This window comes from Primulina eburnea, unplaced genomic scaffold, assembly GCF_022965805.1.
Source record: "Primulina eburnea isolate SZY01 unplaced genomic scaffold, ASM2296580v1 ctg446, whole genome shotgun sequence".
Taxonomy (NCBI): domain Eukaryota; kingdom Viridiplantae; phylum Streptophyta; class Magnoliopsida; order Lamiales; family Gesneriaceae; genus Primulina; species Primulina eburnea.
The window spans coordinates 598,095-742,273 of NW_027331259.1; the positions used below are offsets into that span (position 1 = coordinate 598,095).

Consider the following 144,179-nt stretch of genomic DNA (forward strand, 5'->3'; position numbering starts at 1 on the left):
AGTTCTATTGACAACTTCAGTTTGTCCATCCGTTTGAGGATGACCAGTAGTAGAAAACAAAAATTTTGTGCCAAGTTTAGCCCATAAAGTATTCCAAAAGTAGCTCAAGAATTTAACATCGCGACCAGAAACAATAGTCCTAGGCATGCCATGCAACCTAGCGACTTCTCTAAAGAACAAATCCGCAATATTTGAAGCATCATCGGTTTTATGACAAGCAATAAAATGTGCCATCTTAGAGAATCTATCCACAACAACAAAAATAGAATCCCTCCCCTTCTTAGTTCTAGGCAACCCCAAAATAAAGTCCATAGAAATGTCAATCCAAGTTCTTTTTAAGAATAGCACGCAAAAGTGTTCCCAAAGTTCTATTGACGACTTCAGTTTGTCCATCCGTTTGAGGATGACAAGTAGTAGAAAACAACACTTTTGTGCCAAGTTTAGCCCATAAAGTATTCCAAAAGTAACTCAAGAATATAACATCGCGATCAGAAACAATAGTCATAGGCATGCCATGCAACCTAAAGACTTCTCTAAAGAACAAATCCGTTGTTTGAAGCATCATCGGTTTTATGACAAGCTATAAAATGTTCCATCTTAGAGAATCTATCCACAACAACAAAAATAGAATCCCTCCCCTTCTTAGTCCTAGGTAACCCCAAAATAAAGTCCATAGAAATGTCAATCCAAGTTCTTTTTAAGAATAACACGCAAAAGTTTTCCCAAAGTTCTATTGACGACCTCAGTTTGTCCCTCCGTTTGAGGATGACAAGTAGTAGAAAACAACAATTTTGTGCCAAGTTTAGCCCATAAAGTCTTCCAAAAGTAACTCAAGAATTTAACATCGCGACCAGAAACAATAGTCCTAGGCATGCCATGCAACCTAGCGACTTCTCTAAATAACAAATCCGCAATGTTTGAAGCATCATCGGTTTTATGACAAGCTATAAAATGTGCCATCTTAGAGAATCTATCCACAACAACAAAAATAGAATCCCTCCCCTTCTTAGTCCTAAGCAATCCCGAAATAAAGTCCAAAGAAATGTAAATCCAAGTTCCTCTTAAGAATAGCACGCAAAAGTGTTCCCAAAGTTCTATTGACAACTTCAGTTTGTCCATCCTCCTCTGCTTTGAGAACCGTGTGAACGGAGAAATGTCAATCCAAGTTCTATTTAAGAATAGCACGCAAAAGTGTTCCCAAAGTTCTATTGACAACTTCAGTTTGTCCATCCGTTTGAGAATGACAAGTAGTAGAAAACAACAATTTTGTGCCAATTTTAGCCCATAAAGTCTTCCAAAAGTAACTCAAGAATTTGACATCGCGACCAGAAACAATAGTCCTAGGCATGCCATGCAACCTAACGACTTCTCTAGAGAACAAATCCGCAATGTTTGAAGCATCATCGGTTTTATGACAAGCTATAAAATGTGCCATCTTAGAGAATCTATCCACAACAACAAAAATAGAATCCCCCCCTTCTTAGTCCTATGCATCCCCAAAATAAAGTCCAAAGAAATGCAAATCCAAGTTCTTCTTAAGAATAGCACGGAAAAGTGTTCCCAAAGTTCTATTGACAACTTCAGTTTGTCCATCCGTTTGAGGATGACCAGTAGTAGAAAACAAAAATTTTGTGCCAAGTTTAGCCCATAAAGTATTCCAAAAGTAGCTCAAGAATTTAACATCGCGACCAGAAACAATAGTCCTAGGCATGCCATGCAACCTAGCGACTTCTCTAAAGAACAAATCCGCAATATTTGAAGCATCATCGGTTTTATGACAAGCAATAAAATGTGCCATCTTAGAGAATCTATCCACAACAACAAAAATAGAATCCCTCCCCTTCTTAGTTCTAGGCAACCCCAAAATAAAGTCCATAGAAATGTCAATCCAAGTTCTTTTTAAGAATAGCACGCAAAAGTGTTCCCAAAGTTCTATTGACGACTTCAGTTTGTCCATCCGTTTGAGGATGACAAGTAGTAGAAAACAACACTTTTGTGCCAAGTTTAGCCCATAAAGTATTCCAAAAGTAACTCAAGAATATAACATCGCGATCAGAAACAATAGTCATAGGCATGCCATGCAACCTAAAGACTTCTCTAAAGAACAAATCCGTTGTTTGAAGCATCATCGGTTTTATGACAAGCTATAAAATGTTCCATCTTAGAGAATCTATCCACAACAACAAAAATAGAATCCCTCCCCTTCTTAGTCCTAGGTAACCCCAAAATAAAGTCCATAGAAATGTCAATCCAAGTTCTTTTTAAGAATAACACGCAAAAGTTTTCCCAAAGTTCTATTGACGACCTCAGTTTGTCCCTCCGTTTGAGGATGACAAGTAGTAGAAAACAACAATTTTGTGCCAAGTTTAGCCCATAAAGTCTTCCAAAAGTAACTCAAGAATTTAACATCGCGACCAGAAACAATAGTCCTAGGCATGCCATGCAACCTAGCGACTTCTCTAAATAACAAATCCGCAATGTTTGAAGCATCATCGGTTTTATGACAAGCTATAAAATGTGCCATCTTAGAGAATCTATCCACAACAACAAAAATAGAATCCCTCCCCTTCTTAGTCCTAAGCAATCCCGAAATAAAGTCCAAAGAAATGTAAATCCAAGTTCCTCTTAAGAATAGCACGCAAAAGTGTTCCCAAAGTTCTATTGACAACTTCAGTTTGTCCATCCTCCTCTGCTTTGAGAACCGTGTGAACGGAGAAATGTCAATCCAAGTTCTATTTAAGAATAGCACGCAAAAGTGTTCCCAAAGTTCTATTGACAACTTCAGTTTGTCCATCCGTTTGAGAATGACAAGTAGTAGAAAACAACAATTTTGTGCCAATTTTAGCCCATAAAGTCTTCCAAAAGTAACTCAAGAATTTAACATCGCGACCAGAAACAATAGTCCTAGGCATGCCATGCAACCTAACGACTTCTCTAAAGAACAAATCCGCAATGTTTGAAGCATCGTCGGTTTTATGACAAGCTATAAAATGTGTCATCTTAGAGAATCTATCCACAACAACAAAAATAGAATCCCCCCCTTCTTAGTCCTATGCAACCCCAAAATAAAGTCCAAAGAAATGCAAATCCAAGTTCTTCTTAAGAATAGCACGGAAAAGTGTTCCCAAAGTTCTATTGATAACTTTAGTTTGTCCATCCGTTTGAGGATGACCAGTAGTAGAAAACAAAAATTTTGTGCCAAGTTTAGCCCATAAAGTATTCCAAAAGTAGCTCAAGAATTTAACATCGCGACCAGAAACAATAGTCCTAGGCATGCCATGCAACCTAGCGACTTCTCTAAAGAACAAATCCGCAATATTTGAAGCATCATCGGTTTTATGACAAGCAATAAAATGTGCCATCTTAGAGAATCTATCCACAACAACAAAAATAGAATCCCTCCCCTTCTTAGTCCTAGGCAACTCCAAAATAAAGTCCATAGAAATGTCAATCCAAGTTCTTTTTAAGAATAGCACGCAAAAGTGTTCCCAAAGTTCTATTAACAACTTCAGTTTGTCCATCCGTTTGAGGATGACAAGTAGTAGAAAACAACAATTTTGTGCCAAGTTTAGCCCATAAAGTATTCCAAAAGTAACTCAAGAATTTAACATCGCGACCAGAAACAATAGTCCTAGGCATGCCATGCAATCTAACGACTTCTCTAAAGAATAAATCCGCAATGTTTGAAGCATCATCGGTTTTATGACAAGCTATAAAATGTGTAATCTTAGAGAATTTATCCACAACAACAAAAATAGAATCCCTCCCTTTCTTAGTCCTAGGCAACCCCAAAATAAAGTCCATTGAAATGACAATCCAAGTTCTTTTTAAGAATAGCACGCAAAAGTGTTCCCAAAGTTCTATTGACGACTTCAGTTTGTCCATCCGTTTGAGGATGACAAGTAGTAGAAAACAACAATTTTGTGCCAAGTTTAGCCCATAAAGTATTCCAAAAGTAACTAAAGAATATAACATCGCGATCAGAAACAATAGTCATAGGCATGCCATGCAACCTAAAGACTTCTCTAAAGAACAAATCCGTTGTTTTAAGCATCATTGGTTTTATGACAAGCTATAAAATGTTCCATCTTAGAGAATCTATCCACAACAACAAAAATAGAATCCCTCCCCTTCTTAGTCCTAGGTAACCCCAAAATAAAGTCCATAGAAATGTCAATCCAAGTTCTTTTTAAGAATAACACGCAAAAGTGTTCCCAAAGTTCTATTGACGACCTCAGTTTGTCCCTCCGTTTGAGGATGACAAGTAGTAGAAAACAACAATTTTGTGCCAAGTTTAGCCCATAAAGTCTTCCAAAAGTAACTCAAGAATTTAACATCGCGACCAGAAACAATAGTCCTAGGCATGCCATGCAACCTAGCGACTTCTCTAAATAACAAATCCGCAATGTTTGAAGCATCATAGGTTTTATGACAAGCTATAAAATGTGCCATCTTAGAGAATCTATCCACAACAACAAAAATAGAATCCCTCCCCTTCTTAGTCCTAATCAATCCCGAAATAAAGTCCATAGAAATGTAAATCCAAGTTCCTCTTAAGAATAGCACGCAAAAGTGTTCCCAAAGTTCTATTGACAACTTCAGTTTGTCCATCCTCCTCTGCTTTGAGAACCGTGTGAACGGAGAAATGTTATGCAACCTAACGACTTCTCTAAAGAACAAATCCTCAATGTTTGAAGCATCATCGGTTTTATGACAAGCCATAAAATATGTGTGGGGACCCGGGCTCTAACTCAATTCTTTTGGGATTTAATTGGATCTTTGTTCGAAAATGTGGGTCAAAAATTTGCTTTTAACATTAATTCAAATGTATAATTAAAGCATATCATATCTTTATATTAAATACACAACATAACGTACATACATGTCTGTGTGCACAATCATACCCTACTGTTCAAATCCCAACTAAAAACAGAAGTAGTACAAGTCAAAAGGAAAACACTAGAAATCTTCAACGCCCGTGATCTCCACGCTATCGTCAATCTCTTATCTAGCTCGAGACCCAGATCCTGCCCCACCTGTTGCCATGCACACATACAGACACGACAACAGCCGGATAACTCCGGTGAGAACATATCCGAGTATAAAACATGGATGCATGCAATGTCATAAATCATGTACAAAAGCATAGCATATATCAATTAACATGAATAAAATCTAAACATGTAGAAGAATACAAATCTGTATTCAACATTTAAATCTTGACTCGACTCGTTTCTAATCTAGGGATCCCGGTGTGAATAAGACGGTCTGTCACCTACCCAACCACTCGGGGCAACGGTACGTCTTATTCCTAGACTTCGGTCGACTCTGTATCGAGGGTCTACACATATAGCAAATCTGCTCCTATGCGTCGATACACCGAAACGTCTAGTTTTGGCCAATCTGCCAATATCTCCTATCTCAGGACTCGAATATAAATCAATAAACAAGACATTACATAATCAATGTAATAACAATCTAGTATGTGATTTAGGGAAACTCGGATCAAATCTGAATCGAGTTGTGCAATCCCAAGACCACATGAATTATACCTTTCTTGTCGAATCGTCGGTCGAAGTCTCGAAGTCGGAATGTCACTCTGTCAAAACTAATCTGAAATGACAATATAACAATGCATTCTATCAAGATATAACTCATATCAAAATCTTGTACAAGTCAATACTCCATCTTGGTAACAATCGACGGCATAACGGCGTATTTCTTTGATACCGGTAACTCAATCTCAACATATAACAATATCATAACCTCATTAACATCACAATAATCTCATTATCCCTTCAAAATCGGTACCCATCATACACATATAGGCTGGAATTCGAAATAATGGCATACGATGTCCGAAAATCGATTCGATAGCAACTATATCAAGCTCAATATATCAAGAACACATATCTTCAAGCAATTCATAACTTCTCCAACATATGAATTTCGAAACATGCTGGAAATGTAAGAAACTTACGTCCTTTCGTTGCCAATGCTACAAGGATCAATAATCTCAACTCGGTTTTTAATTTGGATGTGTAAATCTTGCACAATACAAATCCTAAGAAATGAAGAAGCTTGCTCCTCTCTAGATATTCTCTCGGTTCTTGCATGAAGAAATGTTGGAGAATGAAGTGTCATTGCACAGTTTATATATAACATGCCATGTGTCAACATGAAATTCAAAAGTGGCAATCTCGCATGCAGACCGCGGGTGCGGTAACTCAGGAGCGCGGGTGCGCTGTGTTCACGGCGACATTTTATTTCCTGAAATTCAATGACCGCGGGTGCGGTCCTTACATGACCGCGGGTGCGGTCTCACACCGCGGGTGCGGTCTTGCTAACACCGCAGGTGCGGTGTCTGTTCGCACAAATTCACCAATTTCTGTCACCTACACCGCGGGTGCGGAAGTCTTAGCACCGCGGGGGCGGTGTGGCTTCGGCCATGCTTCAAAAATTCCACTCTAAATATCATGCATTCTCATGGTTTCAAGTCTCACATCAATGACAACGGATAATTCTCGAGCCTTACATTTCTCCCCCTCTTAGACAAGAGTTCGTCCTCGAACTCATACACAATAAATCATGCAAGTATATACAAACGCCGTAAAATCAACTAACGAAATACTTACATCAACTGAATAGCTCGAGATGCCTCTGTCTCATTTCAGACTCTGTCTCCCAAGTTGCTTCTTCGATGCCATGGCGACTCCACTGAACCTTCACAAGCGGAATGGTCTTGGTTCTAAGCCGTTTTTCTTTCCGATCAAGAATCTGTATCGGTCTTTCAACGTAGCTCAAGGTCTGATCTAGCTCGGCTTCGTCAGGTTGAATGATATGAGAATCATCTGGCATATATCTGCGCAACATTGATACGTGAAAAACATCATGTATACCGGACAGTGAAGGAGGAAGAGCAAGTTTGTAAGCTCGATCGCCAATCTTCTCAAGGATCTCGTACGGACCGACGTATCTAGGAGACAACTTCCCACGCTTGCCAAATCTGACAACGCCTCTGAAAGGTGAAATCTTCAAAAATACTCTGTCTCCCTGCTCAAATACCAACGGTCTGCGTCTGACATCGGCGTATTTCGCTTGCCTATCTTGTGCCGTCTTCATTCTCTTCTGAATGATCTTCACTTTCTCGGTCATCTCACGAATCATATCAGGTCCCAACTCTGGCACCTCAGATATATCATCCCAGTACAACGGAGATCTGCATTTCTTTCCGTATAAAGCTTCGAACGGTGCCATCTCTATGCTCGTCTGATAGCTGTTATTGTATGAAAACTCGCACAACGGCAATGAATCTTGCCAGCTGGTACCAAAGTCTAGTACTACAGCTCTCAGCATGTCCTCTAAAGTCTGGATAGTCCGCTCTGACTGTTCGTCTGTCTGGGGATGATAAGCAGTGCTCAGGTGTAAAGTCGTACCCAAAGCCTGCTGTAAGCTGTGCCAGAAGTGAGAAGTAAATCGTGGATCACGATCTGATACGATCGATTTCGGCACACCGTGCAATCTGACGACCTCTCTGACATTTAACTCTGCCATCTGATCGTGTCGATAGGTCATTCTGTACGGAATAAAGCAAGCTGATTTGGTCAATCTATCAATGATGACCCAAATCGAATCACAGCCCCGAGATGATCGAGGTAACTTCGTCACGAAATCCATGGAAATGTGGTCCCATTTCCATTCAGGAACAGACAAACTCTGAAGTAAACTTCCGGGCTTCTTCCTCTCTGCCTTCACCTGTTGACAATTCAGACATCTAGACGCAAATTCTGCAATATCTGTCTTTATCTGCTTCCACCAGAATTGCGTCTTCAAGTCATTGTACATCTTCCTGCCTCCAGGATGAATGCTGAACCGACTACAGTGTGCCTCTGACATGATCTGTCGTATTAAATCTGAAACATCTGGCACCACTAGACGGTTATTCAAATACAGAATAGAATCTCTGACCTGATATTCTGAGATATGTCCAGCTCTGACCATATCAATCGACTTCTGAACACTCGGATCAGTTCTTTGCGCTTCTTTGATCCTCAAAATCACATCTGGCTCAATCTGAATCACAGCAAGTCGCAACGGTCTACTCTCTGTATCAAATGTCAATCCAGACAAGCAACAATCTTCTACTAAACTCGATACACCTACAGTCGACAAGGACAAAGAACAAACCTTTCGACTCAAGGCGTCTGCCGCTGCATTCGACTTTCCTGGATGGTACTTGATCTCGCAATCAAAATCTTTCAGCAGATCAAGCCATCGTCGCTGCCTCATGTTCAACTCTGACTGAGAAAAGAGATACTTCAGGCTCTTATGATCGGAATAGATCTCAAATTTCTCGCCATATAGATAATGACGCCAGATCTTGAGTGCAAATACAATCGCCGCCAATTCAAGATCATGAATCGGGTAACGAGTCTCGTGCGGCTTCAGCTGTCTAGAGGCGTACGCTATCACGTGCCCTCGCTGCATAAGAACACATCCAAGCCCTCTGTGAGATGCATCACAATATACAACGAACTCACCTGTACCGGTAGGAATCGTCAAGACAGGCGCACTAGTCAGCCTCTTCTTCAACTCTACAAAACTGGCTTCACAATCTTCAGACCACACAAATGGCATATTCTTCTGTGTCAACTGGGTGATAGGCTTCGCTATACTGGAGAAATCTCGAATAAAACGACGATAATACCCGGCTAGACCCATGAAACTGCGTATCTCAGGCACAGAAGTCGGTCTCGGCCAATTGATCACAGCCTCAACTTTACTCGGATCTACCGCAATACCATCTCCCGATATAATGTGCCCCAAGAAGACAACCTGTCTCAGCCAGAATTCACACTTGGACAGTTTGGCATACAACCGCTCATTTCTCAAAGTCTTCAATACAATCCTCAGGTGATCTGCATGCTCAGTCAAACTCTTCGAATACACCAAAATATCATCAATGAAAACAATAACAAACTCATCTAAATAGCTCTGAAAAATACGGTTCATCAAACTCATGAAAACCGCTGGTGCATTCGTCAAACCGAAAGGCATAACAACAAACTCGTAATGTCCATACCTGGTTCGGAATGCAGTCTTCGGAATACCAACGTCTCTAACTCTGAGCTGATGATACCCTGATCTCAAATCAATCTTCGAATATACCGAAGATCCCTGTAACTGGTCAAATAAATCGTCGATGCGCGGCAACGGATATTTGTTCTTCACTGTTGCCTTGTTCAACTGTCTGTAATCAATACACAATCGCATCGAGCCATCTTTCTTTCGAACGAAAAGCACCGGAGCACCCCAAGGAGATACACTGGGTCTGATATATCCCTTGGACAGAAGATCCTCCAACTGTGCTTTCAACTCTTTCAGCTCTATGGGTGCCATCCTATATGGAGCTCTCGAGATAGGAACACTGCCTGGCACAAGATCTATGCTAAAATCTACCTCTCGAACTGGAGGCAACCCTGGAATCTCGTCAGGAAAAACATCTGCAAACTCGCAAACCACTGGCAAATCTGCCAATGCTGGGCTCGACTTCAGTAGATCTACTGAATATACAAGAAAGCCCTCTGCTCCTCTCTGAAGCAATCTACTCATAGTCAGAGCAGATACTAAGGGAATCCGAGATCTGGAACCCTTGCCGTAGAATTTCCACTCCTCTGTCATTTCAGGTCTGAATCTGACAATCTTGTGGGAACAATCTACCGTGGCCCTGTACCTGGTCAACATATCTATGCCAACTATACAATCAAAATCAGCTAAACCAAGTACTACACAATCAAGATCAATCTCATGCCCCTCAAACTGAAGCATACAGTGTCTAACAGTAGTCACAGATATTAAACCACTTCCCAACGGAGAAGCTATAGACACTACCGTAGACATCGACTCAACAGGCAATGAATGTCTCAATACAAAATGTTCAGATATGAATGTATGAGATGCCCCTGTGTCTATCAACACATATGCAGGATAACCGCAAAGAAAACAGTTACCTGCAATGACGTCATCTGGCGCCTCCTGCGCCTGTTCCTCTGTCAGGGCAAAAACACGTGCCTGCTGTCTGGGAGGCTGACTCACCGTCTGACTACCTCCTGGTCTCTGCTGAGTCTGTGTGGAGGGTGGCTGGAAGGAGTGTACAGAAGATGCCTGTCTCTCCATCTGTGGCGCTGGTGCTGATGATCCTGTGCTCTGGAATCGTTGTGCACCTCTCTGAAGACAAACTCTAGCGAAGTGTCCCTGTTGCCTACAGATGTTGCAGCGTCCCATAACTCCTTGACACTGCTCCGTCGCATGTCGTCCTCCGCACGAACCACAGTATGCGCCACTATACTCTGACCCCTGACCTCTCTGTCGAGATCCACTCGAACTCGATGAACTACTCCCAGATTTCTTAAACTGTTTGCCTTTAGCCTTCAGAAATTCCTTCTTACCACTACCACTAGCTCCACTGTCAAAACGAGGAGGAGGTGGTGGAAATTGAACGGTGGTAGGCTGTGGCGGTCTCTGCCCCTGAACACCGTAGGAAGCCCCTCGCTGCCTGATCAAGCCAGCCTCTACTCCCTTCGCTCGGTTCAGTGCCTCTGGAAAAGTACTAGGCCGGCCCGTGTTCACCAAAGTAAAGACATCGGGGTTCAGCCCGTTGATGAACTGATCGGCCACTGCCTCGTCGTTTCCGGCCACATGCGGTGCAAATCGTAGCAGTGCAGAAAATTTAGCAACATACTCCTCGATGTTCCACTGTCCCTGTCTCAGATTCGCAAATTCAGCTCCCTTATCCTTGCGGTAGGAGACGGGGAAGAAGCGCTGATAGAACTCGTCTTTGAAAACTTTCCACGTAATGTCAATGCCTCGGTGCTCCAAGGCTCTCTTCGTCGTCAACCACCAGCTCTTTGCAACCTCTTGCATCTGATGCCCTATCAGCTTCACACGTCGCTCATCAGTATATGCCAAAGACTCAAATAACATCTCGATATCATCAAGCCAGCTCTCGCACTCTACTGCACTCTCTGTGCCCTTCAGGGTAGGCGGATGGAAGGACTGAAATCTCTTCAATAAGGTCTCCATCGGCGTAGCGGTGACATCCATCTGTGCACTTGATGTGCTACCCTGCTCTGGCTGTGGTATACGTCTAGGCGGCATAAATCTGATTATCAAATAGATTAGTACACAATCAATATCATCTGTCTCAGCCCTCCTCTGATCATATACCTCTGATCGAGAATCGGTTCTGATTCAGGCTTGAAATGCTGTAAATCAATTCAGATAACACAACACAACATATAATAGGGAAAGCAATAAACCATGCTAGCATCTCAAAAGCAAGGAAGATGACTCGATCTACCCCGCTCATTCTACTCTATCTCAGTCTACAGAACCTACTGCTCTGATACCACCTGTTGTGGGGACCCGGGCTCTAACTCAATTCTTTTGGGATTTAATTGGATCTTTGTTCGAAAATGTGGGTCAAAAATTTGCTTTTAACATTAATTCAAATGTATAATTAAAGCATATCATATCTTTATATTAAATACACAACATAACGTACATACATGTCTGTGTGTACAATCATACCCTACTGTTCAAATCCCAACTAAAAACAGAAGTAGTACAAGTCAAAAGGAAAACACTAGAAATCTTCAACGCCCGTGATCTCCACGCTATCGTCAATATCTCATCTAGCTCGGACCCAGATCCTGCCCCACCTGTTGCCATGCACACATACAGACACGACAACAGCCGGATAACTCCGGTGAGAACATATCCCAGTATAAAACATGGATGCATGCAATGTCATAAATCATGTACAAAAGCATAGCATATATCAATTAACATGAATAAAATCTAAACATGTAGAAGAATACAAATCTGTATTCAACATTTAAATCTTGACTCGACTCTTTTCTAATCTAGGGATCCCGGTGTGAATAAGACGGTCTGTCACCTACCTAACCACTCGGGGCAACGGTACGTCTTATTCCTAGACTTCGGTCGACTCTGTATCGAGGGTCTACACATATAGCAAATCTGCTCCTATGCGTCGATACACCGAAACGTCTAGTTTTGGCCAATCTGCCAATATCTCCTATCTCAGGACTCGAATATAAATCAATAAACAAGACATTACATAATCAACGTAATAACAATCTAGTATGTGATTTAGGGAAACTCGGATCAAATCTGAATCGAGTTGTGCAATCCCAAGACCACATGAATTATACCTTTCTTGTCGAATCGTCGGTCGAAGTCTCGAAGTCGTAATGTCACTCTGTCAAAACTAATCTGAAATGACAATATAACAATGCATTCTATCAAGATATAACTCATATCAAAATCTTGTACAAGTCAATACTCCATCTTGGTAACAATCGACGGCATAACGGCGTATTTCTTTGATACCGGTAACTCAATCTCAACATATAACAATATCATAACCTCATTAACATCACAATAATCTCATTATCCCTTCAAAATCGGTACCCATCATACACATATAGGCTGGAATTCGAAATAATGGCATACGATGTCCGAAAATCGATTCCATAGCAACTATATCAAGCTCAATATATCAAGAACACATATCTTCAAGCAATTCATAACTTCTCCAACATATGAATTTCGAAACATGCTGGAAATGTAAGAAACTTACGTCCTTTCGTTGCCAATGCTGCAAGGATCAATAATCTCAACTCGGTTTTTAATTTGGATGTGTAAATCTTGCACAATACAAATCCTAAGAAATGAAGAAGCTTGCTCCTCTCTAGATATTCTCTCGGTTCTTGCATGAAGAAATGTTGGAGAATGAAGTGTCATTGCACAGTTTATATATAACATGCCATGTGTCAACATGAAATTCAAAAGTGGCAATCTCGCATGCAGACCGCGGGTGCGGTAACTCAGGAGCGCGGGTGCGCTGTGTTCACGGCGACATTTTATTTCCTGAAATTCAATGACCGCGGGTGCGGTCCTTACATGACCGCGGGTGCGGTCTCACACCGCGGGTGCGGTCTTGCTAACACCGCAGGTGCGGTGTCTGTTCGCACAAATTCACCAATTTCTGTCACCTACACCGCGGGTGCGGTAGTCTTAGCACCGCGGGGGCGGTGTGGCTTCGGCCATGCTTCAAAAATTCCAGTCTAAATATCATGCATTCTCATGGTTTCAAGTCTCACATATATGACAACGGATAATTCTCGAGCCTTACAATATGCCATCTTAGAGAATCTATCCACAACAACAAAAATAGAATCCCTCCCCTTCTTAGTCCTAGGCAACCCCAAAATAAAGTCCATAGAAATGTCAATCCAAGTTCTTTTTAAGAATAGCACGCAAAAGTGTTCCCAAAGTTCTATTGACAACTTCAGTTTGTCCATCCGTTTGAGGACGACAAGTAGTAGAAAACAACAATTTTGTGCCAAGTTTAGCCTATAAAGTCTTCCGAAAGCAACTCAAGAATTTAACATCGCGACCAGAAACAATAGTTCTAGGCATGCCATGCAACCTAACGACTTCTCTAAAGAACAAATCCGCAATGTTTGAAGCATAATCGGTTTTATGACAAGCTATAAAATGTGTCATCTTAAAGAATCTATCCACAACAAGAAAAATAGAATCTCTCTCCTTCTTAGTCCTAGGCAACCCCAAAATAAAGTCCATACAAATGTCAATCCAAGTTCTATTTAAGAATAGCACGCAAAAGTGTTCCTAAAGTTCTATTGACAACTTCAGTTTGTCCATCCGTTTGAGGATGACAAGTAGTAGAAAATAACAATTTTGTGCCAAGTTTAGCCCATAAAGTCTTCCAAAAGTAACTAAAGAATTTAACATCGCGACCAGAAACAATAGTCCTAGGCATGCCATGCAACCTAACGACTTCTCTGAAGAAAAAATCCGCAATGTTTGAAGCATCATCGGTTTTATGACAAGCTATAAAATGTGCCATATTAGAGAATCTAACCAAAACAACAAAAATAGAATCTCTCCCCTTCTTAGAGCAGGCTCAGGAAGCACCAGATGATGATGTTGCAGGTAACTGATTTGTTTGATTTTCCTGCATGTGTATTGAGGGATACCAGTGCTTCACATACTTTTATTTCTGAAAGATTTGCATTGATGCATGCATTATCTGTCGAGTCCCTATTTACTGTAGTAATTGTTTCTTTTCCTTTGAGGAAAGATCTTCTATCAGTGATTTCTGTTAGATCTTGTATACTACAGTAGGATGAGAATGAGATCGAGTTAGATCGTGTAGTAGCTTGTGTTGTACTGGTGTTCTATGATTTTGGAACTGCCTTACTGATATTGATATGCGGACCAAGTACAGAGCTACCATAGATTAGTTCCAGAAGATGGTAAGAATCAGACCTGAGATGACCAAGAGATGAATATTGTATGATAAGGATTCTAGATTGTGAATTCCTTTGATATTCGTATTAACTATGACTCGATTATTACAGAAAGGAGTAGAATGACTCCTTATGTATTCAGTTGATTTACTGAAGTTGAGTCTACTATCATTGGCTGATTTACCAATGATATGAAAGTTATTGATGTTTCCCCAGATAAGACTTCAGATCTGATTCCAATCAGAGAGATTGATTTTAGCCTTGAGTTGATATTAGAAACTGTTGAAATGGTAAATCCTGATTGAGACAGATTGGGTTCAGAGATTTTTATATCTGAAGATGATATATGTGTTGATTTTAACAGAGTTAAACCATGATTAGTCAGCTGAAGTTGACATCCGTGTCAGGCAGTTGCAGTTTATGAACTTAGCATGTTGTGAATCTGATTGAATATTGATGATATTCAGAATAAGTTGTTGAGACAGATAGTAGACAATAAAGATTTTATTGTACAGTCAGAACCAGAGCTGATTTCGAAACGATAGCAGTTCAAAAAGCTGATTAGAATATTTAGAACTCAATATTGATAGTCAGAACAGAGTGTCGATCAGAATACCAGGCAAGTAATACTGTATTGTATGAGATTGATTGTTCTGTGATGTCAGATGTGTCAGAATTGTACAGCAAAGCTTGATATTGATAGTCAGAGTCGAATACCAGGTAGGTATTTCCTCTTTAATTTATGTTATTAACTGATTTGTGTATATCAAATAGTTCGAATCAGAAAGGACAGATATTGTGAGAAGCTTACAGTCATGGACTCAGCGTTCAGTCTGACGATTGAGACTGTATTGTATTCGAACAGATAGTTGTGATATAGATAGATGAGATCAGTTATAACAGAATTGTATTGAAATGTTGGCAGAAATTGTACTGATATGTCTAAATTGCTAACAGAAAAGATAGAAAGATAGAAATAAGAAGAATTATTACAGAATTGAAAAGTTCTAGATAGAAATGAGAGTACATTTCTATAGCATTCGTAAGGAAATCACCGTCATTTTACAGATTGTAATATGATATGGTTAAGATTGACAGATTGTTCAATCTATATCTATCAGTTTGTACTAGATAATGTACAAACATGATCAAATGACACCGATTGATGTCAGAAGAGTGGTCCGAAAGATCAGAATGCCACCATAGAATGTATCAGAAGAGTGATTAGACTGCACTGAATGCCTAAATTGACGATATCATACCATGATTTTTTGGTTGATTTTGTATTTTGGCAGAATAGATCACGAACTCTTTCATCAATCGTCTATAGATTGACGGATAATCAGAGCGAATTATCCGAATACTGGAGAATATCCAGGAACTGTAGTGCTAGATTGTAGCACTAGTTGACATGATTCATTGCCATTTGTGAATTGTCGTACAACAACAGATCTCAGACGAGTGTTGAAATCGCTTCTTTGAAGCGTTATACGGAAAGATATATGGACCCTCTCTTTATTGGGATGGTGTCTCTGAGGTTTCTGAGATTGGACCTGATATGATCAGATATATGACGGAAAAGATGAAGCTAATTCAGAAGAAAATGAAGATAGCTCAGAAAATGGATATGAAATATGCCAACTTCAGGAGATGACTGTTGGTATTTGAGGACGAGATTGAGTTGTTAGGAGCTATTGAGGGGTTTATACGGATGCTGTATAACCAGTATTATAAGATTGATTCTATCACCAGTTATTGAAAGCAGTATTAGGAGATTATACCTTCTTATGATATGATTGATTGCCTGTGATTTCGAGGACGAAATCATATCTTAGGGGGGGAGAAATGTAATGCCCAAGAATTTGATTAACGTAATCTGAAATGATTAACGTAATCTGAGATGAGTTATTGATGATGAACGGATGTGAGTATATTTGGACCACTCCGGGACCAAATTGGTTGACACATATGAGTTATGTGATTTTCAGGCAGAATGTCTGGCGCCCGAGCGGTGGCTCTTGACCGCTCGAGCGCCAATGTTAAATCAAAGATGTTTCGGGCAGAAAGCTTGGCGCCCGGGCGGTAGTTTTTGACCGCCCGAGCGCCATCGGGTAGTTCAGGGAGGCAGAGCGCTCCGCGCCCAGGCGGCAGATTTTTACCGCCCGAGCGCCGAGCGAGCGCCCGGGCGGGAATTTCTTACCGCCCGAGCGCGATGCGTGTCGCGTGAAGGATGTGCCATTTGCCTTATTGCATGTACGAGATATATAAAAATATATATATATATATATATATATATCATGAATTCTTTCAGAATTCATAAGAAGGAAACGAAAGGAAATCGAGAAAAAGGTTTCTGAAATAGGGTTGAAAATCCTTACGCCTTTTGTGAGAAATCCGTCCGTCAGATTTGAATCCGACTTCAGCACTGAGTTCCTATCGACGTAGGCTATAACTGGACGTAAGTTTTACTACGTTTTGACATGCTTTGAAATTATGATATTGTCAGAATTGAATGGAACTCATATATTTTGTTCTTGACATATTAGACATCATAGAATCGAAGTCAGATTAAGAAACGGACTGATTATGGAATTGTTATGATTTTCGGAATAGTTTTGGAGTCGACTTGATATCAGAATGTAATTATCATCGATTTTGAGGTGTTAGAATCGATATCTGACTGATATGATATGGCTAGATATATTGAGATTATACTGCTATGATATTGAAACAGAATTTGATTGAATTCTGATTATATCCAGTATTGATTGAATGGTGTATTGATACCGTACCCTCGATATTGTTATTGTCAGACTGAGTATTGACAGGCTTAGGGTTCGAGAATTCGACAGAGCCAGAGTATCAGAAAGAAAGGTATAAATTAATGTTGAGTTGGGATTGCACAACTCGAGGAAGGTTTGACTCGAGTCTCCCTAAATCACATACTTTCGTTTATTGCATTGACATTTTCAATTGATGAAACTTATGATTGTTGTCTATTGATTTATAGCCACTGCATGTAATGACTGCTGATTCACTAGTCATTGATTGAGTTGCTTAGATACTGATTGTATGTATTGATTACTGAGTCGTTGAGTCATAGGCTGATTCGCCTAGTCACCGGCTAATTCGTCTGGTTATTGACTGATTCGCCTAGTCACCGGCTGATTCGCCTAGTCACCGGCTGATTCGTCTGGTGATTGACTGATTCGTCTAAACTTAAGCTGATTCGCTTAAATTACAGGCTGATTCGTCTGGTTATTGGCTGATTCGCCTAATTCTTGACTGATTCGTCCATTCTGCGGCTGATTCGCCCAGACACTGGATATATGAATTATATCGATGTCGTTTAGGGATTGATTCATTCCTATCGACTGAGATTCGTTATAATTACCTATATTCAGACATTGGGATCCCTAGGATAGAGTTGAGTCGAGTCTGAGACGACGCGTCAGTGGAGTCGAGTCTGAGACGATGCGTCGGTTGAGTTGAGTCTGATATGACATGTTGATTTACATTATTCATGCCATTCATGATTATTGAATGTTTGATATGGATTTATGTTTTTGATTTGAGACATGTTAGGAATAATTGTTATATGCTTTCATATATGCTTTTATATGACTGCATGTTTACATGGTTTATACTGGGATATTTATATCTCACCGGAGTTATCCGGCTGTTGTCTTGTTTTGTATGTGTGCATGACAACAGGTGGGGCTGGATCAGGGTCAAGAAGAGGATGATAGAAGATTAGATAGCGTGGAGATCCAGGCTTCGAAGCAACATAGGATTCAGCACTGATATGTAGTTGAACCTAGTTGAATTCTTGTAGATAACGCAAGATTTGTATGTTCATGTTTAATATGTAATTTGTGTAAATTACATTACGTTTCCGCTGTGTAATTTAGAAAAAATTTAGACCCTGTTTTATAATTGATTAATTAGTCCCAATGATGTTATGAAGATGATTTGCGTCCGGGTCCCCACAACAGGTGGTATCAGAGCCATGGGTCTAGAACCTAGAGTTCTTTAGATTGAGATAGAAGAGGCTAGTGAGCGGGGTAGATTGAGGTTTTCTTTCCTGCTTTTGAATGCTAGAATGTCGTACTGCTTTATATAATACATGTTACTTGATTTATCTTATTTGATTTTGTAATATGTATTATTGGGAACGAATCTGAATTGATTCTCGATCAGCAGTAAGATGATTGGAGGAGAGACTGAATCGAAACAGGTGTGTTGGATTGAGTTACTAATCCTTTTGAGTTTCAGATATGCCTCCTAGACGAATTCCAGAACATGGTAGTACATCGAATCCTCCAATGGATGTAACACCGACTCCAATGGAAACCTTGCTGAAGAGGTTTCAGTCATTCAAACCACCCACTCTGAAAGGTACTGAGACATCGGTCGAGTGTGAGAGTTGGTTAGGTAGCATTGAGTTGTTGTTTGAGTCACTGGAGTACAGTGATGAGCGCCGGATTAAATTGATTGGGCACCAGTTGCTTGATGTCGCACAAAGCTGGTGGGTTACAATGAAGAGGGCCTTGGAGCAGCGAGGTACGATTATTACTTGGGATGTATTTAAAACTGAGTTTTATCAGAGATTTTTCCCAATATCGTACAGAAAAGACAAGGGGGCGGAGTTTGCCAATTTGAGACAGGGTCAACTGAACATTGAAGAATATGTGACCCAATTCTCTACCTTGTTGAAGTTTGCTCCACATGTGGCTGGAAATGACGAAGCCGTTGCCGATCAGTTCATCAATGGCTTGAATCCCGATATATTTACATTGGTGAACATAGGGCGACCCAATAACTTTGCTGATGCCATGAATAGAGCAAAGGGCGCTGAAGCAGGCCTGATAAGGCAGAGAGGAGCTGAATTTGTTCCTCCAGTGTCGAGACCACAGCAACCCCCTCCCCGATTCGAGAGTGGCAGTAGCAGTGGTGGAAGGAAAAATTTTCTGAAGGCTAGAGGAAAGCAATTTAAGAAGTCTGGCGGAAGTTCTTCTAGCTCCAGTGGTTCTCAGCAGAGTTATACCGGTGTTTACTGCGGGAATTGTGGAGGGAGACATTCCACTGAGCAATGCCAAGGAGTACTTGGTAGTTGCCACTTCTGTAAACAACAAGGACATTTTGCCAGAGTATGTCGACAGAGGGGTTCTCAAAGATCCCAGGGAGCTGAACTATCTGGACCAGCGGCACAGTGGAGTAGACGATCAGCCACTGTTCATTCATTTCAGCCAGCACCATCTCAGTCACAGCAGAGGCCAGGAGGAAGCCAGACAGTTGGCCAGCCTCCTAGACAGCAGGCCAGAGTATTTGCTTTGACGGAGGAGCAGGCTCAGGAAGCACCAGATGATGATGTTGCAGGTAACTGATTTGTTTGATTTTCCTGCATGTGTATTGAGGGATACCAGTGCTTCACATACTTTTATTTCTGAAAGATTTGCATTGATGCATGCATTATCTGTCGATTCCCTATTTACTGTAGTAATTGTTTCTTTTCCTTTGAGGAAAGATCTTCTATCAGTGATTTCTGTTAGATCTTGTATATTACAGTAGGATGAGAATGAGATCGAGTTAGATCGTGTAGTAGCTTGTGTTGTACTGGTGTTCTATGATTTTGGAACTGCCTTACTGATATTGATATGCGGACCAAGTACAGAGCTACCATAGATTAGTTCCAGAAGATGGTAAGAATCAGACCTGAGATGACCAAGAGATGAATATTGTATGATAAGGATTCTAGATTGTGAATTCCTTTGATATTCGTATTAACTATGACTCGATTATTACAGAAAGGAGTAGAATGACTCCTTATGTATTCAGTTGATTTACTGAAGTTGAGTCTATCATTGGCTGATTTACCAATGATATGAAAGTTATTGATGTTTCCCCAGATAAGACTTCAGATCTGATTCCAATCAAAGAGATTGATTTTAGCCTTGAGTTGATATTAGAAACTGTTGAAATGGGAAATCCTGATTGAAACAGATTGGGTTCAGAGATTTTTATATCTGAAGATGATATATGTGTTGATTTTAACAGAGTTAAACCATGATTAGTCAGCTGAAGTTGACATCCGTGTCAGGCAGTTGCAGTTTATGAACTTAGCATGTTGTGAATCTGATTGAATATTGATGATATTCAGAACAAGTGGTTGAGACAGATAGTAGACAATAAAGATTTTATTGTACAGTCAGAACCAGAGCTGATTTCGAAACGATAGCAGTTCAAAAAGCTGATTAGAATATTTAGAACTCAATATTGATAGTCAGAACAGAGTGTCGATCAGAATACCAGGCAAGTAATACTGTATTGTATGAGATTGATTGTTCTGTGATGTCAGATGTGTCAGAATTGTACAGCAAAGCTTGATATTGATAGTCAGAGCCGAATACCAGGTAGGTATTTTCTCTTTAATTTATGTTATTAACTGATTTGTGTATATCAAATAGTTCGAATCAGAAAGGACAGATATTGTGAGAAGCTTACAGTCATGGACTCAGCGTTCAGTCTGACGATTGAGACTGTATTGTATTCGAACAGATAGTTGTGATATAGACAGATGAGATCAGTTATAACAGAATTGTATTGAAATGTTGGCAGAAATTGTACTGATATGTCTAAATTGCTAACAGAAAAGATAGAAAGATAGAAATCAGAAGAATTATTACAGAATTGTAAAGTTCTAGATAGAAATGAGAGTACATTTCTATAGCATTCGTTAGGAAATCACCGTCATTTTACAGATTGTAATATGATATGGTTAAGATTGACAGATTGTTCAATCTATATCTATCAGTTTGTACTAGATAATGTACAAACATGATCAAATGACACCGATTGATGTCAGAAAAGTTGTCCGAAAGATCAGAATGCCACCATAGAATGTATCAGAAGAGTGATTAGACTGCACTGAATGCCTAAATTGACGATATCATACCATGATTTTTTTGTTGATTTTGTATTTTGGCAGAATAGATCACGAACTCTTTCATCTATCGTCTATAGATTGACGGATAATCAGAGCGAATTATCCGAATACTGGAGAATATCCAGGAACTGTAGTGCTAGATTGTAGCACTAGTTGACATGATTCATTGCCATTTGTGAATTGTCGTACAACAACAGATCTCAGACGAGTGTTGAAATCGCTTCTTTGAAGCGTTATACGGAAAGATATATGGACCCTCTCTTTATTGGGATGGTGTCTCTGAGGTTTCTGAGATTGGACCTGATATGATCAGATATATGACGGAAAAGATGAAGCTAATTCAGAAGAAAATGAAGATAGCTCAGAAAATGGATATGAAATATGCCAACTTCAGGAGATGACTGTTGGTATTTGAGGACGAGATTGAGTTGTTAGGAGCTATTGAGGGGTTTATACGGATGCTGTATAACCAGTATTATAAGATTGATTCTATCACCAGTTATTGAAAGCAGTATTAGGAGATTATACCTTCTTATGATATGATTGATTGCCTGTGATTTCGAGGACGAAATCATATCTTAGGGGGGGAGAAATGTAATGCCCAAGAATGTGATTAACGAAATCTGAAATGATTAACGTAATCTGAGATGAGTTATTGATGATGAACGGATGTGAGTATATTTGGACCACTCCGGGACCAAATTGGTTGACACATATGAGTTATGTGATTTTCAGGCAGAATGTCTGGCGCCCGAGCGGTGGCTCTTGACCGCTCGAGCGCCAATGTTAAATCAAAGATGTTTCGGGCAGAAAGCTTGGCGCCCGGGCGGTAGTTTTTGACCGCCCGAGCGCCATCGGGTAGTTCAGGGAGGCAGAGCGCTCCGCGCCCGGGCGGCAGATTTTTACCGCCCGAGCGCCGAGCGAGCGCCCGGGCGGGAATTTCTTACCGCCCGAGCGCGATGCGTGTCGCGTGAAGGATGTGCCATTTGCCTTATTGCATGTACGAGATATATATATATATAAATATATATATATATCATGAATTCTTTCAGAATTCATAAGAAGGAAACGAAAGGAAATCGAGAAAAAGGTTTCTGAAATAGGGTTGAAAATCCTTACGCCTTTTGTGAGAAATCCGTCCGTCAGATTTTGAATCCGACTTCAGCACTGAGTTCCTATCGACGTAGGCTATAACTGGACGTAAGTTTTACTACGTTTTGACATGCTTTGAAATTATGATATTGTCAGAATTGAATGGAACTCATATATTTTGTTCTTGAAATATTAGACATCATAGAATCGAAGTCAGATTAAGAAACGGACTGATTATGGAATTGTTATGATTTTCGGAATAGTTTTGGAGTCGACTTGATATCAAAATGTAATTATCATCGATTTTGAGGTGTTAGAATCGATATCTGACTGATATGATATGGCTAGATATATTGAGATTATACTGCTATGATATTGAAACAGAATTTGATTGAATTCTGATTATATCCAGTATTGATTGAATGGTGTATTGATACCGTACCCTCGATATTGTTATTGTCAGACTGAGTATTGACAGGCTTAGGGTTCGAGACTTCGACAGAGCCAGAGTATCAGAAAGAAAGGTATAAATTAATGTTGAGTTGGGATTGCACAACTCGAGGAAGGTTTGACTCGAGTCTCCCTAAATCACATACTTTCGTTTATTGCATTGACATTTTCAATTGATGAAACTTATGATTGTTGTCTATTGATTTATAGCCACTGCATGTAATGACTGCTGATTCACTAGTCATTGATTGAGTTGCTTATATACTGATTGTATGTATTGATTACTGAGTCGTTGAGTCATAGGCTGATTAGCCTAGTCACCGGTTAATTCGTCTGGTTATTGACTGATTCGCCTAGTCACCGGCTGATTCGCCTAGTCACCGGCTGATTCGTCTGGTGATTGACTGATTCGTCTAAACTTAAGCTGATTCGCTTAAATTACAGGCTGATTCGTCTGGTTATTGGCTGATTCGCCTAATTCTTGACTGATTCGTCCATTCTGCGGCTGATTCGCCCAGACACTGGATATATGAATTATATCGATGTCGTTTAGGGATTGATTCATTCCTATCGACTGAGATTCGTTATAATTACCTATATTCAGACATTGGGATCCCTAGGATAGAGTTGAGTCGAGTCTGAGACGACGCGTCAGTGGAGTCGAGTCTGAGACGATGTGTCGGTTGAGTTGAGTCTGATATGACATGTTGATTTACATTATTCATGCCATTCATGATTATTGAATGTTTGATATGGATTTATGTTTTTGATTTGAGACATGTTAGGAATAATTGTTATATGCTTTCATATATGCTTTTATATGACTGCATGTTTACATGGTTTATACTGGGATATTAATATCTCACCGGAGTTATCCGGCTGTTGTCTTGTTTTGTATGTGTGCATGACAACAGGTGGGGCTGGATCAGGGTCAAGAAGAGGATGATAGAAGATTAGATAGCGTGGAGATCCAGGCTTCGAAGCAACATAGGATTCACCACTGATATGTAGTTGAACCTAGTTGAATTCTTGTAGATAACGCAAGATTTGTATGTTCATGTTTAATATGTAATTTGTGTAAATTACATTACGTTTCCGCTGTGTAATTTAGAAAAAATTTAGACCCTGTTTTATAATTGATTAATTAGTCCCAATGATGTTTATGAAGATGATTTGCGTCCGGGTCCCCACAACAGGTGGTATCAGAGCCATGGGTCTAGAACCTAGAGTTCTTTAGATTGAGATAGAAGAGGCTAGTGAGCGGGGTAGATTGAGGTTTTCTTTCCTGCTTTTGAATGCTAGAATGTCGTACTGCTTTATATAATACATGTTACTTGATTTATCTTATTTGATTTTGTAATATGTATTATTGGGAACGAATCTGAATTGATTCTCGATCAGCAGTAAGATGATTGGAGGAGAGACTGAATCGAAACAGGTGTGTTGGATTGAGTTACTAATCCTTTTGAGTTTCAGATATGCCTCCTAGACGAATTCCAGAACATGGTAGTACATCGAATCCTCCAATGGATGTAACACCGACTCCAATGGAAACCTTGCTGAAGAGGTTTCAGTCATTCAAACCACCCACTCTGAAAGGTACTGAGACATCGGTCGAGTGTGAGAGTTGGTTAGGTAGCATTGAGTTGTTGTTTGATTCACTGGAGTACAGTGATGAGCGCCGGATTAAATTGATTGGGCACCAGTTGCTTGATGTCGCACAAAGCTAGTGGGTTACAATGAAGAGGGCCTTGGAGCAGCGAGGTACGATTATTACTTGGGATGTATTTAAAACTGAGTTTTATCAGAGATTTTTCCCAATATCGTACAGAAAAGACAAGGGGGCGGAGTTTGCCAATTTGAGACAGGGTCAACTGAACATTGAAGAATATGTGACCCAATTCTCTACCTTGTTGAAGTTTGCTCCACATGTGGCTGGAAATGACGAAGCCGTTGCCGATCAGTTCATCAATGGCTTGAATCCCGATATATTTACATTGGTGAACATAGGGCGACCCAATAACTTTGCTGATGCCATGAATAGAGCAAAGGGCGCTGAAGCAGGCCTGATAAGGCAGAGAGGAGCTGAATTTGTTCCTCCAGTGTCGAGACCACAGCAACCCCCTCCCCGATTCGAGAGTGGCAGTAGCAGTGGTGGAAGGAAAAATTTTCTGAAGGCTAGAGGAAAGCAATTTAAGAAGTCTGGCGGAAGTTCTTCTAGCTCCAGTGGTTCTCAGCAGAGTTATACCGGTGTTTACTGCGGGAATTGTGGAGGGAGACATTCCACTGAGCAATGCCAAGGAGTACTTGGTAGTTGCCACTTCTGTAAACAACAAGGACATTTTGCCAGAGTATGTCGACAGAGGGGTTCTCAAAGATCCCAGGGAGCTGAACTATCTGGACCAGCGGCACAGTGGAGTAGACGATCAGCCACTGTTCATTCATTTCAGCCAGCACCATCTCAGTCACAGCAGAGGCCAGGAGGAAGCCAGACAGTTGGCCAGCCTCCTAGACAGCAGGCCAGAGTATTTGCTTTGACGGAGGAGCAGGCTCAGGAAGCACCAGATGATGATGTTGCAGGTAACTGATTTGTTTGATTTTCCTGCATGTGTATTGAGGGATACCAGTGCTTCACATACTTTTATTTCTGAAAGATTTGCATTGATGCATGCATTATCTGTCGAGTCCCTATTTACTGTAGTAATTGTTTCTTTTCCTTTGAGGAAAGATCTTCTATCAGTGATTTCTGTTAGATCTTGTATACTACAGTAGGATGAGAATGAGATCGAGTTAGATCGTGTAGTAGCTTGTGTTGTACTGGTGTTCTATGATTTTGGAACTGCCTTACTGATATTGATATGCGGACCAAGTACAGAGCTACCATAGATTAGTTCCAGAAGATGGTAAGAATCAGACCTGAGATGACCAAGAGATGAATATTGTATGATAAGGATTCTAGATTGTGAATTCCTTTGATATTCGTATTAACTATGACTCGATTATTACAGAAAGGAGTAGAATGACTCCTTATGTATTCAGTTGATTTACTGAAGTTGAGTCTATCATTGGCTGATTTACCAATGATATGAAAGTTATTGATGTTTCCCCAGATAAGACTTCAGATCTGATTCCAATCAGAGAGATTGATTTTAGCCTTGAGTTGATATTAGAAACTGTTGAAATGGGAAATCCTGATTGAAACAGATTGGGTTCAGAGATTTTTATATCTGAAGATGATATATGTGTTGATTTTAACAGAGTTAAACCATGATTAGTCAGCTGAAGTTGACATCCGTGTCAGGCAGTTGCAGTTTATGAACTTAGCATGTTGTGAATCTGATTGAATATTGATGATATTCAGAATAAGTGGTTGAGACATATAGTAGACAATAAAGATTTTATTGTACAGTCAGAACCAGAGCTGATTTCGAAACGATAGCAGTTCAAAAAGCTGATTAGAATATTTAGAAGTCAATATTGACAGTCAGAACAGAGTGTCGATCAGAATACCAGGCAAGTAATACTGTATTGTATGAGATTGATTGTTCTGTGATGTCAGATGTGTCAGAATTGTACAGCAAAGCTTGATATTGATAGTCAGAGCCGAATACAAGGTGGGTATTTCCTCTTTAATTTATGTTATTAACTGATTTGTGTATATCAAATAGTTCGAATCAGAAAGGACAGATATTGTGAGAAGCTTACAGTCATGGACTCAGCGTTCAGTCTGACGATTGAGACTGTATTGTATTCGAACAGATAGTTGTGATATAGACAGATGAGATCAGTTATAACAGAATTGTATTGAAATGTTAGCAGAAATTGTACTGATATGTCTAAATTGCTAACAGAAAAGATAGAAAGATAGAAATCAGAAGAATTATTACAGAATTGTAAAGTTCTAGATAGAAATGAGAGTACATTTCTATAGCATTCGTTAGGAAATCACCGTCATTTTACAGATTGTAATATGATATGGTTAAGATTGACAGATTGTTCAATCTATATCTATCAGTTTGTACTAGATAATGTACAAACATGATCAAATGACACCGATTGATGTCAGAAAAGTGGTCCGAAAGATCAGAATGCCACCATAGAATGTATCAGAAGAGTGATTAGACTGCACTGAATGCCTAAATTGACGATATCATACCATGATTTTTTTGTTGATTTTGTATTTTGGCAGAATAGATCACGAACTCTTTCATCTATCGTCTATAGATTGACGGATAATCAGAGCGAATTATCCGAATACTGGAGAATATCCAGGAACTGTAGTGCTAGATTGTAGCACTAGTTGACATGATTCATTGCCAGAATTCATGATATATATATATATATATATATATATTTATATATATATATATCTCGTACATGCAATAAGGCAAATGGCACATCCTTCACGCGACACGCATCGCGCTCGGGCGGTAAGAAATTCCCGCCCGGGCGCTCGCTCGGCGCTCGGGCGGTAAAAATCTGCCGCCCGGGCGCGGAGCGCTCTGCCTCCATGAACTACCCGATGGCGCTCGGGCGGTCAAAAACTACCGCCCGGGCGCCAAGCTTTCTGCCCGAAACATCTTTGATTTAACATTGGCGCTCGAGCGGTCAAGAGCCACCGCTCGGGCGCCAGACATTCTGCCTGAAAATCACATAACTCATATGTGTCAACCAATTTGGTCCCGGAGTGGTCCAAATATACTCACATCCGTTCATCATCAATAACTCATCTCAGATTACGTTAATCATTTCAGATTTCGTTAATCACATTCTTGGGCATTACATTTCTCCCCCCCTAAGATATGATTTCGTCCTCGAAATCACAGGCAATCAATCATATCATAAGAAGGTATAATCTCCTAATACTGCTTTCAATAACTGGTGATGGAATCAATCTTATAATACTGGTTATACAGCATCCGTATAAACCCCTCAATAGCTCCTAACAACTCAATCTCGTCCTCAAATACCAACAGTCATCTCCTGAAGTTGGCATATTTCATATCCATTTTCTGAGCTATCTTCATTTTCTTCTGAATTAGCTTCATCTTTTCCGTCATATATCTGATCATATCAGGTCCAATCTCAGAAACCTCAGAGACACCATCCCAATAAAGAGAGGGTCCATATATCTTTCCGTATAACGCTTCAAAGAAGCGATTTCAACACCCGTTACGCCTTTTGTGAGAAATCCGTCCGTCAGATTTTGAATCCGACTTTAGTACTGAGTTCCTATCGACGTAGGCTATAACTGGACGTAAGTTTTACTACGTTTTGACATGCTTTGAAATTATGATATTGTCAGAATTGAATGGAACTCATATATGTTGTTCTTGACATATTAGACATCATAGAATCAAAGTCAGATTAAGAAACGGACTGATTATGGAATTGTTATGATTTTCGGAATAGTTTTGGAGTCAACTTGATATCAGAATGTAATTATCATCGATTATGAGGTGTTAGAATCGATATCTGACTGATATGATATGGCTAGATATATTGAGATTATACTGCTATGATATTGAAACAGAATTTGATTGAATTCTGATTATATCCAGTATTGATTGAATGGTGTATTGATACCGTACCCTCGATATTGTTATTGTCAGACTGAGTATTGACAGGCTTAGGGTTCGAGACTTCGACAGAGCCAGAGTATCAGAAAGAAAGGTATAAAGTAATGTTGAGTTGGGATTGCACAACTCGAGGAAGGTTTGACTCGAGTCTCCCTAAATCACATACTTTCATTTATTGCATTGACATTTGCAATTGATGAAACTTATGATTGATGTCTATTGATTTATAGCCACTGCATGTAATGACTGCTGATTCACTAGTCATTGATTGAGTTGCTTAGATACTGACTGTATGTATTGATTACTGAGTCGTTGAGTCATAGGCTGATTCGCCTAGTCACCGGCTGATTCGTCTGGTTATTGACTGATTCGTATTATTATAGGCTGATTCGCCTAGTCACCGGCTGATTCGTCTGGTGATTGACTGATTCGTCTAAACTTAAGCTGATTCGCTTAAATTACAGGCTGATTCGTCTGGTTATTGGCTGATTCGCCTAATTCTTGACTGATTCGTCAATTCTGCAGCTGATTCGCCCAGACACTGGATATATGAATTATATCGATGTCGTTTAGGGATTGATTCATTCCTATCGACTGAGATTCGTTATAATTACCTATATTCAGACATTGGGATCCCTAGGATAGAGTTGAGTCGAGTCTGAGACGACGCGTCAGTGGAGTCGAGTCTGAGACAATGCGTCGGTTGAGTTGAGTCTGATATGACATGTTGATTTACATTATTTATGCCATTCATGATTATTGAATGTTTGATATGGATTTATGTTTTGATTTGAGACATGTTAGGAATAATTCTTATATGCTTTCGTATATGCTTTTATATGACTGCATGTTTACATGGTTTATACTGGGATATTTATATCTCACCGGAGTTATCCGGCTGTTGTCTTGTTTTGTATGTGTGCATGACAACAAGTGGGGCTGGATCAGGGTCAAGAAGAGGATGAGAGAAGATTAGATAGCGTGGAGATCCGGGCTTCGTAGCAACATAGGATTCAGCACTGATATGTAGTTGAACCTAGTTGAATTCAAGTAGATAACGCAAGATTTGTATGTTCATGTTTAATATGTAATTTGAGTAAATTACATTACGTTTCCGCTGTGTAATTTAGAAAAAATTTAGACCCTGTTTTATAATTGATTAATTAGTCCCAATGATGTTTAAGAAGATGATTAGCGTCCGGGTCCCCACAGAATCCCTCCCCTTCTTAGTCCTAGGCAACCCCAAAATAAAGTCCATAGAAATATCAATCCAAGTTCTTTTTAAGAATAGCACGCAAAAGTGTTCCCAAAGTTCTATTGACGACTTCATTTTGTCCATCCGTTTGAGGTTGACAAGTAGTAGAAAACAACAATTTTGTGCCAAGTTTAGCCCATAAAGTCTTCCAAAAGTAACTCAAGAATTTAACATCGTGACCAGAAGCAATAGTCCTAGGCATGCCATGCAACCTAACGACTTCTCTAAAGGAAAAATCCGCAATGTTTGAAGCATCATTGGTTTTATGACAAGCTATAAAATGTGCCATCTTAGAGAATCCATCCACAACAACAAAAATAGAATCCCTACCCTTCTTAGTCCTAGCAACCCCAAAATAAAGTCTATAGAAATGTCAATCCATGTTCTTTTTAAGAATAGCACGCAAAAGTGTTCCCAAAGTTCTATTGACGACTTCACTTTGTCCATCCGTTTGAGGATGACAAACAGTAGAAAACAACAATTTTGTGCCAAGTTTAGCCCATAAAGTCTTCCAAAAGTAACTCAAGAATTTAACATAGCGACCAGAAACAAAAGTCCTAGGCATGCCATGCAACCTAACGACTTCTCTAAAGAACAAATCCGCAATGTTTGAAGCATCATCGTTTTTATGACAAACTATATAATGTGCCATCTTAGAGAATCTATCCACAACAACAAAAACAGAATCCCTCCCCTTCTTAGTCTTAGGCAACCCCAAAATAAAGTCTATAGAAATGTCAATCCAAGTTCTTTTTAAGAATAGCACGCAAAAGTGTTCCCAAAGTTCTATTGACAACTTCAGTTTGTCCATCCGTTTGAGGATGACAAGTAGTAGAAAACAACAATTTTGTGCCAAGTTTAGCCCATAAAGTCTTCCGAAAGTAACTCAAGAATTTTACATCGCGACCAGAAACAATAGTCCTAGGCATGCCATGCAACCTAGCGACTTCTCTAAATAACAAATCCGCGATGTTTGAAGCATCATCGGTTTTATGACAAGCTATAAAATGTGCCATCTTAGAGAATCAATCCACAACAACAAAAATAGAATCCCTCCCCTTCTTAGTCCAAAGCAACCCCAAAATAAAGTCCATAGAAATGTAAATCCAAGTTCTTCTTAAGAATAGCACGCAAAACTGTTCACAAAGTTATATTGACAACTTCAGTTTGTCCATCCGTTTGAGGATGACAAGTAGTAGAAAACAACAATTTTGTGCCTAATTTAGCCCATAAAGTCTTCCAAAAGTAACACAATAATTTAACATCGCGACCAGAAACAATAGTCCTAGGCATGCCATGCAACCTAGCGACTTCTCTACAGAACAAATCCGCAATGTTTGAAGCATCATCGGGTTTATGATAAGCTATATAATTTGCCATCTTAGAGAATCTATCCACAACAACAAAAATAGAATCCCTCCCCTTCTTAGTCCTAGGCAACCCCAAAATAAAGTCCATAGAAATGTCAATCCAAGTTCTTTTTAAGAATAGCACGCAAAAGTGTTCCCAAAGTTCTATTGACAACTTCAGTTTGTCCATCCGTTTGAGGATGACAAGTAGTAGAAAACAACAATTTTGTGCCAAGTTTAGCCCATAAAGTCTTCCGAAAGTAACTCAAGAATTTAACATCGCGACCAGAAACAATATTCCTAGGCATGCCAAGCAACCTAACGACTTCTCTAAAGAACAAATCCGCGATGTTTGAAGCATCATCGGTTTTATGACAAACTATAAAATGTGCCATCTTTGAGAATCTATCCACAACAACAAAAATAGAATCCCTCCCCTTCTTAGTCCTAGGAAACCCCAAAATATAGTCCATAGAAATGTCAATCCAAGTTCTATTTAAGAATAGCACGCAAAAGTGTTCCCAAAGTTCTATTGACAACTTCAGTTTGTCCATCCGTTTGAGGATGACAAGTAGTAGAAAACAACAATTTTGCGCCGAGTTTAGCCCATAAAGTCTTCCAAAAGTAACTCAAGAATTTAACATCGCGACCAGAAACAATATTCCTAGGCATGCCATGCAACCTAACGACCTCTCTAAACAACAAATCCGCAATGTTTGAAGCATCATCGGTTTTTTGACAAGCTATAAAATGTGCCATCTTAGAGAATCTATCCACAACAACAAAAATTGAATCCCTCCCCTTCTTAGTCCTAGGCAACCCCAAAATAAAGTCTATAGAAATGTCAATCCATGTTCTATTAAAAATAGCACGCAAAAGTGTTCCCAAAGTTCTATTGACAACTACAGTTTGTCCATCCGTTTGAGGATAACAAGTAGTAGAAAACAACAATTTTGTGCCAAGTTTAGCCCATAAAGTCTTCCGAAAGTAACTCAAGAATTTGACATCGCGACCAGAAACAATAGTCCTAGGCATGCCATGCAACCTAACGACTTCTCTAAAGAACAAATCCGCAATGTTTGAAGCATCATCGGTTTTATGACAAGCTATAAAATGTGCCATCTTAGAGAATCTATCCACAACAACAAAAATATAATCCCTCCCCTTCTTAGTCCTAGGCAACCCCAAAATAAAGTCCATACAAATGTCAATCCAAGTTCTATTTAAGAATAGCACGCAAAAGTGTTCCCAAAGTTCTATTGAAAACTTCAGTTTGTCCATCCGTTTGAGGATGACAAGTAGTAGAAAACAACAATTTTGTGCCAAGTTCAGCCCATTAAGTCTTCAAAAAGTAGCTCAAGAATTTAACATCGCGACCAGAAACAATAGTCCTAGGCATGCCATGCAACCTAACGACCTCTCTAAACAACAAATCCGCAATGTTTGAAGCATCATCGGTTTTATGACAAGCTATAAAATGTGCCATCTGAGAGAATCTATCCACAACAACAAAAATAGAATCCCTCCCCTTCTTAGTTCTAGGCAACCCAAAAATAAAGTACATAGAAATGTCAATCCAAGTTCTTTTTAAGAATAGCACGCAAAAGTGTTCCCAAAGTTCTATTGACAACTTCAGTTTGTTTATCCGTTTGAGGATGACAAGTAGTAGAAAACAACAATTTTGTGCCACGTTTAGCCCATAAAGTCTTCCAAAAGTAACTCAAGAATTTAACATCGCGACCAGAAACAATAGTCCTAGGCATGCCATGCAACCTAGCGACTTCTCTAAATAACAAATCTGCAATGTTTGAAGCATCATCGGTTCTATGACAAGCTATAAAATGTGCCATCTTAGAGAATCTATCCACAACAACAAAAATAGAATCCCTCCCCTTCTTAGTCCTAGGCAATCCCGAAATAAAGTCCATAGAAATGTAAATCCAAGTTCCTCTTAAGAATTGCACGCAAAATTGTTCCCAAAGTTCTATTGACAACTTCAGTTTGTCCATCCTCCTCTGCTTTGAGAACCGTGTGAACGGAGAAATGTCAATCCAAGTTCTATTTAAGAATATCACGCAAAAGTGTTCCCAAAGTTCTATTGACAACTTCAGTTTGTCCATCCGTTTGAGGATGACAAGTAGTAGAAAACAACAATTTTGTGCCAATTTTAGCCCATAAAGTCTTCCAAAACTAACTCAAGAATTTAACATCGCGACTAGAAACAATAGTCCTAGGCATGCCATGCAACCTAACGACTACTCTAAAGAACAAATCCGCAATAATTGAAGCATCATCGGTTTTATGACAAGCTATAAAATGTGCCATCTTAGAGAATCTATCCACAACAACAAAAATAGAATACCCCCCTTTCTTAGTCCTAGGCAACCCTAAAATAAAGTTCAAAGAAATGCAAATCCAAGTTCTTCTTAAGAATAGCACGCAAAAGTGTTCCCAAAGTTCTATTGACAACTTCAGTTTGTCCATCCGTTTGAGGATGACCAGTAGTAGAAAACAAAAATTTTGTGCCAAGTTTAGCCCATAAAGTCTTCCAAAAGTAGCTCAAGAATTTAACAACGCGACCAGAAACAATAGTCCTAGGCATGCCATGCAACCTAGCGACTTCTCTAAAGAACAAATCAGCAATATTTGAAGCATCATCGGTTTTATGACAAGCAATAAAATGTGCCATCTTAGAGAATCTATCCACAACAACAAAAATAGAATCCCTCCCCTTCTTAGTCCTAGGCAACCCCAAAATAAAGTCCATAGAAATGTCAATCCGAGTTCTTTTTAAGAATAGCATGCAAAAGTGTTCCCAAAGTTCTATTGACAACTTCAGTTTGTCCATCCGTTTGAGGATGACAAGTAGTAGAAAACAACAATTTTGTGCCAAGTTTAGCCCATAAAGTATTCCAAAAGTAACTCAAGAATTTAACATCGCGAGCAGAAACAATAGTCCTAGGCATGCCATGCAATCTAACGACTTCTCTAAAGAACAAATCTGCAATGTTTGAAGCATCATCGGTTTTATGACAAGCTATAAAATGTGCCATCTTAGAGAATCTATCCACAACAACAAAAATAGAATCCCTCCCTTTCTTAGTCCTAGGAAACCCCAAAATAAAGTCCATAGAAATGACAATCCAAGTTCTTTTTAAGAATAGCACGCAAAAGTGTTCCCAAAGTTCTATTGACGACTTCAGTTTGTCCATCCGTTTGAGGATGACAAGTAGTAGAAAACAACAATTTTGTGCCAAGTTTAGCCCATTAAGTATTCCAAAAGTAACTAAAGAATATAACATCGCGATCAGAAACAATAGTCATAGGCATGCCATGCAACCTAAAGACTTCTCTAAAGAACAAATCCGCTGTTTGAAGCATCATCGGTTTTATGACAAGCTATAAAATGTTCCATCTTAAAAATCTATCCAAAACAACAAAAATAGAATCCCTCCCCTTCTTAGTCCTAGGTAACCCCAAAATAAAGTCCATAGAAATGTCAATCCAATTTCTTTTTAAGAATAACACGCAAAAGTGTTCCCAAAGTTCTATTGACGACCTCAGTTTGTCCCTCCGTTTGAGGATGACAAGTAGTAGAAAACAACAATTTTGTGCCAAGTTTAGCCCATAAAGTCTTCCAAAAGTAACTCAAAAATTTAACATCGCGACCAGAAACAAAAGTCCTAGGCATGCCATGCAACCTAACGACTTCTCTAAAGAACAAATCCGTAATGTTTGAAGCATCATCGGTTTTATGACAAGCTATAAAATGTGCCATCTTAGAGAATCTATCCACAACAACAAAAATAGAATCCCTCCCCTTCTTAGTCCTAGGCAACCCCAAAATAAAGTCCATAGAAATGTCAATCCAAGTTCTTTTTAAGAATAGCACGCAAAAGTGTTCCCAAAGTTCTATTGACAACTTCAGTTTGTCCATCCGTTTGAGGATGACAAGTAGTAGAAAACAACAATTTTGTTCCAAGTTTAGCCCATAAAGTCTTCCGAAAGTAACTCAAGAATTTAACATCGCGACCAGAAACAATAGTTCTAGGCATGCCATGCAACCTAACGACTTCTCTAAAAAAAAAATCCGCAATGTTTGAAGCATAATCGGTTTTATGACAAGCTATAAAATGTGTCATCTTAGAGAATCTATCCACAACAACAAAAATAGAATCTCTGTAGTAGCCCGAATTCCAAATTGGGTAATTAACGGATTAATGGTGATTAAGAAGGTTTAAGGTGTAATTTTGACCGAGTCATGATCGGACGGACCGAAGATGGTTCGGAAGCACCGAAGAGGTCGGAAGTTCCGAAGTGTAGGTTCGGTGGATCCGATCATGAGGTGTCAAGAGCAGCTGGACACGTGCATGTTCGGACGGTCCGAAGTGTATGATCGGAGGATCCGATCATGAGCTGTCAAGAGCCAATGGACACGTAGCGTTCGGACGTTCCGAAGTGTTGTTCGGAGGATCCGAACATGGCCTATAAATAGTGCTCGGATTTCTCATTTTTGACTTGCCAATTTCTTGAGTTTTCTCTCATTTTGGAGAGTTTGGAAGGTTTCTAGGGTTAGTTGTTGGTCGAGCGATAGCCAAGAGCTGCCAGGAGTAGTAGCGTAGCGGCGCCTGAGTTACGAGGCAATCGACATCAAAGGGCTGTCGACGGACGAAGGTAAACCCTAAACCTTTGGTAGTACTAGGGAGTACTGGTTTTGCTAGTCGAGCATGGTAGTATTGATTGGGTATGCTTTTGATGCGTAGGCTTGTTCTAGACCTGATTAGCGGTGTTGCGTAAGGATAGGCTTGCGGTGATAGAGGTACGAAAGTACTATCCGAGATATCCTGGTTGAGTATACATTCTTATATGTGTTGCATGATTATGTGGTGCATTGATATATGTCATATGATGCATGCTATTATGTCATGTTTATTACTGCACGTTGCATTTCATGTTGAGCCGTATTCTCCTTCGAGATAGCCTTTACTATTGAGCTGTATCTCTTTCGAGATAAGCTATATCTTGGGGCCGCTCAGCCCTGTCTTGTGGACGCATGGACACCGAGAGTACACAGTGGCCGACGGGTCGGGAGGGCTTCGGTGGTCCGGGACATTTTAGGTCCACGTCTGTCTTGTAGTGGATGCAGTGACCCAGAGGTTGGACCGCGCGGCACTATCCACTTGGCGCCTCTAGACTGAGCATTGTTGAGATCCTTTTGTGACTCCTGTTTCTTGACTACCCCGGTATCATGATCATAGCATGTGCATTTCATATAGGTCTGTATACTCATACTTTTGTACTGGGCGTTCTTATCGCTCACGTCCTCGGTTTTGTTTATTCTTGGACACCCCATTCCCACGGGGCAGGCCTCAGGTTGGACAGCTCAGGAGGAGCAGGAGGAGGACGTTGAGTAGCTGGTTGGTTTAGTTTATCGGTATTGTTTTGATTCGATATGGTTGTATTGGATATTTTATTTGGAGTTATTCTAGATTTCGATTGGGTTGTATAACTATCATTTGTTGGTATTTTCCGCTGTTATCTCTGATTGTTAGTAATTAGGTTAATTGCATGCTTAGTTCTTGCCTAGTAGGTGATTCTGGAACGGGTCACTACAATCTCTCTCCTTCTTAGTCCTAGGCAACCCCAAAATAAAGTCCATACAAATGTCAATCCAAGTTCTAGTTAAGAATAGCACGCAAAAGTGTTCCTAAAGTTCTATTGACAACTTCAGTTTGTCCATCCGTTTGAGGATGACAAGTAGTAGAAAATAACAATTTTGTGCCAAGTTTAGCCCATAAAGTCTTCCAAAAGTAACTCAAGAATTTAACATCGCGACCAGAAACAATAGTCCTAGGCATGCCATGCAACCTAACGACTTCTCTAAAGAAAAAATCCGCAATGTTTGAAGCATCATCGGTTTTATGACAACCTATAAAATGTGCCATCTTAGAGAATCTATCCACAACAACAAAAATAGAATCCCTCCCCTTCTTAGTCCTGGGCAACCCCAAAATAAAGTCCATTGAAATGTCAATCCAAGTTCTTTTTAAAAATAGCACGCAAAAGTGTTCCCAAAGTTCTATTGACGACTTCAGTTTGTCCATCCGTTTGAGTGTGACAAGTAGTAGAAAACAACAATTTTGTGCCAAGTTTAGTCCATAAAGTCTTCCGAAAGTAACTCAAGAATTTAACATCGCGACCAGAAAAATAGTTCTAGGCATGCCATGCAACCTAACGACTTCTCTAAAGAACAAATCCGCAATTTTTGAAGCATCATCGGTTTTATGACAAGCTATAAAATGTGCCATATTAGAGAATAAATCCACAACAACAAAAATAGAATCCCTCCCCTTCTTAGTCCTAGGCAACCCCAAAATAAAGTTCATAGAAATGTCAATCCAAGTTCTTTTTAAGAAAAGCACGCAAAAGTATTCCCAAAGTTCTATTGACGACTTCATTTTGTCCATCCGTTTGAGGTTGACAAGTAGTAGAAAACAACAATTTGTGCCAAGTTTAGCCCAAAAATTCTTCCAAAAGTAACTCATGAATTTAACATCGCGACCAGAAACAATAGTCCTAGGCATGCCATGCAACCTAACGACTTCTCTAAAGAAAAAATCCGCAATGTTTGAAGCATCATTTGTTTTATGACAAGCTATAAAATGTGTCATCTTAGAGAATCCATCCACAACAACAAAAATAGAATCCCTCCCCTTCTTAGTCCTAGGCAACCCCAAAATAAAGTCCATAGATGTGGGGACCCGGGCTCTAACTCTTTTCTTTGGGATTAAATGGATCGTTAATATCAAAAGTGGGTCAAATTTTTTTTGCTTTTAAACATTACATCAAATGTTTATTATTCAAGTATGCATAATATATGTTATACAACACCCATACATATGCTTCACTACAAATGATACTAGTGTCTCATTCTAACATAATTTATACAAGTTTGGTTCTAAGTCATATTACAAATATAACCATAAGTAGTACAAATCTAGTACCAACTACTATTAGTCTTCTGCTATGCCCGAGATCACCACGCTATGTTGATCTCTCATCCTCTGCGTGACCCAGATCCTGCCCCACCTGTTGTTATGCACACATACAGACATAACAACAGCCGGAAACTCCGGTGAGAACAAATCCCAGTATAAACATGTATACATGCATATAATCAGTCTAAAACATGAAACATGATATAATGAATGACATTCATATAAACATGCAATGCAACGCGAATCAAACCATGTCTGGACTCGACTCGACTAGAACTCTAGGGATCCCGGTGTGAATAAAACGTCAATGGCTGTCACCTACCCTCCCACTCGGGGTGACTGTACGTCTTATTCCTATACTTCGGTCTGAGCTGTATCAACGACTGCAATAGGAGTCAGGGCTGCTCCTAAGCTGAGATACACCGAACATCTAGATAGTTGACAATGGCTATCAACGACTCTCCTATCTTAAATGCAATGAATATCAATCTGTAAACAAAGCATGCTCGTATTCATATCTGAATATCACAATGATCTTATTTGCTTGAATACAATTCTATAATCAAAGCATAATCATGTTACAAGATTTGGATATAATTCTATAAACAAGTCATAAACATGTTACCATATATATATATATACAACAATGCTAGTATGTGATTTTGGTTGGGAAACTCAAATAATATCTTATTTGAGTTGTGGCTTCCCAAACAAACATGGCTTATACCTTTCTTGTTGTAAACTAAATCGAAGTCTCGAAGTCGGGATACAAACTGTCACTCCAAATCTGAAATGGCAATGTTGAAACATACAATATCAATTCCCAACTCAATTCAATACATATACTATCAATGATCAATCTCGGTATAAACTTTAAAGGCATAACGACGTAATTCTCGATACCGATAACTCAACCAATAATCAGTATATTCTCTACAAGCCATTACATCAATAACAACACTCATAATCTCCCTAAAATCTGCATCTTTTCAGCACATATATGCTGGAAATTCCATAAAAAATTGCATATGACCTCCGATATTCGATTCGTTTGCCAATAATCGTTACTTAGAATCACAAGAACATATATCCACAAGCATACCAAAGTTTCTCCAACATGTAACTTTCAAAACATGGTGAAACTTAAAAATACTTACATCTTCTTGTAGATAGTGATGAGAGGAACAAGAATTTAAAGTCGGATTCAACTTTGGTTGGTTGGATTTTGCATAATCTACTTCCTACAATGGCATGAAGTTGTTAAGCTTTGCTGAATTCTCTTCCCTCGTTTCTTGCCGTAGGAGATGAAGAATGAAAGGATTACACATTATATAGGTCATGCCATGTGTCATTTTAGTGTGCATGCTGGATTTCTCGCGCATATGCGCGTCATCAACTCGCGCATATGCGCGAGACTTAATGTCTCGGCCAGGCAGAATTTATCACCTCGCGCATATGCGCCACTTTTCTCGCGCATATGCGCCATTGCTACTGGAGGTGTCGCGCATATGCGCCGCTTCTTTCCGCGCATATGCGCCGATGCTACTCTAGGTGTCGCGCATATGCGCCACTTCTTTCCGCGCATATGCGCCGCTGCTCCTGTAGAAATGTTTCATTTCTTGTCTAGCCAACCGCGGGTGCGTTATTCTCCATACCGCGGGTGCGGTCCTGCTTGGCCAACAATTTTCAGATTTCTTTCTATCAATGATAATTCTTGGGCATTACATTTCTCCCCCTCTAAGACATGATTTCGTCCTCGAAATCGAAGGCAATCAATATATAGGATGTAATATAATCAACACTGAATAAATACTTACATCATATAAATAACTCGGGATGTTTCTGTCGCATGTCTGCTTCTGTTTCCCAAGTCGCTTCTTCGATGCCATGACGACTCTATTGGACTTTCACTAGCGGAATAGCCTTCGTCCTGAGTTTCTTTTCTTTCCGATCAAGAATCTGTATCGGTTGTTCCACATAGCTCAAGGTCTGATCAAGTTCTGCTTCTTCAGGGTGAATGACGTGGGAAATATCAGGCATATATCTACGCAACATTGATACATGAAAAACGTCATGTATTCCAGATAGAGAAGGAGGAAGAGCAAGTCGATAGGATCGGTCGCCAATCTTCTCTAAGATCTCGTACGGACCGATGTATCTAGGAGACAATTTTCCGCGCTTGCCAAATCTGACAATGCCCCTGAAAGGAGAAATCTTTAAGAATACTCTGTCTCCCTGTTCGAATACTAACGGTCTACGTCTGATATTGGCGTACTTGGCTTGCCTATCCTGTGCTGTCTTCATTCTCTTCTGAATAATCTTTACTTTCTCAGTCATATCCCGAATCATATCTGTAAGGCTCGATAATTATCAGTTGTCATTGATGTTAGATTTGAAGAGGTGAGAATGCATGACATAAAAATGAGAATTTTTAAAGAATGGCCGAAGCCATACCGCACCTGCGCCTCAGACAAGACCGCACCCGCGGTGTATTATTCAGAATTATGAAGTTTGGCCGTAGCATCACCGCACCCGCGGTCGATGAATTTCAGAAAATGAAAGGGCTGCCGAAACATGAGCGCACCCGCGCTAACAAACTTACCGCACCCGCGGTGCTGCATGCGAAAATGCCACCTTTGTTTCTTGGCTTGACACATGGCATGTATATATATATGAAATTGCGGAATCTTCATTCTTCATTCCAGCAGCTGAGAGCACCGAGAGTTTCCCTTTGTTTTCTTCAAAGTTTCTTCATATTAGAATTGAGATTATGCAACAACTAGCTATCCGATTTTAATTTCGAGTACAGATTTGCGATCCTTGCAACAAGAACTAGCTAAGGATGTAAGTATTGTTCATTTTTAGCATGCTTCGAAATTCATATGTTGGAGAAGTTATGATTTTGTTAGAAATATGTGTTTTTGGTATATTGAGTATCGTAGAAATGCAATGGGATTGAATTTCGGATACCGTATAGATGTTCGAGAATTTCCAGCATGTGATAGACCGAAAATATACAGATTTTAGAATATATGTTGATGTTTTGATGATAGTATGAGTTGCTTGTGATTGGGTATGATATTATTGAGTTAGCGGTATTGAAGAATTACGCCGTTACGCCGTCGAAGTATATTGAAACCGATATCAGCTTGTATATTGAATTGCTTGAAATGTATATTGATGAAGTGCACATTGATTATGCCATTTCAGATTTGTATTGGTTATTGTGAACTCAAGACTTCGACTACGACACCGACTATTCGACAAGAAAGTTATAATTCATGTGGTCACGGGATTGCACAACTCGATTCAGATTTGACACGAGTTTCCCTAAATCACATACTAAATTGTTATTAGATTTGATTATGTAATGTCTTATTTAATGATTTATATTCGAGTCCTGAGATAGGAGATATTGGCAGATCGGCCAAAACTAGACGTTTCGGTGTATCGACGCATAGTAGTAGATGTTCTCTATGTGTAGACCCTCGATACAGAGTTGACCGAAGTCTAGGAATAAGACGTACCGTCACCCCGAGTGGTTGGGTAGGTGACAGACCGTCTTATTCATATCGGGATCCCTAGAGTAGAAATGAATCGAGTCAAGAATTAGAGGTTGAATACAGACTTGTATTCCTTTACATGTTGTAGATTTTATATTCATGTGCATTGATATATGCTATGCATTGGTGTATGATTTATTACATTGCATGCATACATGTTTTATACTGGGATTTGTTCTCACCGGAGTTATCAGGCTGTTGTCGTGTCTGTATGTGTGCATGGCAACAGGTGGGGCAGGATCTGGGTCTCGAGCTAGATGAGAGATTGATGACAGCGTGGAGATCTCGGGCGTTGAAGATTTCTAGTGTTTGCTTATTAGACTTGTACTACTGATGTTTGTAGTTGGTATTTAAACACTAGCGTAAGATTGTACTAAACAGACTTGTATGTACATTATGTTGTTAATATAAAGACATGTTATGCTTTAATTATACATTTGAATTAATGTTAAAAGCAAAATTTTGACCCACATTTTCGAGCAAAGATCCAATAAATCCCAAAAGAATTGAGTTAGAGCTCGGGTCCCCACAATATCTGGTCCAAGTTCTGGTACCTCTGAAATGTCATCCCAGTATGGCGGAGATCTGCACTTCTTACCATATAAAGCTTCAAACGGTGCCATCTCAATGCTCGTCTGATAGCTATTATTGTAAGAGAATTCACAAAGAGGTAGGGAATCTTGCCAACTAGTACCAAAATCTAGCACTACGGCTCTCAGCATATCTTCAAGTGTCTGGATAGTCCGCTCTGACTGTCCGTCTGTCTGAGGATGATAAGCAGTACTCAGGTGTAATGTCGTACCTAAGGCCTGCTGTAAACTGTGCCAGAAATGTGAAGTGAATCGTGGATCACGATCTGATACGATAGACTTCGGCACACCATGTAATCTGACTACCTCTCGAACATATATCTCCGCCATCTGATCGTGCCGATACGTCATTCTGTACGGGATGAAACAAGCTGATTTGGTCAGTCTGTCAATAACGACCCAAATCGCATCACAGCCTCGGGAAGATCGGGGTAACTTCGTCACGAAATCCATAGAAATGTGGTCCCATTTCCATTCAGGAATAGACAAACTCTGAAGTAACCCTCCGGGCTTCTTCCTCTCGGCCTTCACCTGTTGGCAGTTCAAACATTTAGACACATACTCTGCGATATCTGACTTCATTTCCTTCCACTAGAACTGTGTCTTCAAGTCATTGTACATCTTCCTGCCACCAGGATGGATGCTGAACCGACTACAGTGTGCTTCGGACATGATCTGATGTCTCAAGTCTGAAACATCTAGCACTACGAGACGGTTATTGACGTACAAAACATGCTCACGCACCTGATATTCTGACAAATGCCCTGATCTGACCATTTGAATCGATCTCTGCACATTCTGATCTGTTCTTTGTGCTTCTTTAATCCTCATTATCAAATCTGGCTCAACTTGAATAGCAGCAAGTCGTAGTGGCCTCCGATCTGTATCAAATTCTAATCCAGATAAACAACAATTTTCAACTAGCTTTGTAACACCTATCGTTGATAAGGATAAGGAGCAAACCTTTCGACTTAAGGCGTCTGCTGCTGCATTTGACTTCCCTGGATAATATTTGATCTCACAATCAAAGTCTTTTAACAGATCAAGCCATCTACGCTGCCTCATGTTCAACTCCGACTGAGAAAACAAGTATTTTAGGCTTTTATGGTCTGAATAGATCTAAAATTTCTCGCCATACAGATAATGACGCCAGATCTTTAGTGCTAACACGATAGCCGCCAATTCAAGATCATGAATGGGGTATCGAGTCTCGTGAGTCTTCAACTGTCTTGAGGCATATGCGACCACATGACCTCGCTGCATAAGAACACATCCCAAATCTCTGTGAGAGGCATCACAATATACAACGAAATCACCCGTACCTGAAGGAATCTTCAAGATAGGTGCACTGGTCAGCCTCTTCTTCAATTCTAGAAAGCTAGACTCACACTCCTCAGGCCATAGGAATAGCGCATTCTTCTGTGTCAATTGTGTAATTGGCTTCGCAATACGGGAGAAATCTTGGATGAATCGTCTATAGTATCCTGCTAGGCCCATGAAACTGCGTATCTCTGGCACAGAAGTCGGTCTCGACCAATTGATCACAGCTTCCACTTTACTCGGGTCTACAGAAATACCATCTCCAGATATGGTACGTCCCAAAAAGACAACTCGATTCAACCAAAATTCACACTTTGACAATTTTGCATACAATCTCTCATTTCTCAGTGTCTGCAACACAATTCTGAGATGTTCTGCATGCTCATTCATGTTCTTAGAATACACTAGAATGTCATCGATAAAGACAATAACAAAATCATCCAAATACCTCTGAAAGATTTGATTCATCAAGCCCATAAATACCGCCGGAGCATTTGTTAAACCAAAAGGCATAACAATAAATTCGTAATGCCCATACCTGGTTCGAAATGCTGTCTTTGTTATGTCTATATCTCGAACTCGGAGCTGATGATATCCGGATCGCAAATCAATCTTAGAATAAACAGAGGATCCCTGCAACTGATCAAATAAATCATCAATTCTAGGCAAAGGATACTTATTCTATATCGTTGCCTTATTCAATTGCCTGTAATCGATACACAACCGCATCGATCCATATTTCTTTTGCACAAATAGCACCGGAGCGCCTCAAGGAGATACACTAGGTCTGATATATCCCTTGGCTAGCAGATCTTCCAACTGTGCCTTCAGTTCTTTCATTTCTATCGGTGCCATCCTATACGGAGCTCTCGAAATAGGAGTGGTACCTGGAATAAGATCAATACTAAAATCTACCTCTCGCACTGGAGGTAATCCTGGGATCTCCTCTGGAAACACATCTGCAAACTCCCGTACTATTGGCAAGTCTGCCAATGCCGGGCTCGATTTCTGTACATCTACAACATACACAAGGAACCCATCTGCTCCTTTCTGTAACAACTTATTTATGTCAAAGCCGAAATCAAGGGAATCCGAGATCTGGAACCCTTTCCGTAGAATTTCCACTCTTCTGCCATTTCTGGTCTGAATCTGACAATCTTGTGGAAACAATCCACGGTGGCTCTGTACTTTGTTAACATATCAATTCCAACAATGCAATTAAAATCATCTAACTCAAGTACTATGCAATCTAGATCAATTTCATGACCCTCAAATTGTAAGATGCAATGTCTAACCGTAGTCACCGATATCAATCCACTTCCTAATGGAGAAGTAATCGACACGACATCCAACAATGACTCAACAGGCAAAGAATGAAATAATGCAAATCGTTCTGAAATGAATGTATGCGATGCACCCGTATCTATCAATATATAAGCAGGATAACCGCAAAGGAAACAGTTACCTGCAATGACATCATCTGGGGCATCCTGTGCTTGCTCCTCTGTCAACGCAAACACCTGAGCCTGTTGTCGGGTCTGCTGACTCCCGGTATGACCACCTCTGGCTCGAGGCTGGGTCTGTGCAGGGGGCGGCTGAAAAGAGTGAACAGATGAAGCTTGCCTCTCAGGCTGAGTTACTGAGGCAGACGACCCTGCAGCCTGAAATCTCGATGCACCACTTCTCTGAGGACAGACCTTGGCATAATGCCCCGGTTGCTTGCATATGTTACATCTGCCCACTACACCCTGACATTGTTCTGTGGCATGCTTACCTCCACAAGTACTGCAATATCCACTTGTCACCTCTAAACTCTGGCCAGGACCTCTCTGTCTTGACCCGCTGTGTTAGAGTAGGTGCCCGTCGAGCCAAGTGTTGGCTGAGTGTTCACAATGAAACTCTATGTATAAGCAATCTTTATTTTAATAATGTTTGAGATTATTATTATGGCACATCTTTATTTGTATACCCATGCTAGTTGCATAGATAAAGCCCTTGAATATACAAATAGTAGAAAGAATATGAGATGCTCATATGATGAGTATCATGAAACTCATATTTGTAATACTGTATATTCTAAACGGTTCCTAGTCGATTCAGCCGCCACTAAGAAGGATATAGGCCGCTAGAGTTCGAGACTAGTATCTGCGATGTGAGTACCATGTTTTATTGGTAGGGGACATTGTGATGTCCGAACATGCAGATAGGTGCTCCTTGTAGAGTGCACTGAACAACCCACCATAAAAGGACTTTCCAAGTGGTTCTCACTTATCGAGTTGAAATGTCCTAGTTTATGGTTGTACAGAATTAGTCCTTATGACCCGGGACAACATTGAGACTCTATGTGCTAGAATTATACTTTGACTTGTTTACCGACTCTTATGGGGTCATCAAGTGGCAAGGTTGGGTGTTCTGTCGAAACACATAGGAGTCGATGCATTGTAGTCGGGGATTCACCGCTTACCTTCGGGTATGGATATCCTATGTGTTATCATGTGTATGTAGATCGAAATCTCTGGCCAGAGTATGGTGGTAATTATGAAAGGGTTTCATAGATTACACCATCGTTGCAACTACGACATGACACATAGTATCGATTCATTGACAACTCTCGATAAACCAATGGTTGTCGAATCGATCGGGATATATGAGTTGAAGGGACCGTACTGTACGCTAACCATAATTGAATGGTGCTTGCAGGCACTATCATGTGATACCTAGGGAATCACGTAAGCGATGCTGCTAGGCGTTTAACTTGATTGGTTGGGTACTATCAGACTTGAGTTCTGACGTTCTTATTATCAAGGTGTTGATAAATAAGAATGGAGCAATTGGGGTATGCTCATATAAGGACATGTTTAGTCCGAATCACATAGAGATGTGAACCCACGGCTAGTTGTATCAATGAACCATTGAGGGCCACACAAGTACTAGCTTTCTAGATCCCGTTGAGAAGTAAAAATAGTTCAATGTGTTGAACGGCTTATAAAGGAGTTTATAAGCGTGAGGAAAATTAGAAGTATGACTTCTATAAAGGAGAAATTAGTTCAATGTGTTGAACGACTTATAAATGAGTTTATAAGTGTAAAGAAAAATAGAAGTATGACTTCTATGAGAGAAATGTAAATTTTAATTTAAGGAAGTGTTCCTAAATTAAAATTGGCCAAGTGAATAATGTAATTGAAAATTGTGATTTTCATAAACATTATTATGGACTAAATTAAATTAATTCAAGTGTTGAATTAATTAAACACTAGTGGGCCTAGTAGAGTACAAATAATTAAATTAATTCAAGTGTTGAATAATTTAAATTATATTGAATCTTGAAGAGCTCAATTAAAATAATTATTTAACTAGTGGGACTTGGGTAAATTCAAGTAATGTTTAATTAGTCTCAAATATGTTTGAGATAATTAAAATTTAGTCCAAGGTTTTAATTTGATTAAAAACCATATAATATGCATGCATGGGAGGTGAAAGGTTGGGAGACTACTTTTTGTGTTTTCAAGGCATGGCATGCAACTTTTTGGAACAACTTTTCCCACAACCAAAAAAATGTCTCTCCTTCTCTCCTAGCATGAATAGTGGCCGAGTTACTATTCACATTTTTCTCCAAGTTTTTCTCTCAATTTTCTTCTTCAATTGTTGAGGAAAGAAATCACTTCTCTTTGAATAATCTTCTTATTTTTCTAGTGCAAAATAAGAAGGGTTCTAGCTAGTTAGTGGTGGGCTTGATTGGAAGAAAGGAGTCCAAAAGAAAGGTGAAGTTTGTAGATTGTCTACCTTCAAGAGCTAAGGTGTTTACACATTAGTTGGAGCCACAATCAATCTTTGAGATTGATAGGTAATTTTCTCAACACCCTATGCTTGAAAGTTGAGATTTTTGTATATGCTACACTAGTACACATGGTGGCCGAAAATTTCCTTGCAAGAAAATTTGATTTTCGAAAATTTTGTAGCTTCCGTTGTGTTTTTCGGTCACCTTATTCGATCCCTTTCAAGTGGTATCATGAGCTAAGGGTACTAGTTTTTGGATAGCATATACAAGATATTATATTGAGGGCGATTTCTAACCGATTGAGATGAAAATTTGCAACGATTCAAGGCCGAATTGGGGCGATTTTTGGGCAGCATGTTGCTGCCCATTTCGGGCAGCTGCCCGAACCGCCCCTTCTATTTTATTAAAAAAAAAAAAATTTTGTTGGCCGGAATCCGGCGACGGAGCTCCGGCGGCGGCGATGACGACTAGGGTTTTCAAAAGGTGTTTTGGAATATCAATGTGTCATGGGCCTTGAGTTGTTGGGCCATTGGATGGCCAACACATTTGTGATTTTAAATGGGCCAAAATGTTTTTGGTGAAAAATGAGTTTTGGGCCCTATAGTTTAAAATTACAAAAGTTGCAAATTTTTCTCATGAAATAAATAATTTAAGTTGGACTTTAATTATTTATAGTAAATGGTGATTTACAAGAAATTCGGTTATAAATAAATTAATTTGAAAGTAGACAAAGGTGTTTGTATACTTTGTTAATTTACTTTATAATCGTGGCGGTTAGTGATTGGATCAAGATATATAATATTGGATCAATTAATTATTGTGATAATTAATTGATGGTGTATGATATGTGATATTATGCATGAAGGATGATCAAAAGCCCAAGCCCAATTTGCTAGGTGTATGCTAGGATATTTTGTGTTGAATGATTGTAATAATTATCAATTTAAAGTGGGCTTGGTTTATGGCCCGTTCCCACCCCCCATGAGATGTATCCCTATGTGCCATGGATATTTAATCGTAAATATTAATATAGTGGATGATCAAGATTGGAAGATGGTGGCCATGATGATTATGAAGATCGAAGACATGTAAATATTGGAAGCTTATGTAAATGTTGCATTTGCATCCCATGCATTTCCCTAGGATTGGACCTAGGCCCGTGTTTAGCTCACACGGGCCATTAGTATTGGGGCGATTGATCATCCTTGTTTGTTTACTGTTTATAATATATGCATGATATGTTATAAATAATGAGTATGTGCGTTATTATTATGATAATAACAAAGTTGCATGAATCCGGCAAACATACGATCAAACATGGCGAGCTTTTAAAATAAAATTAATGATGAGACCTTTCAAAATTAAAAACCCTCATTTTGAATAAGATTCAAAATTAATATCAAGCCCGAAAAGGGGAATTATAAATTTGTTTATAATTTCCTTGTCTTCCATCGACAATGGGTGCATGATGAACGCTACCCGTACTCGGGGCTCGGCTCATATTATTGGGGGGGCCCTGGGTGCCGGAAAGCTGTGACATCCATTGACATGGTGATGTGAACTACGTGGAACTCCCATGATTTCGGCTCATATTATTGAGGGAACTCATGGCGACCGTCCATTAAGGTTCAATATCGATGGGTTAGGCTTGACACGTAAAGATGAACGACGTCATATTATTGGGTCCTAATCAAACGTGAGACAAAAGTTTACGTTAAGGGTTGCATTGTGATGCAATTGGAAACTACCTTTTAGGAATTGTGATTGGCTGATATTATTCGGGATCATAATTCGCTAATTGGACCTTACGTACCTACTGAGGAAAGGAGTTTCCCGCTTTCACTAGAGGGTAGTGAAAGATGTCAAAACAGTGGGAGCCAATATTTATGAAGTAAAAGTCCAAACTTCATATCTTACTAAATATTTTAAAATAGTCATCAACATTTATCTGTTTTTACTTTTCAGTACAAATTGACAATGTCATCGCTTCGCAATCCAATATCCGTAATACTCGACAAAAACATATTAACTAGACCTAATTACCTCACTTGGCTAAGAAACCTAAAAATCGTCTTGAATTCGGAAAGGGTAGCATATACACTGACTGAGTCGCCCCCTGTTGAGGCTCCGACTCACTGCAATCCTGAAGAATTGCAGGCTTACAAGGAATGGTGTGACCATGACTTGATAGCCAGGTGTTATATGCTGACTTCTATGAATGATGAGCTGCAGAGGCGTTTTGAGGGTGCAAAGAGTGCTGCTGACATTCATTTGCTCCTCAAGGAGCTCTTTGGAGAGCAAACACGTCCTCTTAGGCATGCTACCGTCAAGGAGCTGATCACTTTACGCATGCAAGATGGGGCCTCGGTCCATGAGCATGGCCTAAAGGTGATCGGGCTCGTGGACAAGCTCGTTGGCATGGATCTGATCTTGCCTTCGGAGTTGACCACCGACGTGTTGCTCTTATCGCTGCCTAGCTCATTTGATCATTTTGTGGTGAACTTCAACATGAACAAGATTGAACCGACCCTTGAGGATTTGGTAAATATGCTTGTTACGTTTGAATCCACCATCAAGAAAGAGAAGTTGGTTGTAGTATCCCGATGCCTAATTTGAGTTAATTATTGGATTAATTATATTTCGGTGGGATCGGAAGGACCGAACCGGGTTCGGTTCGTCCGAATAGGGTTCGGATCGTCCGAAGAGGGTTCGGATCGTCCGAAGACAGGTGGCTGGACACGTGGAAGAAATGCAGAGTTCGGATCGTCCGATCAGGGTTCGGATCGTCCGAAGACAGGTGTCTGGACACGTGGAAGACATGCAGGGTTCGGATCGTCCGATAAGGGTTCGGAAGGTCCGAAGGGTACAGGGTTCGGATCGTCCGAAGTGGATCGGATCGTCCGAAGAGGATCGGATCATCCGATCGTTGTCTATAAATAGAGGCGCGAGGCTTCACTTTTTACTCGCCAATTCCGAGTGTTCCAGAGCGTTTTAGTCGTTTCTGATGGGTTTCTAGTCTTTTCCCGAGGTTTAGGCACTAGCGGGGAGCTACTGGTTTTGTAGCGGAGCTGTGCTCTAGTTGGGAGCTAGCGGCATCAGTGGGCTGACTATGGACGCAGGCTTGATTCTAGGGCTGATTGCTAGGATCTACTGATTTGAGGTACGAAAGTACTTTCCGAGATAGCAGGATTGAGTATGCTTTACTATGTGTTGCATGTTTATATGTTGCATTATTATCTGTCATATGATGCATGGTTTATTATGCGGCATTTGCATAATCATGTTGAGCCTGACTATTTTTGAGATAGCCTGTTGAGAGGGTGCTCAGCCCTCGTTTGTTGTGGATGGTTGGACCCCGTTGGCCGACGGTGGTCAGGTCACGGGTATATCCACAGGTTTATTTTGGTATGGGAGCCACCTCCTGGTGCGACGGCGCAGAGTGCTACATACCTTGACGTCATTTACCTGAGCAGTATTTCGATATACCCAGATCCTGGTATCCAGTACATTTTGCATACATGCATGTCATAGTCTTGTATACTCATGCTTTCGGTGCTGAGCGTTTTATGCTCACGTCCTCGGTTTATCTCTGTTTTGGACACCCTATTCGATGGGGCAGGTCTCAGGTTGGACGGTCCAGGAGGGAGTGGACAGGGAGCTGGCAGAGGTTGACCTGTAGTTTTTGGTATTTGTTCTTGGAATTTAGTTCGATCTGGTTGTTTAAGTATTTTGTACTTACAGATTCGATTGGGTCGTGTTACTGTTTTTCCGCTGTTTTACCTGATTCAGTTTTAATGTTAATTTTGCATGCTTAAGTTCTGATTAGTAGGTGATTCTGGAACGGGTCACTACATTTATGGTATCAGAGCATGCATCAAGATTTTGGGATTTAGAACTGTTCTTTTGGGTTTAATCTCTGGTAACTTTTGTAGCTAAAAGATGTCTGGTTTTGACGACGATGCTAGTAGTCATGGCAGCGTTGGACGCTGGGGAGACCACGACGATCGGGAGCTTCGTCGAGAGCATCGAGAACGTCGTCAACACCGTCGTGATGAGCCTCGGAGTTTTAGTATGCATCGGTTCTTGCAGATGGGGCCGAAACCTCTTTCGGGCGGTGAGACTCCGGATGTTGCGGAGAACTGGCTTGAGAGGATGGAGAGCTGCTTCAAGACTTTTCAGTGCTCGGCGGAGCAGCAGATTGATACCCTTGATTTCTTGCTGGAGGGTGGTGCGCGCAAGTGGTGGAGGTCTACCTCTGCACCGATAGTTCAGCGACAGGGTCGAGTTCTTTGGGCCGATTTCCGAGCCGCTTTCATGCTGCTTTATTTTCCGCCAGCTCTTCTGCAGACCAAGGCGATTGAGTTGATCAATCTGAAGCAGGGAAGTTTGTCTGTTGATGAGTATCAGCAGAAGTTCTTTGAGTTGCTTCCGTATGTTCCGCATGTCAGTGACAATGCTATGGCCAAGTATAACCATTTTCTTCAGGGCCTCAATCAGGAGATTTATGATCGGGTTGTTGTCTGCGATGATCCGACATCGTATGAGAGCCTTGTGAATCGTTGTCGCCAGGCTGAGGGCAGTTTGCTGAGAGGTCGAGCCATGCAGTCTGCTCGTCCTACTAGTTCTTTAGGTCCCCGCGCCCAAGCATTTAAGAAGGCTGGATCTACTTCTTCTTCCTCTGGATCTGGAGGAGTTCACCATTTTGGGAAGAAGAGGGGCCCGTGTCAGCACTGCGGGAAGGATCATCCGACGGAGCGTTGTCGCAAGGTTGCGGGTGCTTGTTACAAGTGCGGTGAGATGGGCCACATGAAGAGAGATTGTCCACAGACGGGCGGAGGATCAGGATCTGGTTCTCAGGCTTCAGTTCATCAGAGGCCACAGCAGGGACAGTCTACTCAGGGTTCTAACCTCCGACCGCGTACTCAAGGGCAGGTCTTTGCTCTTAACCAGGATCAGGCTGCTGAGGAGAACGAGAGAGTTATCGCAGGTTTATTTTTATTATGTGGATTACCTGCTTACGTTCTCATTGACACTGGTGCATCTCATTCATTCATATCTGCGAGATTTGCTAAGCGTCATGCATTACCTTTCACTTCTTTGGACGTTGTGGTATCTGTTTCCACACCGATGGGTCATTCGGTGCTAGCTAAACGTCTAGTTTTGGGTTGTCCTCTAGAGTTTGAGGGTAATGTTTTAACTGCTAATTTGATGATTCTTGCGATGGAGGATTTTGATTGCATTCTGGGAATAGATGTGCTGACTGTGTTTAGAGCTACTGTGGACTGTTATCAGAAGTTTGTGCAGTTTCGTCCAGTTGAGGGCGACAGTTGGTTTTTCTATGGAGAGGGAGCGCGACCCCCGATGCCTGTGGTTTCTGCTCTGAAAGCCTGTCGTGCTTTAGAGTCGGGCGGGGAAGGCTACCTTATCTATGCTATTGATTCGTCCGCAGATAGTGTCGGTATCAGTGACATTCCAGTGGTTTGCGATTTTCCGGATGTTTTTCCCGAGGAGATTCCTGGTTTTCCTCCCGTTCGGGAAGTGGATTTCGGCATTGATTTAGTGCCAGGCACGTCACCAATCTCTAGAGCTCCTTATCGTTTAGCTCCATCGGAGATGCAAGAATTGAAACAGCAGTTGCAGGATCTTCTTGACAAGGGGTATATTCGACCCAGTGTGTCCCCGTGAGGAGCACCAGTTCTTTTTGTCAAAAAGAAGGATGGTTCTATGCGGCTCTGCATAGATTATCGGCAGTTGAATCGTGCTACGATAAAGAATAAGTATCCGTTGCCACGGATTGATGATTTATTTGATCAACTGCAAGGTACCTCTGTGTATTCCAAGATTGATTTAAGGTCTGGTTATCATCAGCTTCGAGTTCATCAGGGAGATATATCGAAGACTGCATTCAGGACCCGGTATGGGCATTATGAGTTTCTGGTTATGCCTTTTGGGGTGACGAATGCACCAGCAGTTTTTATGGATCTGATGAATCGGGTTTTTCGGGAATTCTTGGATAAGTTTGTTGTGGTGTTTATAGATGATATCTTAATCTATTCGCATGATCAGCAAGAACACGCACAACACTTAAGGATTATTTTACAGACACTTCGCGAGAACCAGCTTTATGCGAAGTTGAGTAAATGTGAGTTTTGGATTGACAGGGTTGTATTCCTTGGGCATATCATTTCTAGCAAGGGAGTTTCAGTTGACCCAAGCAAGCTGGAAGCGGTATTGAACTGGTCGCGTCCGACGACAGTAGCCGAGATCCGCAGTTTTCTGGGATTGGCTGGGTATTATCGCCGTTTCATTGTCAACTTCTCTCAGATTGATAAGCCACTCACTCAGCTCACTCGGAAAGATGTTTCATTTGAATGGACATCAGAGTGCGAAGAGAGTTTCTTGGAACTTCGCAGACGTTTGACATCTGCGCCTGTTTTGGCTTTACCGTCTGGATCTGGTGGTTTCAGTGTTTACACCGATGCTTCTTTACAGGGACTAGGGTGTGTTCTGATGCAGAATGAGCATGTGATTGCTTATGCGTCGAGACAGTTAAAGCCTCATGAAGAAAACTATCCTGTTCATGATCTGGAATTAGCAGCGATCGTTTTTGCTTTGAAAATCTGGCGCCATTATCTGTATGGTGAGCGATTTGAGATCTTCACTGATCATAAGAGTTTGAAGTATCTGTTCACTCAGGCTGAGTTGAACATGCGTCAGCGTCGTTGGATGGATCTACTCAAGGATTACGATTGTGAGATCAAGTATCATCCAGGATCTGCGAATCTCACGGCCGATGCTCTTAGTCGCAAGGTGAGATTGTCTGCTCTTCAGACTTGTGCTGTATCTGAAATTATTCAGGATTTCTGTTCGATGGGATTCAATTGTAAGCATCGGAAGGGAACAGAGAGTATCCGTATAGCTACTATTTTGTTCGAGCCAGTTTTGTATTCTCGGATTAGAGATGCTCAGATGTCTGATTCTAAGGTTCAGAAATTAGCTCGGTTGGCTGATGGAGATAATACTTCTGGATTCCACTATCAGTCCGAGGGTCTTTTGTGCTTATCTGGTCGTGTTGTTGTACCGGAAGATGACACTTTGAGGGAGGAAATTTTGTCCCAGGCTCATCGTAGCAAGTTGAGTGTTCATCCAGGGAGCAACAAGATGTATAAGGATTTGAGGACTCGATTTTGGCGGAAAGGTATGAAACGTAATGTTTATCAGTATGTCTCCAAGTGCCTAGTCTGTCAGCAGGTGAAGGCTGAGTATCGACGACCTGGAGGTTTGTTGCAGAATCTTCCTATTCCGGAGTGGAAGTGGGAGCATATCACGATGGACTTCGTGACTCACTTGCCTATGTCTGTGGGGAATAGAGATGCTATCTGGGTGGTAGTGGATCGGCTTACTAAGTCTGCCCATTTTCTTCCATATAACAAAGATTTCACTTTCGATCGGATGGCACAGTTGTACATTCAGGAGATTGTACGGTTTCATGGTGTGCCCGTGAGTATCGTTAGTGACAGAGATCCTCGATTTACATCTAGATTTTGGGGCAGCTTTCAGCAAGCTTTTGGCACTACCTTGAGTTTGAGTACTGCATATCACCCAGAGACTGACGGTCAGTCAGAGAGGACTATTCGTACTCTTGAGGATATGTTGAGATCTTGTGTGATGGATTTCGGGCCAGCTTGGCAGGATCATCTGCCACTGATAGAGTTTGCATACAACAACAGTTTTCATAGGAGTATTGGTATGTCTCCGTTTGAAGCATTGTATGGTCGACGTTGTCGTACTCCTCTGTTCTGGGAGGAAGTCGGAGAACGACAGGTCGAGGGTCCAGAATTGATTCAGCAGGCCATGGACAAAGTTCTTGTGATCAAACAGCGGATTAAGACTGCTCAGGATCGACAAGCGAGTTATGCGAACTCCAAGCGCAGACCTCTTCATTTTGATGCAGACGAGAAAGTGTTTCTCAAGGTATCACCTTTTCGGAGGATTTTGAGATTTGGATTCAAGGGTAAGCTATCTCCGAGATTCATTGGTCCTTTTGAGATCTTAGAATGTGTGGGAGATTTGGCCTACAGATTAGCTTTGCCACCGTATCTGTCTAGTGTTCACAATGTGTTTCATGTGTCCTTGTTGAGACGATACGTAGCGGATGAGTCTCATGTTTTGCATCCGACAGAAGTTTAGCTGAATCCGGATTTGTCTTTTGTAGAAAGACCGGTTTCGATCTTAGACCGGAAGGATAAAGTACTGCGGAATAAGACTATTCCTCTTGTCTTAGTGCAGTGGCAGCGCCGAGGTACTGAAGAAGCTACTTGGGAACTAGAGAGTCGCATGCGGTCAGAGCATCCAGAGTTGTTCTAGTTGTAGTATTTTCAGTTATGATTGTAATTTCAGTTGTGCTTTCAGTTGTAATTCATTCTTAAGTTGAATGTATTGTTGTTCAGAATTGTCATTCTTCAGACTCGATTTCGCGGACGAAATCCTTTTTAGAGGGGGAGAATGTAGTATCCCGATGCCTAATTTGAGTTAATTATTGGATTAATTATATTTCGGTGGGATCGGAAGGACCGAACCGGGTTCGGATCGTCCGAATAGGGTTCGGATCGTCCGAAGAGGGTTCGGATCGTCCGAAGACAGGTGGCTGGACACGTGGAAGACATGCAGAGTTCGGATCGTCCGATCAGGGTTCGGATCGTCCGAAGACAGGTGTCTGGACACGTGGAAGACATGCAGGGTTCGGATCGTCCGATAAGGGTTCGGAAGGTCCGAAGGGTACAGGGTTCGGATCGTCCGAAGTAGATCGGATCGTCCGAAGAGGATCGGATCGTTCGATCGTTGTCTATAAATAGAGGCGCGAGGCTTCACTTTTTACTCGCCAATTCCGAGTGTTTCAGAGCGTTTTAGTCGTTTCTGATGGGTTTCTAGTCTTTTCCCGAGGTTTAGGCACTAGCGTGGAGCTACTGGTTTTGTAGCGGAGCTGTGCTCTAGTTGGGAGCTAGCGGCATCAGTGGGCTGACTACGGACGCAGGCTTGATTCTAGGGCTGATTGCTAGGATCTACTGATTTGAGGTACGAAAGTACTATCCGAGATAGCAGGATTGAGTATGCTTTACTATGTGTTGCATGTTTATATGTTGCATTATTATCTGTCATATGATGCATGGTTTATTATGCGGCATTTGCATAATCATGTTGAGCCTGACTATTTTTGAGATAGCCTGTTGAGAGGGTGCTCAGCCCTCGTTTGTTGTGGATGGTTGGACCCCGTTGGCCGACGGTGGTCAGGTCACCGGTATATCCACAGGTTTATTTTGGTATGGGAGCCACCTCCTGGTGCGACGGCGCAGAGTGCTACATACCTTGACGTCATTTACCTGAGCAGTATTTCGATATACCCAGATCCTGGTATCCAGTACATTTTGCATACATGCATGTCATAGTCTTGTATACTCATGCTTTCGGTGCTGAGCGTTTTATGCTCACGTCCTCGGTTTATCTCTGTTTTGGACACCCTATTCGATGGGGCAGGTCTCAGGTTGGACGGTCCAGGAGGGAGTGGACAGGGAGCTGGCAGAGGTTGACCTGTAGCTGTTGGTATTTGTTCTTGGAATTTAGTTCGATCTGGTTGTTTAAGTATTTTGTACTTACAGATTCGATTGGGTCGTATTACTGTTTTTCCGCTGTTTTGCCTGATTCAGTTTTAATGTTAATTTTGCATGCTTAAGTTCTGATTAGTAGGTGATTCTGGAACGGGTCACTACATTGGTTCTTTATGTGGGTTCTTCATCTGGTACGAAGATTGATCCACATGGGAATGGAAAGAAGCGTTCTTTCCAACGTCCCAAGAAGAACGTGCCCTTGTTGAGGCAATCTCCGAATCCCGTTGTGGCAGCCACACCAGTTAAGGCTGACAATACTGCTGATGAATGTCATCACTGCAAGAAGCCTGGACATTGGAGGTGAAATTGCAAGGAATATCTGGCCCAGAAGTGTTCTGGAAACGGTATGTTCTAAATTTAAGTAAACGTTTCAATTAACTCTACTTCTTGGGTATTAGATACCGGATGTGACTCACATCTCTATAATGAGTTATAGGTGATGGGAAGAAGTAGAATGCTTAAGGAAGGTGTGACCTTCTAGAGGATGGGCAATGAAGCAAGAGTTGCTGCCAAGGCTATTGAAGATGTTTACTTATTATTGAACAATAGTTTAAGTTAATTTTATGAGATGTTTTGTTTGTACCTAATTTTGTAAAAACATTGTTTCCATTTCTATGGTGATAAAAATGGATATTCTTGTTTATTTTGCAAAGGTGTTTGCAACATTTACATTAATGAATGTTTGATTGGTACTGGTAAACTTGAAAACGATCTCTATAACTTAAAATTAAAAGATATTCCACTAAATGTCCATTCAAAGGCATACACCATATGAGATATGGATGGGTAAGCCTCCTAAGTATTCTTATCTTAGAATATGGGGTGCCCTGCTTATGAAGCAGGTAGTGGGAGATAAATTGGATAGTCGATCCATTTTATGCTAATTTGTGGGATATCCAATGAATTCGATTGGATACTACTTCTATCATCCCCAAAAAACAAAAGTGTTTGTTTCTAGGAATGCGACCCTTTTGAAAGGGAATTTCTATTAGATAGAAATAGGGAGATGATAGAACTCGAAGAGGTTCGAGAGACACCCACAATTGAAGAACCCACACCCGAAGAGCCAAGAGAGGAGATACAAGCTCCTAGAAGATACGAGAAAGTCTCGAGACCACCTATGAGGTATGGTCAGCTTCTTGAAGAGGGCCATAATGAGCCTAACCATGGATGTGATCCAAGGACCTTCAAGGAAGCGTTATCTGATGCCGATTCATCCAAATGGCTTGAAGCGATGGAATCTGAGATGAATTCCATGCATCCGAACCAAGTGTGGGATCTTATAGATCCACCTGAGGGAAAGGTTCCCATAGGGACTTGGGACGGATGGGAAGGTATTGACCTTCAAGGTGCGATTGGTGGAAAAAAGATATACTCAAAGACAAGGAGTTGACTTTGAGGAAACCTTTTTCCCCAGTCGCAATGTTCAAGTCCATAAGGATTTTGCTAGCCATAGCTGCATGGTATGACTATGAGATATGGCAGATGGATGTCAAGACAGACTTTCTTAATGGGGAGTTTAAGTAAGTTATTTACATGTCTTAACCTGAAGGGTTAACATCTATCGGAAGTGAGCATATGGTATGCAAACTTCAGAGATCTATTTATGATCTAAAGCAGGCATCTAGGAGTTGGAACCTCAGATTCGACAGTATAATCAAATAGTTTGATTTACTAAGAGTCCTGAGGAACCCTATGTGTATAAGAAGGTCAGTGGGAGTGTTGTGACATTCCTGGTGTTATATGTTGATGACATTCAACTCATTGGGAATGATGTAGGAATGTTGCAATCAACTAAGATATGGTTAGCGAGTAAGTTCGCGATGCAGGACTTGGGTGAAGCATCTTTTGTATTGGGAATACAGATCTATAGAGATAGATCGAGAAGATTGCTTGGTCTCACCCAGTCCACATACATTGATACCATCGTGAAGCCGTTCTCGATGGATGAGTCCAAGGGAGGACATCTACCAATGTGTCATGGCGTGTCCCTATCCAAGTCTGTCTCCCAAGACTGATGCAGAGATAGTGGCGATGACACGCATTCCGTATGCTTCGGCAATTGGTAGCATCATGTATGGGATGATATCTACACGTCTTGACGTGGCTTTCGCACTAAGTGTAGTGAGTAGATATCAATCGAACCCTGGTCTTCCACACTGGAAAGCTGTGAAAGACATCCTCAAGTAGTTGAGAAGGACCAATAAATTGTTCTTGGTCTATGGGGTGGAGAACTAAAATTGGAAGGCTATACCGACTCTAGCTTCCAAAGCGATATCGATGACTCGAAGTCAACCTCTGGTTTTGTATTCATGCTCTATGGTGCTGCTGTCTCTTGGAAGAGTTCCAAGCGAGACAATACTACGGATTCCAGCACAGAGGCCGAATACATTGCTGCATCAGATGCAGCAAGGGAGGCTGTTTGGATAAGGAATTTCGTCCAAGAGTTGGGCGTCATTCCTAATGGAGTTGCTCCTGTCCCGGTGTTGTGTGACAACACGGGAGCTATAGCTCAAGCAAAGGAGCCTAGGTCTCATCAGAAATCCAAACTAGTATTGAGAAAGTACCACATCCTCGGAGAGATTGTGGAAAGAGGAGAAGTGTCTTTTGACAAAGTCGGCTCCGCCGATAATGTTGTTGATCCACTAGCTACGCCTTTACCTGGACCATTATTCGACAAGCATCGCGAATCAATGGGTTTAAAGCATATGGGTAGTTGGCTCTAGTGCAAGTGGGAGATTGTTAGAGTAGGTGCCCGTCAAGCCAAGTGTTGGCCGAGTGTTCACAATGAAACTCTATGTATAAGCAATCTTTATTTTAATAATGTTTGAGATTATTATTATGGCACATCTTTATCTGTATACCCATGCTAGTTGCATAGATAAAGCCCTTGAATATACAAATAGTAGAAAGAATATGAGATGCTCATATGATGAGTATCATGAAACTCATATTTGCAATACTGTATATTCTAAACGGTTCCTAGTCGATTCAGCCGCCACTAAGAAGGATATAGGCCGCTAGAGTTCGAGACTAGTATCTGTGATGTGAGTACCATGTTTCATTGGTAGGGGACATTGTGATGTCCGAACATGCAGATAGGTGCTCCTCGTAGAGTGTACTGAACAACCCTCCATAAAAGGACTTTCCAAGTGGTTCTCACTTATCGAGTGGAAATGTCCTAGTTTATGGTTGTACAGAATTAGTCCTTATGACCCAGGACAACATTTAGACTCTATGTGCTAGAATTACACTTTGACTTGTTTACCGACTCTTATGGGGTCATCAGGTGGCAAGGTTGGGTGTTCTGTCGAAACACATAGGAGTCGATGCATTGTAGTCGGGGATTCACCGCTTACCTTCGGGTATGGATATCCTATGTGTTATCATGTGTATGTAGATCGAAATCTCTGGCCAGATTATGGTTGTAATTATGAAATGTGTTTCATAGATTACACCATCGATGCAACTACGACATGTCACATAGTATCGATTCATTGACAACTCTCGATAAACCAATGGTTGTCGAATCGATCGGGATATATGAGTTGAAAGGACCGTACTGTACGCTAACCATAATTGAATGGTTCTTGCAGGCACTATCATTTGATACCTAGGGAATCATTTAAGCGATGCTGCTAGGCGTTTAACATGATTGGTTGGGTACTATCAGACTTGAGTTCTGACGTTCTTGTTATCAAGGTGTTGATAAGTAAGAATGGAGCAATTGGGGTATGCTCATATAAGGACATGTTTAGTCCGAATCACATGGAGATGTGAACCCACGGCTAGTCGTATCAATGAACCATTGAGGGCCACACAAGTACTAGCTTTCTAGATCCCGTTGAGAAGTAAAAATAGTTCAATGTGTTGAACGGCTTATAAAGGAGTTTATAAGCGTAAGGAAAATTAGAAGTATGACTTCTATAAAGGAGAAAATAGTTCAATGTGTTGAACGACTTATAAATGAGTTTATAAGTGTAAAGAAAAATAGAAGTATGACTTCTATGAGAGAAATGTAAATTTTGATTTATGGAAGTGTTCCTAAAATTAAAATTTGGCCAAGTGAATAATGTATTTGAAAATTGTGATTTTCATAAACATTATTATGGACTAAATTAAATTAATTCAAGTGTTGAATTAATTAGACACTAGTGGACCTAGTAGAGTCCAAATAATTAAATTAATTCAAGTGTTGAATTAATTAAATAATATTGAGTCTTGTAGAGCTCAATTAAAATAATTATTTAACTAGTGGGACTTGGGTAAATTCAAGTAATGTTTAAATAGTCTCAAATATGTTTGAGATAATTAAATTTAGTCCAAAGTTTTTAATTTGATTAAAAACTATATTATATGCATGCATGGGAGGTGAAGGGTTGGAGATTACTTTTTATTAAAATAATGCAAGGCATGCACCTTTTGCTTTTTGCTTTTCTCACAACCAAGACAAGAAAATTAACTCATTCTCCTTCCCCTCCAACATGAGATGGCCGAAAATCTTCTCTCCCAATTCTCTCCATTTTTCTTCATTTTCTTGTTCTTCAATTTTTTGAGGAACACTACACTTCTCTTTGAAAAATCCTCTTAGTTTTCTAGTGCAAATTAAGAGAGGATCTACCTAGTTGGTGGTGGGCCTAATTTGAAGGAAAGATTCAAGGACTTGGAGGAGGAGCTTGTAGATCTTCATGCCTTGAAGAGCTTTGTTGTTTGACAACAAAGTTGGAGCCACAATCAACCTTTTAAAGATTGATAGGTAAAAAATTCTAAAACACCATATGAATGTGTTTTTATTGTAAATATTGCACAATACTATGGTGGCTGAAAATTTTCCTCAAAAATTCGATTTTTGTGCTTCCGTTGCGCTTCCGGCCACCGTAACCGGTCCGCTTTCACGCATATGCGCCGATGCTACTGTAGGTGTCGCGCATATGCACCGCTTCTTTCCGCGCATATGCGCCGATGCTACTGTAGGTGTCGCGCATATGCACCGCTTCTTTCCGCGCATATGCGCCACTGCTCCTGTAGAAATGTTTCATTTCTTGTCTAGCCAACCGCGGGTGCGTTATTCTCCATACCGCGGGTGCGGTCCTGCTTGGCCAACAATTTTCAGATTTCTTTCTATCAATGATAATTCTTGGGCATTACAATAGAAATGTCAATCCAAGTTCTTTTTAAGAATAGCACGCAAAAGTGTTCCCAAAGTTCTATTGACGACTTCATTTTGTCCATCCGTTTGAGGATGACAAATAGTAGAAAACAACAATTTTGTGCCAAGTTTAGCCCATAAAGTCTTCCAAAAGTAACTCAAGAATTTAACATCGCGACCAGAAACAAAAGTCCTAGGCATGCCATGCAACCTAACGAATTCTCTAAAGAACAAATCCGCAATGTTTGAAGCATCATCGGTTTTATGACAAGCTATAAAATGTGCCATCTTAGAGAATCTATCCACAACAACAAAAATAGAATCCCTCGCCTTCTTAGTCCTAGGCAACCCCAAAATAAAGTCTATAGAAATGTCAATCCAAGTTCTTTTTAAGAATAGCACGCAAAAGTGTTCCCAAAGTTCTATTGACCACTTCAGTTTGTCCATCTATTTGATGATGACAAGTAGTAGAAAACAACAATTTTGTGTCAAGTTTAGCCCATAAAGTCTTCCAAAAGTAACTCAAGAATTTAACATCGCGACCAGAAACAATAGTCCTAGGCATGCCATGCAACCTAGCGACTTCTCTAAAGAACAAATCCACAATTTTTGAAGCATCATCGGTTTTATGACAAGCTATAAAATTTTCCATCTTAGAGAATCTATGCAAAACAACAAAAATAGAATCTCTCCCCTTCTTAGTCCTAGTCAACCCTAAAATAAAGTCCATAGAAATGTCAATCCAAGTTCTTTTTAAGAATAGCACGCAAAAGTGTTCCCAAAGTTCTATTGACAACTTCAGTTTGTCCATCCGTTTGAGGATGACAAGTAGTAGAAAACAAAAATTTTGTGCCAAGTTTAGCCCATAAAGTCTTCCAAAAGTAACTCAAAAATTTAACATCGCGACCCGAAACAATAGTCATAGGCATGCCATGCAAACTAACGACTTCTCTAAAGAAAAAATCCGCAATGTTTGAAGCATCTTCGATTTTATGACAAGCTATAAAATGTGCCATCTTAGAGAATCTATCCACAACAACAAAAATAGAATCCCTCCCCTTCTTATTTCTAGGCAACCCCAAAATAAAGTCCATTGAAATGTCAATCCAAGTTTTTTTTAAGAATAACACGCAAAAGTGTTCCCAAAGTTCTATTGACGACTTCAATTTGTCCATCCGTTTGAGGATGATAAGTAGTAGAAAACAACAATTTTGTGCCAAGTTTAGCCCATAAAGTTTTCCGAAAGTAACTCAAGAATTTAACATCGCGACCAGAAACAATAGTTCTAGGCATGCCATGCAACCTAACGACTTCTCTAAAGAACAAATCCGCAATGTTTGAAGCATCATCGGTTTTATGACAAGCTATAAAATGTGCCATCTTAGAAAATCTATCTACAACAACAAAAATAGAATCCCTCCCCTTCTTATTCCTAGGCAACCCCAAAATAAAGTCCATACAAATGTCAATCCAAGTTCTTTTTAAGAATATAACGCAAAAGTGTTCCCAAAGTTCTATTGACGACTTCAGTTTGTCCATCCGTTTGACAAGCTATAAAATGTTCCATCTTAGAGAATCTATCCACAACAACAAAAATAGAATCCCTCCCCTTCTTAGTCCTAGGCAACCCCAAAATAAAGTCCATAAAAATTTCAATCCAAGTTCTTTTTAAGAATAGCACGCAAAAGTGTTCCAAAGTTCTATGGACGACTTCAGTTTGTCCATTATTTTGAGGATGACAAGTAGTAGAAAACAACAAATTTGTGCCAAGTTTAGCCCATAAAGTCTTCCAAAAGTAACTCAAAAATTTAACATCGTGAACAGAAACAAAATTTTTAGGCATGCCATGCAACCTAACGAATTCTCTAAAGAACAATTCCGCAATGTTTGAAGCATCATCGATTTTAATACAAGCTATAAAATGTGCCATCTTAGAGAATATATCCACTACAACAAAAATACAATCCCTCCCCTTCTTAGTCCTAGACAACCCCAAAATAAAGTCCATAGAAATGTCAATCCAAGTTCTTTTTAAGAATAGCACGCAAAAGTGTTCCCAAATTTCTATTGACAACTTCAGTTTGTCCATCCGTTTGAGGATGACAAGTAGTAGAAAACAACAATTTTGTGCCAAGTTTAGCCCATAAAGTCTTCCGAAAGTAATTCAAAAATTTAACATCGCGACCAGAAACAATAGTTCTAGGCATGCCATGCAACCTAACGACTTCTCTAAAGAACAAATCCGCAATGTTTGAAGCATCATCGGTTTTATGACAAGCTATAAAATGTGCCATCTTAGAGAATCTATCCACAACAACAAAAATAGAATCCCTCCCATCTTAGTCCTAGGCAACCCCAAAATAAAGTACATAGAAATGTCAATCCAAGTTCTTTTTAAGAATAGCACGCAAAAGTGTTCCTAAAATTCTATTGACAACTTCAGTTTGTCCATCCGTTTGAGGATGACAAGTAGTAGAAAACAACAATTTTGTGCCAAGTTTAGCCCATAAAGTCTTCCAAAAGTAAATCAAGAATTTAACATCGCGACAAGAAACAATAGTCCTAGGCATGCCATGCAACCTAACGACTTCTCTAAAGAACAAATCCGCAATGTTTGAAGCATCATCGGTTTTATGACAAGCTATAAAATGTGCCATCTTAGAAAATCTATCTACAACAACAAAAATAGAATCTCTCCCCTTCTTAGTCCTAGGCAACCCCAAAATAAAGTCCATACAAATGTCAATCCAAGTTCTTTTTAAGAATAGCACGCAAAAGTGTTCCCAAATTTCTATTGACAACTTCAGTTTGTCCATCTGTTTGAGTATGACAAGTAGTAGAAAACAATAATTTTGTGCCAAGTTTAGCCCATAAAGTATTCCAAAAGTAACTCAAGAATATAACATCGCGATCAGAAACAATAGTCATAGGCATGCCATGCAACCTAACGACTTCTCTAAAGAACAAATCTGCAATGTTTGAAGCATCATCGGTTTTGTGAAAGCTATAAAATGTGTCATCTTAGAGAATATATCCACAACAATAAAAATAGAATCCCTCACTTTCTTAGTCCTAGGCAACCCAAAAATAAAGTCTATAGAAATGTCAATTCAAGTTCTTTTTAAGAATAGCACGCAAAAGTGTTCATAAAGTTCTATTGACGACTTCAGTTTGTCCAACAGTTTGAGGATGACTAGTAGTAGAAAACAACAATTTTGTGCCAAGTTTAGCCCATAAAGTATTCCAAAAGTAACTCAAGAATTTAACATAGCGACCAGAAACAATAGTCCTAGGCATGCCATGCAACCTAACGACTTCTCTAAAGAACAAATCCGCAATTTTTGAAGAATCATCGGTTTTATGACAAGCTATAAAATGTGGCATCTTAGAGAATCTATCCACAACAACAAAAATAGAATCCATCCCCTTCTTAGTCTTAGGCAACCCCAAAATAAAGTCCATAGAAATGTAAATCAAAGTTCTTTTTAAGAATAGCACGCAAAAGTATTCCCAAAGTTCTATTGACGACTTCAGTTTGTCCATCTGTTTGAGGATGACAAGTAGTAGAAAACAATAATTTTGTGCCAAGTTTAGCCCATAAAGTATTCCAAAAATAACTCAAGAATATAACATCGCGATCAGAAACATAGTCATAGGCATGCCATGCAACCTAACGACTTCTCTAAAGAACAAATCCGCAATGTTTGAAGCATCATCGGTTTTGGGAAAGCTATAAAATGTGCCATCTTAGAGAATCTATCCACAACAATAAAAATGGAATCCCTCCCCTTCTTAGTCCTAGGCAACCCAAAAATAAAGTCTATAGAAATGTCAATTCAAGTTCTTTTTAATAATAGCACGCAAAAGTGTTCATAAAGTTCTATTGACGACTTCAGTTTGTCCAACCGTTTGAGGATGACAAGTAGTAGAAAACAACAATTTTGTGCCAAGTTTAGCCCATAAAGTATTCCAAAAGTAACTCAAGAATTTAACATAGCGACCAGAAACAATAGTCCTAGGCATGCCATGCAACCTAACCACTTCTCTATAGAACAAATCCGCAATGTTTGAAGAATCATCGGTTTTATGACAAGCTATAAAATGTGTCATCTTAGATAATCTATCCACAACAACAAAAATAGAATCCCACCCATTCTTAGTCCTAGGCAACCCCAAAATAAAGTCCAAAGAAATGTCAATCCAAGTTCTTTTTAAGAATAGCACGCAAAAGTGTTCCCAAAGTTCTATTTACAACTTCAGTTTGTCCATCCGTTTGAGGATGACAAGTAGTAGAAAACAACAATTTTGTGCCAAGTTTAGCCCATAAAGTATTCCAAAAGTAACTCAAGAATATAACATCGCGATCAGAAACAATAGTCATAGGCATGCCATGCAACCTAACGACTTCTCTAAAGAAAAAATCCGCAATGTTTGAATAATCATCGGTTTTATGACAAGCTATAAAATGTGACATCTTAGAAAATCTATCCACAACAACAAAAATAGAATCCCCCCCTTCTTAGTCCTAGGCAACCCCAAAATAAAGTCAATACAAATGTCAATTCAAGTTCTTTTTAAGAATAGCACGCAAAAGTGTTCCCAAAGTTCTATTGACGACTTCAGTTTGTCCATCCGTTTGAGGATGACAAGTAGTAGAAAACAACAATTTTGTGCCAAGTTTCGCCCATAAAGTCTTCCAAAAGTAACTCAAGAATTTAACATCGCGACCAGAAACAAAAGTCCTAGACATGCCATGCAACCTAACGACTTCTCTAAAGAACAAATCCGCAATGTTTGAAGCATCATCGGTTTTATGACAAGCTATAAAATGTGCCATCTTAGAGAATCTATCCACAACAACAAAAATAGAATCCCTCCCCTTCTTAGTCCTAGGCAACCCCAAAATAACGTACATAGAAATGTCAATCCAAGTTCTTTTCAAAAATAGCACGCAAAAGTGTTCCCAAAGTTCTATTGACAACTTCAGTTTGTCCATCCGTTTGAGGATGACAAGTAGTAGAAAACAACAATTTTGTGCCAAGTTTAGCCCATAAAGTCTTCCGAAAATAACTCAAGAGTATAACATCGCGACCAGAAACAATAGTTCTAGGCATGCCATGCAACCTAACGACTTCTCTAAAGAACAAATCCGCAATGTTTGAAGCATCATCGGTTTTATGACAAGCTATAAAATGTGCCATCTTAGAGAATCTATATAATAGCCGAAATGGTGTACGGTACGATTTAAGTTTCGTATGTTCATTTGAGTTATTTGATTAGAGGTTTAGAGTTGTGTTTATGGGCTATAGTATGTTTAGTATATTGTTCTTGAGGTGTTAGTTGTTGTTGGTTGTTCGTTTCAGAGTTCCGGATCGATTTTAGTTGCATTGGAGGTGATCTTGGCCGTGACCTTAGTGCACCCGCGGTAGTGCAAGGAGTGCACCCGCGGTCGACTGTTCCAGTTTTTGTGTTGGAGGGCCGTAGCATCACCGCACCCGCGGTGATGCAGGGACCGCACCCGCGGTGTGTAGCGCACCCGCGGTGCTTGCAGTGCCGCACCCGCGGTGTCTGTGGTTCAGGAATTTTGTGGACTGCCGAAAGCTCAGCGCACCCGCGGCCTTTGTGTTGGCGCACCCGCGGTGATGAACAGTAGAGGTATGGTCGAGATTTATAGTACCTTTTTGATGGATTTGACTTCATTCTTTCCTCTTTTCATTTCGAAATCCTCTCATTTCTTAGGGTTTTCTTCATTTCTTTCACTTCCTATCTTCGATTCAAGCGTTTATTTGGCGATTCGACTTGAGATCAACGTTCTCCGTGGTGCTAGGAAGCTTAGGTAAGTTTTTTGTGCGATTCTTTTAAGGTTTCGAGTTGAGAGTTGGGTTGGGTTTGTTATTCTTGTGGATTTATGGATTATTAGCTTGGTTTCTTGGATTTGGAGTTGATATTGGTGTTATATTTGGATTATTGTTGTAGGTGGTGATCAAGAACTAAGTTTGTGGTGTTCTTGTGGGTTGTAAGTGGAATTCCTTCCTTTTTGCTCACATGATGTTATATGTATTGTGTTTAAAAGGTTTTATGTGATATTCCCTTCCATTTGAACCATTGTATGTATTGATTCAATTGTTATATTTATTGGGGCATTTGTTGTCTCATATATATATATATTGAAAAAGGGAATACAAGAGAAATATAGAGTTTCAAAGTTCATGTTTAAATGTCAGAGAATTCAAATGTTTCCGGATTGATAAATACATAGTCAGAGATTGCATGCAATATTAGTTGATCAACGCCCATAGGCTTTTATCCCCCAGAGTTATCGGTATTTATATCGATTTGGGATAGAAGCAACCCACAGACAGAGATACTATTGATATCAATCCCCATAGTAACGATAAATACCATCTCATTGCTATTGCTATTGCTATTGATATGATATTCATGTTCAGAGTTTACAGTCCAGAGTTGATGGTATTTATGATTTCAAAGCTATGTTTTACAGATTTTATTGTTCATTGCTATGTAAGAGTTCCACTTGCTGAGATTTATTCTCATTTCAGTTATTTCATGTGTTGCAGATCAGAGTGGTGGCACGGGACGTTGACTGCGAGACAGGGGTCATATGCATACACCGATGGAAGGATGATTCTGATGGCATGATCATAGAAATGATGTTTTGTTTTTGTTATGTCATTTAAATGATCATGTATTTATTTTGGATGTAAATGTTTAAAGAAGTGTATTTTGAAACTCCTTCCATATTTAAAGTAAAATTTTTAATTTCCGCTGCGAATTTTTAATGTTATGGGGTAGAGGTGTCACAATCTATCCACAACAACAAAAATAGAATCCCTCCCCTTCTTAGTCCTTGGCAACCCCAAAATAAAGTACATAGAAATGCCAATCCAAGTTCTTTTTAAGAATAGCACGCAAAAGTGTTCCCAAAGTTCTATTGACAACTTCAGTTTGTCCATCCGTTTGAGGATGACAAGTAGTAGAAAACAACAATTTTGTGCCAAGTTTAGCCCATAAAGTCTTCCAAAAGTAACTCAAGAATTTAACATCGCGACCAGAAACAATAGTCCTAGGCATGTCATGCAACCTAACGACTTCTCTAAAGAACAAATCCGCAATGTTTGAAACATCATCGTTTTTCTGACAAGCTATAAAATGTGCCATCTTAGAGAATCTATCCACAACAACAAAAATAGAATCCCCCCCCTTCTTAGTCCTAGGCAACCCCAAAATAAAGTCCATACAAATGTCAATCCAAGTTCTTTTTAAGAATAGCACGCAAAAGTATTCCCAAAGTTCTATTGACGACTTCAGTTTGTCCATTATTTTGAGGATGAAAAGTAGTAGAAAACAACAATTTTGTGCCAAGTTTAGCCCATAAAGTCTTCCAAAAGTAACTCAAGAGTTTAACATAGCGACCAGAAACAAAAGTCCTAGGCATGCCATGCAACCTAACGACTTCTCTAAAGAACAAATCCGCAATATTTGAAGAATCATCGGTTTTATGACAAGCTATAAAATGTGTCATCTTAGAGAATCTATCCACAACAACAAAAATAGAATCCCACCCATTCTTAGTCCTAGGCAACCCCAAAATAAAGTCCAAAGAAATGTCAATCCAAGTTCTTTTTAAGAATAGCACGCAAAAGTGTTCCCAAAGTTCTATTTACAACTTCAGTTTGTCCATCCGTTTGAGGATGACAAGTAGTAGAAAACAACAATTTTGTGCCAAGTTTAACCCATAAAGTATTCCAAAAGTAACTCAAGAATATAACATCGCGATCAGAAACAATAGTCATAGGCATGCCATGCAACCTAACGACTTCTCTAAAGAAAAAATCCGCAATGTTTGAAGAATCATCGGTTTTATGACAAGCTATAAAATGTGACATCTTAGAGAATCTATCCACAACAACAAAAATAGAATCCCCCTCCTTCTTAGTCCTAGGCAACCCCAAAATAAAGTCAATACAAATGTCAATCCAAGTTCTTTTTAAGAATAGCACGCAAAAGTGTTCCCAAAGTTCTATTGACGACTTCAGTTTGTCCATCCGTTTGAGGATGACAAGTAGTAGAAAACAACAATTTTGTGCCAAGTTTCGCCCATAAAGTCTTCCAAAAGTAACTCAAGAATTTAACATCGTGACCAGAAACAAAAGTCCTAGGCATGCCATGCAACCTAACGACTTCTCTAAAAAACAAATCCTCAATGTTTGAAGCATCATCGATTTTAATACAAGCTATAAAATGTGCCATCTTAGAGAATATATCCACAACAACAAAAATAGAATACCTCCCCTTCTTAGTCCTAGGCAACCCAAAAATAAAGTCCATAGAAATGTCAATCCAAGTTCTTTTTAAGAATAGCACGCAAAAGTGTTCCCAAATTTCTATTGACAACTTCAGTTTGTCCATCTGTTTGAGAATGACAAGTAGTAGAAAACAATAATTTTTTGCCAAGTTTAGCCCATAAAGTATTCCAAAAGTAACTCAAGAATATAACATCGCGATCAGAAACAATAGTCATAGGCATGCCATGCAACCTAACGACTTCTCTAAAGAACAAATCCGCAATGTTTGAAGCATCATCGGTTTTGGGAAAGCTATAAAATGTGCTATCTTAGAGAATCAATCCACAACAATAAAATAGAATCCCTCCCCTTCTTAGTCCTAGGCAATCCAAAAATAAAGTCTATAGAAATGTCAATTCAAGTTCTTTTTAAGAATAGCACGCAAAAGTGTTCATAAAGTTCTATTGACCACTTCAGTTTGTCCAACCGTTTGAGGATGACAAGTAGTAGAAAACAACAATTTTGTGTCAAGTTTAGCCCATAAAGTATTCCAAAAGTAACTCAAGAATTTAACATAGCGACCAGAAACAATAGTCCTAGGCATGCCATGCAACCTAACGACTTCTCTAAAGAACAAATCCGCAATGTTTGAAGAATCATCGGTTTTATGACAAGCTATAAAATGTGCCGTCTTAGAGAATCTATCCACTACAACAAAAAAATAGAATCCCACCCATTGTTAGTCCTAGGCAACCCCAAAATAAAGTCCAAAGAAATGTCAATCCAAGTTCTTTTTAAGAATAGCACGCAAAAGTGTCCCAAAGTTCTATTGACAACTTCAGTTTGTCCATCCGTTTGAGGATGACAAGTAGTAGAAAACAACAATTTTGTGCCAAGTTTAGCCCATAAAGTATTCCAAAAGTAACTCCAGAATATAACATCGCGATCAGAAACAATAGTCATAGGCATGCCATGCAACCTAACGACTTCTCTAAAGAAAAAATCCGCAATGTTTGAAGAATCATCGGTTTTATGACAAGCTACAAAATGTGCCATCTTAGAGAATCTATCCACAACAACAAAAATAGAATACATCCCCTTCTTAGTCCTAGGCAACCCCAAAATAAAGTCCATAGAAATGTCAATCCAAGTTCTTTTTAAGAATAGCACGCAAAAGTGTTCCCAAAGTTCTATTGACGACTTCAGTTTGTCCATTCGTTTGAGGATGACAAGTAGTAGAAACAACAATTTTTTGCCAAGTTTAGCCCATAAAGTATTCCAAAAGTAACTCAAGAATTTAACAAAGCGATCAGAAACAATAGTCCTAGGCATGCCATGCAACCTCACGACTTCTCTAAAGAACAAATCCGCAATGTTTGAAGCATCATCGGTTTTATGACAAGCTAAAAAATGTGCCATCTTAGAGAATATATCCAGAACGACAAAAATAGAATCCCTCCCCTTCTTAGTCCTAGGCAACCCCAAAATAAAGTCCATAGAAATGTCAATCCAAGTTCTTTTTAAGAATAGCTCGCAAAAGTGTTCCCAAAGTTCTATTGACAACTTCAGTTTGTCCATCCGTTTGAGGATGACAAGTAGTAGAAAACAACAATTTTGTGCCAAGTTTAGCCCATAAAGTCTTCCGAAAGTAACTCAAAAATTTAACATCGCGACTAGAAACAATTGTTATAGGCATGCCATGCAACCTAACGACTTCTCTAAAGAACAAATCCGCAATGTTTGATGCATCATCGGTTTTATGACAAGCTATAAAATGTCCCATCTTAGAGAATCTATCCACAACAACAAAAATAGAATCCCCGCCACCCCTCTTAGTCCTAGGCAACCCCAAAATAAAGTCAATACAAATGTCAATCCAAGTTATTTTTGAGAATAGCACGCAAAAGTGTTCCCAAAGTTCTATTGACAACTTCAGTTTGTCCATCCGTTTGAGGATGACAAGTAGTAGAAAACAACAATTTTGTGCCAAGTTTAGCCCATAAAGTCTTCCAAAAGTAACTCAAGAATTTAACATCGCGACCAGAAAAAATAGTCCTAGGCATGCCATACAACCTAACGACTTCTCTAAAGAACAAATCCGCAACGTTTGAAGCATCTTTGGTTTTATGACAAGCTATAAAATGTGCCATCTTAGAGAATCTATCCACAACAACAAAAATAGAATCCCTCCCCTTCTTAGTCCTAGGCAACCCCAAAATAAAGTCCATAGAAATGTCAATCCAAATTCTTTTTAAGAATAGCTCGCAAAACCGGTCCGAGAGTTATATTGACGACTTCAGTTTGTCCATCCGTTTGAGGATGACAAGTAGTAGAAAACAACAATTTTGTGCCAAGTTTAGCCCATAAAGTCTTCCGAAAGTAACTCAAAAATTTAACATCGCGACCAGAAAAAATAGTTCTAGGCATGCCATGCAACCTAACGACTTCTCTAAAGAACAAATCTACAATGTTTGAAGCATCATCGGTTTTATGACAAGCTATAAAATGTGCCATCTTAGAGAATCTATCCACAACAACAAAAATAGAATCCCCCCCTTCTTAGTCCTAGGCAACCCCAAAATAGAGTCAATACAAATGTCAATCCAAGTTCTTTTTAAGAATAGCACGCAAAAGTGTTCCCAAAGTTCTATTGACAACTTCAGTTTTTCCATCCGTTTGAGGATGACAAGTAGTATAGAACAACAATTTTGTGCCAAGTTTAGCCCATAAAGTTTTCCAAAAGTAACTCAAGAATTTAACATAGCGACCAGAAACAATAGTCCTAGGCATGCCATGCAACCTAACGACTTCTCTAAAAAACAAATCCGCAATGTTTGAAGAATCATCGTTTTATGACAAGCTATAAAATGTGCCATCTTAGAGAATCTATCCACAACAACAAAATAGAATCCCTCCCATTCTTAGTCCTAGGCAACCCCAAAATAAAGTCCATAGAAATGTAAATCAAAGTTCTTTTTAAGTATAGCACGCAAAAGTGTTCCCAAAGTTCTATTGACGACTTCAGTTTGTCCATCTGTTTGAGGATGACAAGTAGTAGAAAACAATAATTTTGTGCCAAGTTTAGCCCATAAAGTATTCCAAAAGTAACTCAAGAATATAACATCGCGATCAGAAACAATAGTCATAGGCATGCCATGCAACCTAACGACTTCTCTAAAGAACAAATCCGCAATGTTTGAAGCATCATCGGTTTTGTGAAAGCTATAAAATGTGCCATCTTAGAGAATCTATCAACAACAATAAAAATAGAATCCCTCCCCTTCTTAGTCCTAGGCAACCCAAAAATAAAGTCTATAGAAATGTCAATTCAAGTTCTTTTTAAGAATAGCACGCAAAAGTGTTCATAAAGTTCTATTGACGACTTCAGTTTGTCCAACCGTTTGAGGATGACAAGTAGTAGAAAACAACAATTTTGTGCCAAGTTTAGCCCATAAAGTATTCCAAAAGTAACTCAAGAATTTAACATAGCGACCAGTAACAATAGTCCTAGGCATGCCATGCAACCTAACGACTTCTCTAAAAAACAAATCCGCAATGTTTGAAGAATCATCGGTTTTACGACAAGCTATAAAATGTGCCATCTTAGAGAATCTATCCACAACAACAAAAATAGAATCCCTCCCATTCTTAGTCCTAGGAAACCCCAAAATAAAGTCCAAAGAAATGTCAATCCAAGTTCTTTTTAAGAATAGCACGCAAAAGTGTTCCCAAAGTTCTATTGACGACTTCAATTTGTCCATTCGTTTGAGAATGACAAGTAGTAGAAAACAACAATTTTGTGCCAAGTTTAGCCCATAAAGTATTCCAAAAGTAACTCAAGAATTTAACATAGCGATCAGAAACAATAGTCCTAGGCATGCCATGCAACCTCACGACTTCTCTAAAGAACAAATCCGCAATGTTTGAAGCATCATCGGTTTTATGACAAGCTAAAAAATGTGCCATCTTAGCGAATCTATCCAGAACAACAAAAATAGAATCCCTCCCCTTCTTAGTCCTAGGCAACCCCAAAATAAAGTCCATAGAAAAGTCAATCCAAGTTCTTTTTAAGAATAGCACGCAAAAGTGTTCCCAAAGTTCTATTGACAACTTCAGTTTGTCCATCCGTTTGAGGATGACAAGTAGTAGAAAACAACAATTTTGTGCCAAGTTTAGCCCATAAAGTCTTCCGAAAGTAACTCAAAAATTAAACATCGCGACCAGAAACAATAGTTATAGGCATGCCATGCAACCTAACGACTTCTCTAAAGAACAAATCCGCAATGTTTGAAGCATCATCGGTTTTATGACAAGCTATAAAATGTCCCATCTTAGAGAATCTATCCACAACAACAAAAATATAATCCCCCCACCCCTCTTAGTCCTAGGCATCCCCAAAATAAAGTCAATACAAATGTCAATCCAAGTTATTTTTAAGAATAGCACGCAAAAGTGTTCCCAAAGTTCTATTGACAACTTCAGTTTGTCCATCCGTTTGAGGATGACAAGTAGTAGAAAACAACAATTTTGTGCCAAGTTTAGCCCATAAAGTATTCCAAAAGTAACTCCAGAATATAATATCGCGATCAGAAACAATAGTCCTAGGCATGCCATGCAACCTCACGACTTCTCTAAAGAACAAATCCGCAATGTTTGAAGCATCATCGGTTTTATGACAAGCTAAAAAATGTGCCATCTTAGAGAATCTATCCAGAACAACAAAAATAGAATCTCTCCCCTTCTTAGTCCTAGGAAACCCCAAAATAAAGTCCATAGAAATGTCAATCCAAGTTCTTTTTAAGAATAGCACGCAAAAGTGTTCCCAAAGTTCTATTGACAACTTCAGTTTGTCCATCCGTTTGAGGATGACAAGTAGTAGAAAACAACAATTTTGTGCCAAGTTTAGCCCATAAAGTCTTCCAAAAGTAATTCAAAAATTTAACATCGCGACCAGAAACAATAGTTCTAGGCATGCCATGCAACCTAACGACTTCTCTAAAGAACAAATCTACAATGTTTGAAGCATCATCGGTTTTATGACAAGCTATAAAATGTGCCATCTTAGAGAATCTATCCACAACAACAGAAATAGAATCCCCCCCTTCTTAGTCCTAGGCAACCCCAAAATAGAGTCAATACAAATGTCAATCCAAGTTCTTTTTAAGAATAGCACGCAAAAGTTTTCCCAAAGTTCTATTGACATCTTCAGTTTTTCCATCCGTTTGAGGATGACAAGTAGTAGAAAACAACAATTTTGTGCCAAGTTTAGCCCATAAAGTTTTCCAAAAGTAACTCAAGAATTTAACATCGCGACCAGAAACAATAGTCCTAGGCATGCCATGCGACCTAACGACTTCTCTAAAGAAAAAATCTGCAATGTTTGAAGCATCATCGGTTTTATGACAAGCTATAAAATGTGCCATCTTTGAGAATCTTTCCACAACAACAAAAACAGAATCCCTCCCCTTCTTAGTCCTAGGCAACCCCAAAATAAAGTCCATAGAAATGTCAATCCAAGTTCTTTTTAAGAATAGCACGAAAAACCGGTCCGAGAGTTCTATTGACGACTTCAGTTTTTCCATCCGTTTGAGGATGACAAGTAGTAGAAAACAACAATTTTGTGCCAAGTTTAGCACATAAGTCTTCCGAAAGTAACTTAAGAATATAACATCGAGATCAAAAACAATAGTCATAGACATGCCATGCAACCTGACGACTTCTCTAAAGAACAAATCCGCAATGTTTGAAGCATCATCGGTTTTATGACAAGCTATAAAATGTGCCATCTTAGAGAATCTATCCACAACAACTAAAATAGAATCCCCCCTTCTTAGTCCTAGACAACCCCAAAATAAAGTCCATAGAAATGTAAATCAAAGTTCTTCTTAAGAATAGCACGCAAAAGTGTTCCCAAAGTTCTATTGACAACTTCAGTTTGTCCATCCGTTTGAGGAAGACAAGTAGTAGAAAACAACAATTTTGTGCCAAATTTAGCGCATAAAGTCTTCCGAAAGTAACTGAAGAATATAACATCGCGATCAGAAACAATAGTCATAGACATGCCATGCAACCTAACGACTTCTCTAAAGAACAAATCCGCAATGCTTGAAGCATCATCGGTTTTATGACAAGCTATAAAATGTGCCATCTTAGAGAATCTATCCACAACAACAAAAATAGAATCCCTCCCTTTCTTAGTCCTAGGCAACCCCAAAATAAAGTCCATAGAAATGTAAATCAAAGTCCTTCTTAAGAATAGCACGCAAAAGTGTTCCCAAAGTTCTATTGACAACTTAGGTTTGTCCTTCCGTTTGAGGATGACAAGTAGTAGAAAACAACAATTTTGTGCCAAGTTTAGCCCATAAAGTCTTCCAAAAGTAACTCAAGAATTTAACATCGCGACCAGAAACAATTGTCCTAGGCATGCCATGCAACCTAGCGACTTCTCTAAAGAACAAATCCGCAATGTTTGAAGCATCATCGGTTTTATGACAAGCTATAAAATGTGCCATATTAGAAAATCTATCCACAACAACAAAAATAGAATCCATCCCCTTCTTAGTCCTTGGCAACCCCAAATTAAAGTCCATAGAAATGTCAATCCAAGTTCTTTTTAAGAATAGCACGCAAAACTGTTCCCAAAGTTCTATTGACGACTTCAGTTTGTCCATCCGTTTGAGGATGACAAGTAGTAGAAAACAACAATTTTGTGCCAAGTTTAGCCCATAAAGTCTTCCAAAAGTAACTCAAGAATTTAACATCGCGACCAGAAAAAATAGTCCTAGGCATGCCATGCAACCTAACGACTTCTCTAAAGAACAAATCCGCAACGTTTGAAGCATCTTCGGTTTTATGACAAGCTATAAAATGTGCCATCTTAGAGAATCTATCCACAACAACAAAAATAGAATCCCTCCCCTTCTTAGTCCTAGGCAACCCCAAAATAAAGTCCATAGAAATGTCAATCCAAGTTCTTTTTAAGAATAGCTCGCATAACCGGTCCGAGAGTTATATTGACGACTTCAGTTTGTCCATCCGTTTGAGGATGACAAGTAGTAGAAAACAACAATTTTGTGCCAAGTTTAGCCCCATAAGGTATACCAAAAGTAACTCAAGAATTTAACATCGCGACCATAAACAATAGTGCTAGGCATGCCATGCAACCTAACGACTTCACTAAATAACAAATCCGCAATGTTTGAAGCATCATCGATTTTATGATAATCTATAAAATGTGCCATCTTAGAGAATCTATCCACAACAACAAAAATAGAATCACTCCCAATCTTAGTCCAAGGCAACCCCAAAATAAAGTCCATAGAAATGTCAATCCAAGTTCTTTTTAAGAATAGCACGCAAAACTTTTCCCAAAGTTCAATTGACGACTTTAGTTTGTCCATCCGTTAGAGGATGACAAGTAGTAGAAAACAACAATTTTGTGCCAAGTTTAGCCCATAAAGTATTCCAAAAGTAACTAAAGAATATAACATCGCGATCAGAAACAATATTCATAAGCATACCATGCAACCTAACGACATCTCTAAATAACAAATCCGCCATGTTTGAAGCAACATCGGTTTTATGACAAGCTATAAAATGTGCCAACTTAGAGAATCTATCCACAACAACAAAAATAGAATCCCTCCCCTTCTTAGTCCTAGGCAACCCCAAAATAAAGTCCATAAAAATGTAAGTTCTTTTTAAGAATAGCACGCATAGGTGTTCCCAAAGTTCTATTGACGACTTCAGTTTGTCCATCCGTTTGAGGATGACAAGTAGTAGAAAACAACAATTTTGTGCCAAGTTTATCCCATAAAGTCTTCCTAAAGTAACTTAAGAATATAACATCGCGATCAGAAACAATAGTCATAGACATGCCATGCAACCTAACGACTTCTCTAAAGAACAAATCCGCAATGTTTGAAGCATCATCGGTTTTATGACAAGCTATAAAATGTTCCTGTTAGAGTAGGTGCACGTCGAGCCAAGTGTTGGCCGACTGTTCACGACGAAACTCTTTGTATAAACGATCTTTATTTTAATAATATTTGAATTTATTAATTTGGCGCATCTTTATCTTTATACCCATGCGAGTTGCATAGATAAAGTCCTTGAATATACATATAGTAGAAAGAATATGAGATGCTCATATGATGAGTATCATGAAACTCATATTTGTAATACTGTATATTCTAAACGGTTCCTAGTCGATTCAGCCGCCACTAAGAAGGATATAGGCCGCTCGAGTTAGAGACTAGTATCTCGATATGAGTACCATGTTTCATTGGTAGGGGACATTGTGATGTCCGAGCATGTAGATAGGTGCTCCTGGTAGAGTGCACTGAACAAGCCTCTATAAAGGACTTTCCAAGTGGTTCTCACTTATCGAGTGGAAACGTCCTAGTTTATGGTTGTACACCATTAGTCCTTATGACCCGGGACAACATTGAGACTCTATGTGCTAGCGTTTCACTTTGACTTGTTTACCGACTCTTGTGGGGTCATCAGGTGGCAAGGTTGGGTGTTACGGCGAAACATATAGGAGTCGATGCATTATAGCCGGGGATTCACCGCTTACCTACGGGTATGGATATCCTATGTGTTTATCATCTATGTGTGGGTTGAAATCTCTGATCAGAGTATGGTGGTAATTATGAAAGGGGTTTCATAGATTACACCATCGATGCAACCACAACATGACACATAGTATCGATTCATTGACAACTCTCGATAAACCAATGGTTGTCGAATCGGTCGGGATATATGAGCTGAAGGGACCGTACTGTACGCTAACCATAATTGAATGGTTCTTGCAGGCACTATCATGTGATACCTAGGGAATCACGTAAGCGATGCTGCTAGGCATTTAACGTGATTGGTTGGGTACTATCAGACTTGAGTTCTGACGTTCTTACTATCAAGGAGTTGATAAGTAAGAATGGGGCAATTGGGGTACGCTCGTATAAGGACATGTTTAGTCCGAATCACATGGAGATGTGAACCCACGGCTAGTTGTATCAATGAACCATTGAGGGCCACACAAGTATTAGCTTTGTAAATCCCGATGAGAAGTAAAATAGTTCAATGTGTTGAACGGCTTATAAATGTGTTTATAAGCGTAAAGAAAAATAGAAGTATGACTTCTAAGAAAGAAATATAAATTTTAATTTATGGAAGTGTGCCTAAGATTAAAATTTGGCCAGATAAATAATGTAGTTGAAAATTGTGATTTTCATAAACATTATTGTGGACTAAATTAAATTAATTCAAGTGTTGAATTAATTAAATAATATTGAGTCTTGTAGAGCTCAATTAAAATAATTATTTAACTAGTGGGACTTGAATAAATTCAAGTGGTATTTAATTAATCTCAAATATGTTTGAGATAATTAAAATATTAGTCCATAGTTTTTAATGTGTTAAAAACCATATTATATACATGACATGCTAGGGTTTGCATGCTTGGGAGGTGAAGAGGTGTGGATTACTTTTTATTAAAAAATTCAAAAGGCATGCAACTTTAGAGGGACAACTTTTTCAACAACCAAGGCTAGTCTCCCACACTCTCCACCCCCCACACCTTGGCCGAACACACACACACAATTCTCTCAATTTTTCTTCTCTCTTTTGTTCTTCAAGTGTTGGAGAATAAAAGTCTTCTCCTTGAAAAATCTTCTTGTTTTTCTAGTGCAAAACAAGAAGGGTTTTACCTAGCTAGTGGTGGGCTTTATTTTGGAGTTGGAGGAGCTTGTAGACTCATCAACCTAGAAGAGCTTAGTTGCTTGTCAACTAAGTTGGAGCCATACATCAACCTCAAGGGGTTGATAGGTAAACCTTCTTAAAACACCCTATGTATGTTTTATGATGTTGTTTTGTAAATATTACACTAAACCTAGGGTGGCCGAAAATTTCTTGTAGAAAATTAAAATTTTGGCTTCCGTTGCGCTTCCGGCCACCGTAACCGGTCCGCTTTCAGTTCCATTGTAAGGCTCGAGAATTACCAGTATTATCGATGTTAGATTTGTATAGATAAGAATGCATGAATTATGAGATTTTGAGCAGCAGGGCCGAAGCCACACCGCCCCTGCGGTGCTAGGACTACCACACCCGCGGTGTAGGTGACAGAAAGTTGAGGGAAATGTGCGAAGCAACACCGCACCCGCGGTGCTAGCAAGACCGCACCCGCGGTGCTGAGACCGCACCCGCGGTCATGCAAGAGCCGCACCCGCGGTCATCGGAATTCAGAAAATAAAATGTTTCCGAAAGCACAGCGCACCCGCGCTCCTAAGTCACCGCACACGCGGTGCTGCATGCAGAAATGCCACCCTTTCCTCTTGAGCTGACACATGGCATGGTATATATATGATTTGTGCTGATTCAGTTCTTCCCCATTTCAGTGAAAGCACCGAGAGCTATTTTCAAAGAAGGTGAGAGGTTTCCTTCATATTAGAATTGAAGTTTTGCAAGATTTAGCCATCCGATTTTAGATCCGACTTCGGTTTTGAACTCCTCCCATCAGTTGATATTCAAGGATGTAAGTTTTATTACATTTCAGCATGTCTCGAAATATATGTGTTGGGGAAAGTCAGATTTGAGTTAGAATATGTGTTCTTGATATGTTGAGCATGATTTATTCGTTACCGAATCGAAATTTGGAGACCATATGCTATTGTTTCGATTTCAGCATGTGTTGTGGGAAGATTATGCAGATTGCAGTGTATGTATTGTTGTGTTGATGATATTGGGAGTTGATTTGGAATTAGCATGTTATTATTGAGTTATCGGTATCACGAGACTACGCCGTTATGCCGTTCAACTGTATTGAAAGCAAGTATTGTTTGTATATGAGTTGGTTGTGTTCTATATTGATAGAAGGTGCATCTATATTGCCATTTCAGATTTGAAGTGACAGGTTTGACATTTGATTCGAGATCTCGACAGACTGTGCGACAAGAAAGGTATAATTCACGTGGTCACGGGATTGCACAACTCGATTCAGATTTGATACGAGTTTCCCTAAATCACATACTAGATTGTTATTACATTGATTATGTAATGTCTTGTTTATTGATTTATATTCGAGTCCTGAGATAGGAGATATTGGCAGACTTGCCAAAACTAGACGTTTCGGTGTATCGACGCATAGGAGCAGATTTGCTATATGTGTAGACCCTCGATACAGAGTTGACCGAAGTCTAGGAATAAGACGTACCGTTGCCCCGAGTGGTTGGGTAGGTAACAGACCGTCTTATTCACACCGGGATCCCTAGATTAGAAATGAGTCGAGTCAAGATTTAAATGTTGAGTACAGATTTGTATTCTTCTACATGTTTAGATTTTATTCATGTTAATTGATATATGCTATGCTTTTGTACATGATTTATGACATTGCATGCATCCATGTTTTATACTGGGATATGTTCTCACCGGAGTTATCCGGCTGTTGTCGTGTCTGTATGTGTGCATGGCAACAGGTGGGGCAGGATCAGGGTCACGACGAGGAAGAGAGAGTTGATAGCGTGGAGATCTCGGGCGTGGAATATTCCTAGTGTTTCCTACTGGACTTGTAGCACTTATGTTCGTAGTTGTTATTGAACACTAGTGTATGTTTGTACGAACAGACTTGTATGTACATTACGTTGTTTAATTTCTATTGAGACATGTGATGCTTTCGTTAATACATTTGAATTAAAGTTAAAAGCAAATTTTTGACCCACATTTTCGAACAAATATCCAATTAAATCCCAAAAGAATTGAGTTAGAGCCCGGGTCCCCACAACAGGTGGTATCAGAGCAGTAGGTTCTGTAGACTGAAATAGAATAGAATGAGCGGGGTAGATCGAGTCATCTTCCTTGCTTTTGAGATGCTAGCATGATTATTGCTTTCCCTATTATATGTTGTGTTGTATTATCTGAATTGATTTACAGCATTTCAAGCCTGAATCAGAACCGATTCTCGATCAGAGTCTATGATCAGAGGAGGGCTGAGACAGATGATATTAATTGTGTACTAATCAGTGTGATAATCAGATTTATGCCGCCTAGACGTATACCACAGCCAGAGCAGGGTAGCACATCAGGTGCACAGATGGATGTCACCGCTACGCCGATGGAGACCTTATTGAAGAGATTTCAGTCCTTCCATCCGCCTACCCTGAAGGGCACAGAGAGTGCAGTAGAGTGCGAGAGCTGGCTTGATGATATCGAGATGTTATTTGAGTCTTTGGCATATACTGATGAGCGACGTGTGAAACTAATAGGGCATCAGATGCAGGAGGTTGCCAAGAGCTGGTGGTTGACTACGAAGAGAGCCTTGGAGCACCGAGGCATTGACATTACGTGGAAAGTCTTCAAGGATGAGTTCTATCAGCGCTTCTTCCCCGTTTCGTACCGAAAAGATAAAGGAGCTGAATTTGCGAATCTGAAGCAGGGACAGTGGAATATCGAGGAGTATGTTGCTAAATTTTCTGCATTGCTACGATTTGCACCGCATGTGGTCGGGAACAACGAGGCAGTGGCCGATCAGTTCATCAACGGGCTGAACCCCGATGTCTTTACCTTGGTGAACACGGGCCGGCCTAGTACTTTTTCAGAGGCACTGAACCGAGCGAAGGGAGCAGAGGCTGGCTTGATCAGGCAGCGAGGGGCTTCCTACGGTGTTCAGGGGCAGAGACCGCCACAGCCTACTACAGTACAGTTTCCACCACCTCCTCCTCGTTTCGATAGTGGATCTAGTGGTAGTGGCAAGAATGGATTTCTGAAGGCTAAAGGCAAACAGTTTAAGAAATCTGGGAGTAGTTCATCGAGTTCGAGTGGATCTCGATAGAGAGGTCAGGGGTCAGATTATAGTGGCGCATACTGTGGTTCGTGCGGAGGGCGACATGCGACGGAGCAGTGTCAAGGAGTTCTGGGACGCTGCAACATCTGTAGGCAGCAGGGACACTTCGCTAGAGTTTGTCCCCAGAGAGGTGCACAACGATTCCAGAGCACCGGATCATCAGCACCAGCGCCACAGATGGAGAGACAGGCATCTTCTGTACACTCCTTCCAGCCACCCTCCACACAGACTCAGCAGAGACCAGGAGGTAGTCAGACGGTGAGTCAGCCTCCCCGACAGCAGGCACGTGTTTTTGCTCTGACAGAGGAGCAGGCGCAGGAGGCGCCAGATGACGTCATTGCAGGTAACTGTTTTCTTTGCGGTTATCCTGCATATGTGTTGATAGACACAGGGGCATCTCATACATTCATATCTGAACATTTTGCATTGAGACATTCATTGCCTGTTGAGTCGTTGTCGACAGTAGTGTCTATAGCTTCTCCGTTGGGAAGTGGTTTGATATCTGTGACTACTGTTAGACACTGTATGCTTCAGTTTGAGGGGCATGAGATTGATTTTGATTGTATAGTTGGTATAGATATGTTGACCAAGTACAGGGCCACTGTAGACTGTTTCCACAAGATTGTCAGATTCAGACCCGACATGACAGATGAGTGGAAATTCTACGGCAAGGGTTCCAGATCTCGGATTCCCTTAGTATCTGCTCTGACTATGAGTAGATTGCTTCAGAGAGGAGCAGAGGGCTTTCTCGTATATTCAGTAGATCTACTGAAGTCGAGCCCAGCATTGGCAGATTTGCCAGTGGTTTGCGAGTTTGCAGATGTTTTTCCTGATGAGATTCCAGGGTTGCCTCCAGTTCGAGAGGTTGATTTCAGCATTGATCTTGTGCCAGGCAGTGTTCCTATTTCGAGAGCTCCGTATAGGATGGCACCGATAGAGCTGAAAGAGTTGAAAGCACAATTGGAAGATCTTCTGTCCAAGGGATATATCAGACCCAGTGTATCACCTTTGGGTGCTCCGGTGCTTTTTGTTAGAAAGAAAGATGGCTCGATGCGATTGTGTATTGATTACAGGCAGTTGAATAAGGCAACGGTGAAGAACAAGTATCCTTTGCCGCGCATCGACGACTTGTTTGATCAGCTACATGGATCTTCTGTATACTCGAAGATCGATTTGAGATCAGGGTATCATCAGCTCCGAGTTAGAGACGTTGATATTCAGAAGACTGCATTCCGAACCAGGTATGGGCATTACGAGTTTATTGTTATGCCTTCCGGTTTGACGAATGCACCAGCGGTTTTCATGAGTTTGATGAACCGTATTTTTCAGAGCTATTTAGATGAGTTTGTTATTGTTTTCATTGATGATATTTTGGTGTATTCGAAAAGTTTGACTGAGCATGCAGATCATCTGAGGATCGTATTGAACTTTAAGAAAAGAGCAGTTGTATGACAAACTGTCCAAGTGTGAATTCTGGTTGCGACAGGTTGTCTTCTTGGGGCATATTATATCTGGAGATGGTATTGCGGTAGATCCGAGTAAAGTTGAGGCTGTTATCAGTTGGCCGAGACCGACTTTTGTGCCTGAGATACGCAGTTTCATGGGTCTAGCCGGGTATTATCGACGTTTTATCCGAGATTTCTCCAGTATAGCGAAGCCGATTACCCAGTTGACACAGAAGAACATGCCATTTGTGTGGTCGGAGGATTGTGAGGCCAGTTTTGTAGAGTTGAAGAAGAGGCTGACTAGTGCGCCTGTCTTGACGATTCCTTCAGGTACAGGTGAGTTCGTTGTATATTGTGATGCATCTCACAGAGGGCTAGGGTGTGTTCTTATGCAGCGAGGGCACGTGATAGCGTATGCCTCTAGACAGCTGAAGCCACACGAGACCCGCTATCCGATTCATGATCTTGAGTTGGCAGCGATCGTATTTGCACTCAAGATCTGGCGCCATTATCTGTATGGCGAGAAATTCGAGATCTACTCTGATCATAAGAGCCTGAAATATCTCTTTTCTCAGTCAGAGTTGAACATGAGGCAGCGACGATGGCTTGATCTGCTGAAAGATTTTGATTGCGAGATCAAGTACTATCCAGGAAAGTCGAATGCAGCGGCAGACGCCTTGAGTCGAAAGGTATGTGCTCTTTCCTTGTCGACTGTAGGTGTATCGAATTTAGCAGAAGATTGTTGCTTGTCTGGATTGACATTTGATACAGAGAGTAGACCGTTACGACTTGCTGCGATTCAGATTGAGCCAGATCTGATTTTGAGGATCAAAGAAGCACAAAGAACTGATCCGAACGTTCAGAGATCGAGTGATATGGTCAGAACTGGACATAGCTCAGAATATCAGGTTAGAGATTCTATTCTGTATGTGAATAACCGTCTAGTGGTGCCAGATGTTTCAGATTTGAGACGACAGATCATGTCAGAGGCACACTGTAGTCGGTTCATGTAGTGACCCGTTCCAGAATCACCTACTAATCAGAACTTAAGCATGCAAAATTAACATTTAAAACTGAATCAGGTAAACAGCGGAAAAACAATAATACAACCCAATCGAATCTGTAAGTACAAAATACTTAAACAACCAGATCGAACTAAATACCAAGAACAAATACCAACAACTACAGGTCAACCTCTGCCAGCTCCCTGTCCACTCCCTCCTGGACCGTCTAACCTGAGACCTGCCCCATCGAATAGGGTGTCCAAAACAGAGATAAACCGAGGACGTGAGCATAAAACGCTCAGTACCGAAAGCATGAGTATACAAGACTATGACATGCATGTATGCAAAATGTACTGGATACCAGGATCTGGGTATAACGAAATACTGCTCAGACAAATGACGTCAAGGTATGTAGCACTCTGCGCCGTCGCACCAGGAGGTGGCTCCCATACCAAATGAACCTGTGGATATACCGGTGACCTGACCACCGTCGGCCAACGGGGTCCAACCATCCACAACAAACGAGGGCTGAGCACCCTCTCAACAGGCTATCTCAAAGATAATCAGGCTCAACATGATTATGCAAATGCCGCATAATAAACCATGCATCATTATGACAGATAATAATGCAACATATAAACATGCAACACATAGTAAAGCATACTCAATCCTGCTATCTCGGATAGTACTTTCGTACCTCAAACCAGTAGATCCTAGCAATCAGCCCTATAATCAAGCCTACAATCCAAGTGATACCATATCACTAAACCACATCTAAAAGCCTTAACTAAACCAATAGATACTCCCAAATCTCAAAGGGAACCCAGAACTATACCTGCGTCCGTAGTCAGCCCACTGATGCCGCTAGCCCCCAACTAGAGCACAGCTCCGCTACAAAACCTGTAGCTCCCCGCTAGTGCCCGAACCTCGGGAAAAGACTAGAAACCCATCAGAAACGACTAAAACGCTCTGGAACTCTCGGAATTGGCGAGTGAAAAGTGAAGCCTCGCGCTTCTATTTATAGACAATGATCGGACGATCCGATCCACTTCGGACGCTCCGATCCGGTACACTTCGGACGATCCGATCCACTTCGGACGATCCGAACATTGCATGTCTTCCACGTGTCCAGCCACCTGTCTTCAGACGATCCGAACCCTGATCGGACGATCCGAACTCTGACATGACATGACTCGTCTGACTCCGAACAGAACGGACGATCCGAACCCACTTCGGACGATCCGAACCAGCTTCGGACGATCCGAACCCGGTTCGGTCCTTCCGATCCCACCGAAATACAATTAATCCAATAATTAACTTAAATTAGGCATCGGGATACTACATTCTCCCCCTCTAAAAAGGATTTCGTCCGCGAAATCGAGTCTGAAGAATGACAATTCTGAACAACAATACATTCAACTTAAGAATGAATTACAACTGAAAGCACAACTGAAATTACAATCATAACTGAAAATACTACAACTAGAACAACTCTGGATGCTCTGACCGCATGCGACTCTCTAGTTCCCAAGTAGCTTCTTCAGTACCTCGGCGCTGCCACTGCACTAAGACAAGAGGAATAGTCTTATTCCGCAGTACCTTATCCTTCCGGTCTAAGATCGAAACCGGTCTTTCCACAAAAGACAAATCCGGATTCAGCTGAACTTCTGTCGGATGCAAAACATGAGACTCATCCGCTACGTATCGTCTCAGCAAGGACACATGAAACACATTGTGAACACTAGACAGATACGGTGGCAAAGCTAATCTGTAGGCCAAATCTCCCACACATTCTAAGATCTCAAAAGGACCAATGAATCTCGGAGATAGCTTACCCTTGAGTCCAAATCTCAGAATCCTCCGAAAAGGTGATACCTTGAGAAACACTTTCTCGCCTGCATCAAAATGAAGAGGTCTGCGCTTGGTGTTCGCATAACTTGCTTGTCGATCCTGAGCAGTCTTAATCCGCTGTTTGATCACAAGAACTTTGTCCATGGCCTGCTGAATCAATTCTGGACCCTCGACCTGTCGTTCTCCGACTTCTTCCCAGAACAGGGGAGTACGACAACGTCGACCATACAATGCTTCAAACGGAGACATACCAATACTCCTATGAAAACTGTTGTTGTATGCAAACTCTATCAGTGGCAGATGATCCTGCCAAGCTGGCCCGAAATCCATCACACAAGATCTCAACATATCCTCAAGAGTACGAATAGTCCTCTCTGACTGACCGTCAGTCTCTGGGTGATATGCAGTACTCAAACTCAAGGTAGTGCCCAAAGCTTGCTGAAAGCTGCCCCAAAATCTAGATGTAAAACGAGGATCTCTGTCACTAACGATACTCACGGGCACACCATGAAACCGTACAATCTCCTGAATGTACAACCGTGCCATCCGATCGAAAGTGAAATCTCTGTTATACGGAAGAAAATGGGCAGACTTAGTAAGCCGATCCACTACCACCCAGATAGCATCTCTATTCCCCACAGACATAGGCAAGTGAGTCACGAAGTCCATCGTGATATGCTCCCACTTCCACTCCGGAATAGGAAGATTCTGTAACAAACCTCCGGGTCGTCGATACTCAGCCTTCACCTGCTGACAGACAAGGCACTTGGAGACATACTGATAAACATTACGTTTCATACCTTTCCACCAAAATCGAGTCCTCAAATCCTTATACATCTTGTTGCTCCCTGGATGAACACTCAACTTGCTACGATGAGCCTGGGACAAAATCTCCTCCCTCAAAGTGTCATCTTCCGGTACAACAACACGACCAGATAAGCACAAAAGACCCTCGGACTGATAGTGGAATCCAGAAGTATTATCTCCATCAGCCAACCGAGCTAATTTCTGAACCTTAGAATCAGACATCTGAGCATCTCTAATCCAAGAATACAAAACTGGCTCGGACAAAATAGTAGCTGCACGGATACTCTCTGATCCCTTCCGATGCTTACAATTGAATCCCATCGAACAGAAATCCTGAATAATCCCAGATACAGCACAAGTCTGAAGAGAAGATAATCTCACCTTGCGACTAAGAGCATCGGCCGTGAGATTCGCAGATCCTGGATGATACTTGATCTCACAATCGTAATCTTTGAGTAGATCCATCCAACGACGCTGACGCATGTTCAACTCAGCCTGAGTGAACAGATACTTCAAACTCTTATGATCAGTGAAGATCTCAAATTGCTCACCATACAGATAATGGCGCCAGATTTTCAAAGCAAAAACGATCGCTGCTAATTCCAGATCATGAACAGGATAGTTTTCCTCATGAGGCTTTAACTGTCTCGACGCATAAGCAATCACATGCTCATTCTGCATCAGAACACACCCTAGTCCCTGTAAAGAGGCATCGGTGTAAACACTGAAACCACCAGATCCAGACGGTAAAGCCAAAACAGGCGCAGATGTCAAACGTCTGCGAAGTTCCCAGAAACTCTCTTCGCACTCTGATGTCCACTCAAATGAAACATCTTTCCGAGTGAGCTGAGTGAGTGGCCTAGCAATCTGAGAGAAGTTGGCAATGAAACGGCGATAATACCCAGCCAATCCCAGAAAACTGCGGATCTCGGCTACTGTCGTCGGACGCGACCAGTTCAATACCGCTTTCACCTTGCTCGGGTCAACTGAAACTCCCTCGCTAGAAATGACATGACCAAGGAATACAACCCTGTCAATCCAAAACTCACATTTACTTAGCTTCGCATAAAGCTGATTCTCGCGAAGTGTCTGTAAAATAATCCTCAAGTGTTGTGCGTGTTCTTGCTGATCATGCGAATAGATTAAGATATCATCTATAAACACCACAACAAACTTATCCAAGAAATCCCGAAATACCCGATTCATCAGATCCATAAAAACTGCTGGTGCATTCTTCACCCCAAAAGGCATAACCAGAAACTCATAATGCCCATACCGGGTCCTAAATGCAGTCTTCGATATATCTCCCTGATGAACTCGAAGCTGATGATAACCAGACCTTAAATCAATCTTGGAATACACAGAGGTACCTTGCAGTTGATCAAATAAATCATCAATCCGTGGCAACGGATACTTATTCTTTATCGTCGCACGATTCAACTGCCGATAATCTATGCAGAGCCGCATAGAACCATCCTTCTTTTTGACAAAAAGAACTGGTGCTCCCCACGGGGACACACTGGGTCGAATATACCCCTTGTCAAGAAGATCCTGCAACTGCTGTTTCAATTCTTGCATCTCCGATGGAGCTAAACGATAAGGAGCCCTAGAGATTGATGCCGTGCCTGGCACTAAATCAATGCCGAAATCCACTTCCCGAACGGGAGGAAAACCAGGAATCTCCTCGGGAAAAACATCCGGAAAATCGCAAACCACTGGAATGTCACTAATACCGACACTAACTGCGGACGAATCAATAGCATAGATAAGGTAGCCTTCCCCGCCCGACTCTAAAGCACGACAGGCTTTCAGAGCAGAAACCACAGGCATCGGGGGTCGCGCTCCCTCTCCATAGAAAAACCAACTGTCGCCCTCAACTGGACGAAACTGCACAAACTTCTGATAACAGTCCACAGTAGCTCTAAACACAGTCAGCACATCTATTCCCAGAATGCAATCAAAATCCTCCATCACAAGAATCATCAAATTAGCAGTTAAAACATTACCCTCAAACTCTAGAGGACAACCCAAAACTAGACGTTTAGCTAACACCGAATGACCCATCGGTGTGGAAACAGATACCACAACGTCCAAAGAAGTGAAAGGTAACTTATGACGCTTAGCAAACCTCGTAGATATGAATGAATGCGATGCACCAGTATCAATGAGAACGTAAGCAGGTAATCCACATAATAAAAACACACCTGCGATAACTCTCTCGTTCTCTTCAGCCGCCTGATCCTGGTTAAGAGCAAAGACCTGCCCTTGAGTACGCGGTCGGAGGTTAGAACCCTGAGTAGACTGTCCCTGCTGTGGCCTCTGATGAACTGAAGCCTGAGAACCAGATCCTGATCCTCCGCCCGTCTGTGGACAATCTCTCTTCATGTGGCCCAACTCACCGCACTTGTAAGAAGCACCCGCAACCCTGCGACAACGCTCCGTCGGGTGATCCTTCCCGCAGTGCTGACACGGGCCCCTCTTCTTCCCAAAATGGTGAACTCCTCCAGATCCAGAGGAAGAAGAAGTAGATCCAGCTTTCTTGAATGCTTGGGCGCGGGGACCCAAAGAACTAGTAGGACGAGCAGACTGCATGGCTCGACCTCTCAACAAACTGCCCTCAGCCTGGCGACAACGATTTACAAGGCCCTCATACGATGTCGGATCATCGCAGACAACAACCCGATCATAAATCTCCTGATTGAGGCCCTGAAGAAAATGGTTATACTTGGCACTAGCATTGTCACTGACATGCGGAACATACGGAAGCAACTCAAAGAACTTCTGCTGATACTCATCAACAGACAAACTTCCCTGCTTCAGATTGATCAACTCAATCGCCTTGGTCTGCAGAAGAGCTGGCGGAAAGTAAAGCAACATGAAAGCGGCTCGGAAATCGGCCCAAAGAACTCGACCCTGTCGCTGAACTATCGGTGCAGAGGTAGACCTCCACCACTTGCGCGCACCACCCTCCAGCAAGAAATCAAGGGTATCAATCTGCTGCTCCGCCGAGCACTGAAAAGTCTTGAAGCAGCTCTCCATCCTCTCAAGCCAGTTCTCCGCAACATCCGGAGTCTCACCGCCCGAAAGAGGTTTCGGCCCCATCTGCAAGAACCGATGCATACTAAAACTCCGAGGCTCATCACGACGGTGTTGACGACGTTCTCGATGCTCTCGACGACGTTCCCGATCGTCGCGGTCTCCCCAGCGTCCAACGCTGCCATGACTACTAGCATCGTCGTCAAAACCAGACATCTCTTAGCTACAAAAGTTACCAGAGATTAAACCCAAAAGAACAGTTCTAAATCCCAAAATCTTAATGCATGCTCTGATACCATAAATGTAGTGACCCGTTCCAGAATCACCTACTAATCAGAACTTAAGCATGCAAAATTAACATTTAAAACTGAATCAGGTAAACAGCGGAAAAACAATAATACAACCCAATCGAATCTGTAAGTACAAAATACTTAAACAACCAGATCGAACTAAATACCAAGAACAAATACCAACAACTACAGGTCAACCTCTGCCAGCTCCCTGTCCACTCCCTCCTGGACCGTCTAACCTGAGACCTGCCCCATCGAATAGGGTGTCCAAAACAGAGATAAACCGAGGACGTGAGCATAAAACGCTCAGTACCGAAAGCATGAGTATACATGACTATGACATGCATGTATGCAAAATGTACTGGATACCAGGATCTGGGTATAACGAAATACTGCTCAGACAAATGACGTCAAGGTATGTAGCACTCTGCGCCGTCGCACCAGGAGGTGGCTCCCATACCAAATGAACCTGTGGATATACCGGTGACCTGACCACCGTCGGCCAACGGGGTCCAACCATCCACAACAAACGAGGGCTGAGCACCCTCTCAACAGGCTATCTCAAAGATAATCAAGCTCAACATGATTATGCAAATGCCGCATAATAAACCATGCATCATTATGACAGATAATAATGCAACATATAAACATGCAACACATAGTAAAGCATACTCAATCCTGCTATCTCGGATAGTACTTTCGTACCTCAAACCAGTAGATCCTAGCAATCAGCCCTAGAATCAAGCCTACAATCCAAGTGATACCATATCACTAAACCACATCTAAAAGCATTAACTAAACCAATAGATACTCCCAAATCTCAAAGGGAACCCAGAACTATACCTGCGTCCGTAGTCAGCCCACTGATGCCGCTAGCCCCCAACTAGAGCACAGCTCCGCTACAAAACCTGTAGCTCCCCGCTAGTGCCCGAACCTCGGGAAAAGACTAGAAACCCATCAGAAACGACTAAAACGCTCTGGAACTCTCGGAATTGGCGAGTGAAAAGTGAAGCCTCGCGCTTCTATTTATAGACAACGATCGGACGATCCGATCCACTTCGGACGCTCCGATCCGGTACACTTCGGACGATCCGATCCACTTCGGACGATCCGAACATTGCATGTCTTCCACGTGTCCAGCCACCTGTCTTCGGACGATCCGAACCCTGATCGGACGATCCGAACTCTGACATGACATGACTCGTCTGACTCCGAACAGAACGGACGATCCGAACCCACTTCGGACGATCCGAACCAGCTTCGGACGATCCGAACCCGGTTCGGTCCTTCCGATCCCACCGAAATATAATTAATCCAATAATTAACTCAAATTAGGCATCGGGATACTACAGTTCAGCATTCATCCTGGAGGCAGAAAGATGTACAATGACTTGAAGACGCAATTCTGGTGGAAGCAGATGAAGACAGATATTGCAGAATTTGTGTCTAGATGTCTGAATTGCCAACAGGTGAAGGCAGAGAGGAAGAAGCCCGGAGGTTTACTTCAGAGTTTGTCTGTTCCTGAATGGAAATGGGACCACATTTCCATGGATTTCGTGACGAAGTTACCTCGATCTTCGCGGGGCTGTGACGCGATTTGGGTGGTGATAGACAGACTGACCAAATCAGCTTGCTTTATTCCGTACAGAATGACCTACCGACACGATCAGATGGCAGAGTTATATGTCAGAGAGGTCGTCAGATTGCACGGTGTGCCGAAGTCGATCGTATCAGATCGTGATCCACGATTTACTTCTCACTTTTGGCACAGCTTGCAGCAGGCTTTAGGTACGACTTTACACCTGAGCACTGCTTATCATCCCCAGACAGACGGACAGTCAGAGCGGACTATCCAGACTTTAGAGGACATGCTGAGAGCTGTAATACTAGACTTTGGTACTAGTTGGCAAGATTCATTGCCGTTGTGTGAGTTTTCATACAACAACAGCTATCAGACTAGCATAGAGATGGCACCGTTCGAAGCTTTATATGGAAAGAAATGCCGATCTCCGTTGTACTGGGATGATATATCTGAGGTACCAGAGTTGGGGCCTGATATGATTCGTGAGATGACCGAGAAAGTGAAGATCATTCAGAAGCGAATGAAGACGGCACAAGATAGGCAAGCGAAATACGCCAATATCAGACGCAGACCGTTAGTATTTGAACAGGGAGACAGAGTATTTCTGAAGATTTCACCTTTCAGAGGCGTTGTCAGATTTGGCAAGCGTGGAAAATTGTCTCCTAGATACGTCGGTCCGTACGAGATCCTTGAGAAGATTGGCGATCGAGCTTACAAACTTGCTCTTCCTCCTTCACTGTCCGGTATACATGATGTTTTTCATGTATCGATGTTGCGCAAATATATGCCGGATGATTCTCATGTCATTCAGCCTGACGAAACCGAGTTAGATCATACTCTGAGCTATATTGAAAGACCGATACAGATTCTTGATCGGAAAGAGAAACAACTTAGAACCAAGACTATTCCGCTTGTGAAGGTTCAGTGGAGTCGTCATGGCATCGAGAAAGCAACTTGGGAGACAGAGTGTGAGATGAGACAGAGGCATCCCGAGCTATTCAGTTGATGTAAGTATTTTGTTAGTTTTGACTTTACAATTTTGTATATACATGCATGATTACTTTCTTATGAGTTCGAGGACGAACTCTTGTCTAAGAGGGGGAGAAATGTAAGGCTCGAGAATTACCAGTATTATCGATGTTAAATTTGTATAGATAAGAATGCATGAATTATGAGATTTTGAGCAGCAGGGCCGAAGCCACACCGCCCCTGCGGTGCTAGGACTACCGCACCCGCGGTGTAGGTGACAGAAAGTTGAGGGAAATGTGCGAAGCAACACCGCACCCGCGGTGCTAGCAAGACCGCACCCGCGGTGCTGAGACCGCACCCGCGGTCATGCAAGAGCCGCACCCGCGGTCATCGGAATTCAGAAAATAAAATGTTGCCGAAAGCACAGCGCACCCGCGCTCCTAAGTCACCGCACACGCGGTGCTGCATGCAGAAATGCCACCCTTTCCTCTTGAGCTGACACATGGCATGGTATATATATGATTTGTGCTGATTCAGTTCTTCCCCATTTCAGTGAAAGCACCGAGAGCTATTTTCAAAGAAGGTGAGAGGTTTCCTTCATATTAGAATTGAAGTTTTGCAAGATTTAGCCATCCGATTTTAGATCCGACTTCGGTTTTGAACTCCTCCCATCAGTTGCTATTCAAGGATGTAAGTTTTATTACATTTCAGCATGTCTCGAAATATATGTGTTGGGGAAAGTCAGATTTGAGTTAGAATATGTGTTCTTGATATGTTGAGCATGATTTATTCGTTACCGAATCGAAATTTGGAGACCATATGCTAATGTTTCGATTTCAGCATGTGTTATGGGAAGATTATGCAGATTGCAGTGTATGTATTGTTGTGTTGATGATATTGGGAGTTGATTTGGAATTAGCATGTTATTATTGAGTTATCGGTATCACGAGACTACGCCGTTATGCCGTTCAACTGTATTGAAAGCAAGTATTGTTTGTATATGAGTTGGTTGTGTTCTATATTGATAGAAGGTGCATCTATATTGCCATTTCAGATTTGAAGTGACAGGTTTGACATTTGATTCGAGATCTCGACAGACTGTGCGACAAGAAAGGTATAATTCATGTGGTCACGGGATTGCACAACTCGATTCAGATTTGATACGAGTTTCCCTAAATCACATAATAGATTGTTATTATATTGATTATGTAATGTCTTGTTTATTGATTTATATTCGAGTCCTGAGATAGGAGATATTGGCAGACTTGCCAAAACTAGACGTTTCGGTGTATCGACGCATAGGAGCAGATTTGCTAGATGTGTAGACCCTCGATACAAAGTTGATCGAAGTCTAGGAATAAGACGTACCGTTGCCCCGAGTGGTTGGGTAGGTAACAGACCGTCTTATTCACACCGGGATCCCTAGATTAGAAATGAGTCGAGTCAAGATTTAAATGTTGAGTACATATTTGTATTCTTCTACATGTTTAGATTTTATTCATGTTAATTGATATATGCTATGCTTTTGTACATTATTTATGACATTGCATGCATCCATGTTTTATACTGGGATATGTTCTCACCGGAGTTATCCGGCTGTTGTCGTGTCTGTATGTGTGCATGGCAACAGGTGGGGCAGGATCAGGGTCACGACGAGGAAGAGAGAGTTGATAGCGTGGAGATCTCGGGCGTGGAATATTCCTAGTGTTTCCTACTGGACTTGTAGCACTTATGTTCGTAGTTGTTATTGAACACTAGTGTATGTTTGTACGCACAGACTTGTATGTACATTACGTTGTTTAATTTCTATTGAGACATGTGATGCTTTCGTTAATACATTTGAATTAAAGTTAAAAGCAAATTTTTGACCCACATTTTCGAACAAAGATCCAATTAAATCCCAAAAGAATTGAGTTAGAGCCCGGGTCCCCACATCCATCTTAGAGAATCTATCCACAACAACAAAAATAGAATCCCTTCCCTTCTTAGTCCTAGGCAACCCCAAAATAAAGTCTATAAAAATGTCAATCCAAGTTCTTTTTAAGAATAGCACGCAAAAGTGTTCCCAAAGTTCTATTGACGACTTCAGTTTGTCCATCCGTTTGAGGATGACAAATAGTAGAAAACAACAATTTTGTGCCAAGTTTAGCCCAGAAAGTCTTCCAAAAGTAACTCAAGAATTTAACATCGCGACCAGAAACAAAAGTCTTAGGCATGCCACGCAACCTAACGACTTCTCTAAAGAACAAATCCTCAAAGTTTGAAGCATCATCGGTTTTGTGAAAGCTATAAAATTTGCCATCTTAGAGAATCTATCCACAACAATAAAAATAGAATCCCTCCCCTTCTTAGTCCTAGGCAACCCCAAAATAAAGTCCATAGAAATGTCAATCCAAGTTCTTTTTAAGAATAGCATGCAAAAGTGTTCCCAAATTTATATTGACAACTTAAGTTTGTCCATCCGTTTGAGGATGATAAGTAGTAGAAAACAACAATTTTGTGCCAAGCTTAGCCCATAAAGTCTTCCGAAAGTAACTCAAGAATTTAACATCGCGACCAGAAACAATAGTTCTAGGCATGCCATGCAACCTAACAACTTCTCTAAAGAACAAATCCGCAATGTTTGAAGCATCATCGGTTTTATGACAAGCTATAAAATGGGCCATCTTAGAGAATCTATCCACAACAACAAAAATAGAATCCCCCCCCCTTCTTAGTCCTAGGCAACCCCAAAATAAAGTCAATACAAATGTCAATCCAAGTTCTTTTTAAGAATATCACGCAAAAGTGTTCCCAAAGTTCTATTGACAACTTCAGTTTGTCTATCCGTTTGAGGATGACAAGTAGTAGAAAACAACAATTTTGTGCCAAGTTTAGCATATAAAGTCTTCCAAAAGTAACTCAAGAATTTAACATCGCGACTAGAAAAAATAGTCCTAGGCATGCCATGCAACATAACGACTTCTCTAAAGAACAAATCCGCAATGTTTGAAGCATAATCGGTTTTATGACAAGCTATAAAATGTGCCATCTTAGAGAATCTCTCCACAACAACAAAAATAGAATCCCTCCCCTTCTTAGTCCTAGGCAACCCCAAAATAAAGTCCATAGAAATGTCAATCCAAGTTCTATTTAAGAATAGCTCGCAAAAGTGTTCTGTAGAGCCCAATTTCTTACACGTAAAACCCATGCATTTATTTAAATTAGTAAAGCATTTAATTTATTTTAAAGGAGTTTAGTCATGCATAATTCATTTAAATGCATTATTTTAAAGTATCTACGTTTATGTGATGCACGTTAAAATGTCTTTCGAGTTTCATGTTTCAGGCGATCATTCGAGGCGGGATGGAGGAAAAAACCCGGGGACGATTTTTGGCAATTTAAAGATGGTATCTTATTTTAGTTGAGTTTGAGGGCATTTTCAATTAATTTATTGAATTTTAGCATTTCAAGTCTAAATCATGTATTATCAATTTTAAGAGTTTAAAACTTTTAAAATCTAGCATGGTGTGTGTTATATTTTAATTAAAGAATTTTATTTTAAAGTTAATTGTGAGTTAGTGACATGAATCTAGCCAGCCACTATGCGTTTCAAGAACTAATCCCGAGAGGACGCTTGAAGATGTTGAATGTTGCCCTTCATCCAACCAATGAAGGCTTGGAAACAAGGCTCGAGGGGTTCGGGTTGCATCACAATCAAGTAGAAGCTGACCGAGGCTACACGGACGTGTACACAGACCTGTACACGGGGTCCGTGTCTCATACATTTGAGATTGAGATTTACAGAGCCTACACAGACCCGTACACGGAGGTGAGCACGGGATCCGTGTCCCTTGTTCTGGCTGAAGTTGTTACCCGAGTGTACACGGACCCGGACACGGAGGCACACACGGGGTCCGTGTCCTAGAGTTTTGGCCGAGAAAAATTACCTTATTTAGAGTTTTGTTTTGTTAGGAAACTAGATTTCTTGATATCTTTTGATATATAGACTATGTTGGACGAATTTTAACACACAATACACATATTATTTTGAGTTTATCAAACTTGTGAGAATTTTCTCTCAACTTTTCAAAGCTTTTAGCTTTGTCAAATCAAATCAAACTTATCAAAGTTTTTAACTTTGTGGCGTTTGTCGATCGTTGCTTGTGCGGATTGTCGTAGGCAAAGTTCTTCGAAGGTTCGTATAGTTTTCGATTGTTTATCCTCGTGTTTATTTGTTGCTAAACTCTTGCTAGTTTAGAGGTGAATATCACACAATACGTGAATCAAAAGATCGGGAAAACACACGGATCTTAATATCGTAATTGAATAGAGGGTGCGATTTATTTTTAATCGTGTTTGCTATTTATTCGTAACAAGATTCACGTCATTTGGTATCAGAGCTCAAGGTTTTTGATTCAAGTAAGAGTATCCATTCAATTCTTCGTAGGATTTTCAATACCGATTTTCGTGTAGCGATTTCTACGTTGTTGTTGAATCAAAAAAAAAATAAATAAATAAAAATCGCGATTACTGTTCATCGCCAGAGTTACTATTCATCGTCACCGAAACTACTGTTCACGAAGCTGTTCATGCCGGAATTACTGTTCATCTGGGAAATTACTGTTCATAATTTCGGAAATCACTGTTCATCGACAGAGTACTGTTCACTTCGGAATTACTGTTCCTTCCGGATTTACTGTTCACGGTACTGTAGCATACTGTTCACCCGAAAAAAATATAAAAAAAAAAGAGAAAAAAAAAAGGGGTACAATATGCTTGATAGTGAGTTTCAGTCATTGTTGGTAGAATTTGGAAAAAGAATGGAGGAAGAATTTAAACATATGCGGGAAAAGTATGGGCGAGTGGATGGGATTGGAAGGATGGGTAAAGAGGAGAGAAGCATGGCAACACCAGCGAGGAGTTCAAAACGTGGATATCAAGGTACATTTAAAATTTCAAAAATTAGTACTTGTGATATTCAATGTGTTTGGTGTCTAGAGTTTGGACATCATATTAGCCAATGTACAATTGAGGATATGAAGATCGTGGATTCCACTTCCAACCTTGAAGCCAAACTTGTGGATGATTTGAATGTTGATATTCCAATTGTGTCTCATGCGAGTATTGAGTGTTGTGTTGTGGAAGGTGAGTTGTTAGATGATATGCAAGTTGTTTCTTTTGCTCAACTGTCAACGAATGTAATTTGTATTGATGAATCAATTTGTTATGAGTTGAGGGAAAAGGAAAATGAGATGGTCGAAAAAAAGAGCGATAAAAGAGTGAGATGACCATTGATGAAAAAAAAGAGTTGTGTGAAAAAGAGGCCAAACAAACAAAAGAAGAAATTATAGGTATGGCCCAAAAGAGTGAGGATGAGCAATTACTTTATTTTAATGAAATAGCCGGTTCGATCCCGAGCATTGTTAAACTCTACTTGCAGAATTGTGGAAAAGGCGTGAAATGTATTGATCTTCTTAGCTATCAAGAAAGACAAGATTTGAGGACAAATCTTTTTAAAGAAAGGGAGTATGACATGAATCTAGCCAGCCACTATGCGTTTCAAGAACCAATCCCGAGAGGACGCTTGAAGATGTTGAATGTAGCCCTTCATCCAACCTATGAAGGCTTGGAAACAAGGCTCGAGGGGTTCGGGTTGCATCAAAATCAAGTAGAAGCTGACCGAGGCTACACGGACGTGTACACGGACCTGTACACGGGGTCCGTGTCTCATACATTCGAGATTGAGATTTACAGAGCCTACACGGACCCGTACACGGAGGTGAGCACGGGGTCCGTGTCCCTTGTTCCGGCTGAAGTTGTTACCCGAGTGTACACGGACCCGGACACGGAGGCACACACGGGGTCCGTGTCCTAGAGTTTTGGCCGAGAAAAATTACCTTATTTAGAGTTTTGTTTTGTTAGGAAACTAGATTTCTTGATATCTTTTGATATATAGACTATGTTGGACGAATTTTAACACACAATACACATATTATTTTGAGTTTATCAAACTTGTGAGAATTTTCTCTCAACTTTTCAAAGCTTTTAGCTTTGTCAAATCAAATCAAACTTATCAAAGTTTTTAACTTTGTGGCGTTTGTCGATCGTTGCTTGTGCGGATTGTCGTAGGCAAAGTTCTTCGAAGGTTCGTATAGTTTTCGATTGTTTATCCTCGTGTTTATTTGTTGCTAAACTCTTGCTAGTTTAGAGGTGAATATCACACAATACTTGAATCAAAAGATCGGGAAAACACACGGATCTTAATATCGTAATTGAATAGAGGGTGCGATTTATTTTTAATCGTGTTTGCTATTTATTTGTAACAAGATTCACGTCAGTTAGTGTTTTAATTAGTAGACAATTATTTTAGTAAACTAAAATTCAGTCTCCTAATTACACTAAAACACACGCCTCACACACACATTACACGCTTTTGCACACACCTGTAACGCCTAAACACACACACTCTATCATTCAGTTTTTAATTTTGAGAGAAGAAAACCTAGGGATTCTCCTTCCCTACAGCAGCCGCCCCATCCCCTTCATGATCCCAGCAAGTTTCGTGAGTTTTTATCGCAAGTTTTAGCGCCACGATCGTCCCGGATCAACCTCGCTTTCATCCCCGCTTCGATATCGCCGGTTCGGTAACGTTTAATATCAAAAAGGCACGTATATTCTGTTCTTGCTGTGTCGATCAAGTCATATATTGTATTGTGTTGTTTTTATGCGTAAAAGTTATGTATGATGTTAGTAGTTTGAGCGGATCATAGATCGGATCAATTTCGAAGAAAAAGATTTAGATCTAAAACTCGTTTTTGCTGTCTTTTCAAATACTGCGATTTTTCTGTTCATATTTTGAGAAAACTTTCAACTAGAAAAATGTAGAACTTTTCGATGCCTTCGATTTGACATAAAACTCGAGATTTTTGGACGAAAAATGAGTGAGTTATGATGTTTTTCGTGAGACTGCTCAAACTGTAATTTTCAGAAAATGTGTTATTGATGTGTTTCTTGAAGTTTTACGTTGCAGGCTTCGTTGGGGCTCGACGGGTGATCGCCGCTGCACATAGGTACTTCGGTTATGATGTTGGAATGGTCATCGATGTTTCGTTTCGTGTCGATAGGCACTAAGATGGTTCTAGAGTCGTAGGAACAATCATTGATGTCCAATTCGTTGTTGTGTCGTTGGTTGTGAATTGTTACCCTCGGGGTGATGTTTATGCACTTGGGTTTGGTATAATACCTTAGTGTTCTAAGAAGTGTCTCGTGGTGACGTTCATAGTCCGAGGAATCGAGTCTAGAAGACTAAGAAAAAAACATGTTCAGAATCTCGTAAGTTTCGACCGACAGTAGCCACACGGACCTTGCCAAGGACCCTGACACGGGGTCCGTGCATTTGTTTTCTCGTGAGTGTCAAATTAGCGCAGATACACGGACCTTTACCCGGACCCTGGCACGGGGTCCGTGCCTTCACTTTCTCACAAGTGTCAAAGTTGCGAGTGGACACGGACCCTTACACGAAGGCAGGCACGGGGTCCGTGCCCCTTTTTCTTTCCGAGTACATCCTTCACCGTAGGTAGACGGACCTGTACATGGACCCGGGTTAGGGGTCCGTGTACACACTGTTTGGGAAAAATATTATTTTTGGTTTCAAGGTTTGATGCCATGGTTTAGAGCATGGATTAGTAAGGTCATGTCATGGGAAGTTATAGAAGGTCCTAAGATATGATCGAGCTTGAGAGTAAGTATAATTTTTCTACGTCTAAGCTATGCAAGTTAAGTATGAAATTCATGTTAGTATGTCGCAGCGACGGCCCCAGTCGAAGTCCAACGAATCCCAGAACGCCAAGTAAGTATGAATGACGTGCAAAAGAAAATGTTTTAAGTTTCGAGGTATGCTAATTGTCTTGTGACCAAAGAAAGTTAGGATTGGAAATCGTTAAATTATGAATGGGGACCAATCCGCCCGTTAAATTATGAACGGGTTAGATCGTGGTTGTGAAGCGTTAAATTATGAACGTGGATCAACTGGCCTGTTAAATTATGAACAGGGATCTTATGTATGCGGCAGTGGATACGTCCCTGTCAGCCCAGTACTGTGGTGTGTCTGATCAGGCGTTTATCATGTTAAGGGTCACTTGCTTTGAAACATCCTCTACGTAAAATTATGCAGCCAAGTATGCGAAGTATGATAGCATGTTTAAGAAAAGTTTATGATCATGGCACGTCGTAGTATGTATGTTCAAGTTCAAGTTTATTCCAAGTTTAAGTTTATGCAAGTTCAATTTAAAGTTATGTATGTCCTATATTAAAGATGCATGCGACTTTTATTATGTAGTACTCGTTATTTCCAGTTTATACGTGTTGAGTCTTTACACTCACTAGACTTGATCGATGCAGGTGAGTACGATGAACAGGAGACAGGAGTTGGCGACCAAGGGGCAGGCTTGGGCTGAGCGGCAGGCTAAACCCGAGGACCGCAAGTTTATGTTTTTAAGCATAGTTTTAAATACTCTGAATTTTTATGATTTGAATGTGAGATGTTTTGAGACAGCGTTCTTTTAGCAACCTTTTAATTGGTTATGGATTATTTTAAAAATATTTTTATGAATGTTGGGTGACGACCGTATGGATGTTTTTATTTAATAAAATTTTTAATTTTTCCGTAAATTTCAAGTAGTAAAAGTACGGTACGTTACAGTTGGTATCAGAGCGGTGTTCTTGTAAAGGGTTACGCCTACTGCCAGTCTCAAGAAGCTCACAAGGTCACACCTCAAGTCTGTAAGTTTTAAAGTTTCAAGATTTATGTTTTGTAGTATGCATTGAGTTACGATTTCAGCATGCCCATGTTTTAAGTTCAGTACGTGCATCATATGTTATGTATATCACGATCATACATGTTGGGTTTACGTGTTGGGTAATTATTGGAACAGTATGCCTCCTAGACGTGAAATTAACCGGGAAGATAGGGAGGAGGACAGAGAGCCTCGAGTCGAGGAGAGGGCCAATCCTCCACCTCCACCACCCGACATGCAGGCCCAGATGATGGCTGGAATGACTCAGTTCTTTGCCCAGTTTATGGGTAACCAGACAGTGGCTGATGCAGGGGCGAGACCCAGAGCTGAGGCTGTCTACGAGAGGTTCAGCAGGATGCACCCAGATAAATTCTCAGGGACGACGGACCCATTGATAGCAGAGGGATGGGTTAAATCCATCGAGGTAATTTTCGATTTTATGGAGTTGCAGTATGCTGATCGAGTGAGGTGCGCTATCTTTCTACTTCATGGGAGCGCAAGAGTTTGGTGGGAGAGCGCATCAGTGATAGTTAACCTACAGACTCTCACGTGGAATGGGTTCAAAGAGGTGTTTTACTCCAAGTACTTCACTGAGGAAGTGCGTACGAAACTGATTGGGGAGTTCATGACGCTACGACAGGGAGATAGCAGCGTAGCTGATTATGTGCAGAAGTTTGAGAAGGGTTGCCAATTTATGCCCTTAATCGCCAATGATGTTCAGGCCAAGGTGAGACACTTTCTCCTTGGAATGCGGCCGATCTTGCGCTGTGATGTGAAGGTGGTAGGGCCTATGACCTATGAGGTCGCCGTAGCGAGGGCATTGGAGGCGGAGCAGGATATGAAAGAGATTGAGAAGGATCGACTGGGCAAGAGGCCCTTTCAGGCACCGCAGCAACACCAGCAGTATCAGCAGCGACTACCATTTAAGAAGCCCTACCAGGGGCAGCCTGGAAGAAACCATACCAAGGACCACCTAAGGGCAAGGGTCCTATCCAACAGCAGCGGGCGCCGCAGAAGCCCGGTAATTTCCCTGTTTGTCAGAAGTGTAACCGCCAGCATCCAGGACCATGCTTGTATGGGTCAGGCAAGTGCTTTAAGTGTGGTGCTACCGACCACATGCTAAAGGAGTGCCCGCAGTGGAAGCAGCCAACTCAAGGCCGGGTATTCGCCATGCACGCTCAGGTAGCGGATCCGGACACTACTTTACTGACCGGTAAACTTTCCTACCTAAGCTCAGTATTACTTTGCCTTGCAGGTGAATTTTATTTGGGGATTTTTAGGATGCTAGTATTGTTTGAGTATATTTGGGTTACTATCTTGTTAGCATTATTTTTGAATGGCATAGGACATCGAATTTTATTATGCGTAAGGTTAATGTTAGTATTTTGGATATAAGTTGTGTTGTGCTAACGCATCTCAGGGAACATTTTCATAAAGATATTAGCTACAACTGCACTGATAGATTCAGGAGCCACTCACTCCTTTATATCAGAGACCTTCGCTAATCACCTGGACATCAAGTCCATCGGCCTAGACTTGAACTTCTCAGTGACAGTCCCATCAGGGGAAGAGTTGTTAGCTACCAGTGTGATCAGGGATATCGATCTAGAACTGCAGTGCCACCTAGTGTATGCAGATTTGATCGTATTGCCGATGCCAGAGTTCGATATCATTTTGGGCATGGACTGGCTGACTAAGAACCGAGTTCTAATCGATTTTCAGAAGAGGTCGGTATTGGTCAGACCGCTCGGTATGGAGCAGTTTTTATTCGAGCCAGCTAGATGGAGGAGTTTCCCTCGTATGATTTCGTGCATGCAGGCGAGGAAATTAATTTCAAAGGGATGTCAGGCTTTCTTGGCCAGTGTTATAGCAGCGCCTGACGTGCCCACTCCTTCTATTTCAGAAGTGCCAGTAGCCAGAGAATTTCCAGACGTCTTCCCAGACGACGTCACAGGCCTTCCACCAGATAGAGAGGTGGAGTTTGCCATCGATCTCATGCCTGGTACAGTGCCGATCTCTAAGGCACCGTACAGATTAGCTCCAGCAGAGATGTTAGAACTTAAACAGCAGATTCAGGAGCTCTTAGACAAGGAGTTTATCCGCCCTGAGTTTCTCGCCATGGGGCGCACCAGTACTCTTTGTGAAAAAGAAAGATGGGAGCATGAGACTGTGCATCGATTACTGTGAGCTGAACAAGGTAACGATCAAGAATAAGTATCTGTTGCCATGAATCGAAGATTTGTTCGACCAGTTGCAGGGAGCTACCGTGTTCTCCAAAATCGATCTTCGATCAGGGTATCACCAACTGTGAGTAAAGGATGCAGATGTGCATAAGACAGCTTTCAGGACCAGATACGGGCATTACGAGTTCTTAGTGATGCCGTTTGGATTGACCAATGCTCCAGCTATTTTCATGGATCTCATGAACCGAGTATTTCAACCGTTCCTCGATCAGTTCGTCATAGTGTTCATTGACGATATTCTCATATACTCGAAGAGCCATGAGGAGCACGACCAGCACTTGAGGACAGTTTTGCAGACTTTGCAGAGCCGTAAGTTGTATGCAAAATTCAGTAAGTGCGAGTTTTGGTTGCAGTAAGTCGCGTTTTTGGGGCATATAGTGTCTAGTAGAGGGATTGAAGTGGATCCAGCCAAATTGGCAGCTGTCAAGGAATGGGTAGAGCCAAAGAATGCATCCGAGATCCGCAGCTTTTTGGGCTTAGTAGGCTACTACCGTAAGTTTATTCAGGGGTTTTCGTCTATAGCAGTGCCACTCACTTCACTAACCAAGAAGAATGCTAAATTTACGTGGAGTGATGAATGTCAGAAGAGCTTCGACACCTTGAAGCAAGCTCTCATTTCCGCACCGGTGTTAGCCATGCCATCAGGGCAAGGAGATTATGTGTTATACACCGATGCATCTAAGCTCGGTTTAGGAGCAGTGTTGATGCAACAGGGTCGAGTTATAGCTTATGCTTCCAGACAGTTAAAGGTGCATGAGAAGAACTACCCGACTCACGATTTGGAATTAGCAGCCGTTGTCTTTGCATTGAAGATTTGGAGACATTACTTATACGGCGAGAAGTGTCATATTTTCACCGATCACAAAAGTCTCAAATATTTCTTCACGTAGAAGGAGCTGAATATGAGACAGAGACGGTGGTTAGAACTTGTGAAGGACTATGATTGCGAGATTAGCTACCACCCGGGAAAAGCTAACGTCGTGGCAGACTCTTTGAGCAGAAAGGTGGCAGTCATAGCACAATTGTCAGTTCAGAGACCGCTTCAGTCTGAGATTCAGAGGTTTGGTCTAGAGATTTATCGTAAGGGCAGAGCTCCTAGACTGTCTAATCTGACAGTCAAATCTGATTTACTAGACCGTATTCGAGCAGGACAGTCTTCAGATGAGCAACTACATAAATGGAGACTGAAGGATGAAGCTAAGGGCAGTGTTTTGTACACAGTGTCAGATGGTATCGTGAGATACAGAGACAGAATGTGGGTGCCTAGTGTTGATTCGATCAGACAGGATATTCTGACAGAGGCACACGCATCTCCGTATTCTATTCACCCAGGAGGTACCAAGATGTACAAAGACCTGCAGATTTTGTATTGGTGGCCAGGGATGAAGAGAGACATCCGCAGATTTGTATCTGAGTGCCTCACTTGTCAGCAAGTGAAGGCAGAGCATCAGAGGCCAGCAGGTATGCTTAAGCCACTCCCTATCCCAGAGTGGAAATGGGAGAACATCACTATGGATTTCGTCGTTGGGTTACCTAAGTCAGTCAAAGGGTCTAATTCTATTTGGGTTATAGTGGATCGACTCACTAAGTCAGCGCATTTTCTGCCAGTGAAGACGACTTTCTCCATGACGCAGTATGCGGAGCTTTATATCCGGGAGATAGTCCGTTTGCATGGTTTCCCAGTCTCTATTGTGTCCGACAGGGATCCGAGGTTTACATCGTCCTTCTAGAAGAGCTTGCATGCAGCTATGGGGACGAAGTTACTGTTCAGTACAACTTTTCACCCGCAGACAGATGGTCAGTCTGAGCGAGTGATTCAGATTTTGGAAGACTTGCTAAGAGCTTGCATGATTGATTTTCAGGGAACTTGGGAGTCTAAGCTACCTCTAGTAGAGTTCACATACAACAACAGTTTCCAAGCATCAATTGGTATGGCTCCCTATGAAGCGTTGTATGGTCGGAAGTGCAGATCGCCAGTTCATTGAGATGAAGTTGGTGAGAGAACAGATCTAGGCCCAGAGATAGTTCAGCAGACTGCAGAAGTGGTGGTCAAGATTCGTGACAGAATGAAGACCGCCCAAAGCCGTCAGAAAGCTATGCCGATAAGAGAAGAAGAGATCTCGAGTTTGCCGTTGGGGATCACGTTTTCGTCAAGATAGCACCCATGAAGGGTGTTATGAGATTTGGGAAAAGAGGCAAGTTGAGTCCAAGGTTTATTGGACCGTTCGAGATTTTGGACAGAGTTGGGACACTAGCCTATCGTGTTGCCCTTCCGCCGAATCTGGCCGAGGGTGCACAATGTGTTCCATGTCTCGATGCTGAGGAAATACCTAGCTAATCCTTCGCATGTTCTGAGTTATGAGCCTTTGCAGCTTGCTCCAGATTTGTCTTATGAGGAAAGACCGACTCAAATCCTCGACAGACAGGAGCGCAGACTCCGGAACAAAGTGACTAAGCTAGTCAAAGTTCGGTGGTTTAACCAATCAGTGGAAGAGGCCACTTGGGAGTCAGAGGCAGATATGAGACTTCGCTACCCGGAATTGTTCGGTAAGACTTAATTTCGAGGACGAAATATTTATAAGTGGGGGAGGAACTGTAGAGCCCAATTTCGTACACGTAAAACCCATGCATTTATTTAAATTAGTAAAGCATTTAATTTATTTTAAAGGAGTTTAGTCATGCATAATTCATTTAAATGCATTATTTTAAAGTATCTATGTTTATGTGATGCACGTTAAAATGTCTTTCGAGTTTCATGTTTCAGGCGATCATTCGAGGCGGGATTGAGGAAAAGACCCGGGGACGATTTTTGGCAATTTAAATATGGTATCTTATTTTAGTTGAGTTTGAGGGCATTTTCAATTAATTTATTGAATTTTAGCATTTCAAGTCTAAATCATGTATTTATCAATTTTAAGAGTTTAAAACTTTTAAAATCTAGCATGGTGTGTGTTATATTTTAATTAAAGAATTTTATTTAAAAGTTAATTGTGAGTTAGTGTTTTAATTAGTAGACAATTATTTTAGTAAACTAAAATTCAGTCTCCTAATTACACTAAAACACACGCCTCACACACACATTACACGCTTTTACACACACCTGTAACGCCTAAACACACACACACTCTATCATTCAGTTTTTATTATTTTGAGAGAAGAAAACCTAGGGATTCTACTTCCCTACAGCAGCCGCCCCATCCCCTTCACGATCCCAGCAAGTTTCGTGAGTTTTTATCGCAAGTTTTAGCGCCACGATCGTCCCGGATCAACCTCGCTTTCATCCCCGCTTCGATATCGCCGGTTCGGTAACGTTTAATATCAAAAAGGCACGTATATTCTGTTCTTGCTGTGTCGATCAAGTCATATATTGTATTGCGTTATTTTTATGCGTAAAAGTTATGTATGATGTTAGTAGTTTGAGCGGATCATAGATCGGATCAATTTCGAAGGAAAAGTTTTAGATCTAAAACTCGTTTTTGCTGTCTTTTCAAATACTGCGATTTTTCTGTTCATATTTTGAGAAAACTTTCAACTAGAAAATGTAGAACTTTTCGATGCCTTCGATTTGACATAAAACTCGAGATTTTTGGACGAAAAATGAGTGAGTTATGATGTTTTTCGTGAGACTGCTCAAACTGTAATTTTCAGAAAATGTGTTATTGATGTGTTTCTTGAAGTTTTACGTTGCAGGCTTCGTTGGGGCTCGACGGGTGATCGCCGCTGCACATAGGTACTTCGGTTATGATGTTGGAATGGTCATCGATGTTTCGTTTCGTGTCGATAGGCACTAAGATGGTTCTAGAGTCGTAGGAACAATCATTGATGTCCAATTCGTTGTTGTGTCGTTGGTTGTGAATTGTTACCCTCGGGGTGATGTTTATGCACTTGGGTTTGGTATAATACCTTAGTGTTCTAAGAAGTGTCTCGTGGTGACGTTCATAGTCCGAGGAATCGAGTCTAGAAGACTAAGAAAAAAACATGTTCAGAATCTCGTAAGTTTCGACCGACAGTAGCCACACGGACCTTGCCACGGACCCTGACACGGGGTCCGTGCATTTGTTTTCTCGTGAGTGTCAAATTTGCGCGGATACACAGACCTTTACCCGGACCCTGGCACGCGGTCCGTGCCTTCACTTTCTCACAAGTGTCAAAGTTGCGAGTGGACACGGACCCTTACACGGAGGCAGGCACGGGGTCCGTGCCCCTTTTTCTTTCCGAGTACATCCTTCACCGTAGGTAGACGGACCTGTACACGGACCCGGGTTAGGGGTCCGTGTACACACTGTTTGGGAAAAATATTATTTTTGGTTTCAAGGTTTGATGCCATGGTTTAGAGCAAGGATTAGTAAGGTCATGTCATGGGAAGTTATAGAAGGTCCTAAGATATGATCGAGCTTGAGAGTAAGTATAATTTTTCTACGTCTAAGCTATGCAAGTTAAGTATGAAATTCATGTTAGTATGTCGCAGCGACGGCCCCAGTCGAAGTCCAACGAATCCCTCAACGCCAAGTAAGTTTGAATGACGTGCAAAAGAAAATGTTTTAAGTTTCGAGGTATGCTAATTGTCTTGTGACCAAAGAAAGTTAGGATTGGAAAGCGTTAAATCATGAACGGGGACCAATCCGCCCGTTAAATTATGAACGGGTTAGATCGTGGTTGTGAAGCGTTAAATTATGAACGTGGATCAACTGGCCTGTTAAATTATGAACAGGGATCTTATGTATGCGGCAGTGGATACGTCCCTGTCAGCCCAGTACTGTGGTGTGTCTGATCAGGCGTTTATCATGTTAAGGGTCACTTGCTTTGAAATATCCTCTACGTAAAATTATGCAGCCAAGTATGCGAAGTATGATAGCATGTTTAAGAAAAGTTTATGATCATGGCACGTCGTAGTATGTATGTTCAAGTTCAAGTTTATTCCAAGTTGAAGTTTATGCAAGTTCAATTTAAAGTTATGTATGTCCTATATTAAAGATGCATGCGATTTTATTATGTAGTACTCGTTATTTCCAGTTTATACGTGTTGAGTCTTTAGACTCACTAGACTTGATCGATGCAGGTGAGTACGATGAACAGGAGACAGGAGGTGGCGACCAAGGGGCAGGCTTGTGCTGAGCGGCAGGCTAAACCCGAGGACCGCAAGTTTATGTTTTTTAGCACAGTTTTAAATACTCTGAATTTTTATGATTTGAATGTGAGATGTTTTGAGACAGCGTTCTTTTAGCAACCTTTTAATTGGTGATGGATTATTTTAAAAATATTTTTATGAATGTTGGGTGACGACCGTATGGATGTTTTTATTTAATAAAATTTTTAATTTTTCCGCAAATTTCAAGTAGTAAAAGTACGGTACGTTACATGTTCCCAAAGTTCTATTGACAACTTCAGTTTGTCCATCCGTTTGAGGATGACAAGTAGTAGAAAACAACAATTTTGTGCCAAGTTTAGCCCATAAATTCTTCCAAAAGTAACTCAAGAATTTAACATCGCGACCAGAAACAATAGTCCTAGGCATGCCATGCGACCTAACGACTTCTCTAAAGAAAAAATCCGAAATGTTTGAAGCATCGTCGGTTTATGACAAGCTATAAAATGTGCCATCTTAGAGAATATTTCCACAACAACAAAAATAGAATCCCTCCCTTTCGTAGTCCTAGACAACCCCAAAATAAAGTCCATAGAAATGTAAATCAAAGTTCTTCTTAAGAATAGCACGCAAAAGTTGTGGGGACCCGGGCTCTAACTCTTTCTTTGGGATTAAATGGATCATTAATATAAAAGTCGGTCAAATTTTTGCTTTACAACATTAATTCTAATGTATGTATACAAACACAAGTTCTTTATTTATATTACAACATACAAACATATCTTGTTCTAGTACATTTGTCCAACTAGTGTTTAATACAAAAGAGCAAGTACAAATAGTCCAAATCTACTAAAACAACCACTAGCCCTCTTCTGCGCCCGTAGTCTCCACGCTATATCAATCTCGTCTCTGTCTCGACCCAGATCCTGCCCCACCTGTTGTTATGCACACATACAAACATAACAACAGCCGGAAACTCCGGTGAGAACAAATCCCAGTATAAACATGTATACATGCATATATCAAACTAAAATATGAAACATGCTATAATGAATGTCATCCATATAAACATGCAATGCAATGCGAATCAAACCATGTCTGGACTCGACTAGACTAGAACTCTAGGGATCCCGGTGTGAATAAGACGATCTATCACCTTCCCTCCCAATCGGGGTGACGGTATGTCATATTCCTAGACTTCGGCCTGATCTGTATCCACATCTACAATAGGAGAATGATCTTCCCCTAAGCTGTGATATCACCGAACATCTAGTAAGTTTGACGGATCTGTCAAGACTCCCTATCTTAAATGCAATTCACAACAATCTGTAAACAATGCATAATCATCTCAAAAGATTTGAATACAAGTCTATAAACAAATCACAATCATAATTCAAGATAAACAATAAATCTAGTATGTGATTTTGGTTGGGAAACTCAAATGTGATCTCATTTGAGTTGTATCTCCCCAAACAAAAACATGCATTATACCTTGCGTTGTTAAACCTGTATCAATGTCGAGGTCTCGGTGTCGAAGTGAGGCACAATGAATCTGAAATGGCAATGATCAATATACCTTCTATTAATTCTTAACCCAATTCAACTCTTCTACAACGCACTAGTACATCTAACCACAATTTGACGGCATAACGACGTAGTTTCTCGATACCGATCAATCCAATTCTTAACATACATTTAATCTACTTTCCACAATACATAATCAACCTCATGGAACATCATACTCTCAAAAATCTGCATAACTCAATACTACACATGCTGAAAAAATCATAACAATCACGTAACATATCCGTTCTCGATCCCGTTCCGAATATATGATGCTTATAATCATAAGAACATATATCTACAAGCATATCCAAGTTTTCCCAACACCAGTATCTCAATTCATGTTGAAAGGGAACAATACTTACATCACCTTGTAGCTTTGAGTGAGAGGAGCTTTAAACCGCAATCAGATTAAAGTTTGGGTATCTAAATCTTGTAAAACCATAATTTAAAGAACCTAAGAACATGTATTTTCCTTTCTCTGAAAGTGTCGAATCCTCTGAAATAAAGAAAGAATCGAAGCAAACTTATATATATATCTTGCATGGTTACCAACACATGGCTCATCCTTTGACATACACGTCTCGCGCATATGCGCGACATCACCCGCGCATATGCGCGAGACCTACTGGTCTCGGCAATGCAGAATTTATCACCTCGCGCATATGCGCCACTTTTCTCGCGCATATGCGCCATTGCTACTGGAGGTGTCGCGCATATGCGCCGCTTCTTTCCGCGCATATGCGCCGATGCTACTGTAGGTGTCGCGCATATGCGCCCCTTCTTTCCGCGCATATGCGCCGATGCTACTGGAATTGTCGTAGCATATGCGCCACTTATCTTCGCGCATATGCGCCAACTGTTCTGTCCTAATTTGAAGATTTTCTCCTCTTGTCCATGTATTTCTTATTCTCATCTCAATTAACACTCCTCATTATATATATATGCATACTCATATATTCCGAGTATTATGTCAATGAGAACTAATAATCTCGAGCCTTACAAGAAATGATTTCACCCCCTCTAAGAAATGATTTCGCCCTCGAAATCGCAAGCAAATTATCAAACATACATGACAAGTAATATAATCAATACTGAAAATTTACTTACATCATGTAAATAATTCAGGATGTTTCTGTTGCATCTCCGCTTCTGTTTCCCAAGTCGCTTCTTCGATGCCATGACGACTCCATTGGACTTTCACTAACGGAATAGTCTTCGTCCAGAGCTTCTTTTCTTTCCGATCAAGAATTTGTATCGGTTGTTCGACATAGCTCAAGGTCTGATCAAGCTCCGCTTCGTCAGGCTGAATGACATGAGAAATATCTGGCATATACTTACGCAACATTGACACATGAAAAACATCATTTATCCCGGATAACGAAGGAGGAAGAGCAAGTCGATAGGCTCGGTCGCCAATCTTCTCTAAGATCTCGTAAGGACCGACATATCTAGGAGACAACTTCCCACGCTTACCAAATCTGACAACGCCTCTGAATGGGGAAATCTTTAGAAATACTCGGTCTCCTTGCTCGAATACCAACGGTCTACGTCTGACATTGGCGTATTTGGCTTGCCTATCTTGTGGCGTCTTCATTCTCTTCTGAATGACTTTCACCTTCTCAGTTATGTCACGAATCATATCTGGCCCAAGTTCTGGTATCTCTGAGATGTCATCCCAGTATAGAGGAGATCTGCACTTCTTACCATATAAAGCTTCAAACGGTGCCATCTCAATGCTCGTCTGATAGCTATTATTGTAAGAGAATTCACAAAGAGGTAGAGAATCTTGCCAACTAGTGCCAAAATCTAGCACTACGGCTCTCAACATATCCTCTAAAGTCTGGATAGTCCGCTCTGACTGTCTGTCTGTCTGAGGATGATAAGCAGTACTCAGGTGTAATATCGTACCTAAGGCCTGCTGTAAACTGTGCCAGAAGTGTGAAGTGAATCGTGGATCACGATCTGATACAATAGACTTCGGCACACCATGTAATCTAACTACCTCTCGGACATATATCTCCGCCATCTGATCATGTCGATACGTCATCTTGTACGGAATGAAGCAAGCGGATTTGGTCAGTCTGTCAATAATGAACCAAATCGCATCGCAGCCTTTAGATGATCGAGGTAACTTCGTCACGAAATCCATGGAGATGTGATCCCATTTCCATTCTGGAATGGCTAAACTCTGAAGTAAACCTTCGGGCTTCTTCCTCTCGGCTTTCACTTGCTGACAATTCAAGTACTTAGACACAAATTCTGCGATATCTGACTTCATTTGCTTCCACCAGAACTGTGTCTTCAGGTCATTGTACATCTTTCGGCCACCAGGGTGAATGCTAAACCGACTACAGTGCGCCTCTAACATGATCTGTTGTGTCAAATCTGGAACATCTGGCACTACAAGACGGTTATTCACATACAATACATGATCACGCACCTGGTATTCTGACAAATGCCCTGATCTGACTATCTGAATTGATCTCTGCACATTATGATCCATTCTTTGTGCTTCTTTAATCCTCCAAATCAAATCAGGTTCAACATGAATGGAAGCAAGTCGTAGTGGCTTACTATCTGTATCGAATTCTAATCCAGACAAACAGCAGTTTTCAACTAACTTTGTAACACCTATCGTCGATAAGGATAAAGAACAAACCTTTCGACTCAAGGCGTCCGCTGCTGCATTTGACTTCCCTGGATAGTATTTGATCTCGCAATCAAAGTCTTTCAGCAGATCAAGCCATCTACGCTGCCTCACATTCAGTTCTGATTGAGAAAATAGATACTTCAGGCTTTTGTGATCGGAGTAAATCTCAAATTTCTCGCCATAGAGATAGTGACGCCAGATCTTTAATGCAAATACGATAGCCACCAATTCAAGATCGTGAATGGGGTATCGAACTTCATGTGGCTTCAATTGTCTCGAGGCATATGCGACCACATGACCTTGCTGCATAAGAACACATCCCAAACCTCTGTGAGAGGGATCACAATATACAAAGAAATTACCCGTACCTGAAGGTATCGTCAGTACTGGAGCACTAGTCAGCTTCTTCTTCAATTCCACGAAGCTAGACTCACAATCCTCAGACCATATAAATGACGCATTCTTTTGTGTCAACTGGGTGATTGGCTTCGCAATACTGGAGAAATCTTTGATAAATCTTCTATAGTATCCTGCCAGACCCATGAAACTGCGTATTTCTGGCACAGAAGTCGGTCTTGGCCAGCTGATCACAGCTTCCACTTTACTTGGATCTACAGCAATACCATCTCCAGATATGATATGTCCCAAAAAGACAACTCGATTCAACCAAAACTCGCACTTTGACAATTTAGCATACAATCTCTCATTCCTCAATGTCTGCAATACAATTCTGAGATGTTCTGCATGCTCATTTCTGTTCTTTGAATACACCAGAATGTCCATCAATAAAGACAATCACAAAATCATCCAAATACCTCTGAAAGATTCGATTCATCAAGCTCATAAATACCGCTGGAGCATTTGTTAAACCAAAAGGCATGACAATAAATTCGTAATGTCCATACCTGGTTCGAAATGCTGTCTTCGGTATGTCTACATCTCGAACTCTGAGCTGATGATATCCAGATCGCAAGTCAATCTTAGAATAAACAGAGGATCCCTGTAATTGATCAAAGAGATCGTCGATGCGCGGCAATGGATATTTATTCTTCACTGTCGCTTTATTCAATTGCCGATAGTCTATACACAATCGCATCGATCCATCTTTCTTCCGCACAAATAGCACTGGTGCGCCCCAAGGAGATACACTGGGTCGGATATATCCCTTGGCTAGAAGATCTTCCAACTGTGCTTTTAGTTCTTTCAGTTCAACAGGCGCCATCCTATACGGGGCTCGGGATATAGGGACAGTACCTGGCATAAGATCTATGCTAAAATCTACCTCTCGCACTGGAGGTAATCCTGGGATCTCCTCTGGAAACACATCTGTAAACTCCCGTACTACTGGTAAATCTGCCAATGTCGGGCTCGATTTCTGTACATCTACGGCATACACAAGGAACCCATCTGCTCCTTTCTGCAACAACTTATTCATAGTCAAAGCCGAAATCAAGGGAATCCGAGATCTGGAACCCTTTCCGTAGAATTTCCACTCTTCTGCCATTTCTGGTCTGAATCTGACAATCTTGTGGAAACAATCCACGGTGGCTCTGTACTTAGTTAACATGTCAATCCCAACAATGCAATCAAAATCATCTAACCCCAGTACTATACAATCTAGATAAATTTCATGACCCTCAAATTGTAAGATGCAATGTCTAACCGTAGTCACAGCTATCAAACCACTTCCCAACGGAGAAGTAATAGACACTACATCCGACAAAGACTCAACAGGCAGGGAATGCAATAATGCAAATCGTTCTGAGATGAATGTATGCGATGCACCCGTATCTATCAATATATAAGCAGGATAACCGCAGAGAGAACAGTTACCTGCTATGACATCATCTGGGGCATCCTTTGCTTGCTCCTCTGTCAATGCAAACACCTGAGCCTGTTGTCGAGGAGGTTGACTCACGGTCTGGCTACCTCTGGCTCTGGGCTGTGTCTGTGCATGTGGTGGCTGAAAGGAGTGAACAGATGAAGCTTGTCTCTCAGGCTGAGCTACAGATGCAGATGACCCTGCACCTTGAAATCTCTGTGAGCTTCTCTGAGGACACACTTTGGCGAAGTGCCCCTGTTGCCTACATATGTTGCATCTCCCTGTCACTCCCTGGCACTGTTCAGTCGCATGTTTACCCCCACAAGAACTGCAGTAGACACATGTATACTTTGTATTCGGATCAAAACCACTCTGTCTGGATCCACTGGAGCTCGACAAACTGCTCCTAGGTCTTTTGAACTGCTTTCCTTTCGGTTTCAACTGATCCTTCCGCCCGCTGCTACTACCACCGGTATCGAATCTAGGAGGAGGTTGTGCTGGAGGTAGTGGTGGTCTCGGACTCGGAGCAACATACGGAACACTCCGCTGCCTAAGCAATCCTGCTTCTGCTTCTTTGGCACGGTTCAATGCCTCAGCAAAATTGTTGGGTCTTCCAGTATTTACCAACGTAAAGATATCAGGATTTAAGCCGTTTATGAACTGATCTGCCACAGCCTCATCACTACCTGAAACATGAGGTGCAAAACGAAGCAAGGAAGAAAATTTAGCGACGTACTCTTCGATGTTCAATTGCCCTTGCCTCAAGTTTGCAAACTCAGCGCCTTTATCTTTACGGTAGGATATAGGAAAGAATCGCTGATAAAACTCTGTCTTGAACATTTTCCTATGTAATCTCCGTGCCACGCTGTTCCAATGCTCTTTTGATATTCAACCACCAATTCTTAGCCACGTCTTGCAGTTGATGGCCAATGAGTTTCACTCTTTTCTCATCACTGTATTGTAGAGACTCGAACAACATCTCGATATCCTCTAACCAGCTTTCAAATTCGATGGCGTTTTCTGTACCCCGTAAGGTAGGTGGTCTGAAGGACTGAAATCGTTTTAACAGAGTCTCCATGGGTGTAGCCGTAACGTCCATTGGATCCCCGGATGTGCTACCCTGTTCTGGTGCTATGGGTCGTAGAGGCACTGCTGCTCTTCTAGGAGGCATGTATCTGATATTCAACAAATTAGTATACAAGCTATCCAAACTGTCTCAGCCCTCCTCTGATCATTTACCTCTGATCCAGAATCGGTTCTGATTCAGTCTTTACTAACACATGCTGTAATACAAGTCGGATAATCATACAACATGCAATAATGAAAGCAATAAATCATGCTAGCACATCATAAGACAAGGAAGAAGACTCGATCTACCCCGCTCATTCTGTCTTATCTCACTCTAAAGGATCTATCGCTCTGATACCACCTGTTGTGGGGACCCGGGCTCTAACTCTTTCTTTGGGATTAAATGGATCATTAATATAAAAGTGGGTCAAATTTTTGCTTTACAACATTAATTCTAATGTATGTATACAAACACAAGTTCTTTATTTATATTACAACATACAAACATATCTTGTTCTAGTACATTTGTCCAACTAGTGTTTAATACAAAAGAGCAAGTACAAATAGTCCAAATCTACTAAAACAACCACTAGTCCTCTTCTGCGCCCGTAGTCTCCACGCTATATCAATCTCGTCTCTGTCTCGACCCAGATCCTGCCCCACCTGTTGTTATGCACACATACAGACATAACAACAGCCGGAAACTCCGGTGAGAACAAATCCCAGTATAAACATGTATACATGCATATATTGTGGGGACCCGGACGCTAATCAAGTTCTTAATCATATTTGGGACTAATTAATCAATTATAAAACAGGGTCTAATTTTTTTTTTCAAATACAAAGCGGAAACGTAATGTAATTTACTCAAATTACATATTAAACATGAATATACATCTCAGTATAAAAGTACAAGTCATGTACAACATACATTTATTCAACTAGGGTTTAACAACTAATATCAAGTGTCTAACCCTATCTCTACCAAGTCCGGAATCACCACGCTAAACTCGTCATCTCTCATCCTCTTCTTGACCCTGATCCAGCCCCACCTGTTGTCATGCACACATACAAAACAAGACAACAGCCGGATAACTCGGTGAGATATAAATATCCCAGTATAAACAATGTAAACATGCAATCATATAAAAGCATATACGAAAGCATATATAAGCCATATTCTTAACCTGTATCAAATCAGAATACATAAATCAATATCAAACATTCAATAATCATGAATGGCATATACAATGTAAATCAACAGGTCATATCAGATTCAACTCAACCGACGCGTCGTCATCAGACTCGACTCCACTGACGCGTCGTCTCAGACTCGACTCAACTCTATCCTAGGGATCCCGATGTCTGGATATAGGAATTATATCGAATCTCAGTCGATAGGAATGAATCAATCCCTAAACGGCATCGATATAATTAATATCTCCAGTGTCTGGGCGAATCAGCCGCAGAATTGACGACTCAGTCAATAACCTGACGAATCAGCCAGTAATTAGGCGAATCAGCCAATAACCAGACGAATCAGCCTGTAATTAAGCGAATCAGCTTAGGTTTAGACGAATCAGTCTATGACCCGACGAATCAACCGGTGACTAGGCGAATCAGCCTATAATAAGACGAATCAGTCAATAACCCGACGAATCAGCCGGTGACTAGGCGAATCAGCCTCTGACTCAACGACTCAGTAATCAATACATACAGTCACTATCTAAGCAAATCAGTCAATGACTAGCGAATCAGCAGTCATTACATGCAGTAGCTATAAATCAATAGGCTACAAATGTCAATCTTATCACACAGTAGCTATAAATCAATAAACTATAATCATAAGTCTGATTAATTGCAAATATCAATGCAATAAGTAAAAGTATGTGATTTAGGGAAACTCGAGTCAAACCTCACTCGAGTTGTGCAATCCCAACTCAACATTAATTTATACCTTTCTTTCTGATATTCTGGCTCTGTCGAAGTCTCGAACTCAAAACCTGTCACTATCGATCTGACAAGAACAATATCGAGGAGTATAATATCAATACACCACTCGAATCAAATCTGTTCTGCTCAATACTTAACTTACTTCAATATCGATGGCATAACGGTATAATATCCATATACCCAACCATACCATATCAATCAGATATTAATTCTAATATCTCCTACTCAATAACAACTCAATTCTGATATCAACTCGAGTCCAAAACTACTCCGAAAATCATAACAATTCCATAATCAGTCCGTTTCTTAATCTGACTTCGATTCTATGATGTCTACTATGTCAAGCACAACATATATGAGTTCCATTCAATTCTGACAATATCATAATTTCAAAGCATGTCAAAACGTCGTAAAACTTACGTCCAGTTGTAGCCTACGTCGCTAGGAACTCGATATCGAAGTCGGATTCAAAATCAGACGGACGGATTTCTCGAAAAAGGCGTAAGGATTTTCTCCTTTCTTCTTCAGACCCTTTTCAATTTCTGCTGAATGATTTTCGAAGGAATTATCATCTATATATATCAGTGCATGCATGTCATGAGGTGTCCTCATTTTCGCACAACACGTCGCACCGCGAGTGCGGTAGGTGTAAGACCGCGGGTGCGCTCATGGTTCGACAATCTTATCTTTTCTGAAATTGCATGACCGCAGGTGCGGTACATGTCAAGACCGCGGGTGCGGTACTGCACCGCGGGGGCGGTCCCTGTTAACACCGCGGTTGCGGTGAGGCTTCGGCCTCCTCTTCACAATTTCATTAATATCGACCGCGGGTGCGGTCCTTCTTCAACTGCAGGTGCGGTCTCGCTTCGCATGCCCTCTTACACAATCTCATTTTATCAACTTAAAATCTTGGCATTACTTTTCTCCAGCTAATCCATTCTGTCTATAATCATTTCAGATTAATCTCAAATTACTGTAATAACATCTCGGGCCTTACATTTCTCCCCCTCTTAGATCTGAGTTCGTCCTCGAACTCGCAAGTAATCGATTCAGATTATCAGAAGAAATGTATACAGAGTTTAAATTAAAAACTCATCTCAATGAATCTGTTCTGAAATTCCAATCTCATATCAAATTCTATCTCTACAACTAGCTCTGATAAAGTCAATCTCGCAACACTGGCTATACATCATCCGTATATGCCAATCTGCAATCTATAACAAAACAATACCATCTGTAGTTGTTATCCTATCTGTTTATCCCAATCGAGAACATAATCAATCTTCATCTTCAATTACCCATCGTTATTATCCAACGTTGGTTTCTTAAATCTGTTCATTCTGAACTATCTTGATAGCTACTGTCATACAATCAATCATGTCATGACAATAATCTATATAAACTAGTACTAACATCCAGTACCAAAGCTCTACATTTATCTGTCAATATCTGATAATATACTCTGACTATCTGTCAATCTGTAATAAATCTGCACAAGAGAGCTTATGATATAATCTATCACAAGTACAACTCCGTCAAAATCACAATCTGATATCATCTAATTCTTGCATTCTCGTCAATCTGACTATTTCTTTGACATTGATCTATGTCATCTGGTTCTGTTTGTACGTAATCTGGTACAAACTGATAGATATAGATTGAATAATCTGTCAATCATAATCATATCATATCATCATCTAAAGAAAAGGCGGTAATTTCATTACGAAAGCCATAGAAATGTACTCCCATTTCTATTCAGAACTATACAAAATCTGTAATAATCTTCTGATTTCTATCTTTCTATCTTTTCTGTTAGCAATTTAGACATATCAGTACAATTTCTGCCAACATTTCAATACAATTCTGTTATAACTGATCTCATCTGTCTATATCACCACTATCTGTTCGAATATAATACAGTCTCAGTCATCAGACTGAACACTGAATCCATGACTGTAAGCTTCTAACAATATCTGTTCTTTCTGATTGGAACTATTTGATATACACAAATCAGTTAATAACATAAAGTAAAGAGGAAATACCTACCTGGTATTCGGCTCTGACTATCACTATCAATCTTTGCTGTACAATTCTGACACATCTGACATCACAGAATAATCAATCTCATACAAAATACAAAATCACGTATCTGTTACTCTTATCGACACTCTGTTCTGACTATCGATATTGAGTTCTAAATATTCTAATCAGCTTTTTAAACTGCTATCGATTCGAAATCAACTCTGGTTCGGACTGTACAATATAATCTCCATTGTCTATAATCTGTCTCAAGCACATATTCAGAATAACATCAATATTCAATCAGATTCAAAACATATTAAACTCATAAACCGCAACTGTCTAATACTGATGTCAACCTCAGCTGACTAATCACGGTTTAATTCCGTGAAAATCAACGAATATATCATCTTCAGATATAACACATCCTGAATGCAATCTGTCTCAACCAGGATGTACTATATCAACAGGTTCTCATATCAGTTCAAGACTAAAATCAATCTCTCTGATTGAAATTAGGTCTGAAATCTTATCTGGGAAAACATCAAGAACTTTCTTATCATTGGTAAATCAGCCTATGATAGACTCAACTTCAGTAAATCAACTGAATACATAAGGAGTCACTCTGCTCCTTTCTGTAATAATCGAGTCATAGCTAGTACGAATATTAAAGGAATTCTCAGTCTAGAATTCTTATCGTACAATATTCATTTCTTGATCATCTCAGGTCTGATTCTTACCATCTTCTGGAATCAATCTAAGGTAGCTTCGTACTTGATCAGCATATCAATATCAGTAATGCAGTTCTAAAATCATAGAACACCAGTACAATACCATCTACCACACAATCTAACTCGATCTCATTCTCATCCGACTGTAGTATACAAGATCTAACAGAAATCACTGGTACAAGATCTTTTCTCAAGGAAAGAAACACTACTACAGTAAATAGGGACTCAACAGATAATGCATGCATCAATGCAAATCTCTCAGAAATAAAAGTATGTGAAGCACCGGTATCCCTCAATACATATGCAGGAAAATCAAACAAATCAGTTACCTGCAACATCATCATCTGGTGCTTCCTAAGCCTGTTCCTCGGTCAAAGCAAATACTCTGGCCTGCTGTCTAGGAGGCTGGCCAACTGTCTGGCTTCCTCCTGGCCTCTGCTGTGACTGAGATGGTGCTGGCTGAAATGAAGGAACAGCAGCTGATCGTCTACTCCACTGTGCCGCTGATCCAGATGGTTCGGCTCCCTGGGATCTTTGGGAACCCCTCTGTGGACATACTCTGGCAAAATGTCCCTGTTGCTTGCAGAAGTGGCAGCTACCAAGTACTCCTTGGCATTGTTCAGTGGAATGTCTCCCTCCACAATATCCGCAGTACACTCCCGTATAACTCTACTGAGAACCACTAGAGCTAGAAGAACTGCCGCCAGACTTCTTAAATTGCTTTCCTCTAGCTTTCAGAAAATCTTTCGTTCCACCACTGCTACTACCACTCTCGAATCGGGGAAGTGGTTGTTGTGGTCTCGACACTGGAGGAACAAATTCAGCTCCTCTCTGTCTTATCAGGCCTGCTTCAGCGCCCTTTGCTCTATTCATGGCATCAGCAAAGTTATTGGGTCGCCCTGTGTTCACCAATGTAAATATATCGGGATTCAAGCCATTGATAAATTGATCGGCAACGGCTTCGTCATTTTCGGACACATGTGGAGCAAACTTCAACAAGGTAGAGAACTTGGTCACATATTCTTCAATGTTCAGCTGACCCTGTCTCAAATTGGCAAACTCCGCCCCTTTGTCCTTTCTGTACGATATTGGGAAAAATCTCTGATAAAATTCAGTTTTAAATACATCCCAAGTAATAATCGTACCTCGTTGCTCCAAGGCCCTCTTCATTGTAACCCACCAGCTTTGTGCAACATCCAGCAACTGGTGCCCAATCAATTTAATCCGGCGCTCATCACTGTACTCCAGTGAATCAAACAGCAACTCAATGCTTCCTAACCAACTCTCACACTCGACTGATGTCTCAGTACCTTTCAGAGTGGGTGGTTTGAACGACTGAAACCTCTTCAGCAAGGTTTCCATTGGAGTCGGTGTTACATCCATTGGAGGATTCGATGTACTACCCTGTTCTGGGATTCGTCTAGGAGGCATATCTGAAACTCAAAAGGATTAGTAATCCAATCCAACACATCTGTTTCAATTCAGTCTCTCCTCCCGATCATCTTACTGCTGATCGAGAATCAATTCAGATTCGTTCCCAATAATACATATTACAAAATCAAATCAGATAAGTCAAGTAACATGTATTATATAACGCAGCAAGTCATGCTAGCAATCACAAGCAAGGAAAGAAAACTCAATCTACCCCGCTCACTAGCCTCTTCTATCTCAATCTCAAGAATCTACAGTTCTGGTACCTACAGCTCTGATACCACCTGTTGTGGGGACCCGGACGCTAATCAAGTTCTTAATCATATTTGGGACTAATTAATCAATTATAAAACAGGGTCTAATTTTTTTTTCAAATACAAAGCGGAAACGTAATGTAATTTACTCAAATTACATATTAAACATGAATATACATCTCAGTATAAAAGTACAAGTCATGTACAACATACATTTATTCAACTAGGGTTTAACAACTAATATCAAGTGTCTAACCCTAACTCTACCAAGTCCGGAATCACCACGCTAAACTCGTCATCTCTCATCCTCTTCTTGACCCTGATCCAGCCCCACCTGTTGTCATGCACACATACAAAACAAGACAACAGCCGGATAACTCCGGTGAGATATAAATATCTCAGTATAAACAATGTAAACATGCAATCATATAAAAGCGACCCGGGCTCTAATTCTTTATCTTGGGATTAAATGGATCAATAACATAAAAGTGGGTCAAATTTTCGCTTTTTACATTAACTCAAATGTAACTAAACAACATCAGTTCTTTATTTATTTTACAACATGCAAACATAATATACAAACATAGGATACAACATTTCTTGTTTTAATCCATCCTCTGTAACTAGTAGTGAAATACAGTACAAGATAAAAGTAACTCTACTAGTCCATCTGCTAGGCCCGTGATCACCACGCTATGTCCATCGCTCATCTCTGTCGTGACCCAGATCCTGCCCCACCTGTTGTTATGCACACATACAGACATAACAACAGCCGGAAAACCGGTGAGAACAAATCCCAGTATAAACATGTATACATGCAATACAACAATCTAAAACATGAAACATGCTAATATGAATGTCATTCATATATAATCATGCAATGCGAGTCTAATCATGTCTAGATGCGACTCGACTAAAACTCTAGGGATCCCGTTGTGAATAAGACGTCACTGTCTGTCACCTACCCTACCAATCGTGGTGCTGTACGTCTTATTCCTAGATTTCGGCCTGATCTGTATCCGCGTCTACAATAGGGGCGGTGATCTTCCCCTAAGCTGTGATATCGCCGAACATCTAGTAGTCTGCCTGATCTCCAGACTTCCCTATCTTAATGCATGAATACACAATCTGTAAACAAGCATAATGCAATGCTACATGATCTGTAAACATAGCATAGAAAGATCTGCATATAAGTTCTATAAACAAATCTATAATAATCATAATCATATCAAGGTATGAACAATAAAACAAGTATGTGATTTTGGTTGGGAAACTCAAATGTGATCTTATTTGAGTCGTGATTCCCCAAACAAAACATGTACTATACCTTTCGTCGTACAATTGCTGTCACGGTTGACAATACGAATCTGAAATGGAAATGTTGATACAAAATCTATCAATCTCTTATCTAATCACATATATCCAAGTCACTACGTGATCTTGATACAATTTGCCGGCATAACGACGTATATTCTTAATACCGGTCAATCCCAATCTCAACAAATATCAACACTATATTATCCTCAACTCATACTCAAATCATATGCATAACACCATAGTCAAAATCGATATCTCTTATTCCTAACCATTCTGAAATTCATAAAAATTGCATATGATATCTGTTCTTCGATCTGTTTACGAATATTTCATGCTCAATACGTCAAGAACATAATATAACTATCATATTCCAATTCCTCTAACATCTAAATCTCGAAACATGCTGAAATTAAGTGAAACTTACATCACTTTGTAGCTTTCAAAGCAAGGAACACAATTCTTAACTCGGAATATGATTTGGATGGCTAAATCGTAAGATATCTAACTTTGAAGCTTGAAAGCCTTTAGAAGTTTTCGGTTCTGCCTGCTGGAAATGAAGAAGAAGATGATTCAGCTCGAATTCATATATATACTATGCCATGTGTCACGCTGAGAACAAAGGTGGATTTCTCGGAGGTATCACCGCGGGTGCGGTAATGTAAGGAGCGCGGGTGCGCGATGGCTTCGGCAGAACTTTTAGTTTTTCCAAGTGATGACCGCGGGTGCGGTCATGTAACTACCGCGGGTGCGGTCTCAGCACCGCGGGTGCGGTCTAGTTCTACCGCGGGTGCGGTGTGGGTACGGGAATGTTACAAATTTCTGCTCATTGCACCGCGGGTGCGGTGCTTGCCAGACCGCGGGTGCGGTCTTGCACATCTAAAATTCCATATTTTCCCGCATCATTTCGCCCCGTTTGGGACTAATTAATCAATTATAAAACAGGGTCTAAATTTTTTTTTTAAAAATACACAGCGGAAACGTAATGTAATTTACTCAAATTACATATTAAACATGAACATACATCTCAGTATAAAAGTACAAGTCCAGTACAACAGATATTTATTCAACTAGGGTTTAACAGCTAATATCAAGTGTCTAACCCTATCTCTACCAAGTCCGGAATCACCACGCTAAACTCGTCAGCTCTCATCCTCTTCTTGACCCTGATCCAGCCCCACCTGTTGTCATGCACACATACAAAACAAGACAACAGCCGGATAACTCCGGTGAGATATAAATATCCCAGGATAAACAATGTAAACATGCAATCATATAAAAGCATATACGAAAGCATATATAAGACATATTCTTAACCTGTATCAAATCAGAATACATAAATCAATATCAAACATTCAATAATCATGAATGGCATAAACAATGTAAATCAACAGGTCATATCAGACTCAACTCAACCGACGCGTCGTCATCAGACTCGACTCCACTGACGCGTCGTCTCAGACTCGACTCAACTCTATCCTAGGGATCCCGATGTCTGGATATAGTAATTATATCGAATCTCAGTCGATAGGAATGAATCAATCCCTAAACGGCATCGATATAATTAATATCTCCAGTGTCTGGGCGAATCAGCCGCAGAATTGACGACTCAGTCAATAACCTGACGAATCAGCCAGTAATTAGGCGAATCAGCCAATAACCAGACGAATCAGCCTGTAATTAAGCGAATCAGCTTAGGTTTAGACGAATCAGTCTATGACCCGACGAATCAGCCGGTGACTAGGCGAATCAGCCTATAATAAGACGAATCAGTCAATAACCCGACGAATCAGCCGGTGACTAGGCGAATCAGCCTCTGACTCAACGACTCAGTAATCAATACATACAGTCACTATCTAAGCAAATCAGTCAATGACTAGCGAATCAGCAGTCATTACATGAAGTAGCTATAAATCAATAGGCTACAAATGTCAATCTTATCACACAGTAGCTATAAATCAATATACTATAATCATAAGTCTGATTAATTTCAAATATCAATGCAATAAGTAAAAGTATGTGATTTAGGGAAACTCGAGTCAAACCTCACTCGAGTTGTGCAATCCCAACTCAACATTAATTTATACCTTTCTTTCTGATATTCTGGCTCTGTCGAAGTCTCGAACTCAAAACCTGTCACTATCGATCTGACAAGAACAATATCGAGGAGTATAATATCAATACACCACTCGAATCAAATCTGTTCTGCTCAATACTTAACTTACTTCAATATCGATGGTATAACGGTATAATATCCATATACCCAACCATACCATATCAATCAGATATTAATTCTAATATCTCCTACTCAATAACAACTCAATTCTGATATCAACTCGAGTCCAAAACTACTCCGAAAATCATAACAATTCCATAATCAGTCCGTTTCTTAATCTGACTTCGATTCTATGATGTCTACTATGTCAAGCACAACATATATGAGTTCCATTCAATTCTGACAATATCATAATTTCAAAGCATGTCAAAACGTAGTAAAACTTACGTCCAGTTGTAGCCTACGTCGCTAGGAACTCGATATCGAAGTCGGATTCAAAATCAGACGGACGGATTTCTCGAAAAAGGCGTAAGGATTTTCTCCTTTCTTCTTCAGACCCTTTTCAATTTCTGCTGAATGATTTTCGAAGGAATTATCATCTATATATATCAGTGCATGCATGTCATGAGGTGTCCTCATTTTTTCACAACACGTCGCACCGCGGGTGCGGTAGGTGTAAGACCGCGGGTGCGCTCATGGTTCGACAATCTTATCTTTTCTGAAATTGCATGACCGCGGGTGCGGTACATGTCAAGACCGCGGGTGCGGTACTGCACCGCGGGGGCGGTCCCTGTTAACACCGCGGGTGCGGTGAGGCTTCGGCCTCCTCTTCACAATTTCATTAATATCGACCGCGGGTGCGGTCCTTCTTCAACTGCAGGTGCGGTCTCGCTTCGCATGCCCTCTTACACAATCTCATTTTATCAACTTAAAATCTTGGCATTACTTTTCTCCAGCTAATCCGTTCTGTCTATAATCATTTCAGATTAATCTCAAATTACTGTAATAACATCTCGGGCCTTACATATATCAAACTAAAATATGAAACATGCTATAATGAATGTCATCCATATAAACATGCAATGCAATGCGAATCAAACCATGTCTGGACTCGACTCGACTAGAACTCTAGGGATCCCGGTGTGAATAAGACGATCTATCACCTACCCTCCCATTCGGGGTGACGGTATGTCTTATTCCTAGACTTCGGCCTGATCTGTATCCACATCTACAATAGGAGAATGATCTTCCCCTAAGCTGTGATATCACCGAACATCTAGAAGTTAGACGGATCTGTCAAGACTCCCTATCTTAAATGCAATGCACAACAATCTGTAAACAATGCATAATCATCTCAAAAGATTTGAATACAAGTCTATAAACAAATCACAATCATAATTCAAGATAAACAATAAATCTAGTATGTGATTTTGGTTGGGAAACTCAAATGTGATCTCATTTGAGTTGTATCTCCCCAAACAAAAACATGCATTATACCTTGCGTTGTTAAACTTGTATCAATGTCGAGGTCTCGGTGTCGAAGTGAGGCACAATGAATCTGAAATGGCAATGATCAATATACCTTCTATTAATTCTTAACCCAATTCAACACTTCTACAACGCACTAGTACATCTAACCACAATTTGACGGCATAACGACGTAGTTTCTCGATACCGATCAATCCAATTCTTAACATACATTAATATCTACTTTCCACAATATATAATCAACCTCATGGAACATCATACTCTCAAAAATCAGCATAACTCAATACTACACATGCTGAAAAAATCATAACAATCACGTAACATATCCGTTCTCGATCCCGTTCCGAATATATGATGCTTATAATCATAAGAACATATATCTACAAGCATATCCAAGTTTTCCCAACACCAGTATCTCAATTCATGTTGAAAGGGAACAATACTTACATCACCTTGTAGCTTTGAGTGAGAGGAGCTTAAAACCGCAATCGGATTAAAGTTTGGGTATCTAAATCTTGTAAAACCATAATTTAAAGAACCTAAGAACATGTATTTTCCTTTCTCTGAAAGTGTCGAATCCTCTGAAATAAAGAAATAATCGAAGCAAACTTATATATATATCTTGCATGGTTACCAACACATTGCTCATCCTTTGACATACACGTCTCGCGCATATGCGCGACATCACCCGCGCATATGCGCGAGAACTACTGTTCTCGGCAATGCAGAATTTATCACCTCGCGCATATGCGCCACTTATCTCGCGCATATGCGCCATTGCTACTGGAGGTGTCGCGCATATGCGCCGCTTCTTTCCGCGCATATGCGCCGAATCTACTGTAGGTGTCGCGCATATGCGCCCCTTCTTTCCGCGCATAGGCGCCGATGCAACTGGAATTGTCGTGCATATGCGCCACTTATCTTCGCGCTTATGCGCCAACTGTTCTGTCCTAATTTGAAGATTTTCTCCTCTTGTCCACGTATTTCCTATTCTCATCTCAATTAACACTCCTCATTATATATATATGCATACTCATATATTCCGAGTATTATGTCAATGAGAACTAATAATCTCGAGCCTTACAAAAGTGTTCCCAAAGTTCTATTGACAACTTCAGTTTGTCCATCCGTTTGAGGATGACAAGTAGTAGAAAACAACAATTTTGTGCCAAGTTTAGCCCATAAAGTCTTCCAAAGTAACTCAAGAATTTAACATCGCGACCAGAAACAATAGTCCTAAGCATGCCATGCAACCTAGCGACTTCTCTAAGGAACAAATCCGCAATGTTTGAAGCATCATCGGTTTTATGACAAGCTATAAAATGTGCCATCTTAGAAAATCTATCCACACAACAAAAATAGAATCTGATATGAATCTTAACACGAATAAATAGCAAACACGATTAAAAATAAATCGCACCCTCTATTCAATTACGATAATAAGATTCGTATGTTTTCCCGATCTTTTGAATCAAGTATCGTTGTGTTATTCACCTCTAAACTACGAAAGTTTAGCAAAAAATAAACACGGAATAACAATCGAAAATTAGAACGAACCTTCGAAGAACGATGCCTACGACAATCCGCACAAGAACGATCGACAAACGCCACAAAGTTATAAACTTTGATAAGTTTGATTTGATTTAACAAAGCTAAAGCCTTGAAAAGTTGAGAGAAAAATCTCGCAATTTGATATCAAATCAATAATGAACAAAAGTTAAAAGTTTACATGGTATTCTAGCTTATATATAGGTAACAAAACCCTAAATATAAAAGATTGCACATTTAAAGATATAAAATCTACTTGCCAAAATAATTAAAACTCTAACCAAAATAATTAAAACTCTAATTTAAGAAAAATATTCTCTCCAATTCGTAAAGGACACGGACCCCGTGTAGGCCCCCGGGTCAGGGTCCGTGTACACTCGGCTTTCTTCATTCTCCATTGTGATTGACAAGGACCCCGTGTACAGGTCTGTGTACACGTCCGTGTAGCCTCGGTCATCCTCTACTTGATTGTGATGCAACCCGAACCCTTCGAGCCTTGTTTCCAAGCTTTCATTGGTTGGATGAAGGGCAATATTCAATATCTTCAAGCGTCCTCTCGGGATTGGTTCTTGGAATGCATAGTGGCTGGCTAGATTCACATCATACTCCCTTTCTTTAAAAATATTTGTCCTCAAATCTTGTCTTTCTTGATAGCTAGGATGATCAATACATTTCATTCCTTTTCCACAATCCTGCAAGTAGAGTTTAACAATGCTCGGGATCGAACCGGCTATTTCATTAAAATAAAATAAACCAACCTTGCACAGATGTACATGAAGTGGTTTATTCAAAATAAGGAATCGCTCATCCTCACTCTTTTGGGTCGTATATATAATTTCTTTTTCTGTCTGTTTGGCCTCTTTTTCACACAACTCTTTATTTTCATCGATGATCATCTTACTCTTTATATCACTCTTTTTTTCGACCATCTCATTCTCTTTTTCTCTCAACTCATAACAAATTGATTCATCAATACAAATTACATTCGTAGACAGTTGAGCAAAAGAAACAACTTGCATATCATCTAACAACTCACCCCAACAGCACAACACTCAATACTCGCATGAGACACAATATCAACATTCAAATTATCCACAAGTTTGGCTTCAAGGTTGGAAGTGGAATCCACTACCTTCACATCCTCAATTGGACATTGGCTAATATCATGTCCAAACTCTAGACACCAAATACATTGAATATCATAAGTACTAGCCTTTGAAATTTTAGATATACCTTGATACCCATGCTTCAAAACCAACTTTGGTCTAGTCATGACCTTCTTCTCTTCGCTCGACCTTCGTGCGGATGTCAATAACTCCTTCCACGAGTCAATTCCCTGCCTACCACTCGATTTGCACCTCCTATCATCACGATCCAAATGCAATGCTCTATCCCCACCAAATCTATTACCTCGTCTCTTCTCATTAGTACTACCCTCAAGCCTATCCAACCTTTCATGTAAAGGCTTAAATTCTTCCTCCATTCTTTTCTCAAATTCTACCAACAATGACTGAAATTGACTATCAAGCATATTGCACCTCTTTTTGTTTTAAAAATAAATAAATAAAATTTTTTTTTCGGGTGAACAGTACGCTACAGTAAATCCGGCTAATAAACAGTAACTCCGGCAATGAACACTGAAATCGTATATGAATAGTGATTCCGATTAGAACAGTACCCGCGAAATGAACAGTACTCCGACTTGAACAGTACTCCGGAAGATGAACAATGAATCCGACATGAACAGTAATTCCGAAAATTTCCAAAAAAAATTCGTGAACAGTATTTCCGAAAATTTCGGAAAAAACGTGAACAGTATTTAGGCTCCGTGAACAGAATTTCCGGAAATGAATAGTAACCCGACAATGAATAGTGTCGGCGATGAACAGTAACGCGAATTTTTTTTTTTGCAACAAATCCGTAGAAATCGCTACACGAAAATCGGTATTGAAAATCCTACGAATAATTCAATGGATACGCTTACTTGAATCAAAAACCTTGACCTCTGATACCAAATGATATGAATCTTAACACGAATAAATAGCAAACACGATTAAAAATAAATCGCACCCTCTATTCAATTACGATAATAAGATTCGTATGTTTTCCCGATCTTTTGAATCAAGTATTGTTGTGTTATTCACCTCTAAACTATAAACTTTGATAAGTTTGATTTGATTTAACAAAGCTAAAGCTTTGAAAAGTTTAGAGAAAAATCTCGCAATTTGATATCAAATCAATAATGAACAAAAGTTAAAAGTTTACATGGTATTCTAGCTTATATATAGGTAACAAAACCCTAAATATTAAAGATTGCACATTTAAAGATATAAAATCTACTTGCCAAAATAATTAAAACTCTAACCAAAATAATTAAAACTCTAATTTAAGAAAAATATTCTCTCCAATTCGTAAAGGACACGGACCCCGTGTAGGCCCCCGGGTCAGGGTCCGTGTACACTCGGCTTTCTTCATTCTCCATTGTGATTGACACGGACCCCGTGTACAGGTCCGTGTACACGTCCGTGTAGCCTCGGTCATCCTCTACTTGATTGTGATGCAACCCGAACCCTTCGAGCCTTGTTTCCAAGCTTTCATTGGTTGGATGAAGGGCAATATTCAATATCTTCAAGCGTCCTCTCGGGATTGGTTCTTGGAATGCATAGTGGCTGGCTAGATTCACATCAGAATCCCTCCCCTTCTTAGTCCTAGGCAACCCCAAATTAAAGTCCATAGAAATGTCAATCCAAGTTCTTTTTAAGAATAGCACGCAAAACTGTTCCCAATGTTTTATTGACGACTTCAGTTTGTTCATCCGTTTGAGAATGACAAGTAGTAGAAAACAACAATTTTGTGCCAAGTTTAGCCCATAAAGTATTCCAAAAGTAACTAAAGAATATAACATCACGATCAGAAACAATAGTCATAGGCATGCCATGCAACCTAACGACTGCTGTAAAGAACAAATCCGCCATGGTTGAAGCAACATCGGTTTTATGACAAGCTATAAAATATGCCATCTTAGAGAATCTATCCACAACAACAAAAATAGAATCCCTCCCCTTCTTAGTCCTAGGCAACCCCAAAATAAAGTCCATAGAAATGTCAATCCAAGTTCTTTTTAAGAATAGCACGCAAAAGTGTTCCCAAAGTTCTATTGACAACTTCAGTTTGTCCATCCGTTTGAGGATGACAAGTAGTAGAAAACAACAATTTTGTGCCAAGTTTAGCCCATAAAGTATATCGAAAGTAACTCAAGAATTTAACATCGCGACCAGAAACAATAGTGCTAGGCATGCCATGCAACCTAACGACTTCTCTAAAGAACAAATCCGCAATGTTTGAAGCATCATCGGTTTTATGACAAGCTATAAAATGTGCCATATTAGAGAATCTATCCACAACAACAAAAATAGAATCCCTCCCCTTTTTAGTCCTAGGCAACCCCAAAATAAAGTCCATACAAATGTCAAACCAAGTTCTTTTTAAGAATAGCACGCAAAAAGTGTTCCCAAAGTTTTATTGACGACTTCAGTTTGTCCATCCATTTGAGGATGACAAGTAGTAGAAAACAACAATTTTGTGCCAAGTTTAGCCCATAGAATCTTCCAAAAGTAACTCAAGAATTAAACATCGCGACCAGGAACAAAATTCCTAGGCATGCCATGCAACCTAACGACTTCTCTAAAGAACAAATCCGCAATGTTTGAAGCATCATCGGTTTTATGATAAGCTATAAAATGTGTCATCTTAGAGAATCTATCCACAACAACAAAAATAGAATCACTCCCATTCTTAGTCCTAGGCAACCCCAAAATAAAGTCCATAGAAATGTCAATCCAAGTTCTTTTTAAGAATAGCACGCAAAACTGTTCCCAAAGTTCTATTGACGACTTCAGTTTGTCCATCCGTTTGAGGATGAAAAGTAGTAGAAAACAACAATTTTGTGCCAAGTTTAGCCCATAAAGTCTTCCGAAAGTAACTGAAGAATATAACATCGCGATCAGAAACAATAGTCATAGACATGCCATGCAACCTAACGACTTCTCTAAGAACAAATCCGTAATGTTTGAAACGACATCGGTTTTATGACAAGCTATAAAATGTTCCATCTTAGAGAATCTATCCACAACAACAAAAATAGAATCCCTCCCCTTCTTAGTCCTAGGCAACCCCAAAATAAAGTCCACAAAAATGTCAATCCAATTTCTTTTTAAGAATAGCACGCAAAAGTGTTCCCAAAGTTCTATTGACGACTTCAGTTTGTCCATCCGTTTGAGGATGACAAGTAGTAGAAAACAACAATTTTGTGCCAAGTTTAGCCCATAAAGTCTTCCAAAAGTAACTCAAGAATTTAACATCGCGACCAGAAACAAAAGTTCTAGGCATGCCATGCAACCTAACGACTTCTCTAAAGAACAAATCCGCAATGTTTGAAGCATCATCGGTTTTATGACAAGCTATAAAATGTGCCATCTTAGAGAATCTATCCTCAACAACAAAAATAGAATCCCCCCCCTTCTTAGTCCTAGGCAACCCCAAAATAAAGTCAATACAAATGTCAATCCAAGTTCTTTTTAAGAATAGCACGCAAAAGTGTTCCCAAAGTTCTTTTGACAACTTCAGTTTGTCCATCCCTTTGAGGATGACAAGTAGTAGAAAACAACAATTTTGTGCCAAGTTTAGCCCATAAAGTCTTCCTAAATTAACTCAAGAATTTAACATCGCGACCAGAAAAAATAGTCCTAGGCATGCCATGCAACCTATGTTAGAGTAGGTGCACGTCGAGCCAAGTGTTGGCCGACTGTTCACGATGAAACTCTTTGTATAAACAATCTTTATTTTAATAATATTTGAATTTATTATTTTGGCAAATCTTTATCTGTATACCCATGCTAGTTGCATAGATAAAGCCCTTGAATATACAAATAGTAGAAAGAATATGAGATGCTCATATGATGAGTATCATGAAACTTATATTTGGAATACTGTATATTCTAAACCGTTCCTAGTCGATTCAGCCGCCACTAAGAAGGATAAAGGCCGCTCGAGTTAGAGACTAGTATCTACGATGTGAGTACCATGTTTCATTGGTAGGGGACATTGTGATGTCCGAGCATGCAGATAGGTGCTCCTTGTAGAGTGCACTGAACAACCCTCCATAAAAGGACTTTCCAAGTGGTTCTCACTTATCGAGTGGAAAAGTCCTAGTTTATGGTTGTACACCATTAGTCCTTATGACCCAGGACAACATTGAGACTCTATGTGCTAGCGTTTCACTTTGAGTTGTTTACCGACTCTTATGGGGTCATCAGGTGGCAAGGTTGGGTGTTACGGCGAAACATATAGGAGTCGATGCATTGTAGCCGGGGATTCACCGCTTACCTACGGGTATGGATATCCTATGTGTTTTTCATGTATGTGTGGGTTGAAATCTCTGATCAGAGTATGGTGGTAATTATGAAAGGGGTTTCATAGATTACACCATCGATGCAACCACAACATGACACATAGTATCGATTCATTGACAACTCTCGATAAACCAATAGTTGTCGAATCGGTCGGGATATATGAGTTGAAGGGACCGTACTGTACGCTAACCATAATTGAATGGTTCTTGCAGGCACTATCATGTGATACCTAGGGAATCACGTAAGCGATGCTGCTAGGCGTTTAACGTGATTGGTTGGGTACTATCAGACTTGAGTTCTGACGTTCTTACTATCAAGGAGTTGATAAGTAAGAATGGAGCACTTGGGGTATGCTCGAATAAGGACATGTTTAGTCCGAATCACATAGAGATGTGATGTGAACCACGGCTAGTTGTATCAATGAAACCATTGAGGGCCACACAAGTACTAGCTTTGTTATAATTTCCTGTCTTCCGGCCACCGTAACCGGTCCGCTTTCAAGTGGTATCCGAGCTAAGGTTACGATTTTTGTGTAATATTTGCATAATATTATGTTGAGATCGATTTCTAACCGCTTGAGAAATATTTTTGCACAATATACCTCAAGGCCGAAAATTTTGAACAACAAAAAAAAAAATAATTTTCGGGCTGTCCGAGGGGGCTGCCCGAGAATTTTGGGCAGCATGGGGGCAGCCCGAGGGGCTGCCCGAAAGATTCAGTTTTTAAAATAAAAAAAAAATATTTTGGTAAGTTGGCCGGAATCCGGCGACGGAGCTCCGGCGACGGCGATGACGGCTAGGGTTACCAAAAGGTGTTTTGGTTAACCCAAGTGTCATGGGCCTTGTGTTGTTGGGCCATTAGATGGTCAACATATTTTATGAAATTTAAATGGGCCAAAATATTTTTGGTGAAAAATGGTTTTTGGGCCCTTAAGTTTAAATTTACAATTGTTGCACATATTTTCTCATAAAATAAATAATTGAAGTAGGACTTTAATTATTTATAGTAAATTGTGATTTACAAGAAATTCGATTATAAATAAATTAATTTGAAAGTAGACAAAGGAGTTTGTATACTTTGTTAATTTAATTTATAATTGTTGCGGTTAGTGATTGGATCAAGATATATAATATTGGATCAATTAATTATAGTGATAATTAATTGATGGTGTATGATATGTGATATTGTGCATGAAGGATGATCAAAAGCCCAAGCCCAATTTGCTAGGTGTATGCTAGGATATTTGTGTTGTATGATTGTAATAATTATCAATCTAAAGTGGGCTTGGCTTATGGCCCGTTCCCACCCCATGAGATGTATCCCTATGTGCCATTGATATTTAATTGTAAATATTAGAATAGTGGAAGATCAAGATTGGAAGATGGTGGCCTTGGTGATTATGAAGATCGAAGACATGTAATATTGGATGCTAATGTAATAATTTAGTTGCATTCGCATCCCGTGCATTTATTGTCTTCCATCGACAATGGGTGCATGATGAACGCTACCCGTACTCGGGGCTCGGCTCATATTATTGAGGGGGCCCTGGGTACCGGAAAGCTGTGACATCCATTGACATAGTGATGTGAACTACGTGGAACTCCCATGATTTCGGCTCATATTATTGAGGGAACTCATGGCGACCGTCCATTAAGGTTCAATATCGATGGGTTTGGCTTGACACGTAAAGATGAACGACGTCATATTATTGGGTCCTAATCAAACGTGAGACAAAAGTTTACGTAGAGGGTTGCATAGCGATGCAACTGGAAACTACCTTTTAGGAATTGTGATTGGCCGATATTATTCGGGATCACAATTCGCTAATTGGACCTTACGTACCTTCTGAGGAAAGTGTTTCCCGTTTTCACTAGAGGGCAGTGAAAATGTCAAAACAGTGGGAGCAAATATTTATGAAGTAAAAGTCCAAACTTCATATCTTACTAAATATTTAAAATAGTCATCAACATTTATCTGTTTATACTTTTCAGTACAAATCGACAATGTCTTCGATGCGCAATCCAATATCCGTAATACTCGACAAAAACATATTAACTGGACCTAATTACCTCACTTGGCTAAGAAACCTAAAAATCGTCTTGAATTCGGAAAGGGTAGCATATACACTGACTGAGTCGCCCCCTGTTGAGGCTCCGACTGACTGCAATCCTGAGGAATTGCAGGCTTACAAGGAATGGTGTGACCATGACTTGATAGCCAGGTGTTATATGCTGACTTCTATGAATGATGAGCTGCAGAGGCGTTTTGAGGGTGCAAAGAGTGCTGCTGACATTCATTTGCACCTCAAGGAGCTCTTTGGTGAGCAAACACGACCTCTAAGGCATGCTACCGTCAAGGAGCTGATCACTTTGCGCATGCGAGATGGGGCCTCGGTCCATGAGCATGGCCTAAAGGTGATCGGGCTCGTGGACAAGCCCGTTGGCATGGATCTAATCTTGCCTTCGGAGTTGACCAACCGACGTGTTGCTCTTATCGCTGCCTAGCTCATTTGATCCTTTTGTGGTGAACTTCAACATGAACAAGCTAGAGCCGACCCTTGAGGAGTTGGTGAATATGCTTGTTACGTTTGAGTCCACCATCAAGAAAGAGAAGTTGGTTCTTTATGTGGGTTCTTCATCTGGTACGAAGATTGATCCACATGGGAATGAAAAGAAGCGTTCTTTCCAACGTCCCAAGAAGAACGTGCCCTTGTTGAGGCAATCTCCGAATCCCGTTGTGGCAGCCACACCAGTTAGGGCTGACAAGACTAGTGATGTTTGTCATCACTGCAAGAAGCCTGGACATTGGAGACGAAATTGCAAGGAATATCTGGCCCAGAAAAGTTCTGGAAATGGTATGTTCTAAATTTAAGTTAACATTTCAATTAACTCTACTTCTTGGGTATTGGATACCTAATGTGGATTACATCTCTGTAATGTGTTGCAGGAGATGGGAAGAAGTTAGAGGATTAGAGAAGGTGAGACCTTCTTGGGAATGACAATGGAGCAAGAGTTGCTGCCAAGACCTTAAGAGATGTTTACTTATTGTTGAACAGTGATTTTAAGTTATTTTAAGAGATGTTTTGTTTGTACCGAATTTGTTTAAAAACATTGTTTCCATTTCTATGCTGATAAAAATAGATATTCTTGTTTATTTTGAAAAGGTGTTTGCAACATTTACATGAATGAATGTTTGATTGGTACTGGTAAACTTGAAAACGATCTCTATAACTTAAAATTAAAAGATATTCCACTAAATGTCCATTCAAAGGCAGACACCATATGAGATATGGATGGGTAAGCCTCCCAAATATTCTTATCTTAGAATATGGGGTGCCCTGCTTATGAAGCAGGTAGTGGGAGATAAATTGGATAGTTGATCCATTTTATGTTACTTTGTGGGATATCCAATGAATTCGATTGGATACTACTTCTATCATCCCCAAGAAACAAAAGTGTTTGTTTCTAGGAATGCGACCTTTTTGGAAAAAGGAATTTCTATTGGATAGAAAAAGGGAGATGATAGAACTCGAAGAGGTTCGAGAGACACCCACAATTGAAGAACCCATACCCGAAGAGCCAAGAGAGGAGATACAAGCTCCTAGAAGATACGAGAAAGTCTCGAGACCACCTATAAGGTATGGTCAGCTTCTTGAAGAGGGCCATGATGAGCCTAACCATGGATGTGATCCAAGGACCTTCAAGGAAGCGTTATCTGATGCCGATTCATCCAAGTGACTTGAAGCAACGGAATCTGAGTTGAATTCCATGCATTCGAACCAAGTGTAGGATCTTGTAGATCCACCTGAGGGAATTGCTCCCATAGGGACTTGGGACGGATGGGAAGGTATTGACCTTCAAAGCGCGATTGGTGGCAAAAAGGATATACTCAAAGACAAGGAGTTGACTTTGAGGAAACCTTTTCCCCGGTCGCGATGTTCAAGTCCATAAGGATTTTGCTAGCCATAGCTGCATGGTATGACTATGAGATATGGCAGATAGATGTCAAGACGGACTTTCTTAATGGGGATTTTAAGAAAGTTATTTACATGTCTTAACATGAAGGGTTTACATCTATCGGAAGTTAGCATATGGTATGCAAACTTCAGAGATCTATTTATGATCTAAAGCAGGCATCTAGGAGTTGGAACCTCAAATTCGACAGTACAATCAAATAGTTTGATTTACTAAGAATCTTGAGGAACCGTGTATGTATAAGAAGGTCAGTGGGAGTGTTGTGACATTCCTGGTGCTTTGTGTTGATGACATTCTACTCATTGGGAATGATGTAGGAATGTTGCAATCAACTAAGATATGGTTAGCGAGTAAGTTCTCGATGAAGGACTTGGGTGAAGCATCTTTTGTATTGGGAATACAGATCTATTGAGATAGATCGAAAAGATCGCTTGATCTCACCCAGTCCACATACATTGATACCATCGTGAAGCGGTTCTCGATGGATGAGTCCATGAGAGGACATCTACCAATGTGTCATGGCGTGTCCCTATCCAAGTCTGTCTCCCAAGACTGATGCAGAGATAGTGGCGATGACACGCATTCCGTATGCTTCGGCAATTGGTAGCATCATGTATGGGATGATATCTACACGTCTTGACGTGGCTTTCGCACTAAGTGTAGTGAGTAGATATCAATCGAACCCTGGTCTTTCACACTGGAAAGCTGTGAAAGACATCCTCAAGTAGTTGAGAAGGACCAATAAATTGTTCTTGGTCTATGGGGTGGAGAACTAAAATTGGAAGGCTATACCGACTCTAGCTTCCAAAACGATATCGATGACTCGAAGTCAACCTCTAGGTTTGTATTCATGCTCAATGATGCTGCTGTCTCTTGGAAGAGTTCTAAGCAAGACAATACTGCGGATTCCAGCACAGAGGCCGAATACATTGCTGCATCGGATGCAGCAAGGGAGGCTGTTTGGATAAGGAATTTCGTCCAAGAGTTGGGCGTCATTCCTAATGGAGTTGCTCCTATCCCGGTGTTGTGTGACAACACGGGAGCTTTAGCTTAAGCAAAGGAGCCAAGGTCTCATCAGAAATCCAAACTAGTATTGAGAAAGTACCACATCCTCGGAGAGATTGTGGAAAGAAGAGAAGTGTCTATTGACAAAGTCGGCTCCGCAGATTATGTTGTTGATCCACTAATTAGGCCTTTACCTGGACCATTATTCGACAAGCATCGCGAATCAATGGGTCTGAAGTATATGGGTAGTTGGCTCTAGTACAAGTGGGAGATTGTTAGAGTAGGTGCACGTCGAGCCAAGTGTTGGCCGACTGTTCACGATGAAACTCTTTGTATAAACGATCTTTATTTTAATAATATTTGAATTTATTATTTTAGGCAAATCTTTATCTGTATACCCATGCTAGTTGCATAGATAAAGCCTTGAATATACAAATAGTAGAAAGAATATGAGATGCTCATATGATGAGTATCATGAAACTCATATTTGGAATACTATATATTCTAAACCGTTCCTAGTCGATTCAGCCGCCACTAAGAAGGATAAAGGCCGCTCGAGTTAGAGACTAGTATCTGCGATGTGAGTACCATGTTTCATTGGTAGGGGACATTGTGATGTCCGAGCATGCAGATAGGTGCTCCTTGTAGAGTGCACTGAACAACCCTCCATAAAAGACTTTCCAAGTGGTTCTCACTTATCGAGTGGAAAAGTCCTAGTTTATGGTTGTACACCATTAGTCCTTATGACCCGGGACAACATTGAGACTCTATGTGCTAGCGTTTCACTTTGACTTGTTTACCGACTCTTATGGGGTCATCAGGTGGCAAGGTTGGGTGTTACGGCGAAACATATAGGAGTCGATGCATTGTAGCCGGGGATTCACCGCTTACCTACGGGTATGGATATCCTATGTGTTTTTCATGTATGTGTGGGATTGAAATCTCTGATCAGAGTATGGTGGTAATTATGAAAGGGGTTTCATAGATTACACCATCGATGCAACCACGACATGACACATAGTATCGATTCATTGACAACTCTCGATAAACCAATAGTTGTCGAATCGGTCGGGATATATGAGTTGAAGGGACCGTACTGTACGCTAACCATAATTGAATGGTTCTTGCAGGCACTATCATGTGATACCTAGGGAATCACGTAAGCGATGCTGCTAGGCGTTTAACGTGATTGGTTGGGTACTATCAGACTTGAGTTCTGACGTTCTTACTATCAAGGAGTTGATAAGTAAGAATGGAGCACTTGGGGTATGCTCGAATAAGGACATGTTTAGTCCGAATCACATAGAGATGTGAACCCACGGCTAGTTGTATCAATGAACCATTGAGGGCCACACAAGTACTAGCTTTGTAAATCCCGATGAGAAGTAAAATAGTTCAATGTGTTGAACGGATTATAAATGTGTTTATAAGCGTAAAGAAAAATAGAAGTATGACTTCTATGAGATAAATATAAATTTTAATTTATGGAAGTGTTCCTAGATTAAAATTTGGCCAAGTGAATAATGTATTTGAAAATTGTGATTTTCATAAACATTATTATGGACTAAATTAAATAATTCAAGTGTTGAATTAATTAAACACTAGTGGGCCTAGTAGAGTCCAAATAATTAAATTAATTCAAGTGTTGGATTAATTAAATTACAATGGGCCTTGTAGAGCCCAATTGGAATTAATTATTTAACTAGTGGGCTTGAGTAAAATCAAGTAAAATATAATTGAGCTCAAATATGTTTGAGACAATTAGAAAAGAGTCCATGGGCCTTGCAAAAGTTGCAAGCCCACTAGGGTTTGCATGCTTGGGAGATCAAGAGTCTTGAATACTTTTTAATAAAATAATGCATGGCATGGGGATCACTTTTTGGACTACCAAGACTCAACTTTCCCTCCTCATTCCACAATCTTGGCCGAAATATTGCATGCATTGTTCTCTCAATTTTCTTCTCTCTTTTGTTCTTCAAGTGTTGGAGAATAAAAGTCTTCTCTTTGAAAAATCCTCTTAATTTTCTAGTGCAAATTAAGAGGGGATCTACCTAGTTGGTGGTGGGCCTAATTTGAAGGAAAGATTCAAGGACTTGGGGGAGGAGCTTGTAGATCTTCATGCCTTGAAGAGCTTTGTTGTTTGACAACAAAGTTGGAGCCATTCATCAATCCTTGTGATTGATAGGTAAATCACTTGAACATCCTATGTATTGTGTTATTTTGTAAATATTGCACAAGAACAAGGGTGACCGAAAATTTATGCCTAAAAATTAAAAATTTTTGACTTCCGTTGCGCTTCCGGCCACCGTAACCGGTCCACTTTCAGTTTGGTAGGCCTTAATTAGTTTTTTTTGGAAATACGTGGAACATCCGTTAAACACGGACTAATGAAAATAATATGTTTGCTGAATTTTAATGTTTCTGACTTTTAAATGAATTAAGGCGCATCACCAAAACACATAAATACTCAACATATGACTTATCATATGTCATGTCAGCAATTGAACCAAAATAATCAAAAATTAAAAGTTAGATTATCAAAATCAAATTTTAAAATTTTAATGAACTAAACACAAACTTAGACAAGTAAATGAACTAAAACTTGAAATTTAAAAAGTCAATGAAAAAAAAAATCATTTTGTGGCATTTTATATTTTTTAAAATTAAGGTATTATTATATTTATTTCTATTATTCATTTGACAAAACTAAAATAGACATGTGCCATAATATTAACACGTGTTTTTTTTATGGAGCCGTTATTTGATCGTTACAATTTTCCTGGTACCTGATCCAAACGCCCTCTTACTTCCTACAAAGGTACGCACGCAGGTGGCAAAAGAAGAAGGCCACAAACACCGATGGGGAAGGATTCAACGATTCCGAATACGTGGGGTTCTCCTAAACTTGCCCTTCTCCTCCACAAACCTATTCACCTTCCACGCATTCAACGTCAAACCTCGTTACATCGGTCATTTTTGCTCACACCCGCCTCGACGATTCGAGAATTTAGGAATCAAAACCCAGGAAATCAAACTCTCGACCCGCCGGACAGATTACCGGAAATTTTATTTTGGTTCTTTATCAAGATTCGGACGGGATTCATTTCAAGATTCATATATTATATCATTTATTATCATATATAGGTGCCGTGTTGCGAATTGATGGATATTGGTTCCAACATTGGGATAAGAAATTAGGGTTCTTGAACAGAGAATGGATGTTCTTGATTGATGCAGTCGGGATTGTTTAATTTCTTGAATCAAGATGGTATGCTTACATGAATGCATGTCTGAGGTTTTTCTTCAATCAAGATGGTGGTTGGTGTCTGTCACTCTTTATCACGTTTGATTGTTTTATTTAAAAAATGGAATTTGAAATGGTTTTTTGTGATTGTTTTTTTCCAATGCTGAATCTTGGCATCTGTTCAGGTGCAGGTCCTATCCTGTGTCATCTGTTTTTTGTTAATTAGTATCCATGTTCATGTCTTGACCAAAATAAATAAATGCAATAATGAAGAAAATAATTGTTCTAGATGGGAGGGCAGTGTTTTAAAAATTTAA

The 144,179-nt window shown here is 40.4% G+C and overlaps 1 protein-coding gene across 1 annotated transcript in view; it reads left to right on the forward strand.

The window, feature by feature from the left end:
• Window positions 1-143,399: 143,399 nt before the first annotated feature.
• The window catches only part of LOC140821177 (myosin-9-like), a 16,425-nt gene continuing 15,645 nt past the window's right edge, over window positions 143,400-144,179 (forward strand). The window contains exon 1 of the mRNA XM_073181594.1: window positions 143,400-143,886. Within this exon, the coding sequence (XP_073037695.1) occupies window positions 143,884-143,886 (3 nt within the window). The 5' untranslated portion in view covers window positions 143,400-143,883. The remainder of the gene's footprint in view (window positions 143,887-144,179) is intronic.